The sequence below is a fragment of the Patella vulgata genome, chromosome 7 (assembly GCF_932274485.2).
Source record: "Patella vulgata chromosome 7, xgPatVulg1.2, whole genome shotgun sequence".
Lineage (NCBI taxonomy): Eukaryota > Metazoa > Mollusca > Gastropoda > Patellidae > Patella > Patella vulgata.
The window spans coordinates 32,697,536-32,841,714 of NC_065885.2; the positions used below are offsets into that span (position 1 = coordinate 32,697,536).

The following is a 144,179-nucleotide window of genomic DNA, read 5'->3' on the forward strand; positions in this document are numbered from 1 at the left end:
TGGAAAGGTGAAGTGAAGGTCGATATAGTGTGGGCATCTTAAAACTGATGTGTTGTTATAGAAGGCGAACAGATAGTGAGGATGAAACATGCTCACATTTTTTTTTTGCATTTGAGCGTCTGTATATTTGAAAAAAAAAGATGTGAAAGAGTAAAAGTAAAGAGTAGTTTATAAAATGTAACAAAAGCACTGCAAATGTGAAATGAGGTACATAAGCAGTTAAGTTATTACATAGTCTAAATACTGACCAGTGTATGCGATTTCTATCCACGTTGCAATAATCGTGAACTGCACAACAACTGCAGCTTCACAGAGAACAGATTCCTGAAGGCGACGTCTTCAGCGTCAGCTACACATAATTGATTGCCACATAGTACATCTACAAAGTTAATGTAATGATATCTACAGTTCTCAATTGTTCAGGGCATACTATGTCGAAGATCCATCTGTAGAACAGTATGCAGATGATGAGCTTTCAGGGCGTTTCATAGCTATTTACCTGGATGACCTGGCGCCTGGTACGTTCGGGCATTTTTATGCGCGAACTCTTAGGGTTTTTTTACTGGCATGCGCACAGGTACTATTTCTTTTTCTTTTAACAAGTACCCAAATCGGGGATTTCGTGCGGAGGTAGTTCGGAGGTAAACAGTCTGTGAAGTACAACACTTGCCACTGTACCTGTGTATCGCTAATTATAAACCGAATGTGTGAAGACAGTTCATACATATCACTCAAAAATTTTTCAGTACAAACTCAGTTGATTCACGCTCGATTTGCTACTAAACAAACCCATCGGTTTATTTTCTCAACAGTGTGACCCGAAGTGACCGCGGATTTATTGACCTTGTATGAACTTATCCATAGCTATATCCTTACACCGAGAGAAATTATCTAGTCTCGGTGAAAAGAACCATGGTCATCTGGTAGAAAATTACTTTTGTATTTTTTGGAACGGAAAACAGTGTTTTTAGAAGCAAACTAACCTGCCGCACATGAGGAAGTCATTATACTAATAATAAAAGGCGAGACCTCTTTTTGCGGCGCAGGCTTATCACTGAGTAGTAAACCGTCCACAAACAATAATATAGGAAGCCTTATAGTGACGAGTGTAAAAGTAGGCTATAGACTATAGGTTTGAGTCGAGATTACTCGCTTTCAGTTTACTCTGTTTTTGCGATAACCAATTATGTGAGAAATACCATACTGACATTCGGTTTTTAAAAGTTGTACGCGAACTAAATGCGTTTGTTAGATACTGACAGAGCAGCCCCGAGTCGAACAATCGCCGCCCGAGCTGTCTTCGGCAGCTAGTTTCACAATATCGTGCAATAGGTGTATTAATGTGATTTTTAGGTTTAACCCCGCAAACAATGCCAAAATAGTGTTTTCACTGCTTACAGAAAACTGAAATTTAAAAAAAAAAATTTTTATGAGGGTGACCCTCCCACACACTCCCTATCGAGCTGCCGCTCGGTCTGCGCAGCCTCATGCCTGGCACATACTGTCAACATTGTATATTTTTCCGTTTCCGCCCTTCCCCCCCACAATATATATTTCACGGCTACGTTGCGACGGTACCAGCATACCCAGTTGTTGACACCCATTACATCACTCCTGTCTAACAAATCATAAAGCTGTGGTGTGACGGTGGCGGCATAGTATTTCACCGTAACACCACAGCCACTCTAACCATTCATAATACATCTAACTATAGCTTTACAGCACTTCACTCCCTACACATTTCCCCTCGTCCTACTTTCCCAAACGTCAACAACACATCTCATACATCCAGTTCGCTGATTAACCCTTGTACCACGTCTACTGGATGACCTGGCGCCTGGTACGTTCGGGCATTTTTATGCGCGAACTCTTAGGTTTTTTTTTTACTGGCATGCGCACAGGTACTATTTCTTTTTCTTTTAACAAGTACCCAAATCGGGGATTTCGTGCGGAGGTAGTTCGGAGGTAAACAGTCTGTGAAGTACAACACTTGCCACTGTACCTGTGTATCGCTAATTATAAACCGAATGTGTGAAGACAGTTCATACATATCACTCAAAAATTTTTCAGTACAAACTCAGTTGATTCACGCTCGATTTGCTACTAAACAAACCCATCGGTTTATTTTCTCAACAGTGTGACCCGAAGTGACCGCGGATTTATTGACCTTGTATGAACTTATCCATAGCTATATCCTTACACCGAGAGAAATTATCTAGTCTCGGTGAAAAGAACCATGGTCATCTGGTAGAAAATTACTTTTGTATTTTTTGGAACGGAAAACAGTGTTTTTAGAAGCAAACTAACCTGCCGCACATGAGGAAGTCATTATACTAATAATAAAAGGCGAGACCTCTTTTTGCGGCGCAGGCTTATCACTGAGTAGTAAACCGTCCACAAACAATAATATAGGAAGCCTAGCGACGAGTGTAGTAAGTAGGCTATAGACTATAGGTTTGAGTCGAGATTACTCGCTTTCAGTTTACTCTGTTTTTGCGATAACCAATTATGTGAGAAATACCATACTGACATTCGGTTTTAAAAAGTAGTACGCGAACTAAATGCGTTTGTTAGATACTGACAGAGCAGCCCCGAGTCGAACAATCGCCGCCCGAGCTGTCTTCGTCAGCTAGTTTCACAATATCGTGCAATAGGTGTATTAATGTGATTTTTAGGTTTAACCCCGCAAACAGTGCCAAAATAGTGTTTTCACTGCTTACAGAAAACTGAAATTTAAAAAAAAAAATTTTTTATGAGGGTGACCCTCCCACACACTCCCTATCGAGCTGCCGCTCGGTCTGCGCAGCCTCATGCCTGGCACATACTGTCAACATTGTATATTTTTCCGTTTCCGCCCTTCCCCCCACAATATATATTTCACGGCTACGTTGCGACGGTACCAGCATACCCAGTTGTTGACACCCATTACATCACTCCTGTCTAACAAATCATAAAGCTGTGGTGTTACGGTGGCGGCATAGTATTTCACCGTAACACAACAGCCACTCTAACCATTCATAATACATCTAACTATCCCTTTACAGCACTTCACTCCCTACACATTTCCCTCGTCCTACTTTCCCAAACGTCAACAACACATCTCATACATCCAGTTCGCTGATTAACCCTTGTACCACGTCTACTGGATATTCAAAACCAAGCACAGTTTTCGTGATTGATCTAGAATTTGCCGTATAAAAATTGTTGTCTTTCATCGGTTATTGTTTTTAATAAATATATTAATTAGTTAGAAAAAGCTGATGCCTCCAACCAACAAATAATTTTATTAATATGTTTTATTGTTTTGTGTACCCTGTTCAATTGTCTTTCCGCTTTTACTTTTAATAAGGAAAGATTCTTTCAGGAAATTTATTACTTAACGCACCTGATCTTTGTCCACGAATATAGTCACAGGCATTAATCTGAATTACTGGTAAATTAGTTTTCAGTAATAACATGTAGAGAGACCCATTTGTTATGTTTGATGAATATGTTAGAACTTATTTCTTCCTGTTGACATTTATGAAGTAATAACGTGTATGTATATTAATAGTATAACCGGACCAGTTCAAGCACCGAATAACTTTATTTTACAATTGATGAATGTAAACCCCATGAAATATTCATACAGAAGTTTATTTAAGCATTTCAGTTGGTGCAGGAGAAAATGTATATTTAGTGAGATTACATATTATCACACACTCCAATGAGGTAAAGGAAATATCTCTTAATATTAATGCACCCAACAAGTACGAGCGTACCATGGTTCAGAAACCGAGCATCGTTGTCGTCATCTTGTAATTGTGACATTATCAAAAATCCGTCAATCAATTCGCAATTGTCCAAGGAACATGTCGAATGAGCTTGAGTTGGCGGAGTCTCAGACTGTTTCAAAGAGCGCGACGCCCCCAAGAATAAGACCAACAAGATGGGTAGTACTCATGTTTTTCATAAGAACGGACCGTTTCACTCCATCCTAGGCCTCGAGTGGATTTAAGTTAATACATGATAAATTTATTACAAAGAGACGGTCATCTTCAAGAAATATATTGATGGAAACTTTAATAGGACAACCCACCAAAAGCGGCTTCTTGTCGAATTTCGTCAGAGAAATATACGTAATATTGTTCTTGTCCTGACACGATTTACTTCAACAGAACCGAATTCCACCTTAAAGATGCATTATGTAAGATTTAGATAAAGAGCTGACCGTTCTTGCTATAAAGTTCAGAATAGTAATTCAAATTACTTCATTTTGAAAATTGTATACTTAGTCTTGATTATCCATTGTATCGTTAAGTTTATAAATTTTGTGGCTGTTCTAATTCTAATCCATATAATCACGTCCATCCGATAGTTAGAGAGTTGTTTTATAGGCTTGCCATGTTAATAAATGTTTAAATAATAATCTATATTAGATTTGAAGCCAGAATAGGGCTGTAATAGGCAGATTTAAATAATGCATCTTGAGCGCCTAGAGTGTGTAGCTGCTTGTTTTCGCCGTCTATATATTATAATTAATAACTGTGTTATAATGTATGATCCGCGTTTATAATTCCGCAGGAATGTGTATGAACAACTCAAGACCATTACGGTAACAATGGTTTTTATAAAGATCTTTTTGATTGTCGTCTTTGATGAAAATTGCATTTCAATGTATAAAAATGACAGTGATGGTGACATTTTAATGAATAGCCTAAGAAGGTAAATTCAAGCGAAACGCTTAACTTACACAGGTTATGAGCTGGGTACAATAAGATCTGAACTCAAATCAACCATTTAATCGTTTACATAATTTGGGTTTAAACAGAAGGTACAGGGGAAACGGGGTCAAGACTCAGAGAAACTAAGAACTAAAAAAACAACTATGTGTAGCTTAGATCCAACTCCGTCCATGTTGGCGAAGGAACATTGGGATATCCTCGCTCCTGCCATTCAAAGTGTGATAAATGTTTCATTATCGACCTGTTTATTCCACAATGATTGAAAAAAAAAATATTATAAATTTTGTTGAATAAACAAAATCTTGACCATATAAAAAAGAACTATCGTCCAGTGAGCAACCTGTCATTCTTGTCCTAATTAGTCGAGAAGGCGTCCATGATCAGTTTTACCCAACACATGAATCAGCATCAACTACTCCCGTCTTATCAGAGTGCGTACCGTGTTAATTACAGTACGGAGACTTTGATGTTGAAGATAACATGGAACATCAGCTATTATCTTTTTTCGTTGCGATTGACTTACGTGCAGCTTCTGACATCGTCAATCACCAACTACTTCTTGATGTCCTGGAAAAGTGCTTTGGCAAGCGCGAAATGGCAGCAAAATGGGCACACTCTTATCTGAGTGATCGAAACTTCAAAGTCAAGATTGAGATCCAGTGAATATCAGTTGTTCTGTGCCCCGAGGTAGCATAAATGTCCATATCTTCTTTACATGCTATTCCATCACTTTACAGTATTTTGTGGCTAACAATCTAACTTTGGTTGGTTATGCTGACGATCACAACATCTATGGCTGTTTTAAAGCTGGTGATCATGCATGCGAGGGGCAAACCATTTTAGATTTGTCAGCAACAATGGACGACATAAAGCAGAGGATGCTGATGAATAAGCTCAAGATGAACGATGACAAGTCAGAGTTCATAGTGTTTGACAGGTCAACATCAGTTAAAGTTCTTGGATCAAAATCTAACCCCAAGTCCCATATAGCATCCAAGACACGTGCTGTTTGGGCAGACCGACGTGTTTAAAGCTGGCCAACGCTCTCATATTCCACATCTAGATTACTATAGCGGTCTTTTTATGAAGTTGCCAACTACTACACTCGCCTCTCTTCAGCGAGTGCAAAACCTTACGGCCGAAATGGTTCTTGGACAATTCAAATTCTTCAGTTTATCTGACACCCTACAACAACTCCATTTACTTCCAGTACATGTCCGTGCTGAATATAAAACAAGATTGGTGGTATATAAATGTTTGAATAATAACGCTACAAATTACCTTTGTGATCTTTTAACATACAATCCGAATCGATATTCCACACGATAATCGACCACCCAGGATTTGTATGTTCCAAAAACAAAAAAAAAATAATCGTTTGCTGACAGATCCTTCAGTGTGGCGAAATCTGAAAGAGTGTCCTTGTTTGGAAACTTTTAAGAAGACTTTATAAACGTATCTATTTCAAAGAACATTCTGCAATTAACAACTTGTATTATGTGTTTATTTAGTTGAATTTATGTATGTGTGTGTGTGTCTGTTCATGTAAAGCGCCTTTGAATACATCAAAGATGTAATAATGAGCGCTATATCAAATTCAATAAACATAACATAAACATCTTTAATATTATCATTTGCAAATCTGCAAATGAAATATACTCATTTATGTCATGTTTTATTTTTGGCAATGTGCAAACTGAATTAAACGCCATTACCGGATGATATCAGAACACATTCAGTTCAGTGTCGGATCATGGTGACGTTGTCAGCTTTCCACATTAACATAGAATACCAAAGGAAGTTAAACATACATTATGCAAGGTCTTTTTTTAGGCCTGAAATGATATTAAGCGCACAAAATTATCCGTTTAGCTAACGTTTTATGCGTGTCTCTGCTTTTAGGTTCATAACGTCAACAAATAAAAGAACAAATTAAAAACTAAAGTTTTGTCCACAGTGTTATAGGCGAAACTATCCACAGTTTTCACATTAACATTTAGATCGATCTGGCTGAGACGTAATAGGGAGGGTCTGAGTCTGTTGTCAACATTTGACAAAAACTTCCATTGTCCATGCGTAACCGGGAGTTTGTTTTTTAATGTGGATGATCATCCAGTAAATATCGTCAAGTCAAGTAAGAGTTGCGCCCCTTCCTGAAATAAATCCCATAATTCATGCTTATTATAAACAAACATGAATCGTGACGACGAATTAGGATTAATTAAAAATATATAGATATGGCCCATGAAGAGAGAAATTTTACAATAGAAAAAATTAAGTGCTGAATATCGAACTGTCAATGTAAATGGATTTTCTGAAACGGCAATTCTTAAATTAACTTCATGGGCATCGATATCTAGACACAGCTCACCAATTGTTTCCACGCCGTGAACCACGAAACAAGGGCCAAAGCTATTTTTAGTCTTTCCCCCGCTTTCTCTTTTTCTCCTTTTTGCAAGGCGATCTTTGTTGACTTTTTGGTGTAGTATTGAAGAAAAGGGCTTGAATATACATTTTTTTTTATGATGAACCTCACACGTGCTTTTGGGCAAAAGGTTGCCACATGTTGCTCCATCTATGGTAGAAAGTGTTGTACCCAAGTCAATGGGGAAATCATTGGTGATCTGTGTCCATCTTGTTTGTGCTACGTGCAATTTTCGAAGAGATTACCTTTTATGCGATAGAATTGTGCAGTGGGATTTATTTAAACCTAAGTGACTTCCAATTGTGAATTGAAACAGGTTTGATATGCACGAAATGATCTTCCACGTAATTGTCTTCAATTATAGTATTTCCTGATGACAAAGTTTGTGCTAAGTGCAATTTTCTAACAGATAACCTTTTATGAGATAGAGTTGTGCAGTGGGTTTTATTTAAACCAAGATGATTTCAAAGTGTGAGGTTTTTTTACGGGATGAAAACATTCTGTTTTTTTTATCCATGGCTCAGACACTAGCTAATTTTTGTTGACTGGCTTCTTTGGTACTTCCTGTCTCTCTGATACAGAAATAGGGTGCAGTACCAGGGTAACACTCATCATACCAAACGACGTTCGGGGCATCGGTTGCTTGGTTAGAAAGGCCGGGAATATTCCTCGAAGTTGACGAGCGTGGTTTCCCCTTATCAGTGGTGCAGAATGGATTGGACTTGAAAGAACACTTGTCAGTTGGTAGGCCGTAGCGCCGGTGTCCGGCAAAACTTGCCCTCTTACTATACTACATGGCGTATGTCCGTATTTAATAACCCAAAGTCGGGCCAGAAAAGTAAGACATCAAACTCTATTTCATTTCATTTCAAAACGACGTGACACAGCACATTGATATAAAGTGTTTTAACAGCCTTACCTCCAATAGCACAGTCGGGTTAGAAAAGTAGGATATTAAACCCTATTTCATTTCATTTCCAAACGACGTGACATACACCAATATAAAATGTGTTAATCTTCTTGTCATTCATATGTTGATTATCATCACCTGTTATAAGAAACACGGCTGTATATACCTGACACACAAACACGTGCGCGAGACTCAATCATTCTCGGACGAATTTTGCGTAAATTACCTTCTCTTGTCAAGGGTTAGTTGGAATGTAAATTGTTTTCGGATGCTTGTGACCATATTTAAAATTCTACGCCAATTTCAGTACGATCAACGAATATCAGAATATGTTTTATGGACAAAGAAAAAGTCAAGTATTGGTTTAATATACAATATGTATTGGACAATATAACCATCAATAGAACTGGGTGCAATAATTCGGCCGTGTCTGTTTGACGAGACCACATAATAGAAGAGAGAGAGAGAGAGAGAGGGGGGGGGGGGTAACGTCCACTCGACACAAACTATGTCATTTCGGGACTAACATGGTTCCGTTTTATTTCAATAATTCGCTTGCGCGTAGGGGTCTTTAGCAGTGCGAGGAAACCGGAGGACCCGCAGAAAACCCACAGGTGACCATATTCCTTGTCACGTACATCCGGGGAAACGAAACCACACCCACATAATAGAAAGGGCCTTACCAAATATTATGACATGAGGTATCTGTGACAAATGGTGTTTGATAATTGTACCTTCGGTCGAAACACGTATTGTTTCTGTAAGTGTTTTTATTATTATTTTTTTTTGGGGGGGGGGGGATTTGGTCAGTTTGTGCAGCCAAAACTGTACATGGTGCAAACATTCTGCCAAAGTAGATGTGGTTGGCCTCCGTGGATCTATTTATTACATATAAATTGGGTCATTTTTGACGAACAGGAAGTGTTTTACGCATGAGACAAAAATAATCTCAGATTACCAATATCTCGGTTATTTCTCAACGGATCTTCTTCGGGTTTTCATTTTTGGATTTTTCGACGTTTTTTCGAAATTCGGAAGTTCGCTCGATTAATATTATCATCAATGATTTGCGAAAGTCTTTTTTTTTTTCATCATTTTTTCGACATTCAAGATGACATATCTTCCTCGCTATTTGAGGTATCAATTTGAAACTTGGTAGGAATAAGGAACATATCGATGCCTTCAAAATGCACATATAAAAATGCTTGACAGCTTTCGGAAACTTCCGGAAATTACCAAAACTTTCCGATTTTTCCCGAACATAAATAGTTCTCTCCATTTTAAAAATAGACCAAAAATGACGGTGGTTTTAGCCCCAGATATTATCTTTCATTTTTAAAGACCGTGTTCCATAACATTTTCAACCGCTTGGCCGCCATATTGGATTTTACAAAAAAACATTCAAATCGATTTTCGAAAGCTTTTTTTTTTTTTGAACCTACTCCAATAGCAACAATCCTTAGAGAGCCGATTTTTTAATTTCGATTTTGTTTACTTCCGGTTTCATTTTGATGTTCGACTTTTTACCATCTAGATGGTTACATAACCTTTCCATGGCCCTTGACCTTTGTATGCATGGTGACCCTGAAGTATACTAACAATTAATATAAAAAAGGTCGGTCATGAAGTATAACTTCCGGTTTTGACAGGTTTTTCCACTTTAATAGGGATTAGATGTTACTAAACTCAATGATTCATGCTGTAACTTGAATGTTGACGTGACATAACGAAAAACGTCAGTACTTCTTAGGAGTTCTATTTTTTGTAAGGTATATCCATTATGTAAGGTAGGTAAAAAGTAAATACAATAAAGGTCAATTAAAAAGCGGCATATATCTTTCTTTTACAGGCCTTACTTTTAAATACATGTTTTAAAAGTTTCTGTGCGTATTTGCTGTTGTGGGCTGGAACAGGTGGTGGAGGTGTGAAGCGCTGATCCTCTAAGTTTTTAGTTCAAGAACGCCGAGCCCTAACTTGTCTTTGACCTTAACCGACATTAAAATAAAATGAAAGACCTTGCTTACCTCGCTAGAGTCAGTATGCGCGACACAACATGCTGTTAAAAATACGTCCCCTTCTGCTAAACGGCTAGGCAGAAGCCATTAAAATTGGGTAACGCACCAACTTACGTAACTTGGCCATATAAGACGAAACGAAATTTAAGTAAGCAATGGCTTCCAGAAACTTTCGAAAATTAGCAAGGCCTAATTTTCATCGAACATGAATAGTTTTCTCCATTTTAGAAATAGACCAAAAATGGTAGTGTTAGCCCCAAATATTATCTTTTAATTTCAGAGAACTTGTTCGATAACATTTTCAACCGTTTGGTCTCCATATTGGATTTTACTAAAAACCTATCGATATTCAGCCTCCATTTCGATTCCGATTTTCGAAAACTTTATTTTTATTTTGATCCTACTCCAAATAGCAACAATTTTTATTGAACCAATTTTTGAATTTCGATTTCGTTTACTTCCGGTTTTACTTTTAATTTGGTTCGACTTTTAATGACCCTTAACCTTTGTATATGTGATGCCCTTCGTGTCTACTAACAATTAATATCAAAAAGTTCGGTCTTGAAGTATAACTTCAGGTTTTATTAAGAGTTCAAAATGACAAATCTTTCCACTTTTATAGGTATTGGATCTTACTATGCCCAATAATGCATGGTAAAACTTGATTGTTGACGTGAGTGACAAGCCGTGACCTGACGTACTAAAACATGTCAGCGCACTCTATCGGTGTTCTAGTTTTAATTTAAATCTACAATCCATATAGCTGTTTGTGTGTGTGTTATTACTGGTGGATTAGATATATAACGAATGAATTTATTGATACAGTTTTTTAAAACTTATAACGATAAGACATCTAAGCGCTGTATGAATCACTTGCAAACTACACCGTTGTGAAAGATGAATCTCTAATAGGAATATCAGTTAAAAAATGGTTCAATACCCTTCAGTATTAAAAAAAGATATGCGGAATTGAAATTTCATCGATCTATGTTGCTTCGCTTTACAGTAAGCCCGTCGCCACTTTGTTGTCCGCGAAAATTTATCGGTAGTAGACCTTTTTTATATCCGATTGAAGAATCCAAGTCGGAACATTATCTAGCGTTAGTATTTTGATTTTGTTTTCTTAATTAAATGGTAAGTAAATCAATCCGGAGTACATATTAGCGTGGATTAAGCCACGAGAAATTTGATAATTTAGCGTAAAATGCAAATTTTAATGGCGCATCGTTACTTTAAGTACATGTTAACCTATATACACGGCTTTATCAAGCTTGATTTGCTTCTGAAAATCGATACGAAAACTATAGTAATAATAATGTAGATTATTTGAAAATGGTTGAATGTCTTCTAAATGCGTAAACAATTGGTCCTTCCAGGTTTTTCTTTTTGGTTAGTTTCCAAACAACTAGCTTCTATGTGTCATATACTAGCCCAGCCACCCATAGATCACTGCGCAAAAATTTCCCCCTTAAAACGTCCTGAAATCTTTGCAGTCAGAGTGCCTTGGTTAAGACGTCTATGACATACTAACGCACATATAGACTAATATAATATGTACGAAGATCAACAGTGAGTTTTAAAATTTAAAATTTAATGAAAAATACTCCAGTCTTCGTGGACTGGCTGCCAAAATGTCTTTTAAAATCGATGAATGTTGCCGAGAATGTGCGTGGCACGGCTTTAAGAAGAAATAGAAGTTGATCAATTATTTAGCATTGATGGTTCTGATGGTGAACAAACTTCTTCAACAGGTAGACAATCAATACGGTATTAGATGGAACTAATTAATTACATAACAATACTGATTATCTGGTAATTCCATATCAATTTTATTAAACCTATCCACACAACTCCTAGAAGATCATCAGATGAAAAGACCAAACCGATAAAAGCAACCTAAATCGAGCTGGTGGTTAAGGGCGCGGAAATAACACGATAAAGGTTACCAACGTTTTAACTGAAGAAAGGACGACCATTATAATGTTGCTGTAATATAAAAAGAGAACATCTAGTCTGACATAGATATGTTATAAGATAGTATATATATTGACCATGCTATCTGAAAATGGTTGATGAACTAACATTCTTTGCTGAGATTTTAGATACGAAATAAAACGATCTGTTGGTCCATACGATCTCTACACATGTTATTTATACAGGCTGTCCCATTAATTAATTTACTTCGACTGAGCGGTGGCTCAGTGAGTAATACATTGGTTCGCTCAGCAGGATGTCTCGGCAGAGAAAGTTCCTCGGGAATTTCTGGAGTGGTTTCCACTTGGCATTGGTAAAATTCAATCTCCTGGCGTAGGGGGTTGGGGGGTTGCACATTGACGTGCTTGCAAAAAAAAACCCTTGACAGTTGTAGTTCCAAATAACTAGCAATACGCCGCTGTTCGGGCAAAATTCCTATCATAGCGTACAGCATTGCATGGCTTATGCCCCTCTTCAGTAGTTCAGTTGGTGAAGGAAAGAAGGATATTAATCCCCATTTCACTTCATTTCAGTACTTTCCTTTTTACGTTCGAATTATAGGTTCAGTTAGGGGTTGGTTCACTTGGATGCGATATGGTCACGACTGGTCAATTTCAGGTGACACAATCTAGTCACCCTTTCAGATGCGTTCGGATATGATTGTCCCTATTGAGTCCACGATCTGGGAGGGTACAGATACGTTCGAATACGATCTTCCGGAACCGATGCGCTATTTTGCGTTTAAATACGATTGTGATCGAAGTGTCTATACGTATACAGAGAAAGCAGTCAACTTAACAGACATGGTGCTTGTATTGTCCAAGGCTGATACCTATTATCAAGATTTTGAGGCACGATTCGTCGTGACCGGTCTCGCTTTGTAGCGATCCAATACGATCTAAAGCGATGATCACGATTGACAATTAATCGTGTTGATCGTAGACTATTTTTGAACCGTCCAAAACATTCCTACCACCAACATGACTGACTTTAAGATATGATTAAGACCTGACAGGATTACCACGATTAAAATGACGATTTCAATCGTAGCGCGCATCGTGATAGTAGGAACCTAACATTTAATAAGATACGACACACGACGATTTTCAGTCCGTACAAATTCGAAATTGGTGTCATGCACAAGATATTATGCGCTTAATATTTGCAGAAATCCATTTTCATATTTCCACATGTATTTCCATTTGCATGTACGATGTGATGTTTGGTTCCTAATTGGTTGTTATTTGGGCAAAATGTAGATGGAAGTTTTGCGAGAAATCGTATTATTGGAGACTACGATTACTAGGAATTATAGCTTCAGTTTGATCTGCTATATATGTTAAATTAGTTTACTATAGATAAAAAGACGAGATATGTTCTCAATCTAAACGTGAATTATGTCTCTACTAATTTAATTTCCATTGATCTTAATATTTAGTTAGTTAATTAGGATTCAATGAACATGTAATATCTAGCCAGACATATATACTGCAATCTCTTAACGTCGAGTCCTACGTTATTGATCATAAGCGCCTCGTAGGGTAAGCATCGATATATCATAGAAAAAACCAACCCATGTCTAACTTTGATAACTTGTAACATCTGTTTATATCTCATAATAATATGTCTTAGATTTAAAAGTGTTGTTTTTGAAGCCGTAATTTATCGTCACTCAACTGTCGCGTCACCAGCATCATAGTGATCTATATGCCATTTATTTACGGCATTATTAGCTTAATTCCTTTATAATATTAATTGTGATGTCGCAGTCACTGTCAGTATGTCCTAGCAAGTAATGAATGTGACAATTTAATAATGGAATAATTGACGTGGAAGCAAAGAGATATGAATTTCGGTACGGTTTTCAGTTGTTTGTTAAAGCTGGAAAGCTCTGTAATGAATAAGGAACGTGTTTCGACATGAAATTATAAATAATATGGATCGTATCGATCATTAGAAATCCCGTTAAAAAATTAATAATTTAGCATCAATTAATCTTGCTCGGGTTTTACAGTTTGAGAATCTTACATAGCCTGTATGGATTTTTAACACCCACGTTTTTGTCGAAGTTCATCCATGAGAAGGTTTTAGTTACACTTATAGGTGTAGGGTGTTTTAGCACAAAAAATAATATGGAATTATAATTATGCTATGCGGTTCACCCATAAGTTACACTTATAGGTTTAGGGTGTTTTAGCACAAAATATAATATGGAATTATAATTATGCTATGCAGTTTTCTGAACCCGTAGTAGATATAACGTATTTCTATAAATTCTCTGCTAACTCTATTATGTCCTTCAAAAATAGAGACGTCAGTATTGACATGCTTTCTTTAAGTGTCATCTGAAGGAAGAACTTATTGCTAGATCCAAGTTAGATTTTTACACGCTAGTTTTTTTAAGTGCTGCAAATAATGCTAAAGATGCTTGAACATAAATGGGGAAAAATTGATTAGCTATTCAAGTGTTTGAGTTTCCACATTTTAAAGTTGTGCATTATATGGGTCGCCATGACAGTCGAGCACGAAAATAACCCAAGGCTGCTTTTCCATTAAAAACCATGTAGGATTGGATTGTTGGAATAGAACAGTATATAGAATAGAATAGATTGAAGATTGTATGGTTAAGTAACGACAATTAAGCTCTTAGTTACATAGAATAGTTTAGCGTTCGAACAATTAATGATTTAACCTGCGATTATTAGTGCAAGTACTGCTATGTAAATTCGTATCCCACAATACGCGTGACTATATTTAAAAATAAGAGTTAAATGCCCAGAACAAGCGAGAGAGAGAGAGAGAGAGAGATGGTTTAACGTCCATTCGAAACAAACTTGGTCATTATGGGATTAACATATGGTCCAATTTTATTTCAAACCCACGACGTTGGACAGGCGACCCTACTCCTTATCATATACAACAGGGGAATCGAAACCATGTCGGTTGCCTCATTGACAGACCTTATGATACCGCGAGCACACGCTAACCATTCGGCCATCCGCCTCCCCACCTCCAAGAACAAGCAATATATACATTCCAATTCCATTTAGAACTATATCAGTAAAAATATATATGTTAAATGAAAATTACAACGGCATTCGTTGGCAATTATCATCAATATGAGCGTGTCAAAGCAAGAATATAACAAGTTTGCAAATAAGGGATTGTCTACCGAAATCCGAGGTCAAACTTGGATGCTGGTAGTTGTAATAGTAAGTAAGTGAAGGGGGACAGCACCACACACAAACAAACTAGACAAACCTACGGACAAGACAGAACATACAACAAATGCACATATCAGATCAAGTGAATGGATCCGGGTGCTAGCCGTAAGCGTCAATTGCGCTGTACAGCCACGGGTCTGTAGTGATAAAGACTTCACTGAAGATGAAAAACAAACTAACAATAAGGCAAGCAACTCGTGAAAAAAGAAATAGGTGCATATTTCCCAAAAAGTTGTACTGTGTGAGTAATGCTACATGAAATATAAATGTAGGCACATTGAAGCAAAAAAAACAACAAAAAAACGTCTACATGACGTAACAATTTTCGTTAAATGAAGTAAAAAGGCAAGCAAATTTTTAACCGTTACATTTGTTAACAATCGTAATGACTGAATAGAATACATTCCTGCAAAGTGACGGGCGTTTTACAACTTAAAGCCAAATTTGTCCGTTTTGTCGAAAATACCGACATTGAATTTATTGTTATTTATCTTAACACCCAAGTCAAGAACAGATGTTGACCACTAAAATGTGGATTTAGAATGCCCGGATCAATTCGGAAAGGTCGGAGTGATCCCAGATCAGCAAATTCTCGCTGGATATATAAGACCTAATTGTCATTTCACTGACACGTTTTTAGAAAATATTGATTTGGATGCGATTTGGTTTACATGGGTGAATAAAAACACCCTTGATACCAGTGTTATGTTTGTTTTTTTTTTATCATATCTTGACTAATTTCTTCAATCCGACGTTACTCAATCTGTGACGTCATACATAATTGCCAAATAAAATGTAGGTAAACAAAGCCAGCCAACGAAATATCGCCTACCATGCTTCAGCTAACTTGCTTGCAAAGAAATAAAACAGCAGTGATCGGTGACATGCGATTTCAAACAAAGTGATATGTTGAGTAATTGGGCATCGGAATTGGAAATACCATGAAGATTATAGAACGATGTTTATCCAACGGAAAGTAGAGTGGTTAAAGGATATTATGGAACTATTTACTTTGACTACCCCCCTCTCTTGGTAATAGACCATATTTATTTTCTGAGCTGTAATCATAAGTATGTAATTGTAATATGTGGGTTAGACAGAGCCATGTTTGTTGAACAAAGAATAAGATTATTTACGACGGTTCAATACATGACGTAAACTATGAATGATTCTCTCCAATGTCATTGGCCCAAGACAAACATTACAAAGTCATTTCCGGTAAAGTCGCGCAGTAAATGAAGGCTTCCTTTATTATTTGTTTAGTATGCTTGAGAAGATCTTCGGCAATTAAAGTCGCATTTAATTCAGTGCTGGATGAAAAAACATAAATTGTGGAAAATAAAGATCTAACATCACAGACAGAACCCTAGCACCATATTTGTTTCTTCCCTAGCTCTTATTCTCTCGCTTACTAGTAAGAATGAATAAACATTGACATTCCTATTCGCTCTTCATAAAATCTTCCGGTCGGCAACTTCATACTTCATTTCATCTGTTCACCACAAGGTCTCCCTTTGTTACTCTGCCTTGGAGGTTTACACAAGACAGTCGCGTTTTTAACGAGATCGATGAAGGCACCAAAATCGAACATTGTCTATCTAGCAGTGTTCCGCAACGTGTAATATTCGAAGACCCAGAAGATTGAAACAAAATTGAAAACTTGTTGAAAAATGACATTAAATGAGCAATGTCGTGAAAAATCGATGAAATTCTCCAGAAATGTTAGTCATGTCCAAATAATTGATATTTTCTAACCCTTGAAAATAATTGGCTGCAATTGTTGTTTTTTCATATTTCTGTTATCCTTCCCCAAATACTATCTGAACCATAGCCATTCCATTAAAAAATAGGATCAAGTGCCTAGTACATTGTATTATGTTATTTCAGAATGCCCTGAGAACACCATCGTGAGTTTCCATAACGGTCGCGTGGATTGGCATGTTGGAGAACATTAAATTTTAGATGTTAAATAGGGTTTGTCTATACTTTCTAGAACAAACGATACCACCTTTACAGTTTTTGGAAAGTTCATACAACTAACACGCTGTACTTAGAAAATGAGTATGTCAGTGGAAAATGATCCTTCGGTAACTGAAATCCACGTAAAGTAAATTGCTGTCGCTACAGGTAATTCGCTGGTCTTTCAAAAACAAAAATTATTCGAGCAGTTTCAAATAATAATGTATTTGCTTTGAACATGAAACTAAACGTCGAAATAAAATATAGTCATCTAGGATGGCCAATCAATGTGTAAATACAAAATGTGTTTTCGATCAGACATCGGTCTACGTATAGATTAACAAACTAATCCAGCATTTGCCTTTTAGAAAGTACTTTGAAATCAATGGAGAAATCGATGCCCAACCTATAGCTATCCCACTACTAACAATTAGTCAGGTGTCATGCACGTGGCGAAGTATGTTTCCTATTTTGGACACACTTTAACAATTTTCGTTCAATAATTTATTTAACTTGCGCTTAAAGGAGCTAAATCGCTACTATTTGGGACCTAGAAATTGACACAAATGGGTCGCAACGCATTTAATAATATAATATGAATGACAATGTATATAAACTGATTTACATTCATTCGTTTCTGTTTTTACTGTAATTTCTAATCAGTTATGTTCTGCAAAATACGCCAGACGTCTCAATCTCTGGTGTCTGGCCATTCCAGTCAATACCGATAGTATTAATGCGCATGCTCTCCAGATAAGAATATGTCGTCACCGTTTGACATGACTTGTGGAATATGTCTAGCCTTGTTCTTCAGGTCCCTTGTTACAAATGCCGCTGAAACGCATTATGGTACACGATTCGTGTACCAATGGTAAAAATGTTTATTTTGTCTTAAATATTGAATATCAGAAGTCCATCCTTTCCCGGTAAGATCACAACATCAATGTTGATTTAAATTGACAAATAATTCGTGTTTTCAGTGTCGAAGACTTTGGATGATATTGAGTTAGAGACTTAGCTACTGTAATTGAAAATTTAAGACACAGAACATGCATGTCATTTTCCATTTGTGTGAAAAAAGAACCCTTTCTGGTAAAAGTAATTGTACCTGAAAATCTTAGATCCAGTCCATCATTAGACTCCTTTAAATCCAGATTGAAAACATACTTATTTGAGAAATATTTGCAAGAGTGATTGTCGTTTTTGTATCGCTATGAACACGACTATATTATGTGGATTTAGCGCGATATAAATGGACGTTTTAATACATAATGACGATTTTATGGAATAACGGACTTACATGGTGCACAGTTGATACATTGGAGACTTTCCAATTTTGATACTGTGGCAGATACTGTCTTGAAAATGTATCTCTAAGGCCAAACTGAAGCTACAGAGCGCTGTGGGTTGTAAATTGATATCATTTTCATATTCCCGAGACATGTGATCATTTTCGTACATGTCATGCCATTATTTATACAGTAATTTGGGCCTTCGTTTACTTTCCATAGTATAGTAACTACAGTTTTTACAGTACATTATTACATACTCTTTTGGCCATGAAGATATCTGTGAGCATCTGCCACACTGTAGCTTTGAAATATACTTATCATTCATATAGTAGTAAAGCTGTTATTAAAGGCCCAAATCAATTTTCAAAAAATCACACAAATCAATTTTCAGAAAATCGCCCAATATATAAATTAAATAAAAAAATATTAAAACATGGATGTGTTAAATTTCCCACCTATCAGAAAAACACACATTAATATTAGTTATGATCCGACTTCAACCCCAAATACATGTCTTCATCTACAAAAATCAGCATGATAAATTGTTGGGGGTATTTGGTAATAATGTCTTGATAGGGTCAATTCTATTGGACTCGTAGAACATAATACCCGGTTAGTCGCACCATAAGCAGCCAGAATAACTAGGGGAACTGAATGTTTTGAGATCAATTTTAGATCCAGTTCTGTTGACGCCCTGTATATTCAAAACAGTTACCAGTTGATGCCTGTTTTCGAAAGTTTTAGATATTAAACTAACACGTTTCACACGAATCAAACCGCTTGTTGTTTTAAATCTGCTTTTGATGGCTGCTTTTAAGCGATATATTCTTTGGGGTGATATGTCTCTTTACGTTATCCACTTTCTGACATACATGTCCAGGTGACGTTTGACATTGCACAGATGTATATATACGGGTCTATTAACTAAACACGTTCGGACATTTTTGCTGTATTGGGGATTTTCAAGAACAAAAATATCTTTAACTGCTGCAATGATTGCCATTTTCTGCTCGTATCGAGTTTCACTGTAACAGTTCTTCCTTCAGATCTTAGATTTGATTTGTACCTTGTTGGTTAGCCTATCAATCAAGTCAGAGGACTTGTCTTTTATTCGTAACGTAGCCCAGAAGAAAGCTTACAATTGAATCAACTTGAATGTAGGAAAATAATACTATACAATGTCTGACACAAGCTTTATCTAACGACCAATAGATACTTTCATTTCCGGATATTGAGCGATAAATATGCTCTTTGTTTCTCTTTGCAAACTTTGCCGGAAATTTGCCGAGCGTCATTCCAGCGGTTAATAAGGAATATTTAGAAAGAGATTGAATACTTAGTTTCCTGGCCAACTGTTTCTGTGCCCAACCGCTTCCTCGGATTAATGGGAAAAGTATACCTTTTAATAACCGAACTTTGCTGTAGACTCACGTAAACAGAACAGGGGATGGAGCCAAAATATAACTAATTTGATGCCCCGGTGCTGCAATCCAATTTCACTACATTAACGAATTGCGGGGAACGGTCGGGGTCTGAAGCTTTAGGCGACATTACATTTAGTTGACCAGCACAAACGTAGTAGACAGATAAATTGGTACGGAAACCCTGCGAGAAATATCCAATTCAGAGGGAATTAAGATATATCAAGCTAATTTGATGGAAATTGACGAGATGAATTCACATTCATATCACACCGAATATTTGAAGGCTATCATTTTTATTAATGAATTGTTAGTTAAGAGTGATAGAATGACGACAGAACGTTGATGTTTCTGTACCACAAGACAGTTCTCATCCTGACCTTAGCGTATTGATTGTTGCATACCGTGCTGTATGAACTCAGTTTCCACAAGATCATCTCGTCATGATTTGATTTCATTGTCTGTCATTTTATTTTTAGAAAGCCTCTTATGGAATATGTTTACTTACTAATAATGAAATCGTATCAACTTTCATAGCTACGATCAGAGGATTGCAGCAATGATTCAGGTCAGGGCTATCTGTTCTAATTATTCCGAATGCGATGTTAGGTCCACAACCTGTTCTAACCACCATGGGGTTGTGTTTTACGTTCCTATACGAAGTTATATACACAATTCTTTATGGGAATTGCTCACACATCTGAGAATTAAATACCAATTACCATGCACAATAAAGAAATGTGGTCATTTTTTGTTGATGCTGGGAAGGGTGGAGTGGCGCGGTGAACAATTCACATCTGCAAAAGCTGGTTAATTTGCTTTGACGTCAAGGCGCATTAAGCCAGTGGAACCAGTTCTGGCCCATGACCGGAAGAAAACGAACAGATCAAATTAGCACACAAATGCGAATCATAATTGTTCGAAAACAAATCTTAACATCTAGTAATAACATTTATATTATCCTGCGCCAAATGAATTTAGGGATAGATATTGAAATGGGCCCCGTTTGTCTGTACGTTCCAATTTTGTTTAAGTGACATATCCAATAAACCGTTCAAGATATCGTTCTGAAACTTTATACACAGATTAATCTATTATAGTAGTTGAGAATTTACCAATTACATATTTCTAGGATTTCATGATATTTGTGTTTTCATTGAAACACTTTTGATTTAATCTTTTAGTATACAAACACGCGGGATCACGCGTCTTCATGTTTATATCCACTTCCGATTGCATATCCTGAAATGCATTAAACCTTTTGTTCATGTATTTATAGAAAAGGTTTCATATTGCAATATTTGTCATATAATAGGACCCATAAATTATAAGCACATTCATAAGCAGTAATTTGTCAAGTATTGTTTGAACGAGCTTGACATATTGAAAGAGAATATATATGTGGTATATTTTTTACCGCATTCGTGGACCGATAATGCCATGGTTGTAGCTAAAGTGCATTCTATTTATGTGCGATGACCTTCTGAATAGATTTTTTTTGCAAATGGAAGTGTGGATTTTAACGGAACAAATTGGGGTATATTCGAATAATGCAACAAGGCCGTGAGTAGAGGATAATAAGGGTTAGACATTCAGAGGTCAGGTCAACACATATTTTCTTTTCCCTGTGCAAATGTATACATGCCCATCATTATTTTTCGTTTTGACTGTGGCAATTGTAGAGAACGGCTGCTCAGTGTATAAAACAATTGTCATTATTTCGGTAGTCATTTCAGTTCATTTGACAACTCTAACATCTTTTTTCCTATTATTTCTGTATGTACCATGAAGCGTAAAGACATTATTATAAACTCAAAGTTGTTTCTAACTCGTAATAACCACAGTATTAACCACGGAAATAACCACAACTGTGTCAAAGGTGGTTCTTACAATGACGTGATTTTCTGTAAGAGAAGCTGCCAAGCTCCAGCAGGTGTACTCCGCTAAGCAAACTCCGTTGCATTAAATGCAAGGATCATGGACTATTGGCGTCAGTAATGACTACTATATTTAGATTTTTCTCTATCGTACGCCAATATAGAATACGATTTGTAATATTTTGAAGTGTCATTATTGCGCGATGTCATCTTAACCAAACCAAATCTCTCGAAGGAAAATTGATCTCTTCCCTTGTCTTTCTCTCCCCAGTGCGGTATCAGGTTCAAATTACTTGAACATAAAGAGTTCAATAGTTTAGTGCATTATTTTGTAACGCATATTGGTCTATTATAGCTGAGGCAATTTAAACCCACCATCTTGCTCGTATGTCTTTGATTGTGTCTTTGGCCTGCATGAGAACCATTATCACTGAAAACACTCTTTCTCTAAGGGAAGAATGAAAAGGTCAGGTGATGCTGCAGGGGCATCTGATTAAGTCGATATATGTGGTTAATGAGAGAGGGTTCGAGAAAGAAGAACAAATTGAGAATCATGTGTCTACTGGAGTCATGATCCTGCGCCTTAGGGTATGTTTAGTGATCGCAAGAAAATCTACCATCTCCCAACAATCATCAACTATTGACGTCCTTATTCATGCTTAGCGGAAGTCAACAATGACGTCATAACCGGTAACCTTTTGAACTATATTTTCAACAGAAGGTAATTGCTATGTATGATCTTCAAAATTACTTTTACTTTTTATTCACTCGAAGTTACCAAGCGAGTAATTTGGAATGATAATAATAATATCCCTTGATTTCATCCAATATTTTCTTGAAAATCTTTATAAGTACCATTACTAAATATTGCATGGTTGAATGGGTCTCTTTGAAACTGCCAATTATCAATGATGAAATACTACACTAAATGAAAGATCAGGAAAAAAGATGCCAATATTGATGATTTATTTCGAGAGGTTCGTGACAAAGTTTTTAAAAGAACACATATAATTCATAGCAAGATGACAACTAAAAAAAAAGTGCTTAGTCTTTGAACTATAAAATAAAAGATATTGCTCATATAATTGGGATATTAGAACTGACTAAAAAAGAAGCACTAGAAACACGTACCTCTCGGACTAAGGTGTCCTTTCAAAGTCAAAATTTGGACTGATCGTCTATGAGGGGTATTATATCTAGCTTTTTTCTACTGCATGTATATCAAATATTTAACAAGTATTGCTCAGTGAGAAAGGCACTGACCCACTAACCAGGATATCTGAAGTTCGATCTCGGTGTTGGCCAACCGAGGAAGGTTCCCGGGATTTTCCAGTGTGGTTTCCCATTGGTAGCGGCGCAGGGCGAAGTGTCTGTCTGGATATGGCGTCTAGTCGTTCGGGTGGAACAAAAAGTCGATGTCCCGTGTGTACAGGTTGGTGTGCATATAAAATAACCCATGTCAGCATATTGTATGGTGTATGTCCGCCCTTATTCGCCCGGTTGGTACAAAAAAGAATGACATTAAACCCCATTTCATCCATTGAACAAGTAAATACGTTGAACAAGTAAATACATGTATTTTCGGTAGTTGAAGGGCCTCCCTTTAAATTCTCTCTTAATAAGAGGGATCTCTTTGCAAACTTGGAATTTTGTTGTCACTGTCCAAGTTTAGATTAGGTCACCAGTGAAGAAATTTGATTTGATTACTCCAGTGAGTTACGATCACAGGGCTATGATTACCTTAACGTCTCGTGGGATTTTCTGCCTATCCAAAATCTGGTCGTCTCGCGCTAACATTCCCGCTTACACGCTACGAATCAGCTATGTTTAAACTAAAGAAGTTTATGCTTTGATATGGCTGTCGTTTTCATAAATTACTGTATTCGATCTACCTTTAATGAAAAACATCGCAAGGCTGTGAAATATCGAATTCCGGTGGGATCAACGTCTCACAAACTGGAGCGAGAAGATGGCGGCAAAGTAATGGGATATGCCAACAAATATTAACTGTGGAATAATGAAGAGCAGTTGTACTACGATGGTTGTTTATAAAAAGTATATTAAAGTATAACGGTAATTAAACATTTATATTCAGTATATTTTTATTTTCGGTTAAAAAAGATATATATGTAGACAGTATCGATTATTATTTAAAAATACACTATGTATTTTAATGCTATAATAATTCAAAAATAGTTAATGGAAAATGAATATATTGAAAATTTCAGACAAATTACTTTATTCTTGGCTAAGTAATAACGTAAATATTCTCCATTTTCAAGTACCATTGCTACAATAATAAACAAGATCCGGATTATCCATTTTAGTGTTCAATTATTTACTATCTCGGCCATCCGACTGTCTAGAGAGTTGATAATGAAACTGTCGTGAGAATAAATGTACAGATAATAATTTATATAACATTTGAAGCCATAACACGCTTTTAATGTAAAGATGTTCTTGACAATACTGAGTACCATCGATCTTTCGGAAAGTCAGAATTCATGAGGAGCCGCCGTGGCTCAGTGAGTAAGACGATGGCTTGCTTACCTGGAGGTCCCGTATTCGATCCTGTTGTTGGTCGAAAAGATTACCTTTTTTTTTTCGGCGTGGTTCACGTTGTCAGTGGTGTAGGACGGAGGGTCTGGCAAGGAACAACGTATAGCCCTTCGGATTGTACACAAAATTGAGGTCCCGTGTACAAATTGACAGTTGGAATTCGAAATTTCTCTCATAGCACACGGAGCGGAAAGGAAGGACTTTTTTTTCGGCGTGGTTCCCCGTTGTCAGTGGTGTAGGACGGAGGGTCTGACAAGGAACAACGTATAGCCCTTCGGATTGTACACAAAATTGAGGTCCCGTGTACAAATTGACAGTTGGAATTCGAAATTTCTCTCATAGCACACGGAGCGGAAAGGAAGTACTTTTGGTCGGAAAATTTGCATGGTTTCGGAAAAATTCCGTTGCCCGACATTACGGAAATTATTACAACATACAATCTGTGTCCACCATTCAAAAAAAAGGAATCAACTTATTGACAAACATAAGACGATATGAATGGGGTATGATCAAAACAAGCCAGCGCCACCCATAAGCTCTAAAATCTATATCTAACCTATAATATGTTTTTATTTTGTTTTCCTAATTAAATGTTAAATGATCATTTTGAGTATATTTTAGCATGGAGTATGCTGTGAACAACTAGACATTGACCGAAAATGCATGTGACTATCATTCACTTTAAAGCTATATGTATTTGTTCGTTACTAGTATTTTTCCAGCTGTTAAATGAAATGCACGTTTTACGGGCGGTTCAGCCACGTGCATAAATATCCTTATATATTTTTTCGGCGGTATGCCACATGAAAAACTATTCTCGCGTTTCAGAATTTGTTCGTATGCATAATCATGAACGTAACGTTTGGGTCATATCATGGGATGACAGTGTGTATTAAAGAAACTATACAAGGATGCCGATTGGAAGTACGCTGTGTTGGTTTTTATTGCATCGCTAAGCTATGTACTTTATCGAAAGAATAAGCATTTTAAAATTCAAACCAAGGGCGATCCAGAACACATTTTGGAGTGTTCAATCCAGTGGACGAAATGAAATTTAAGACACATGTACGCTCTGTTGAATGCATTTTCTCAAACAATTTTGTCGGATTAATTATGCGTACAGATTATTTTTTTTTTACGATCTGGATTGCATTAGTTTTGCAGTATGTTTAAAGATTTCTTGGGCAATATGAAATCAAAAAGGGGTTTAATTATAAATATTCTTACGTCATTTTAACCAATTCCTTGTTCAACGACTAATATATATTTGCAGCTATCTTGATAGACGGGACTAATAGACTAGACTAATATAGTCTCTCCAGTGTCTATTTGTTGAAGCGTGTAGCAGGAAACTAAGTGACGGCCAGTTCATTAGATAGGCAAGTAGGATTGACGCTAAGACTTTGTCTGGAACTCATATAGCTGGTTCTTTTGATGTCCACAGATTACTTGACCACTGGTCATATTTAATTATTAAAGATGGCCAAATTGACCAGATCAACATCTCAGGGGATTCGCACGGCGTGAGAAGTAAGAATAACAGGCACTTCCCTGATTCGGAGTGACCTAATAACTGTAATGTACTACAGATATTTGAAGTTTAGAAGAGATCCATAACATAAAGCAACGTTAAATATACCAAATAATGATTAACTCACTCCATCGATGATCTTATTCCGATAATACTGAAATCAGGCGCTGAAAAAAATCAAGAGTGAATGAATTCCGTTAGGACCGTATGACATAGTATGTTTTTGTATTTTTTTTTTACAAAATTAGAATGCATAACTTTGTTCTTTCACGAATATTTCTTTGACGGAAATTTCAATCTGCTTACGTTTTAAAATAAGATTAGTCAACAAAAATACACATCACTCATCCTAGTTTTGATTGGTCAAAAAATATCTAGCTCTACTGTAATAATACTAATTCGAAGCTCTCGTATATCATCTCGAAGTAAACCAACAAAACCGCTTTGTATTCTTATTTTTTATATACTACATGTAAAATAACCCAGCGGCCTTCGATCAAAATATTACATTTTAAAAATGCATTATTTAAGATTTAGACAAAGAACAGGTCGTTTAAATATAGATAATAGTTTAAAAATAGATGGAAGAAAAATTATTTTATTGAAAATCTAGTTAAATTAGTTTATTCTGAGCCAAGTTATGAGTATTTGAAGCTTTGACAATTAGTGTCAAGTATCATTATCTATTTTAACGTTATCTATTCAAAATATAAGTAATCCAATGGTCTAGAGAGTTGAATATGGGCATGCCTTGTGAATAAATGTCTATAAAATAATTCATAACGATATGATATTTGAAGTCAGAAAAAAGACCTGCAATAGTTAGATGATTTAGCCCTTACATAATGCATCTTTAATTTACTATTGTGAGTTAACTAGATGTGGAGCGTCCTTGGGCTGTTAGTTTAATTTGGGCCTGGGAACACTGTAGCTCATTTCTGTACATAATCATATATCCTGTTTCTATTTTGTTTTTACATTTCTGTCATAATACAAAGGGGGAAGGGGGTGTTTAATAAGATCACAATGAATTAAATAAGTTAAATATTACAATGCGCTAGCTATTTATACTTCAGCGCATGTATTATTATTAATGATAATTAATTTATATAGCGCCGACAATTCAACTCAGCGAGCTGCTCTCGGGCGCTTTACATAAGTGCAACTAATATGAAATTACAACAATCACAACACATTAAAGGACAATATTGGTGTCCAGTCATTATCGTGATGAACGCCAAAGGAAAAAACTAGTTATCCCTCTTTATAACTGACCGAAGTGACGAGTGATAATAGATACATGGGCGAATTTCTGCTTACTAATAATTCCTTCGAAGATCAAAAGCTGTTATTTGAGACTGTAAGAGGATATCTGACAATTCAAAAAAGTAACCGAATGTCATAAGGTAAGAGAACACGAGAAAAATAGAAATAGTCCGCACAATCCCTTGTTTTTATTCATTCTATACTTAATAAAACATGGTAATGCACAGACTTTTTTCTTTTTTCCTTTCATGTTCTCTTATCTAGTGACAGTTCTTTTTATCAATTGTCAGATATCCTCTCACAGTCTCGCACAACAACTTTTGGTCTTCGAAGGATTTATTAGTGAGCAGAAATTCGCCCATGTATCTGTTATCACTTGTGACTTCAGTCAGTTATATAGAGGGATAACTCGTGTTTTCGTTTTGCGTTCGTTACTTCCGATTGTTGAAACCTGCATTAGGCATCTATCGTAGCAATGATCTCTGCGTTAAAATTATCACTTGTGACTTCAGTCAGTTATATAGAGGGATAACTCGTGTTTTCGTTTTGCGTTCGTTACTTCCGATTGTTGAAACTTGCATTAGACATCTATCGTAGCAATGATCTCTGCGTTAAAATTATATTTGGAACGTGCTTAACCAGTTCTATCGCATATGTGATAATGACTGACACCAATATTGTCCTTTAATCCATAAAAAAAGACATAAACAAAACAGAGAACGTTATTTAGTACACATGGTAAAAATCTGACACAAATACAACTAGAACCGTATTCAATCAGTAGTATATTTGATTAAAAAGTTCGGTTTTGAGATACTTTTTAAAACCTTTAATAGAATTTGCGCTTTTGGTTTCGTTTGCTATTGACTTCCATAACTTCAGAGCACCGACTGCGAAAGATCTATCACCGGAGTTGGTTTTTGAAAAAGGCTTAATTAAGAGGTTGTCTGATTGTGATCGAAGGGTTCTGCAAGGTTTATTGGTGTTGAGAAGGTCTCTAAGGTATTGTGGTGAAGAATCGTCATTTAGAGCAGAATACGTAATAGATAGTACCTTAAAATTGATACGTTGACAGACTGGACAACAATGGAGATCTTTCACAATTGGTGGCATGTGTTCATTGGTTTAGTCTTGTTTATAATCCGAGCTGCTTTATTTTGAAGTTTCTGAAGTTGTTTAATTCTATTTTCAGGTAGATTGTACAAAAGTGAGTATTGATGTAACCATAGTGTTTACCCTCATTTTAGTCGTGTCACTATCAATGAAAGGTCTAATTTTTCCTATATTATAAATCTGAAAATTAATACTTTTTTAAACATGGTCGAAATTTGTTTATTCATGTCCAGATTCGAGTCAAAATAAACTGAATCGGTTGGTGTAATAGGAATTGTCAATTTGATAGTTTTCTGTTTTAGATTTTAGTATGTGCTCCCTTTTGCAAACTTTCATTATTTCTGTTTTGTCATCGTTGAGTTTTAATAAATTCCAGTCCATCCATGAATATCTGATAAACAGGCTAGAACCATCATTATAGTGTCTAACTTAATAGCGGCGACTTAAGAATAATTATGTAGATTGTGAATCCCTATCCACCATTTTGAAGCATCCTGGATGACACAAGTGTTACCTAATCGCTGGTAGGATTCACGGGGCAGGGGTTCGAATCTCGGTGTCGGCTGACCAGAACATTTTTCAATCCCGGTTCTAGCTCCTCAGTTTCAATGCCTGAAAGGCCGAAAATGAACGGAGATCCTCACTTGTAGGCCTACACATTCACGTTGAACATCGAAAAAATAGTAGGGTTACATCCCACCCCCAGGGTCGAATTCTCCTATTGTATTGTGTTGACGATATGCTTTAAGAATCGAGACCGTAAAAGAGAGTCATGGTGCTTCAATAAGGAAAATGTTGGCTCGATATCCCGGAGGCCCCGTGTGCCATCCTTGTGTTGAACGAGAAAGTTCATCGTGATTTTCCAGCGCGGTTCCCCCGCAGGCCTAGCAATGGATAACGTAATGTGACGTAATAGAACCACTGACAGTTGGAAATCGATATAGGAGATGGTTATAGTGCGACTGTTCGCCTTGCTTATATAGCCTAGTCGGCACAGAGCAGTAGGACGTTAAACCTCATTTTATTTCGCGACTGTAAAAGCAGTTTATCATTAAATTTATCCAGTTATTTCTTATGTGAATTACTTCCCTTTTCCAATTTTTGCTTTGTGAGTTTCTTCGTTTATTTACTTACAAACTGAATTAACTGTTTCTGTAACATATCTTACACGCGCAACCAATCAGGATTTCAAACTAAGATACAGTAATACAATAATTGTATGTTTGGAAATTTCTTCCCTTTTTCATAAGGGTGTGGAGAGCGTCGAGTAGTCTAACGCCTGTGCTTTATATCATAAGGTCTGTCATTGAGTAAACTGACTGCCTTTTTGTCACTTGCAAAATATGCAAAGCCTGTGTCACTGTATAACCCGGCACCCGGATCGATTTGCTTATTTGGTAGGACTGTTTATTAGGTGCAGTGGGTGAGGTCAAAAGCAACATTGAAGTAATTTTTTAGACTTAATGTACCACTGGTGCAACCCATATCTTTACTTTTTACCTCCAATAAAGTGTTCAACAGAAAGGGGTATAACTTCAACATTGCTCTGATTTATCCTGCTTAGATTTCATGTGTTTTACATAAATCTTGTAAGACTTTTAAAGCTGAATAATCATATAAGGCGTAAAAATAGCAGCATTTTGTGCATATTAGGAACACTTACTTACTTTTACTTTGACTTCGATTAAGCGTTAACCCCTTGGGGATAATATCACTGTTCCATTAGGGCCCATGTTAAAACATGGGAAAGCGTCTAAGAATTGAAACCAAGAAAATAATCGTGTGACACTTCATTTGTGTAATTAAAAACCAAGAAAATGTTATAAATGTGTCTGCTAGCTTACGATCAACAATTAAAGTTTAAAAAAAATGTTTTACAAGTGCTAGTCTCCTAAGAATCGTATAATTATCCACTAATAATGCACTTTGTAAAAAGAACAAACTAATTAAAGAAAATTACCACAGATTTCATCTTTAAAATTTGATATATTTTCCCACGTGTAATCTTTTTCGTAACCTGGGCATCGAAAAACGGCACCAGGTTAACTCTATTACTGACACCGAAAAGTACTGACTATTTGTTCTGACCTCATACAATGGCCATATTTTCTGGATGTCTAGTTCTGAAAATGAAATAATGTGGGGTTTAGCGTTCGGCTTTTCTGCATCGACTGGGCTTGTGAAAATAAACATATGTCAGGCGGTGTGCTATGAGGAAATTTTGCATGGACAACGGCCTACTCTTTTTTCAAATTCCAACTATCAAGGGTTAATTTACGTTTACGCCAATGGGTATACGGTATGTCGGTTTTTGTACCATCCGAACGACTAAACGTCCTGTGGATTGTTTTTTCCGCACTTACTACATACATAAATCCAATCACTAACGTTATTCATATGTAAATAAGATAATGACACGTAAACATATTTAAGCAGAATGTAGAAGAATGATTCGCAATATTAATATTAGTTATTAAATTATACAGATCTTCCAGAGACATAAATCAATTAGCGATACATGTAAAGCGGTAGCTGTTAAATAAATAAATTACTTTGTGGTATATCAGGTACCGGTATGTATGGTCCAAAGCAAATCAATAGTGCAAAGCGACACCACAATTTCCACGTTGCCAATAAGCTTACTCTCTCTCACTATACGCACTGGGCTACAGTACTGGAGACTGCTACATACGCTTACACATGTAGTTTACATTGGTTTGTTGTATTAGCAAGATAAAACCTCTGGTACTGTACGATTGGGATTTAGAACTCAGCACTTAAGGCAATGTCGTTCACTAAGTTAAGACCTTTTCATAATTAACAGGGTCTAAGTGTAAACTTCACACACATACACACTGCGACTGGTTTCCATTTGCAAGCGACAGCCATTTACTTATGAGTTTTGAGTTGAGTTATTACTGTGATCCCGGGTTTGTTTGTGTTCATTTCTGGGATTTCTTCCTTAACAACGAATGGAGTTTTCCGTGTGATACATACAGGAATATGAAGGTAAATTATATATTTTTCAATTAATATATGTTCTGTTTACGTGTGTAGATGCAAAACATAAGATTTCAAAACGTTTCACGAAAAGGGCTTCCGTGGGTAGGTCATTTTTACATTATATACAGGGTATGTATGAACAAGCAGAACCAGTGATAATTTTATAAGCATGTTGAATAATATCTACATCGTTTTGAAGGTTAGATTAAGTATCTCTGAAATAGAAAGTGGGAGATTTGTGGACTAATTGTAGGCAATACTTTGGTTATTGGCGCAAATAACTTTAGATAGTAGTGTGAGAAAGCGTTCTTACAATTACTCTTTGTCACATACTGTCATAGCCCAATAGGGGGAGTACGCCGCCACCTCCACCCGCCCACTGACCCTCTCCTGTAACTATTAGATTTTTTAACTAAAAAATAATAATGATGCATTGATATTTACATATACGGAACAGAAACCTCATTAGATTGCGAAGAAAATAATTAAAAACGCTTAATCAGTACTAACAGTACGTATAGGTCATGTCAATCGGATGTTCTGATGCTTGAGATAATGAATTAGAAAAAATATATAAAACTAACCTTTTGCATATTGTGGAAAATTTATTTCAGTATTTTATTTTGAATTTTAAATCTCCAAAGGTTTTCATTTGTAGTTTATTGGGGTTTTTTTTACTGAAAAGAAAAACATTATATTCGTAGAAATTGATAAACGCATCGAATAGGCTTACATACACAAGAGGTTCATTTACTTCTAGAACATTCCGTAACGAATGTATAATATCAATATTAATTTTAACACTGTACATTTTAATATGTGTCACCGATATTAATTACTCATTGCTGATAACGCTAGAGCAATTTTTCGTTGATGAAAGTCGAAGCAATGTAAACTGCTCAAATGACATTTAACGGTAATAATACGGGTAAAACTTACATATAATTTTTATCATAGTAAAGCGTGGAGTTACAAAATCGATACATATATATTTAATGATTAATACGCTTAAAAAAATAGAGGTGATAAAAATAAACTTAGTGCGCAGTTCAATAAATCAGCAGAACACACATGTAAATGATCGTGTGTTTTTTACAGGTGCAAATCGTTGTTAGCATGTTGAGTTTGATCAGAAATATGAACGAGTAATAAGATATTGCAGATATAGAGGAAGTAAAATAAACAGAACATGTAAATATATATATCTTATCATTTCTCTGAACATTGATAAAAAACGCTCTTATCTATAAACATGAAATTTAATGATTTACATGGAATTATTTTATCATGGAAAAAGCTTATTGCACTATATCATGCTGTTTAAAGGCATACACACTTAACAAAGGAAACGGGCGCTTCTCTTAAGTGTGTTGCAACTTGATCCAAAAATTTAAGTAGCCGGTTTTATATATTGCAGACTCCTTACTCATCATATTATAAGCACTTCCTCTAGTGTTACAATTTAAACAGTCTGCATCACTTTCATTTTGAATGAAGATCTTTTAAAATGCTAGTTTGTTGCTTTATGAGGATTTAAAAAAAAACCAATTACAAATGTAATTGGAGGAACGCTTGACTATGGCGAGTTTCTTATTATTTAAAAGTAAAATATTATAATATTATTACTAAAGAGACTCAGTCCTAGACCTAAATACACATATTTTACACACCACAGTAACAGGAAGCTCTATGGTGAGAAAAATATTCAAAGTTGTCTTGAATTACAAATATTATTTGTATAAAAGACCTAGAAATTTGAAGATTGGATTATTGTTGGAATCCTAAGCAGCTGCGTCGTAAAATACATTAAAACTTATTTCCCATGAATTATCAACAAAAAACGCCCACGCCACTGTCGAGATAAATTTTGATATTATTGAAATATTAAGCATTTTGGCATATAGATGTAAACATTATTTTAACCACTGACAAAATTGTAAAGCAAACATTACGTAAGTTTACATATAATAGGTTATTCAAGATAAAAAAGAAATCCCAGGAATATTTGTTTTTTCTTTTTTTTAAAAAAAAAATCCAACCTACTGAAAACTAAACTTACAGAATGAAGTCAGTTCATATCCAAATTTAGTACCAAATAGTACTGAAATAGCCTATTTATGTGATTTTAGTCATTCTGGAATGATCGCGCTGGGTTTAGAACCACGGCCCATTGTTTACGTTTGATGAGTGACCACAACCAAACAAGCCAGTAATATAAACATGATTATCTAGAAACTACTGAAGTTGTCTGTTTAGAAATTAGTGGCGCATAAAAAAAATAATAAAACTGACCCTTTGTATTGCTTTGAAACGTTGTCACAGCTTATCACTGCAGTCTTGAATGATCATTTCACAGCGACCAAACTAGTGTTATTCATTAAAACATATCCGAAAAGGTCCCGTTAGGAATGTGCATGAGATGATACTAATGTGTGTGTGTATATGTGTGTGACCAAAGTGAAGACAGACGTGATTCATCTTTTCTTTTATTTTTTGTGTTTTTGATATGGTAACTGATCGCTTATCCTTATCCCTCGACTTAAAGACATTGCAGGATTGCGCCAATAAAGATGATGTGAACCTTATAAGTGAAAAAATGTTATGGTTTCTCATAACAAATTTGAAATCGTGTCATTACCATGGTACATTTACTTCCTTCTTTAGAAAAACCGAGTAAGGCCAATATTATTGATAACGGGAGATGATATGCCATAATTAACAATTTTGCATATTAATTATTCAAGATCTATAAATACCTGCATCTTTACATCTACATTGCAGTACAGGGAAATAATCAAAACGTATTATACAGGTTAGGAGATATTTGTCGCCACATCTTTCGCATTTGAATATGCCCCCACGATATTTCATCAATCAGTATTATGGTTTAAATGTTAGATTACAACACACTTACTCGTAAAGTAGTTCGATAGGCCTACGGTTTGTCTGTTTTATACACGCTAGTCATTTACTCTTCTCAAATTTAGAAGCCATTCCGACCAATATTCCAATGGGATTTATTCGAATGAGCCAATGTCTGCGCCTATGGTGTGACAATATTTAACATAGTCTTTGATTTCTTATGGATTTTTCTCCGTCGTTCGACTTTATCCATGTGTTCCCCGTACCAAATTCTCATGGAATTAAAGTATTTTCAATCTAGAAATCTGTTTCCCATAACTCTTCGACTTTTTCTAAGCTCCTATAATCCAAGTTTATCCAGACTTAATATAGTTTCCAGCGGGTCAATTAAACGATGAGGGTAGTGGAAGAATTAAGTCAGTTAAATTTAATATATTAATACATGTCTGGCATGTCTTACGCTATATATTCCTTAAGGACGGGCAAGACATTGTATTGTTGAAATTAGTTTATAACTGTACTACTCTATAAATAACAGTTCTATTCATATTCTTTTCGTGTTAAATATTCAATATTGGTATTTCCTCAACCCAAATCGACGCGTGTCCTACAGGAAGCAGAGAATCTAGAGCATTTGGTGTCGCTTCTGAATTTTGGATACTTTTGTACTATTTATATATATCTTCTATGCATATATATTCTCTTATTACAATCCGAAAATGAAGCACCGTTATCATGGCGGAGTTTAAAGCTACGTTTGATTAAAGGAGCTAAGTCGCTAATATTTGGGACCTAGAAATTGACACAAATGAGTCGCAATGCATACACAAATGTAATATGAATGTATATAAATTGATTTACATTCAATCGTTTCTGTTTTTACTGTAATTTCTAATTAGTTAGGTTCGGCGAAATATGCCAGTATTCTCAATCGAATTTCAATCTTTAGCGTCTGGTTTTTCCAGTCTACGCCGATAGTATTTATTGGGCATGCTCTCCAGATAAGAATATAGCGTCACCGTTTGACATGACTTGTGGAATATGCCTAGCCTCGTTTTTCGAGTCCCTTATTACAAATAGCGCTGAAACGCATTATGGTACACGATTCGTGTACCAATTGTAAAATGTTTATTTTGTCTTAAATATTGGATATCAGAAGGTTATCTTTTCCCGGTAAGATCACAACATCAATGTTGATTTATAGCGACAAATAAATCGTGTTTTCAATGTCGAAGATTTTTGATGATATTGAGTTAAAGACTTAGCTACTTTAATGTTCTATACCTGTGACCTGTGACATATCACTCTGCTAAAATGGTTATTATTATTTATCTATCACTAACTGCGGCTGCTGTATAAAACATAACGGATGTTTAGCTTTAGACCAATATCTGTAATGAAATTAAATGCCTTTATCTCAGATGGTAATTAGCAACTCGTGTAGCTTTTTTTATATATAATATCCAGTGCATAATATAATGTTTTCACTTTTGATTTATGATGATATGCTGAGTGAGTGCGCATTGGTACGATGCCCATTTAGTGAAGTATTAATCGCAGGAGACGTCAATCGACTTCTATCTTAAGATGCTGAATAATGTCTTCTGGCACAGCAGCTCATACAGACAACTAATCAACAACTTGATTATAACAAAAATAAACTCAGCTAATTTCTGTTTTGTCCAGTTTTTCTAATTTTCTGAACGATTGAGGTATCGGAGTTGCGCAAATTTCCAGAATCTCGCTGGACCAAATTCTAGGACCAACAGTTACATTTAACTCTGATGAAGTTGTTAATTACGCATAGTGGGATAAAGGATATACATAAGTACTTTCTCACAATAACAATTTGCTTAATATGTATAGAAAGACCGAAAGTCTCAGCAACATATTACTAGATATAAAGTAGATGTTTGTTTATATGTGCAATACAGTTTAACTTTGCCCATTGGCCTACTTGTAAATATTTCAGCAAATATACGAATTTAATGTCTTAAATTGTAATGAATAACAGTTGTTTTGAATTTGTAGTAATAGCTTTAAAATGTGTTTTGGGCAATGTTAAGGGTGTGAATAATGGGACGAATCACAATTTAAATTCAGCTAATATCTAGAATCAAATGTTAACTGATATCTAAAGTAAATATAGTCGATATGTTGGGACGGATAACTCTAATCCGATTTAAGTTGGTACCTTGAATATGATCGGAATTTGATATTGCGAATTGAATATGATCATCTGAATTTATTTCTAGAGCCCGCCTATTCCCGGGCGCGTGTATAGGATACAGGCCTTCTGACATTAGACTAATTCTTATTTCTAAATGTGGTCCTTGCCCCATTAGCTTTGTCAAAGCAGTGTGTGCTTTCTGTTTGCATGAAGACCTGATACTACTTTACCAAATGGGTGTTACTATTCAGATAATTTCCTAGTATTATGCACTTTTTGTTATCAGTATTATTATTATTATTATTAAAACGATATTTATACAGCGCTCATCTTTCACCACGGAGCATTGCTCAGCTGCGCTTTACAAGAATATAAATTGAAACAATATAAGATTTAAATGTACATAAAAGTCTAAATGATAAAATTACATACATATAGAAAATTACATTTTCATATGATAAAAATGCAAGAAATATAAAATCATTTTACTTAAAAGTCTGTGCATAAATATATGTTGTTAGCGAGTTTTAAAATATTGTAAATGTAAAAGGGAGCTTATTCCAGAGTTTTTACGGTGCCTGGAAAGAGAAAGGTCGTTCTCCGAAAGAAGAAAGGTTAAGAGAGGTGTGTTGAAGAAGAGAGGTGTCATTAGATGATTTAAAACATTTGAGTTGCGAATATACAGTGCTTAATGCGGTGCTTAATAAGTAACCAGTGTTAAGACGTCAAAATTGAAGCTATGTGATCATTTTTGTTTTGGAAAGAGTTGTCATCTGGCAGCACAATTTTGAACTTTTTGAAGATCATCAAGGTGCTTTACAGGAATACAAGCTAGAAGAGAATTAAGATTATCAAGCCTGGACTTTGCATCTTGTGAAATGTATTTGCTAAGTTTACTTATTATTGTAAATATGAAAATAGCGCATGTTTTCATCAAAAATAACACAAATATTTCTTGCAGAGATAACGGGTAAAATAGACTGGGCAATAGATGAAAAATCTACAATTAGATATTTTGTTAAAATGTTTTGAAAACATTTAGCAGACATCCATTTTTTTCTGTCAATTATACAAGTTTCAGTTTGGGTTTTTTATTTGTATTCAATCATTTGTTATAAATGGTTTAAAAGCAAAATAAATTTGTGTATAATCTGCATACAGATGAGTTTCTAAGCCATGGCCCCGAACTAATTTACCGAGTGGAGAAGTGTATAATGTAAATAGAATGAGTCCAAGAACGGAACCCTAAGGTACTCCGTATAAAATGAAACAGTTATTAGAAAGTGTATCATTAATTAAATAACTCGTTATAAGTTTTAATGCTAAACAATATATAGCAAAATCTACATTTAAACGACTAATAAGAATTGGGTGGTCAACGGTATCAAATGCAGATGATAAGTCTAACAAAATGAGAAATACACAGTGTTGATTGCCCAAAAATAACAATATATCATTATGAACCTTAGTAAATGCTATTCCTACACTATGAAATCTCTTATAAGCACCATGGTTCATGTAAGTTATGATCATCTACATATTCTATGAGTTGATTGGCGATACATTTTTCTACAATATTAGCTATAACATTTAAATTTGACACAGGCCGATACTGCGAATGTTAAACGTATTATTAAAAACTAAGACTTGGATATCAATTTTATATAAAATAGGGAAATGCCTTGTTTGTAACAATATCTGTTATATATTTTGATAAAAAGTCACAGCAGAGTGTGAGGAACTATAAGTTATTAGTGACTTAGCTACACTTTATAAATTTTTGAGATTTTTACCACTATTAGTAATCTTATCTGAATAAAATTTACGTTTAGCACAGTCAATCATGGCATTTACGCCGTTTTTAGTTTAGCTATGAAAAATGTGTACGCGGTTGTGTATGCTAATTTCATGTATTTTATGATCACAAAATATATTCAGTTTATTATTTTAATACAGATCAAAGCTTGTCGTTCAATGTCAACCTACTTACATCAAAACACGGAACATCATTAATTTTGCGATGAGCGTACTAGTGCTTAATCATCAGGATATGTATGATTCGTTTAAAAAAAGGAATAAAAAACTTTTGAATTGAGGATATTTCTTACTGTGAAAATCCTTTTCATTTGACACTTTTCAATCCTACAGTACTATAAACAGGATGTACGGCTAGGACGTGACTATAAATTCTGAAATGGTTTAACATATTGGATTTAGCCCGCGTGCATTGTTATATTCCGGCTATATTCAGGATTAAGAAGCATATAATATATGCACACTGATGTACGGTATATTTTGCTTAATAGTCGGATTAATCTTTTCATCGACTGACTATTGATTTCTTTATTGTTGTTTCATTTAAATAGACTCTTTGCAACTATCGGCACTAGTGAAGATTAAAGCGACCGTCTTCTCGGATGGCTAATAATAACTTTTATATTTCAATATCTTTCAAAAGTAATGTCAGATAAGCTTATATTGGTATTGGGTGCTTGTCAACCACGCCAGTGTCTACTTTTTGTCTAAGCGTATTGTCTCATCGGTTTCGTGGTTTTGCTTTTAATACTGGGTGGTCGTGCTTTCCTTCTTGATATTACTGACTTTAAATGCTTAAAAACACTGTCAAATAAAAGTGTTTTATACAAACGGTACCATTTGTTAATGACCAGATTACCCTAATACCCCATTATATTTAAATCAGGGTGAGGGTGGGTGGGGGTGCGCGTGGGTGGCGGAATGGTTAGCACGTGCGCGCTGTATCATAAGGTCTGTCATTGAGTCAACTGGCGTGGTTTCGATTCCCCGGTTGTACGTGACAAGGATTGGGTTAACTGTCTAACCTCGTGGATTTTCTCCGGGTTCTCCACCCTCCCCCACTGCTAAAGACCCCTAAGCGCAAGCGAATTATTGAAATAAAATTGAACCTTAGGTTGTTCCCGAAATGCTCTCTCTCTATCTCTCTCTTTCTCTTTAAATCAGATTAATATATATAACAATGATGCTCGGCATGATAAACGTTCGTCCCTGTCTGGGTAATATTAAGAGTATTGCATTATTACTACCTCCAAACCCTACCCCAAAAGGGTTATTGGTAATATTGTCTTTACCAGCGGTCCTTATAATCCTTCCTTACAACCAAATAAGTTGCTAAAATGTCTGCAACTCTATTATGATTCTGCAGATACACGTATGTCTCAAATTCTGCATACAATCTAATCTGATCATTGCCAGTGTTCACGTCAAATCAAAAATTATTTCCTTACCAAGATCCCATGTCTCTACGGACGATCCGCTCTCGTTTAAATAAATTTTTATTGATAATAACCGTTCTACTTATTATCAGCCCATTTTTTTATTTGTTAAGAAATCGACTTCTAAGGTAGTCTGTTGTTGTTTTCAACGAAGAACAAAAGGTACGGCGTCTGTCTTGAGAACAATACTTGTATGTAGAAATGAATCGGGAACACTACTCTAATCCGTCAATAGCTCATAATTAACTAGACTCCTTTGATGTCCATCTGCTCTCACAATTTACTAGATTTTGGTTTAGCGGCATGACTCAACAAATAAATTGGTTATACATTGACAATGTTTTCCCCTCTCCAACACGTAACCAACAGTTATTCTTGTTTGAGGAGCAAGGGGGTAAGGGGTTTGATGTCGGTGTTGGCCGGGAAAGTACCTCGAGCGTGGTTAGCAGACGGGTGGGTGGGAGCAGAATATAATCGTAGGTCGTAGCGCCATTGTCCGAATAAAATTACCCACGTAGCACATTGCATGGCCCCTATCTCGGTTGATGCAGAACAGTAGGACGTTAAACCCCATTTTAATTTATTTATATTCTTTTGAGGTAATTTTAAAAGTACAGTAGAGATTGTTTAAGTAGCTATGTGAGCCCTTCCTATCGTGTTCTACAAGTATGCAATATTACTTATTGTGGACGCAGACGTTGATATCCAACCCGCATTTTTATGCGCCCACATTTTTATGTGGACGTGTATTGTCGCCGCCCCTGCCCGTTCGGACGTCTGTCCGTCCACGATTTGTTTGTGGACACTCTACAGTTCACAATTTGTATCCGATTTTGACGAAACTTGAAATATAGGTCTATCTCCCAAGGGTCTCGGTTTGTTTCGATATTCGCATGTATCGGACCATAACTTCATGGATTATGGCCCCTGCTTGTACGAAAAATCAAGTTTTTAGCTTGTGGACACTCTGGAGGTCACAATTTTGACCCGACGTTGATGAAACTTGATATGCATGTTTATAAGCCAAATATCTTGTTTCCTTTCGGTATTCGCGCATATCGGATCGTAACTTCCTGACTTATGGCCCCTGGTTGTACGAAAAATCGCGTTATACACTAATGGTGGTCGAGTTCGAATTTCGTGAAAATCGGACAAAAAATGTACATAAATAGTGTAAAAAATATGGTATATCAAGGTTGTGGACCCTCTAGAGGCCACAGTTTTATCCGATTTTGATGAAACTTTAAATATATCTTTTTATCATAAAGATCTTGGTTCCTGTTGATAATCATATATATTCGAACGTAACTTCCTGGAGTATGGCCATTGATTGGTCGAAAAATCGCATTTTTAGCTTGTGGATTCTCTAGAGGTCACAATTTTTTCCGATTTTAAAAACCCTTTAGATATATCACCATTCCACCATAATGAAGCTTGAATTGGAATTTCGAGAAAATCAAAATGAAACTGCCCGCCGAAATGGCCGCTCTTTGTGTGCAAATTGTGTATAAGTATGTAATACAAATTTTATGTACCCTCTAGAGGTCACAATGTTTTTATCCAATTTTGATGATACTTAAACCATATCTTTATATTCCGAAAATCTCAGTCCTTTTTGATATTTGCGCATTTAAGACCATAACTTTGTGGATTATGGCCCCTGATTGTACAAAACATGCTTTTTGTTTTTAGCTTGTTATCTATCCATCTCTTGCAAAATGTTGGCGTATCCTGCCTGGCAGCGGCTGGTTTAAGAAAGAAAACAGCTATTTCGATAAATCTTCATTTTGTCTGTCGAATCCAGATCTCTGTATTGAGTTAGGCCAACATTGGATGGAATGGATCACTATTATTTGTATTAAACGTTAATTCAGGAGATATACCCACGTTGGGATCCTTTCTTTACGCGGATTTATACTTTTATAATTAGTAATCACTTCGTCATAAAATTTAACCCTATTTCTCACGATAAGCCGTCCAACTTCTATAGTTAAGAGACGTCATCATGACAGATTAATCGAACAATTTTAGTTATTTTTGTATAGTTGAAGAAATGCTACTATGATTTGTCTAGACGAACAGCATACGAAGAAAAAAGTCATTATAAAGCTAGCATTGGATAATTTGCTATACATGTTCGTGTTATAGTTGTAGTTAAATCGTTGACGTCTATACCCTGACAGTCCATGTCATAAAATTTGGTGACCACACGAAAAGGTTAACTGACACCTTCCTTTACTTGAAAAGGTTTGATAGGATCATCCTATACACGAATCTCTACTAAATGAGAACCTTCTCTACGAAAGGGCTAAATATTAACTGAACTGAAACGCACAACTAGGCAGATCTTTCATATATATCTCAACACGAAACCAAACGTATTCAATGAAAAGTCTGTTATTATACAATTAAGCACATCCAAGTATGAAAGAAAACCATCGTGACGAATAGACTGGCTTTTGTACAAAAAGGATAATAGAATTATTATTACTAAAGATGACATGCGAAACTTTACGTTGTCTGTCAGCAACTAGACACGAAGTTAGTCGATCGACATTTTAGTTCCCACATTGACGTTTTTTAGTCAAAAACACTAAGTATTACTACGAGCATTTTGAGAAACATTTATTCCGCCATCATTTTTGTATTAAATGGAATTAAAAATGTTTTATTATGAAAAAATGAAACGAAATGGGGTTTAACGTCCCACTGTTCTGCTCCGACTGGGCTAATGAAGACGGGCATACGCCATACAGTGTGCTATGAGGGGAATTTTGCCCGTGCGGCGGCACTATGGCCTACTGTAATATCGAATTCAAACTGCCATGGGATGTTTTACGTGAATGCCAATGCATCCGAACGACTAGACAGCTGTCCCGCCCCACTGACAAGGGGAAACCACGTCGGAAAATCCCGAGAGCCAGCGTCTTACCCACTTAGCCACCCCGTTGCGTATATGAAGTTGTTAAACTGACAAGTACCAAATAGTACACTAATTATTCAATATGGCGGCCATTCAGGGCAAAGATCTATTCTCAAAGCAGAATGTAAAAATGGCTGCGTGAAATCAATAAAAACCCAGATACATGGCCATAATTTAAAATATAATTGGTTGGTTTGAATAATCTTTGGAACAAAATGTTTTGTACTAAAGTGTTTTTTGATTGTGTATGGTCTGAAACTCTATAATAACCTTTAAAGAGGCAACATGCTATGGTGCGAGTGAAAAGTTTTATTATTTAAATTATAGATGAATATGAAATTAAAAGTGTTATTTAGATAGTGACTTAGGGGATTAAACGAAAAATAAGAGGAATATTAGATAATCTCTCGACGCGGATACAAATTTAATATATTTGAAACCATTACAGATGTCTAAAGATTCCGGCGTGAAATCGATAGAAACTAATTTAAACTTCAAATTGCTATAACTTAAGTTAGGGTTGATCGATTTGGATATCTTTTAGACCAAGATGTTTTTAGGAAAAGTGATTTTGATTGTGTATAGTTCTAAACTCTATATTTAACTTGTATTATGTTGTAGTTTTAAAGAGGATTGATGATAGAGTGCCAGTCAAATGCCTACACCGAAATTCTAAGCTATTTTGTCATCTACTAAATTTAGGATATGGTAATGTTGTCATTACCGCATTAATTTCGATAATTGTAGAAATAATTCCATTCCATGGCTTTGACAAGTGACGGATCCCTCAATGCAAATTTCATATATGGAAAAACTTAAAATTGCTTGTGAAGACTTAGACCTTTAACATCGACCTTCAATTTCAGAACTTTAAAAAGGGTTACACAAATGCCACAACGACAATTGTTTAAATCAAAACTACAACCAAGTTATTTTACAGTTATAGCGTGACCTTTATATGTACCTTATTTAGAAATCGGTGAAATTGCATCTGATTTTAAAATAGTATACGGAAAAATATCTGAAAGATAATTTCCGTAAATCGGACTTATCCGGAAATCATTCGGTAATATAGCTTTTTCGTTTCATTAGAAAATAGCGACATTTATGTCATTTGTGTTTTTATTACCATTTTGAAAGCAACTATTATGTTAGGGGTCCATCATATACCTTCTTTAAACCCACAATATAGATTAAATATAGAATTGATTGTATCGCCTTCCTCATACAAGAACAGGGGTCTCAGCGACCTTGACGTAAATTGAGTTGGCACAAATAGATCTAGCCCAAGAACAGGCGGCATAATGATTCGATGACGCGAGACGTAAAATGACGTAGTTACATAAATGACGCCATCGTAAAGCGCTGCCTTTATACAAATTCATTTAATTAAAACTAATGATTTTTTCTCTTTAAAAAAATAATTATATATGCTTTATATGATATTAAACTTCCGTAATAAATATAATTCTGAACTTTTTTTTGACCTTTTAACGAATCGGGTTTATAATATCGCGATTGATAAAGGGGAAATAATTCCGGAGCAAAAATTCAGCAACCGATACATATTTTCGTTTTAAATTAACGTATCATCAACAAGAACTTATAACATAACATAGGAATGCTTTCAAACATAACAAGGTTAACATCATATTAGTTTAAAACCAAAATTAACATTTGAATTGTCGTTTTACTAAATATGATTGCTGCTTTAATCTCTGTACGGGATGTTCCCCAGTTCCGCAGTGAATAGCCACCAAAGCCTAACACAACGGTAGTAGAGAGAGTATTAATTAATCACAACTGACCAATCAGAAATAAGAGACATCGTGCATATATTTATAGAGACAGTCAATATGTATATTTACATTATAGTATAATAGCAAATTTGTTTTCCTATAAATCGTTAATTAGTAATTTATTATATTATTCACCGACATTTCCTTCTGAGATGGTGGATGATATTACAAGCACAGAGAAGTCTATTATCACTAACGATCTATTGTTAATATGCAATGCAAATTTCATGTCTGAAGTTAGGGAAAGAAAAGTTTGATTAATTGATTGGAAAAGTAATCTATGTGATAATTAGTGAGCAAATTGGAAACATGCCGTGAACAAGGCATGCTACTCCCCTCTTCAAATAAATCATCTATCGATCTAGTCTTCTTTAATCAAATTATTAACTGCAAGATAACGTTCATTGCAATTTAAGAGAACTATTTTTAACGATTCTTCTTTCAATGGCTGTCGGCACTTAATCTACAATTAAGGTGTACAAGTATAGTAGCTTTTGCTTTAGTTTGCAGACAAAACCAGCATTATTTCACCATCTTTGATGGATTGTTTGAAAACTTCGTGGTGATTTGATAGAGTTGACTTTTGTATTAGATGTCTAACGATTGACATCACATTCATATTTTAAGTGAGTTTCGTGTTGACATTAATTTATACCGATTTATTGAAAATAATATGTCTCTACGGTTATTTAATAATTTAGAAAAGGACAATTTTACTGTCATTTTTCTTAAGACATGAAAATTGGTACAACTAACTGGGTCGTCTAATTCTTATCTACATTTTTAGATACCACAGATTGGTTTTAGTGGTATATAGAATATACTGAAGCCCCGACTTAAGACTTTAATTATCCCAAATATGATCAAAAGAACAGAAAATAGACTGCAAATGTGAAATTCCATAAGACACACTGCATATTTCATAAAATAACTTTATTAAGATCTCAGGAAGATTTTTTGTATTATTTAGTAGTGAAGTTGTTGCCTTTTTTTGAGCAAGAAAAATTGATCTATTGTTTGATCTTTGTATTCATGTTTGTTTGGTCCACTCTAGGTTTCATCTGTGTCTGGCATTATTGTCTATTCATTGGGGATATTAATGAGATTTTCTTTTCTTAAGACGAAATAAGATAATCTTATAACAAAAATGTCTAGAGTAACGTAAACAGTATAAAAAAAATCTGGCAAATGTTGTATTTAAGAGACTAGTTTTTAGATCTACGGCGTGAGGGTCCCAGAAATCCAGATCACTGCAATATAACATTGCACGATGTATTGTAATCAGACAGCAATGATTGCTCCTAACATTTTTTATGACGCAAAATGGAGTCTTTATGGCAGACAGACATACACTCTCTCCTTTACTTTATGGCAATCTTATTTTTATGTTGAAGCCATACAAAATATTTTAGCAGATTTTCATGCGGATAAACACGTTATGGCCATCTTGGAATAATATCCGTGATCAGCTAAGTGTATTGATGTATGATTATTCATTTGTGTATCGACGGGGTGGTTAAGATGTCTTTGCTCATATTATCTGAAAGTTCGTCACTCCATTAAGACACTTGTGAAGTCGGAGAAAATAAAAGCAGCACATCGTATAGTCTCTTTTATCGGATCCAGGAAGTGAAGTTGGCTGAAAGGAAATTCTTCGTTCTTTCTGATCATTCAATACATACATTTTTTTTAAATCCCAATCATGTACATCATATCTCGAAACTAGAGTTTGGTTTCTGTTTTGTAAAAATACATTTCTTTGCTGCCTTTCAAATGTATGCGTTTATACTTTCCGGAGACAAAAAATGTCTTAAGTAATCACCGACATTAACTTATATCAAAAATGCAGTTCACTTAAAGAAGATATACATGTTGTTAGAGTTCATGCTATGCATGCTTGAACAAGCCATCCCTTTTCACCAATGAGCATGATACAATCCGAATCAAGAACCGTCTTCATTATCCCGGTCAGGACGTTAAACCCCATGTCATTTCCCAATCAATATCAGTACAAGATAGAACTATAACTATGCTACGTATCATGGCCCAAATGTTGTTATGCCCGGATAAGTAATATCTGGATTGAGTGTCGTGCATCGATTTTTTATATGGCGTCACAATTCTAAGATGGCAGCGATGACGTCATGTTCGGTTCTTGTTTCCTATAGTACTATCGTGACACTGTTAACATTCTGAACTACAACCGCATATTTATCTTAATTTATGAAATCATTTGTATGAAATAATTAGAGAAGACAATAATCCGGGTTTATTTTTTTACGATACAAGTTTACGTCCCTAAAAGTAGGCAATGACAGTGTATAATCAATTTTGATTCCCGCTTCGTATCTCAAATCGAAATCCAGATCGCCACTTTATTTTGACCTAAATTAAGAAGGCTTCTGTTCGTTTAAGGAAGTTAAAAGAGATTGTATTTAGGATTTAACAAAGCTTTCCACCATTGTTTTATCTCCTTGATCGTCTTATGTTTTGAACATTAAATTTCAATCTCCGCAGCGAAGACTTTCATTTCCGTCATCTTTGATGTGCAAAGAGCTTTGATGACGTAAGTGATTGATCTGCAGCAAGCCATTTCTTTTTTAATGCGGATTTGCGTGTTCGAAGACATTTTGGGTATTTAATTTTTATTGATTGGTTATGAACATCTAATAAATAATTTTCACTAATAAAAATTTTAAAGATCGATAATGGAATGAGAGGCGATTTTTCGTTATTGTAAAAGATATTTGACTGATATACATTATGTCAAGTTTTTTATTCCCCTCCAAACTGTAAAAATTGTTGCCATTATTAAACCGTTAAACATACTTCTTAAATATATAGGCGTAACTATGTTTAAAGTCCCGGGATACCCGAATAAAAGTTAAAGTAATGAACTCTCTAACTCAATAATATCCATAATCTCCGACATTAAAAACACGAATTAGAATTTAATATTGGCATATTTCAAACATTAAGGGTATTGCTACAATGAACCATTTAAAAACAGTCAACGTCGTTATTTTCTCACACTCTCTAGCGCCATTTGTAATGATGCGCTTTGATGAACGAGACAAAACGTCAATGTGAAAGTGACACCGCCACCCATTATAGGCTGCACTAACCAGGTGCAATCTACGACCATTCAATTATACCTGCTCACTTAAATCACCAAACATACATGATTAGAGGGGCTTAATGTCGCCCTCATTATTAACTAGGTCTCACATGGTATATTATTTATTTCTGGGAGAACGGAACACGTTGCCTTTCAAACTTAAAAGTGCAAAAACAGTGAACGTTCATTTGTGGTTTGGAATAGGCACAATATAATACACAATACTATTAGTATCATCATACATTGTTTCGATGACATTGGCAATACTAAAACAAAATAAAAATGAAATGCCATTTGACCGAGTAAAGCAGAGTACACGCCGTAGCCATTCATGAAATCATTAAGGGGGTCAGAAACGATCATAAAGAACAGTTTCTATAGGGAGTGAAATATTTTATATGTATTACAATAACAGGGCTATGAATTATTAACATTTACTGCCTAAAGGTGTATCCGAGTACTAGATCTAGATCACATTACAAGCAAAGCAATCAGGTCTTCACAGCTTCTTACAAAGACGAGCACTACTATCATACAATATATGATATCAATTTGAATAATTGTACGTCTTTTTCAAGTGAGTAATATCGTTGGGGTTATACATTAGTTTGCGGTTCCAGAAGCCATCCATAAATCAAATTGCGAGAGTAATAAATCAGAATGATTTTATCGTGACAAGGAAAGGCTTCAATGAAATAAAGATATACCAAAATTCATTTCAGGGCGCCAAACAAGCGTTTGTTTGATGCCATACGAGCGGTTACATATGTTAGATCTAATTAAGCCTGCACCACTCTGTGTTAACACAAAACCCCTTATAACCTTCATAGATGATCACTGGCAGAATTTAATAAGTGACCGAACGGAAGAATTCCTGCTCGCTGGTCGGTTGCCTCCAGACTTTCATCCCTATTTCATCTATTTTATATTAATCGATGGTCACTGACCATGTAGTAGTATTAACTGTAGTAATATTTAACAATCTACTATGTCTCTTCTAGCTAGTTCTTCTCTCTCTTGTTTCAGAATTGATCGCAGAATGCTGCAGAAGAATATCGGCAAATTAGTACTCGGTTCCATTGAGCCACGCAAATCAGTGATTATAGCAGCAATGGTTTGAAACATGTCAGGGCTTTCCGTGGGGTAAATCTGAAATGATGTGTATTGGGAGAATGGGAGTACCACAGTTAGACATGGTAAACGGCAGCTTTGGTGGAGTTATCAACAATCTTTATAAAGTTATCTTGGTGTTGTTAACCATCATGTTTCAGAGCACCAGTTCCTTTAACAACCGAAGCGCAAAACCCATCGCCTCCGCCTTCCTTGCCGGGGATATCATTCTTGGAGGTTTGTTTCCCGTTCATCACAAAGGTATTGGCGAACAACCATGTGGAGAAATAAATACTGACCGTGGGATCGAACGCCTTGAAGCTATGCTTTTTACAATTGATGAAATCAACCGAGATCCCAGTATATTACCGGGGATACATCTCGGCGCATCTCTTTACGACACGTGTGCTAGAGGAACGTATGCGTTAGAACAATCTCTTGAGTTCATCAGAGCCTCATTTTACTCTCTCGATACTTCAGAATTTGTGTGTTCGGACGGATCACAAGCTACAGCCAAGTTATCTCCAACTAAAGTGACCGGAGTCGTCGGAGGATCATACAGTACGGTTTCTATGCAGGTGGCTAATTTATTAAGGTTATTTAAACTTCCACAAGTGAGTTATGCATCTACCAGTGCTTCGCTTAGTGATAAGACGCGTTACGACTATTTCTTGCGTACAGTGCCTCCGGATACATTACAAGCTAAAGCTTTGGTTGATATCGTTCAAGAATTTAATTGGACTTACGTGTCGACAGTCTCGTCTGAGGGCGAGTATGGGTCATCCGGTATAGATTACTTCCAGCAAGAAGCCCGAGCTAAAAATATCTGCATAGCTGCAAATGTTAAAATTCCAGCCAAATCAACTAATGCTACTTTTGATAGAACTATACGCGATTTATTAGAAAAGCCAGAGGCGAAAGTTGTGATTGTGTTCGTTAGAATTGAGGATGCGAAAGGTCTACTTGATGCCGCAACACGGTTCAATCTTACAGGTCAACATGTGTGGGTCGCCAGTGACGCATGGGGTCGACAAGATGCTCCTGTGAAAGACAATCAACTGGCAGCACAAGGCGCAATAACTTTAGAACTACAATCAACGCCAATCAAAACATTCGAAAGTTATTTTCAGAACTTAAACCCTCGAGGGAATAAACGTAACCCGTGGTTTCGCGAATATTGGGAGGCCATTAATAAATGTAGTTGGAAAGAGAACAAGTACACTTCAACATCCAGAAATATTCGATATTGCACGGGGGCTGAAAAACTTACTAGAAAAATCACCCAACAGGAAGGCAAAGTGCAATTTATTTATGACGCGGTATATGCGTTAGCTATAGCCTTGGATACAATGCAGAAAACTTTATGCCCGAACACGACCCGACTGTGTCGCGCCATGGAACGAATTGATGGAGAACGACTCCTGAAGGACTTTCTGTTGAATGTATCTTTTGATGGTAAGTGCCTGATTGAATTGTGCCAGTTAGTACCCATGCGCAATGACTTTATATAGCTTTCCTGTACATATCAATTAATGGTAATGAAGTCAATCTGATTAAAATGGATAATAGGCTTTAAACAAATACGTTAGATAGATGTCACAATACATTAGACAAGTAACCACACAATACCATCGTTTGTTAGAATTTTAGTACATTAATCAGAATATTCCCCAACATGATAATATGCTATCACAAATTAACTTCAAAGTGAACATCGCGTTAATAATTTAGAAAAAAATATATTAATGGCAAAGCTGTAATAGACAGGATCGTTTTACTTTCTATTAAATAATGTGTCGGTTTAGAAGCGACTAGAAGCTTACTTTCCTTGCCAGGCCCTCCGCCCTGCATCACTAACAAGGAAAAATACACTGGGAAATACCGAGGAACCTTTTCACCGGGAACCCGGTACCACCTTACTCACTGAATCACCGTGGCTCCCGTATCCTGTAAGACAGAATAACTCCCCCATTAAATTTGTATTAGCCGCAGCGATGACCTCGTTGTGGGCGGTCATGTTTTGCTTTTAAATCTATAATAATCTACCCCGATTGATTGTCATACATTCTCTAAAAGTAGCACATAGTAACAGTTTCTGGTTACGGTAATATCTGGTTTCATTATTAATTAATATTGATAGTATATTACGAGGAATCTGATACACACCATTCGTCATATGATACTAAAAATGAAATTTAATACTTATGGGGGATTTATGACGAAACGTTATTGTAAGTATCGATTTTTAATTGACTTGAAAAAAAATGTGATTATGAAGGGCTGGCGTGCATACAAGCCATGATACCGATAACATAAATGAAAACACTTGAAATCCACATTTTTACACATCTAGCGTTCTATGTTCTATACACTGTGGGAACTGTCGACCGTAAAAATGATTGGATCTCAGGATCTCGATGCGTCCGATCTGAAAAAGTTTCCAGGTATCATAACCGTTTCCTTTCCGTTAACAAGAACGATGGATTTTAATGCTTCTTTTATTTAGTTGTGTTAGTATTTTTAATTCTTAACAAGATTTAAATTTTAAGAAAAAAACAAATCGGTAATCGACATTGGGATCTCCCCAAACAAAATAAACCAAACCGAAATTTCGTTTAACATATTGTATTACATGTAATTTTCGTTTGACATATTGTAGTACTTTGCCCGAGTTCACACGATAAGAAAGTACCTTGAGGTCAGTGAAACACATGGAAACATTGGGGCAGGACTTCCATAACAAAATGACTTGAACACGAATACGGAATTGGTCTGACAGACTATTTTTTATGATCTGTGAATACTGAATTCTCTATAAGAAAATGCATGCCCGTCTTAATTATAAACATTGATTTTTTTTCAATTCGGTTTAAACTTGGTGGCATAAACTTACATGAAAATCTAGGTACATATACTGTTTAATCAATTTTTTTTTTCTTTAAAGTCTAATTTTAGCCCCCTGTAATTAGTTAAAAACAATGCTGCCCCTGCAATACAAAGCTTTGGTTAATTGACTACATGAAAGGTTGGTTTAGGTCAACTGAACACAAACGTCTAAAAGATTTTGTTAAATGTAAATGTAAACAAGACAAAACAGAAACCAAAGAATGGTCTAATTTTAATCGAACCAAAACTATGCAATACCTTTACTGGCCTTAGACTGCAGGGTAATAAATGAAATCTCCCCTTGAACTTGTCTGAGTGAAAGTGACAGGGAAGTCATTTACCATTAAATATACGAGGAAGCGTATTCTCATAAACCCAAATCCGTATCTCAAAGTTCTTATCGGTATAGCGATTTGTTACCACTCGCCACGCAAATATACTATCATTTATTGAATAGGTAATCTGCTTCTGTTCAAATATTCATCAACTATGTAATGACGTCACTCTTACAGAGAAAGCATGCCATGTGATTCAAATATCTTTGATCTTGTGTTATGCTGCCTCGGAATAATGTCGTATTTACAGAAATAACGAGTTTTTGACTTAAAGGGCCAATCCCGATAATATTTTGAAGAATTAAATTGCTTAATTTTGTGTTAAAATACCCTAAAATTCTCTACCTTAGGGCCGAGCAACTAACTCGACATATATGATACGTTCTCAAACAACTTAAACCCGCCAGTCTTTATCAGGAAATGGAGACTGGTGTCCCAAGCTGTATTATGCGGTGTTTTATTTTATAAAAATAATATGTAGGTGAAATTTACCTTTCGTTATCAAGTACAGCACATGGGTCATTCATTGTAGAGAACTGTGAAGGAACGGGGGTCACCCAACGAAAAAAATTGACCCAAATTCTTAAAAGGGTTACATGTCCGGATAAGGAATTTTGACGTTCACGTCCAAACAACTCATTATTTTGAGCTGAAATTTTGAGACAAGGTAAATACACCATTCCTCTATATTTTGGTGCTTAAATTTCATACGTACTCAGACTTTTATTTTTGAGACTCTGTTCAAATCGGGATAGTCCCTTTAAAATTGCGCTTTAATCACGTTACAATATCATTCTGCTTACAAACTCTAAAGTTAGTTTGACACTTAACTAAGTAATATGCGTCAAACACTATTTTCAGATCGAATGTTTCGAACGAACGCATTGTAATATACGAATGTCACCGGGGAAAATATAGATGTATTCAGAAAGCTTTCACGACTAAATTAAAGTTTTGTTCCGTTAATTCAGCAGATCGACGGATGTTAGCATTAACTATGATTAAAATTCACTTCAGAACAGACGGATCAAGAATTTTTCACCTGACATTCAAAGAAACGAAAGAACAAGATTTAATAATTGAAGATATTAAATGTCAATGTTTGGCCTTTCCACAAGACCAAGAACAATATTGCTACTAGAGGTTCCTATACTTAATAATGATGGTCGCTATATAGATGCCAATGCACAATTGTTTATTTTATTCATGGAGCAAGGCGGTATTTGCCGACAAAATGGTCCCAAATATAATGCGTTCAAACTCTTTAACTTCCGATAAAAGTACATACGCATGCGTGCCATATAATCCCCAGACGTACCATGACTTGTGTCAAACACAGGTATAAACAAAAATCACTCAAATAATTATTGTTTATAATTAAAGCTATAAGCAGAAGTACCACCTGAGGTTTAAGTAGTGATTAAGCTTTGATAAATGGCCTGCCACTTTTCGGTTTATTTTTGTTTTCTTGAACGAATACAAATCTCATCACTTAGGTATTAGTTTATTAAGTATACTGATCACTCGTTCCCTACTTTCTTGAACGAATACAAATCTCATCACTTAGGTATTACTTGATTAATAAAAATGATGAGTATAAAAATATTATTAAGTATACTGATCACTCGTTCCCTATACTTTCAATTAACCCATTAATGTCCGAATTAGAACATAATATTCAAATCCGGTGTCAACTTTGACAAAATGAACAAATATTATAGATTTAAAATGTTTAAAAAATGTTAATGCAACCAATTGACTGGATTAAGAACTGGGCATGACCTCATCACCTCCATCTCGGAATTGGGACATATAAGTCCGATGGGTCAAAACCTTAGGCTTTTTTCGAAGAGCGTCACTCACAAGAACAACAAAAAAAGATGAGTAGCGTCTGGGGGGGGGGGGTAGCTCCTGGTCTATACGTTTGTACATGAAATTTGGCTTTCATATGCACTTACACCCCTCACAACCGTTCGTTGAAAGAATAGTCAGATTTTAGGAATTCAGTTTCAAGTAAATCAAGTTGGCACAAAGATGGACCTTTTAAAAAGAACTAGGCACACCCAAAACATAACGAAATTTGTGGAAGAGCAGTCGATCACGATACCATAGTCCTTCACGAATTGGTATAATTAATTTATGGTCGGAGTTTGGAAATCTCCGCACCCCACAAAATCGCCCCTTGAAACTTTTATATAAAATATATTTTAAACTCTGTTAATTATACATTTGCTATCAGCATTGCATATTTTAAAATGCAGTTGGATAATAAATATCAGCCCCAGTAACATAATAATAATCAAACATTAAAGGAGCTAAACCCGTAACTCAATTTTTTCTATAAAACTGAAAATTAAAAACACGAATTAAAATTTAATATTGGTTCATATCAATCAATATTGTTGTTGTTATCTTGTCGGGAAAATGTGAGATCCTTATATCCAATATTTAAGATGTAATGAACATGTTAAAATTAGTACACGAGTCGTGTATTCTATGGTTTCAGGTACCATTTGTAGTTAACAAAGAAAAGCATATCCCATAAGACAATGTAGAAGTACATGTAATTAGTAATAGCTGATTTACAAACGATAAAATCAAAATAAAAATTTAAAAAAAACCACGCAGAACGAACTAATCAGGCATAAACGACTGATGTTTAATTTGGACTTTTTACATTTAAAAATTCAAAAATTGAATATAAATCACTCTATATATACATTAATATTACATTAATATGTGCTTTTAGGTTCCCAAAAATAGAAAAAAATAAAGCCATTCGCCCTTTAATTAAACCCTTTGGCGAATATTAATCTTCTGCGTTTAGATTTTAAACTCTGATGATTATTCACCAAGTGTTTTACATTTATTAAAGGAAAGGCATCACATAAACCATTTCGAAATCTACTTGACACTTCTAGTAACATCATAATTATCAAACATTAATTAAACTCTTTAGCGAATATTAATCATCTTTTGCTTTTAATAAACCGCTATTAAAACATCTGTGTTTAAAAACGTCGAGCAACTAACATGCATTATCCATTATATAATGATTTCAATGATACAACTAATTGATTCGCTTCTGATCAATTAGCTACTATTTGATCAGTGAGCATTGATAATGTATTCCTTTTACTATCGCATGTAACACAATTTATATTTTTCTGCCTAATTTCGACTCCCACCTAGTTATTTTATTTTTGTGATTTCAAAGAAAGGATTAGTGTGTTTTTGCTATCATTTTCTGGCATCATGTTTTTAAGGAATTTCCAGACCATTCCTTTCAATAATGTCTCTTGGCCGAGATCTATTTTTTAATCAATTCATTTTGTTAAAAATGGAATCCATGTCCGCTTTGTCTTGTTCTTAATATTTCAATAAATGGAATGCTTTTAGGAAATTGGATTAGCAGGAACTATCTTTAACAGTCTTAGCCTTGAACCTGTCCGCATTTTAACACAGTAACACTTATAGTAGACGGGATATACTGGCAATATGGTCAGTCCTGAGACATTATTATAGGCTGGAACAGATATTAAAGAATGCATAGGCCCACTGTGACCAAAACTCACTGATATCCATAATTTGCAAAGCCATATTTCAGCGTGGCATGCCGATTAATAGCAATAATAACAATAATTGATGTGTGAACATTATTGGTTTTAACTTTTTAACCCAGATATACGCTTCAACGATTGGCGCCATACATGCCTTTACATCCGCCAGTATTAACCCCCTAGAGAATGCCAAACCATTGTTCGTTTATATCGCGGTCAATAACACTTTAAACATTTCAATTGTTACAGAGTTATAATGTAATGTATTTACACTAGAGAGGTAACATGGTTTACTGCTAGCAAGCCTAGGTTTTCCACTGCACCAAACTAAACAAGATTCCTTCTGACAATCAATAGCCTTTCATTACATTTAACTCACAAAAAAGGTTTTCCTTGTTTTTCTAGTTCGGCTATAATGACATGAAAAATAGTATTGGTTACTCTGCACTTATTGTTTTTTTCCCTTTCACTAGGTCGCCTCAGAGATTGAAGTGTTCCCCGCTTTGTTTATGTTGGAGCGGATTATTAATAGCATCTATATATATCCCATGAAACCCGTTTGATCCATAAGTTGAATACCAATTTAATTCCACACTATTCAAAGGAAAGTTTGTTTCAATATCATTCCCCGATTGAATGTAGTAACGCCACCGACGGTTTATTTTTCCACACAGTGATACTTTTATTAGATCTGTTTGTCCTATTTCTTCGTATTGTATGGTTTCATTGGTGCTTCCTACTACTCATCCGAGTTCAGTTATGCTTCCTACTCATGATCTGAATTATGTTATTCTTCCTACTCATGATCTTAGTTTAGTTATGTTTCCTACTCGTGATCTGAGTTCAGTTATGTTTCTACTCATGATCTGAATTCAGTTTAAATTATGCTTCCTACTCAATGATCTGAGTTCATTTATGCTTCCTACTCATGATCTGAATTCAGTTATGCCTCCTACTGATGATCGAGTTAAGTCATGCTCCCTACTCATGCTCTGAGTACAGTTGTGCATCCTACCCATGATTTAAGTTCTTTTATGCATCTTGCACATGATCTGAGTACAGTTATGCACCCTATGCATGATATAGTTCAATTATGCATTCTCCTTAGGAATTGAGCTCAGTTCGGGTTTAATTATGCATCCTACTTAGAGTTGAGCTCATGCTCAGTTAAGCAATGGATTCTACTAATGATCCGAGTTTAGTTATACATTCTGTTCATGATCTGACTTCAATTATGCCCCTACTCATGATTTGGGCCCATTAATCCTTCCTACTCATGATCTGAGTTCCATTATGCTTCCTACCTATGATCCGAGTTCAATTATGCACCCTACTCATGATCTGAATTCGATTATGCCTCCTACTCATAACCTGGGTTCAATCTGATACAGTTATGCTTCTTACTCATGATCTGAGTTCATTTACGAATCCCACTCATGGTCTTGCCAAAAAAGGTATCATTTTGATTTTGATAATGCTGTATAATTAATTTTAGATAGAAAAAACTTAAAATGAGCCAGAAAGATTTTAGTCAGATGTTTTTTCCTGATAAATCAATTTGCACAAATATATGTTCAGGCGAGTTCATCTGATACTCTGGTAAATTATTAATATTTCTTTTTTTATACGCCCACATGGAAATGTGGTCGTATATTGCCGTCGCCCACGCCCGTCCGTCGTCCACAATTTCTTGTGAACACCCTACAGACTACATTTATCATCTGATTGTTTTGAAATTGATATATGCTGTTGACATTAGTGAGATAAAGAAGTCTATTTAATTTTTAAAAATTCCATTAATTTCTTCTGGAGTTATGGTCTTGTTTCACTTTGGTGCTCCTTGTGAATGCTCTAACGACAAAAGTTATCATCCGATCTGTATGAAATCTTTATGCATCATTTAAATTAGTGAAATGAAGAATCTTATTGAATTTCAGCATTTTCCTTTAATTATGTCTAGAGTTATGACCATTGTTTCACTTTGTTGAACTTTGTGAACGTCCTAACGACATAAGTTATCATTCGATCTGTATGAAATTTAGATTAGTGAAACAAAGAAGCCTATTGCATTTAATCAACTTCCGTTAATTACTTCTAAAGTTATGGTCCTGGTTTTACTTTGTTGAACTTCAGCAATTTCTGTTAATTACTTCAAAAGTTGTGACCCTTGCTTCAGTTTGTAATTGAACTTTGTAAACGCTTGAACGACTAAAGTTATTATCCGATCTGTATGAAATTTATATGCATGATTTAAATTAGTGAAACGAAGATTCCTATTGAATTTCAGCAATTTCTATCAATTACTTCGAGAGTTATGGTACTTGTTTTACTTTGTTGAACCTTGTAAACACTTGAATGGCAAATGTTATCATCCGATCTGTATGAAATTTATATGCATTATTTAAATTAGTAAACCGAAAAAGTCTGTCGGTTTTCAACAATTTTTGTAAATTACTTCCAGAGTTAAAGCCCTCGTTTCAGTTTGTAGAACCTGTTTAACCCTTAAACGACGAAAATTACAAATTGATCTGTTTGAAATTGTCTTGTAAATGTCCCCCATTACCTGCAAAGAAGAAATATGCGACAGTTGTATTCTTTGGTATAAAATTAAATAAAATATTAAACACCTCATACCACTTGTCATTTGAGGAGTTCACATTGCTAATAATTTGAGTTGTATGGAAACTTGGTGCAGAAAAGCCTGCAAACAGCTTAACTATTTCTAAAATATTACGAATGAGTATATAATTTATGAATTATTTCGACAAATTATAATGTTAACTGGTCACTAATAATGGAGAAGTTATAATCCTCAATATCACGAATACAAATAATCTGTTGAAGTTGCCGTTGTTCATATTTAATGTATATTATATAGTATATTTCAGACAACCAATATAACTCACATGTACACTGTTAAAAAATGGTCGCTAAAAAATATAGGCTGTGTAAAATATATGCCACAGGTTGCGATTTTACTCTCGATTTTGATAATGTGCATAAATGAAGAAACCACCTTATAGAACTAAGTTATATGTATTGTGTGCATTTCTAGATTTCGAGTAGATTTGCACGTTAGTTAAATTTCATCAACCTGATAAAGTGTTTAATTTAAAACCTGGCAGACATTACTAAGTTAAGGTTGTAGAATCAGGTCATGATTGGTCAACGTTATGTATGTCATCTGTTTCGGGTCAAAATGTCATCGCGTATTTCCATATATACCTGTATTTGATTTCAGGTCGTTTAGTTTGCAGCTGTGCGTCGATCACGAGTGCAATAATTATTAATAACATAATCCTACTTATAGTGTAAAGGTTACACTCCTCCTCTGACATTTATACTCGGGATATGTCATAAAAACCGTATGTTAGTGCATACGTAATTTAAACTTACTGTGGTTAGGTGCAGTGTTACACGATGTTTTGAATGTTAGAAGTAAAGCCACATCCAGCCGATCATATATTTCTTTAAAACATGATCATTGATCCACAAAACGTTCAAACAAATCATTCAAAATGCATCATCATGTTTTGGACAAAATGAGCAATCATCTGGATGGAACTTTACACTACTAAAAGTCACAACTCATTTGACACCCGAGCGAGTTTAAATTGGGTTATCATTTGTAAATGTTTACGAGCTAAATTTAACTGTGTATGAGTTAAATTTATCCGTGTAAGAGTTAAATATTCCACCTGAGCGAGTGTAAACTAATTTATCATTGATTACTGTGCATCGTTTGAATTTAACTTACATTTAATATTGTTTAGAGGTCGTATTATTGATTAGCTTCTAACGTATTGTGGGATTTATTGGTATCTACAATATACAAACATAGTTCTGTGCCATTTGATTTGTTTGATGCGATCTCGACGGATATGAGAGAAAAAAATGTAGTTTAACGTCCTATCGACACTCGTAACTAACATCAGGATGGAATTTTATTTCAATAATTCTCTTTAAGCGCAGGGGTCTTTAGCCGTTGGAAGGAAACCTGAGGACCTGGAGAAAACCTTTGTCGCGTACAAACTTGGAATCGAAACCACGCCACGTGACTTAATGCCAGACTTAATGATCTAAAGCACGCGCGTAAGGTCACTTGATCACCACCCTCGGCAGATATGACATATAGCTTATTTTAAAACAAACACAGTATTTAAGATCAATATCAACATCATCATCGTCATCATCGTCTCCATCATCCCCATTATATAGATAACTTCTTTATAATAAACGGTTAGTGTTATTCCAAAATGACATTGTCGAATTACAGATAAATAATTTTCAAGTAACTGGTGTGAATCGAGACATCTAATGATTATGTGGATTAAAGTACCATATGGCGTCCGTTGGGATAGAGATATCTACGGAACCTTTACAGATATTATTTAGTATAGTTCATAATGTTATAAAGATACAATCAGTCACATACCCAGCAAATCAATTGATGTATATTGATAGGTAAACATGATATATTATTACTGGAGGCAGACACTGTTCGTGATAAGAAAATCAAGCTACATGTATTAGTAGAGAGAGCGATACCATCTTCCACTAGGAGATTAATATATAGAGCTATAACAAACCTATAATTCTATAACAACCAACTCCTCTTTTGCTGTACTTTACTAGATTCTGCGTTATAATGCCCTGGAAAAATGCTGATTTCACTGGATTTATGCAAACAGTGTACGAATCAAAACATGTACTTTATAAACATAAGAGTGTCAAAATACATGTATAATTAGTTTAGATTGTCATGTGATCTGACACATTATTGTGAATATATAAGAGAAGAGAACCAGTGGACCGTTTGAGAAAACCTTAAGTCAAAAACATGTGATAATAGAGCAGTAACAGACATATAATTCTGTTACAACCAATTCCTCTTTTGCTACATTTTCGACTACTGGACTCTACAACATAATGCTATGGAAAACTGGGGATTTCAATGGATTTATACAAACAATGTACGAGTTAAAATGTGCTGGTAAATTAATTAAGAGTGCCAAAATACATATATAATTATTTTAGATCGTCATGTGATCTGACATTTTAGTCATCATTGTAATGATGAAAAAAGTCAGTTATGTGGGCAGGTTAATCGCTTGATTGTTTCTAAATTAGAACATTATTGTCTGTAGAACGTACTTTTGTCCAGGGCTATTGACGAAACACAGCGCCAAAGATGATTACTTTCAAAATCGATTGATTGAATCGTCTAGAAGATTCTGTTGTATTTTACTTTTTGTTTGGGTTGCTGCGATTCTTTATCGGGTGCGTACCTAGTTACCTTGTCGTCTTCCAATTAAGCCATTACTATTCACATTAACTTCCCTAATGGGTTGTTTTCGCTTAATTACACAACAGTGATCAGTTGATCAATTAGTGGCCAAACAACACAACTAAACGACTGAGATTGGTATTAACTTACAAATGCGACCTCCACATTGTAAGGTTTTTACCTATAACCGCATTTCACAGTAATCTGTGTTTGGAACATGTAAATTCAACGATTATATTGTTCTAAAAGTTAACAGCTAATATACATGTATGTCAATATAATATATATGTTTTCTTTCATGCAGCCATGGCGACGACTTTCTTTTACGCGGAAACATCTTCATTTTACTCATATTTCTTTGTCGTTAGAGAGTGAATTGACACAAAGACATTTACACAAGTCTAATGGTTTTTATTTTACATTGATAAATGGATTTTATCCATGGTCCTTGAAGAAAGAACATGTATGGAATATGCTTTAGATATCATTTTAGAGATAATAATTTGTCATTTTGGATGCCCTCAAAATCCTTGTTACATAAGTTTGTCTGGCCTTGATCTACCAAAGAAATACCAACGTATGATCGCCAATACCGTTCAGTTGTTTTACAAAGATATGATGAATTGAAAATTTGTGAACACTGGAGACGATATATTATATTTCGCTGAAATCGTTTGATGGGCCTATTTTTTAATCCAACTGAATCAAAGCCGGGAGGTTATGTACAATCTTTGTTTTCTGTGTTACATTTTAAATAAATCATTTGGGTACATTTTAGCGTCTTTAAGATAATAATAATTTATTCATTTATAAGGCACCCAAAATCCAGCTAGAAGATGCTCGATAACGCGATAGATACAGAAATTGTTCGTTTCGTGACTAAAACAATGTCCTAAGACGTAAATTGGACATGTATTATGGTTAATTTCTGGGATTTTCTGAAATCAGTTCATTAAATCAGAAGATGTGTTCGTAATATCGGCCATTAAACGTCTGCAATGTGTTAAATAAAATCCAGTATGAATATGGTGTTAATTGAGCGCGGACAAGCATTGGTAATCACCCCCATTACATCACATCTGACACAGATGTTACCAATACAATATGGCAGTTTCATACAGATGTATCATCATCGTGAGTAAAAGTCTGCAAGTATAGTAAAAAATCGAACGTCAAACATCAAAAGTAGACAGTAGAAACTAGGTAAATGAAAATATAATTTTGATGATTTGAAGTTAAAAAGTTAAATGCAGAAAGTTATTGGTTTCCTCCAGGAAAATAACCGTTTTATGTAAGAACTTTTACTTTTGCTCTTCTACTTTCTACTCTAGCCGGATACCCCTCCATATTCGGTAAAGCAACAAAAGCTCTGATAGGTATTTACGATATACGATAAAATGTTTGATTTTGTCACATATAAATTGATAGTATCTGTATTTGAAGCAGATTGTTAGTAGAAAACGAGAGGTTTCAAATTTTTGCATGGGAAATCCGTGTTGAATTAATATAAAACCGCATACGTTCGAAATTTAGCATCCACTAATTTATTTCCAAATATGTGTCGTATAGAATCTGAATAAAAAGCAAATAAAATTCCTTGTCAAAATACAAGGAGGAATTCTGTTAAATCGAGCAACAACCATTAGGTTTGGCTAAACACTTCCAATCAGTATCCAAGCCCGTTACTCATTACAGGTACCATACTACACCCAATCCACTTACAAGAACTAGTTTTAATTGGACACATTAAATTAAATTTTTAAGTACGAAGTATTTGGAGCTAAGCATGGCTTTAAATCTTTACTGTTGATGCCGCTTTTAAGACATTTCAAGTTGGAGATAATCGGTTAAGTTTAAGAGCGGGTGATTATTATACACTTGACTTCCAAACAGTTGTAATTCTTCTCTTACACTGACATAGTGTCGCCTTTATGTATGCAAGCCACGTCCGTTTCCTGCTTTTTCTAATATTACGACATGCTATCACCTTTCTTTTATGGTCCACTCTGTATACAATTTTATTGTTAACTTTTATTGAGGTTGCCAGGGATAACTGATGGTGATTTTCTTTAGACAATCAGTCCGTTGCCGCATTCATTAGAAAACATTAATACGACGAACGGGGAAAAATTGTTAATGGTGTGTCAACCACTGCGGCGCAAATCTTGGTAAACTAGAATTCAATACGCCCCAGGAGAAATCATTGTGAACAATGATTAAATGTGAAATAGTCTAGAGAGAGAAGCTAGATCATTGGACAAAATAACAAATCTCGGTAATTATCGTAAATTTCCGGCCTTTCTCGTAAATATGGAAATTTTAGATTTTCTAATAAGACACAAAACTATCGCGATAAGTACTTCTAAGACATCCCTTTGCAACAGTTTCCTTACGCGCGGAAAGTGTAAAAATCCTTTTGATTGTACATTCTTCAGTGATTCTAAATTTAGTTCGGTCATCTCTTCGGGATCAATATCCTATCGATCAAGATTAAAAAGAAATTGGTGGGTCTCTGGAAGAAGATGATCTTACGGGCAGTGAACGGTGATAGTGCTTAAAGTCTTCCTCTTAAGCCTCTTTCATGAATATTGACTCACGTGTGAAAATTGAGCGTGAAATCTTCTAGAAATTTTAAGCATGGAAGTGGAATAATACATGCATGACCCACAACCCAACGCAGATGGATTTACAAACTAGAGAAGTGGCAACTTGGTTTTTGTAACAATTTGTAACATTAAGCAAGTTGCAATTTAAACGTTTAAAATGGCTGAATAACCGATTGAAAATTTTTAGGTTTTTTTTTTTGAAGATCCCATAAAGTCACCCAGATCGTATTATAGCCCTTTATAATGTATTATATCAATTTAATATAATGTATTACAGCCCTTCATAATATATTATAGCCCTTTCTAATGTATTATATCCCTTATAATGTAATATAGTCCTTCATAATATATTATAGCCCTTTCTAATGTATTATATCCCTTATTATATTAATATGTTTTATAGTCCTCTATAATATACATGTTTGATATAATGTATTATAATAGTTTATAATATATTATAGTCCTCTATAATGTATATTTAGCCCTTTATAATATACCACAGCCCTTTTTAATCGATAATTCAATCGAACATTGAACTATTTTAGCACTGATTCATTTTCTAAAAACAAACAAACTACAATTCAGACTATATTAACTACGTTGTAATCCAGTTTCATTGCAAATCATTCTAGTTTGCTCAGAGTGGATAGTAATCCATCATATACTACACTGCCCTACATATTTCAGTTAATAATTTGGAATTGGATGATAACTAACCCGACTTGACAAAGCCTTGTCCACATTTATCAGGAGCAATAGTAACATTAGAATTAGTACCTTATATGTCGATAATTATTCATCGTGTCGAGTTTCTTGTAACAAATGTTGTTCCAATTTTACAACATGGGTTCAGTCATTTACATGTTTTGCTGGAATACTTTGAGATGGTTCTGATAACCAAATCTTTGTTAAATGTCCAAGCATTCGATGATTATTTATCTGGTGTAATTTCCTGATACTAAATGTTTCAACCTGAGTTAAACTATTTAGATGGTTTATGGAATGATTTTTATATTGACCTCGGGACAAATGTCCAATATTTGAAGGTTTTATTTTTTAAGTCCTTTCTTGATGAGCATAATTTCATAGCTAACGTATTTTAAAATTTGGACAATTCTGAAAACCGGTACAAATCTTGACAATGGATTGTCCAATATACAGGCGTCACTTTGTTGTCAGATTATTCGATGATTATTCCCCTTATGGATGTGTTACGGCTAAAGGAAAAGAAACAAAGCATTTGTGACATATTATCACATTGAACCAACATTACAATACAATTATTTTGCGCCCACAAACCCACTGGATACTATACATCTAACACCGGTATAATTATCACAACGTATAATTAAGTTCCCTACAAATTACCATTATTTAGAGTGTCCTTTTCTCTTGAGAGCGAGAGATATCCCAGCATTCACATTCCAGTTATCTTGTACTGAATCATTAAATCTGTACACTGTTTCACTTAATAAAGCTATGGACACGTCTTATTGAGGTATAAAAGACACGTTTAACAACCAATTTTTATTTGACGGCCATATCGCTTCGGCGGAAGCGAACGTTAAATAAAGCTATTTCACACCCACCCACACGCCCATAGATATGCATTTTGGAAACGTCGGTCAGTAATAAAAAAATAATTGTATTCCATAGAAGTGTGTTCTGTGTATGTACATATTATTATTTTGGATTTTAAAGTAATATGACTAAACAAACGTTGACAACGCAGTTTTAGTAAAATGAAATAGAAGCTGAACATCTCGGTCATACATAATCATTGAAGAGCAAATATGGATGAGATCTAATGCAAGTAGATTAGCCGTTGCTTGCAGTGTGCTTTCACATGAAATATACCCCGTTTATAGCAAATTATGGTTCCGTAAACCAATTTATCGCCTGATGTAGCATTTTATATTGGAAGCCCCCTGGGGTGAATGTATTTGAGAGATAGTGGAAGCAGTAGGTCGAATACATGCTATTTTGTGGGAATTCGATTATATTGACGTGTAAATAGAAACGGAATCGCTTATTGCAACTTCAGTCATTGTTGGAGTAAGTTCAAATAGAATATAGGATGTATCTAAGGGAAACATGGTGACCATATTAATACTGTTTATAGTCTATAGTATTACGTATTTCTACAATTATATTTTTTCAACTGCTGCAACTAAGAATTCATTTTATAGTATTTCAATATTTCTACAGATATAAAAATGGCTGAACCGAACCTAATTTCTCAGCAGTGTTAAAATACAATATATTTTGTTATGTTTTCATAGTGACCCCGATGTTAATTTATCACAAGTACATATATTTGTTATTTCAACCATGGGATACGCATTATGAATACTCCAATTTCTGACAATAACTATTTGCTTTATAAAAAAAAATGTACCCAATGAATTAAAATGCTGCCTCTGTGGACTTGTCTGGCGACTTAGCTGCTCGGGGCGTATGTTTAGTAGCCAGCAGTTCCATTTTATATTACATCTACCCTCACTGATATGTCATATGATACAATAACCCACTATATTATTTGTTGCGCCAAGCAATTTATCTATTATATTTTATTTCATTCACAAGTCATTAAATATCACCTAAGAATATCGTCTGCCCTGCTTTTAATTTTGATTGGGATGTTTGATTATTTATTGGTCTCGAATCACCTTATCAGTACGTTATTCGTAATTTATCAACACCTAATAAGTGTGATATCTGTGTATTTTTTAGCCAAATTTCTTTGGATTAACGCGATATTTTATTTATGTCACTCCAGTGTATTGCTTCTCCAAGTTTATCGCAACTTTCTTTTTTGTCATTGCCACGTTTGTGTTGCTGTACATCTCTGTGGGGTTGGGTGTTAAAAGCTTAGAAGTATGATACTGTGTGAATGAGTATGGTGCGACGTCGAGAAAGTAAATCTGATAAGCAGTATACAATCACACTTCATACCCTCTCAGACTCCATAAGTACGGTTTAGACAATTCCAAGCGTAAAATCGATGGGACCACTGAAAGGAATTGTAACAGCTTCTTATGTAAAAATAAAAATAGTAAGGGTTTTAGAAGTGACAGTTACATTGCAAACAGTATGTCGCTATCGATTATTTTTAGTGTGTTCCTGTAAAAAGCTTAAAGTGAATGGGGTTTTTTTCTTTGTATTAAACAAAATCAGGGTATAAATAAGTCTATTGGGTCTATTCCAAGTACGAAAAATAAATATGTCGAGGAGACATTTCCATGGCAGAAAGAGTGACAGTCCTAAAGTGGGTTTCCATTTAGAGCAACAAAATATCAACGTAACTCCAGTATCACCATAAAGCAAATTTTGCTTCCATGTATAAATGAAATGACATGAACGTAAGGGAAAAATGTTAAAATTCAATTAGAATTCCAAGTAGTGCATAGCACACATTACTATACGAAAATATTATCATATGACTGTCTCAATATGAACGGCGTTTCCTTTGAGTATACGTCGGTTACTTTTGATTTTCTTGTGGCCGTTTCCTTAATCAAAAACGGCGATTATACATTAAGTAGTATTTATCTTCCAGCGAATAGTATTGATGCTATACTTTATCATCCTAGTCGTTATCGACTCACCCATTGACATTATCAATTATCATATAATCCTCTCGGATTATCTTAGCCGTTACAGTAGATTACGGTATTTATCACTTCTATGATTTATCATGATCGACTTAGTAAATCATGCAAATCATTCAATATTATACATTATTAGTCTGCACAATATTGTAAACTGGTCCGCCTAGGCCTGGTCACAACGCATCTTTAACACAGAGAGCCAGTGCGGTTCGGCCATTTATACCACTGAGAAATTGTAAGTACGCACCGTCTGCACTCATTAATGGCATATCTGTGTAGCTTTAAATGGAGACAAGATTATAATGTAACGCCGATCTTGCTCAACAAAATGAATTATAAAATGGAGGTACTTTAAAATTTTGTTAAAATGTCCCTATGTCTTATGAAGGCAATATTTTATGTAGAACGCTTCAAACAGCGGTATACCACTTTAACCTACCATGGCTTCATGTCGTATGATGGTATAGCTATATCTGCAGCAGCTCACGGCTGATAATAAACCAAGAAACTCGTGTGATGAAATAAGAAAAATGACTGGAGGCAAGTCATCTATATATATACACACAATAGTGGTAATAATATCCCTAAACTAGAACCAATACGATATTGACTTAATCAACGTCACTATGACACATTCACAAAAACTTCCCTAAGGTCAATAAGCAGTTAATCTCCTTCTATGGTCTTTCTGGACGCATCCACTCAGTTTAAACATTTCTCCGTCAGCGTCGTTTAAATGTTCAAGGGTGCAGACGCCATGATATAAAATGATGTATTAAAGTGATCTTATCTTCGTTATCATGACAGTTTGGACAAAAGCTCTTGTCACGCAGTAAAATTAACTTTCCTAAATCGGAGTTGAATGTTATCAGTGACCATACTTTTTTTCCATGATCGATAGGAACTTTTTTCTTATCCAATTCGTTTTTATCATCGCCGATTCAAGAATCGATTCATTTGAGATCAGCTCAAATCAGACTGAATGAAATATTCGTGCGGATACTTATTTATGAAGCTTTCAGATTTCTTTGTTTCGGATTTAATGTAACGTGGAAAGATCTCGTTCTTCTAGATAAAAAAGAGAAGCCCATTTTAAAAACGCGTGCTCTGTGTATGTGTATAGGATATAACTACGGGAGGGGGCGGTTACATACCATGCATACACAAATTGAGATCGGGACCGCATATAACTAAAAAAACAAACCCAAAAACCATTGGCAACAGTGCAAAGGGTCGTATCTCGTAATGGTAATAGATGGTAATTGATGCATATAATACTAGTCTTGGTCACCCAAACCCTCCGTACGTTGTCAACATTTGGCATGGGCTATGGAGCTTTATAAACAAACATGAATCCTGCCGACGAATTAGGATTAATAAAACTAGATTTTTCTGAAATGGCAATTCTTAAATTAATTCCATGGGCGTCGACATCTTGTTTTAGGGCTAGTTAACTCCCTTAGATTTTGTTCACGATAATGTAAAAGACCGGATAATCTAGCCAATGACCTAGTTAATCTCAAATGTTGGCAAACCATCCGGACTAATATCCATAGAATATCTGAGTTGTAGAGACTACTATAATAATTGATATCAAATCCTGGGAAATAGACTATTTCAGTTTTGACCCAGGTCAAAACACTTATACATTTCACAACTAAATTCAGTTGTTAACAATATGCCATGTTTTCTTTGTGACAAATTTGTCATTAACCCCGTTTACGTATTTTGGATTGTGTATCTTGAAATATATATGTATGACAATGATTCCTTTTCTGGAAATGTAGTCGGTGGGTGTTATTTCTTTAGAAAGACATTAGGTAATTGCAAATAAACTATTTATATTTCAATTCACTTCAAAAGCTCTTCCAGGTAAAAGAAAAGTGTTTATTGGTTTTTATAAAAAAAAAAATGCGTGACATGATTAAAAGACTTATATCCTCTAAAACTTGACATTTAGGATTAGACAGTACATTGGAAGGTGAATGAGCACTTGACTGAAGTAATAACGCATTTAATATCTGCAACACTTTTCCGCGTTTGAATAACGTAAGCCATTAAAATGCCAGACACTGAATTATGTTTTGTTCACGTTTTGTTATTTCACATATTGGTTTGAAGTCTACAGTGTCATTTCAATACCGGCCATTAAGGAACAAATGCCCTTTATTACAATTGCGATATTTGCTACTATTCAAAACTTAAAAGTACTATTTACTATCTACAAAAATGAGCTACTCGTATAAATATCACTATTTAAGACCATGCATCACTGCTAATTTTGTTTGCAAATTTAGTAGGGATTAATGCCGATATTTTTTATGTGTACACACTAATATTGACAGCTTGTTCAATGTTCAACATATAGATAACATTATATGACTACATTATATAGAAACTGGCGCAATGATTTGGCAGCGATATCATCCTATTTAAGGAGTATATTGTCCTTTACTTATTCTCTGGTGAGTTTTAACTATTGGGCACAAGTTCAAAGAAGACATATTTCAATGTGAATTCATATTGTATTACTACACTTTTTATGTTTTCCGCTAAATCTCTAACACAATATCATCCAAAGTCAATTTAAATCAACACTGATGTTGTGAACTTACCGGGATACGATGGGCTTATGATATCCAATATTCTAGACAAAATAAACGTTTTACAATTGGTACACGAATCGTGTACCATAATGCGTTTCAGCGCCATTTGTAAGAAGAGGCTAGACTAGATCGAGGGTAGACATATTGCACAAGTCATGTCAAACGCTGAAGCCATATTCTTATCTGGAGGGCATAAGCAATACATACTATCGATGTAGACTGGAATAACCAGACGCTAGAGATTGCCATTCGATTGAGACTTTTGGCGTATTTGAAATTAGAGTAAAAACGGAAACGATTGAATGTAAATCAGTTTATATACTTTATACATTTGTGTCAATTTCTAGGTCCCAAACATTAGCGATTTAGTTCCTTTAAGTTGGTAGTGTTTGTAACTTTGCATATTTCACTATCTTTTGTTCATATACACTCAAGCTTTTAACATTCATGTAGTAACAATTACTGACTTAATATGGACATCGAACTGAGTATAAAGTCATCTTAGCCATCTTGGAACTCAAACTCCTTCAATCGATGTACAATGTCATATGAACAAGCATTCCTCGTACAAAAGTAAGAGCACAGACGCAGACAATCACAAAACCAAACGACCACTAAATAAAGATAAACAACCGATGAATATATTCAACATACAAATGACAAGTTGAGTAAAGCGAAACAGTTGACGAACACATTAATAACCGCAGAAAGTAAGTGTCTAGTAATATCAGGGAAAAAAAACCGAGTAGAACACCAAGTAGTATTGATGTTTAAGAACATTGAATTATTTATTCCGTATGATTACTGTCAACTTATCAAGTCAAGTCAATTCTTCTTATATTGAATTACAGCAAGAAGATACATTTCAGACACTTGACAAGAATGAGAATGACATGCAAAAACAAATACAAAGCGAGCTATAAAGCTTGACAACCAACCAACGTAATGCCTCTGAGTGATTCGAACAATTGCATACGTAAATAAAACTGGTCTCATTTGCTGAAACTTTACGGCGTTTGTTTACTGATATCCGTTACGTCTGTAGATTGGATTATGTCTCTTGTCGCCCATCTTGAATATGGTTTTGGGAAGAATTGGCTTAATGTTTAAAATTGTATTGGGTCTGTGGAGTAAATTCGGCTTATGTCACGTGTCGGTCATCTCGAATATGGTTACATATTTTATACATTGATATGTGGTCGTATATTGTCGTCGCCCACGTGGACGCTCTTGAGGCTAAGATTAATATCGGATTGATTTTAAATTTATACACAGTATTTAAGGTCATGAGACGAAGAAGCCTGTTGATTTTCACCGTTTCCGGTAATTACTGCCAGAGTTATGGCCCTTGACCACTTTATAAAATCTTGTGGACGCTCTAAAGTTAATATCCGATTGACTTTAAATTTATACACAGAGTTTAAGGTCATGAGACGAAGAATCCTATTTCCGATAGTTACTGCCAGAGTTATGGCCTTTGATCACTTTGAAAAATATTGTGGGCGCTCTAGAGGCTAACGTCAATATCCGATTGACTTTAAATTTATAAACTATGTTTAAGGTCATGAGATGAAGGAGCCTATTGATTTGCAACAATTTCCGATAGTTACTGCCAGAGTTATGGCCTTTGATCACTTTGAAAATGCTTTAAAGACCATAATTATCATCTGATTGATTTTATATTCATACACCGTGTTTACGCCTATATATAATCGTTTCGATTGACTTTAGATTGATAGAGTTTAAGGTCTTGAGACGAACATCTATATTGATTTTCAATGATTTTTGATAACTTAAACAGCTAAATCCATGATATTCTAATGATTTTCTGATAATTACCTAATGAGTTGTTACTCTTAATCAGATTTTAGTGTATTATAAATGTTTCTTAACCGACAAAAGTAAAAATATGCGACAACTCTTGTTGACTGCCTGGACGACTGGGCGTATGTTTAATTACATGGCAGCCTATCTTTTAAAATCTCTGAGGGAGCCGCGGTAACTCAATGAGTAAGACACTGGCTTGCTAACGAGAAAGTCTCCTGTTCGATCCCGGCGTTGGCCGAGGAAATTCTTCGGGATTTTCCAGCGTTGTTTCCCCTTTTCTAGGTACAGGAATCAAAGAATCTAAAGAAATGGGTCATTTTTCAAAGTTGCTCACCATGTAAAGTAAATGCCGTTATCTTACTATTATATCATTGTTCTTTTAATTTCAGACGGCTATGGTGCTCACGTGCAGTTTGATAAACATGGTGATGCTCTTGGTAGATACACAATCATGAACTACCAACGAAACAGAACGAGTCGTCGTTACGAATATCAAGAGATAGGAAGATGGTCAAAGAATTTGGATTTGGATTTGGATAAAATCATTTGGGCTGGTGGTACGGACAAGATTCCCAATTCCCGTTGTAGTGAACCATGCAAAGAGGGAGAGATTAAAAATATGCGTCAAGGAGATCCATGTTGCTGGATCTGTACGAAATGTCAGCCTTGGGAATATGTCAAAGATGAGAAAACTTGCGAGTCGTGCGGTATGGGCGGTTGGCCGTACACAAATAAATCAGGTTGCTATAGGCTTGTGATAGAACATATGACCTGGACGAGCATCTACGCTATTGTCCCAATGTGCTTAGCCGCCGTAGGAATCATGTGTACAAATTTTGTTATATTATTGTTTATTATGTATAATAATACCCCGGTTGTGATGGCCTCAGGCCGAGAACTTAGTTACATGTTGTTGTGTGGATGCCTCATTTGCTACCTTATGACTTTTGTGCTGTTAGCCATGCCATCTATCATTATATGTGCTTTACAACGATTCGGTGTGGGATTCGGATTTTCCATTATCTATTCGGCACTTTTAACTAAAACGAATCGAATATCTCGGATTTTTGAAAGTGCTAGACGGTCTGCAAAACGCCCGCCGTTTATAAGCCCAAAGTCACAGATTCTGTTAGCGCTCATTCTTATATCCATTCAAATTCTGTTTACAGCCGTTTGGTTGTTAATTGAAACACCGGGAACAAGACACCACATCCCAGATGAAAGAAAACCACTTATCATTTTAAAATGCAAAAGCGATGATATCTCATTTTTAGTTTCTTTAGTGTATAATATGTTACTCATAATAATATGTACTGTTTATGCTGTGAAGACGAGGAAAATTCCAGAGAACTTTAATGAATCTAAATTCATAGGCTTTGCTATGTATACAACGTGCATAATATGGTTAGCGTTCGTGCCAATCTATTTTGGAACGTTGAATTCTTTTAAGGTGGGTACTTTCAATTCCATTCTAGTTAAAAAAAAAAATTTATTGCAATATTGTTTGGATTAATCCCCAGGTTGAAGGAAGATCCAACATCTCCGATGAAGGATTTCGAGTAAAATCGGCGATGTCATGCAGTGGCATTGGCAATTTTGAAATTTTTATCGCATGTACAATTTGAGACAAATCTGCGGAAATACTATTATACACTTAATTTTGAAATTTTTGTGATTCTAGGATTTTCTGAATATGATATAGTTAAAAGTTATCTATATTTATCCCTATTAGGTTTCCTTGGATAATTTACTCGTTACATTAGTTCTAAAAATGGAGTTCATCTGCTTAGGTACACAAAACGAAAACAATATAATGTACACAGTTTAGTCAAATGACGGGACTTATTCAAGAAAATTAAAAATATTTGAAGAATGTGCTTTTGTATTTGCTGGGAGCTTAAATTTTAGAGCTCGACCAAAGAAAAACCATGCCCCAGGTTTTTAAAAAGTCAGTTAAAGTGATTAGTTGTATTTGTACAAAGATTTAGATGTATCCGAATGGTTAGCTTAATAATGAAGGACGCTATACCCGAATTCTTTTCACATAAATTACGTATATTACCGGCTCCCATCAACACTGGCTTGATTAAATGAAGCAATCATGGATATAAAGTAACAACCTATTACTATTCCACAGACAGCATTATTTGTTTTATAGTGTTACAAAGCATGCAGAAAATACATTTCGATGTCTAGATAGGTTTTATCTCCCCTCATGCTGAAACTCAGAATATGGACATTTCCAACAGATCTTCTCATTGTGTGAGCTATTAATAAGAGCAAATGACGTTCAAACAAAATGGCACATTGTTTTAGCGTCAATTCTTCTACTTAAATAAGTATATTCTGATAAAACTCTTATCTGTCGTATAAAAATCGATTCATTACGTCAAAACAAATCCACGAGCTATTAGAATTTCTTGACGCAAATAAATATCCTTTTTTTCGAAAATAATAAGTAAAAATGAATGTTTGTAATTTTGTGATTACGTAGAACCATTACCAGCGTTATATCCCGAGTTATTTAACATGTTTACATATCAGAGTTATGTAATATGTTTACATATTAGATTAAATTCTGTCGAATAATTCAAAATTAAATCATCCACATTGAAAGATAATGATTAATAACCATTATGAAATTCACTTTCTTACTGCAAAGCGTTTGTAAAAGAAAGTACTACAAAAGTTTGTCAATTAACTCCTCAAATTATGTGCAAACATATAGCCAGGGAGTGACGTTTTACCCAAAACAAATTGCAAAAGAAACCAATGCCGTTTGATTCAATGATACATATGTCAGGCAACATCATACTCAAATTCGTCGAATTCGGGCAAGGCGAAATAACGTAATTAACATAACTCAATATGGCGGTCTTCAGGAAGTTTCGGAGAGCGATATCTCGTAACCTTAGCAATTCATGATTCCGTCAGAACATTAACTAGTTAAGGACCCCTCAAAGAACCATATTCCTTTTCAGTCCATCCCTCAAAAGGGAGGGGAAAGATAGGATGTTAAAACGTGTTTCAAATTCCCGCATTACTTGATTACTTTAATTGTCAGTAAAAATTCGCGTAGAAAGATATGGTGTTAAATGTGTTACAAATTAACAATTGATATATCAGTCGACAATTTTACAGCTACAAGAAAGTTTACGTTTAATCGAAAATTCCAATAAATAATTTATTTTTAGGTTGAAGAGAAAATGCTACAGGTGGTAGATCATATTTAAATGTTGTTTAAATCTGTGATTTCATAAATTTTGTTTGCAGATAGATTAATATATGGAAGGTCCGCGCGGATAGAAAATACGATTTTGTGTGATACAGGTGTCCTGGAAACAAATGGGTTCACTTACATCAAACATCTGGTTCTACAAATTGTATTTTTCTCTTCTCAGCTAAAAGTAAAGAATTTACTTTTAGTTCGAGGGGAAAGTGCTACAGGTGGTAGACCATCTTTAAATGTTATTTAAATATGTACTTACTTAAATGAACCCGTGATTATATAAGATACCAGTCGTAGACTTGGTGTCCTTATCCTTGCTCCGTTAGGGTTCCCACACTATGGTCTATCCATCCGGGCGCAAAATGTTTTTGAAAAACTACATGTATATGTAAATTGTACTTTTTATGGTATATCATTGTGTTTCTAGCTTATGCACATATTTAACGCGTGGCATGCTTAACAATTCATCAAAACAGCGTAAATTATTCACGAGTAACAGGGGGCCGTAAACTACGCAAGAACATTAACTAGTTTAGACACCCTTGATACCACAAGGGCTGTAAACATGGATCCATAACCATTTCTGACCTATTATTAGGGCGCAGATTCTTAACCAGATATATCGAAACACTTTTAACCCCAGTGAAGATGGTGCAAAGGCAAAGGCAAATGAAAAAAAATGCGCTTAAAAAGGAAATGCTAGACAGTTGTTTGGAATTCTTAAAATTTAATTTTGAACCCAAACTAGAATCCAGTAACCCTGAAAACCTTATTAGATATATTTCAAAAGCAATATCCACATGGAAAAAATCGCCATTATGGATTGTATTTTATTGCCGTTTTAAATTTATACCATATGGATAATTCAAAGTTAGGAGTCAGAATTGAACCTCAATAACCCCAAAAACATTATATAGGACATATTACAAGCCATATCCAACGGAAGAAAATGACGATTAATTAAAAATCCGTCATTATGGAATTCATTTTAGGGCATACAAAAGATATAGTAAAAGCCATATCTTACGAGATAGTGACTTGTTATATACGGGGACAATGCCGGTACCATTTTGGAAAATATTTTTTTTTAAATTGGTTTCGTCAAATTTGTTATTTTCGGAACATTTTGCCTCTATTACCACTTTGTATTGTAAGATTTTAATAAAAATATGTTGTTCCGTCACTGAAACGCACTGGTTACGAGATATCAGTCTCAGAAACTACCTGAATTATGTTAATTAAGTCACTTCGGCCGAATATGAGTATGATGTTGCCTAATGTAAGTATGCTTGAATGAACCAAACTGGATTGGTTTCTTTTGCAATTTGTTTGGGATCAGTCCACTTTTGAGGTTGAGGTTAACTTATCCCGCCTAATAGTAAACATAGGCATATACTGCTTCGTACATCGATTGTATTTATTGCTAGTAAATAACCATTAATTACATTACATTACATTAATTTAACACTACGCGCATGCCTTGCTTTATTATCCAACGGGGGTTAGCGTGAGAAACGTCCCCTCGTCAAAAAGTTATGCCAATTCACGACTAAGATATGGTTTAATTTTTGTCAATAGTTTTCAATATCTATCGTAATCAGTATAATATACCGAATTTAAATACTGAATTATGCGCATGAATACCATTAAGGTAAAACAAAAATTAGTTCGGTCACGCTGTCCCATTTCAAAAGATTGATCACATGTAGGGTCAAACTTAAACTATTCGTTTAGTTTGGTTTCGTAAAGTATATTTGCAACAACAACCATACTCGTGTTACTCGCATTCGTCAAAATGGAAAATACGAGGATTAGGTTAGAATTTGACAAAATTATCACCCACTGGGTCAATCAATCTAGATAATTCAGAATCCGAAATTTACTATCTACCTAGAAGCAATGGGTAGCTAAGGGACCATCCACAAATCACGCAGTGTTGTAGAAGAGAAGACCCGATTAAAAAGTATAATTATAAAGCAGTAATGTTTTTAAGGCATGATTATACAAGACTAAGCCTAAACTCATTCGTCTTCTCTGTCTCTGGGCTCATCCTTTTTCCTCTCTCTTCGCGCATATCGATTCTGGTGTTTCCAAATTCCACAAACAATTTTCAACTTGACTGTTCCAATCGATAAAGAAAGCTGAAAGGTGTGCAAATAAAGAAATATAAAAAATGGGTTGGCTGGCACTGGAGGCTTCACTTCCTTCCATAACAACAACTGCGAGTCTTGTGAAGACTAAAAACGTGGCATAAACCTATAGAAGCGTTTGAACGAGAGTAATAATACTGTCTGTTAACAATCAAGATGACCGAATTTCGTATAAATAAATATTTTTATTAACATGATACTTTACATGTATAGGCTTAACTTGACATGGCTGCTTTCTATAGCCGTGAAAGTCCCAGAGGCTCGGTGGTTAAAGTGCTGGTTTACTAACCTGGGGTCCTGTGTTAGAACCGGTTTTTGCCGGGAAAGTTCATCGAATATTCTGGCGTGGTTCTCCCTTGTTAGTCAAGCATAACAGATTAATCGTTTGGGTTGGACGAAAATCCGAGGTCACGTGTGCACATTGGCGTACACGTAAAATAGCCCTTGACAGTTGAAATTCAAATGCTGTCCGTGCAAAAATATCCTCAAAGCACAATGAATGGTTTCATTATCCCCGTTGTTCCAGAAAAGTAAGAAGTTAACCCCATTTCATTCATTTCAACGGTTAATGTCCACTTCACTAATTACTAATATGTAATTAACAAGATCGCAAACTGTATTAAATGACGTAGCTCGAGGTTGTGAAGCCTAGTTTATCCTTGAGCCGACTCAGACTGTCTCCCACCCCCACCCCCTTCCTCCCCGTTCCTCCCCTGATTTGCTAACACACACACACACACCACTTTTTTAACAATGCACAATGAGATAGGCCATAAATGCCCCCCCCCCCCAAGCCCAATGGCAAGATACTTTGCTGATGGAAAATACGCCCCTTTTTCAATAGGCTGTATGGAGTACGAAACCATGGAACTGTAAGAGTATTTTTTTTATTAAATTCTGATAGATCGTGACGTATATCGACAACATATGAGTTTTGTCGACAACGTATCGACTGTTAAATCTGAAGAGTTTTGTGACAAGCTGCAATAATGTGTACATGATGTGAAAAAAAATACTCCCATTGAAAATAGTGCAATATAATTTATGAAGCTCAAGAAAATAATCTCGATATTGACAAGGAAATTGTGCAACCCGTGGATGCCATTTTATTTTTTTTAAATCTTTACAAAAGTCTGAGATAAGCTCTAAAGTCTTCAATCAATAAAACTCATTATCAACAACTGAGTGTAAAGCATGTGGAAGTTTTCGTCTTAAAATTTAAACAGATTGGATTATTTATTTTAAGTACAATTGCTTGAGAAGGTCACTGAAACTAAAATAAAATCGTTATGAATTGTTCTTTAATACGTCTGGGAATAGAACAAGCAGACGTTTCATTAATATTGAATTACGTACAGAGCCTACCTGCTACACTGTTAGACCAAGTTTTCCAATAATTTGATCAGTAGCAAACGCTTACTCTTTCTGCCCCCCCCCCCCCAAGAAAACATTTTTTCTCACGATTAAATAATGAAAAAAGATTAATGTTTATACACAAATATTTCTGGACAGTTTGTCACCGCCCTGAACTGTCCGTCGGTCACAATTTTCTTGCCAACACTCCAGGGTTCGTGGTTATCTTCCTATTCCTTCAAATTAATATGCAATGTTTACAGAAGTGATGGAAATACGCCGATTGATATTCAATTAGGTCTGCCCTGTTTCACTATATAGCTTACCATCCAAGTGTTATTTGGGACTTTCAGAGATATGGACCTCGATATGGAAGTTGAGCAAACATGTCGATAGTCAACACTTTCGCGAGACAGTATAATTTTTGATTACGACGTAGACTAGGACGTCAAGGCTGCTGCATTTGATGTATGTTTTTTTGCCTTCCAACCTGTGTCTCAATGTATTTATTGTTTTTGTTTTTCATTTCAGATTCAAATCACTACACTGTGCGTCTCCATATCATTGAGTGCGTCTGTTGCCTTGCTTTGTCTTTTTTTCCCCAAAGTGTACGTCATTGTCTTCCAGCCGCAGAAAAATGTGAGAAAGCTAACCATGAATTCGGCGAGTTATAAACTGGCACAGACAGGTTCAACTGGAACATCTAATAATTATGGTAAACATATTTTAATTCATTATTCCATCATTCTCTGTAACGTGTTTGTAATTATGGGTTCACATTTATTCTGGATTTCAATGACGCTCAAACCTAAAGAAAGGTGCTAGTGTTTATGCTTTAGTTATGTAAGGCCGACATTTGATAAGTCACATTCGAGAAATCGCAAGCTGTATATCACTATTAAATCTATACTGTAAACTAAATATGACGAGTATAAATCATTGAAATGTCTAAGCAATTAAACAGATAAGGGTATATTTTTGGTGAAGGTGTTGATGATTACATTATCTCATTGACCATGTCTCAGTGGTATACACTGGTGCATGATTTAAAGACTCTAAATTGCCCTCTTAATATAAACTGTCATTGACAAAACAAAAATAAGATTTAAAACAAAAACCACACAAAATGAAAATATTGTCGTGCCATGAGTTTCCCAAATAGTATCCTTAATACGTTGAACGAAATGGAAAGGCATAAATACAAAAATATTAATAGCCGGGTGTTACGAGTTCAATTAATATACAAATAGGATGAAAGAAATGAAAAAAGTATATACGTTGTGATGCTTCACGGTGTTTTAGTTTAATAAGTTCGTCATGCATTGCCTTACTCTTGCATCTGTGTTGGTGAGTCTGCTATGCGTCGTGGTATTACCCTTGGAATTGATTTCTTACTCGACAGCTACTTGCCATTTGTATTAAACAGTTCCTACAGCTGGTGTGATTTGAAATCCTTATCGATATATAAGCATCGACTCGTTTGAACCCGTTTGGCGAAGATTATTGGTGTCTTTCAAGATTATAAAATAGTGCGTCATGTTGCATTTTAGACACCCTCTAAATTCTACCCCACAGTATAATGTGTTCAGCTTTCTTTGCATTGGAGTTATTTTGAGGTACACCAAGAAAAAATGCACACACTATATATGTGGGTTATCCTTAAAGAATCGACCCATCGTTATTCCTTTGGAAATGAAATGAAATGGGGTTTAACGTCCTACTGTTCTGCTCATGTTCCAAACTGGGCTAATGAAGACGGACAACGGCATACAGTGTGATATAAGGGAAATTTTTCCCGGTTAGCTGCACTACGGCCTACTCTTATATCGAATTCCAACTGTCAGGGGATCTTTTACGTGCACCCCAATGTGTCCTGCATCACTGACAAGGGGGAACCATGCCGGAAAATCTGGATGAACTTTTTCGGCCAATGCAGGGATCCAACACCCGACCTCCAGGCTAGCGAGCTAGCGTCTTACCCCCTATTCCTTTGGGGTCCTTTTACCTATGCTTATGTACTGCATTCAATCACAGAAAAATAAATTACAAACCAATGCTTTTATGGTCGTTTGCATTTTATGACATATTTATATTTGATGAATATGAATTCAAAGCGTGGTCAATAGGACGCGGATCGGAGATTGAAGCGCTGAACGGTAATTGGGTTGATTCTTTTTCGTCCTTCTCTGATTAAAAGTTTCGTATCAGTAAGAGGATGCCGAAGGCTAGGAAAACATAAAAGTTCTTAATCGGTGATTTGTTAGGATATTGTTGGCCTATATAATGTAGTACTCGGATGTGTATCGCATATTTAAGGAAATTTGGTTAGAGAAATCGGACATTAGAAACGAAAATAAACACATTTCGATGGACTGCCCACATAAATAAAATTTTAAAATTTTCTTGAAAATATATTTCTGACGAGGGATTTTATTTTCCTGAGCTTGAGGACTGGGACTTGTTTGTACTGAAGAGATACTTCTTCAAACGGGGTTTGTGGCGTAAAGACTAATGAAGTATTTACCCGAGGATGAGGGACTTTCATGGCATGATTTGGTGCCCCCGTCCCCATTTGAAACTCGTACCAGTTATTTTGTAAAGGACAAGTATACACTACCATACCCCGTTTGAATTTGTGTTAGGAAAAGAAAATGTGATTAAAATGTAGCTGTGTTTTTTTTTATCTATTTTCAGCAAAGATTTTATATGTAAACAAAACCGGAAAAGGGTTTTTATAAGTTTGGGATGTCAATTCGGAAAGTATTACTGATAAATTTATGTTATACATTTTTTAAAATTTGGATTAAATTAGATACCTAAACTATTAACTATTGGCATGCAGACGCCTGTGTATGCTCAAACCCATAGACTAAATGTAATTTTACGAGAATTCTTTCTATTTTTGACAACCGACAATGGCGCCTAATTTAGACCAGTAAGTAACGAAACATAAACGTCTTCTTAAAAAATGGGTTGACATGGGTCTAGTATCATCAACGTTTCTTTTTATGGGAGATATATGACGGCTATCAGTTGAAAAATGTAAAATGATCACATACATATCAATCAAAAATGAAACTATTCTGACATCGATCATTACTAGAGACAGCATATAAATTTTATACGTTTTAGCAAGTCTATTATATCACAAAAAGTAGTAATATTGTTGATTTACATTATTGTGTTCCCCGAAGGGTATATAAAACATAATTGTTATTGGTTGTTATATATTTTATTGTATGACAGACATGAGAAAGCTATTTTAGTATTGTTTATTGTCTGGTGAATACTGGTTATTTACGGAAAATACAAATTGTACACCATATTGTAACTTTGATTTTAGACATTTATTACAAATCAAAGTCGTGATTCTGAACACGGGATCGATATGAAATTTATTTTAGACTTTATTGCAAATGTCAAAACCGGGCATTCGTTAATGATATGCTCATATATATTATAGGTTGGCGTTCTTGGTGCTATATAAATCTATGTGTTATTATGGTTGATGTCGTACACGAGTTATGGTATGCGTTACCTACCATTTGAAGTTTCATCGATATGAAATTTATCTTAATTTCTGGCATAGTACACTATATGGCGTATGTACGTCTTCATTAGCCCAGTCGTTGCAGAAAATTAGGACATTAAGCCCTTCTAATTTCTATTTGTTCTAATCCAAAAATAGAAATCAAGAAAAATAAACGAACTAAAATCGCAATCAAATATCAGTTAAATTATTTTCAAATAAACAGCCAAGAGAAAACAAAAATATTTATTGCTAGTTATACCCAGTATATCCTTTAACATAAAAAAACCACACCCAGTCATAGCAATGAAATGAAATGAAATGAAGTGGGGTTTAACGTCCTACTGTTCTGCTCCGACTAGACTAATGAAGGCAGGCCCCGACATTGCAAAACAATATTGACAACGAACCACTGTCGAACAATGTCTAAGTTCTTACAGTTTATGTGTCTAATAAAACCATCCGGACATGTTGCATAGAATAAAAGTTAAACCATTGTCGGGTCTGGCTTTAATCGATATGACCTTGCGGAGGGGCAGTTGGTTTCCGCCTAGATAGTCATAACGTCTAATGATGACCAGACATTGTGATCTGTCTGTCATTTCTGCTCATAGACTCCTTGACAGACAGACATGAATAATTAAGGGTTACTATTAATGTGGACAGCATGTCCAATATCAATACAACCTAAATATTGAATATGTCCACCTATAATCAATACTGTTAAAATACTCCGTACATCTTGGAATAAACATTAGAAAGGTTGTCCATAATAACATAGTTTTATTTATGTCCGTACATACATAGGTATCCGATTATTTTTCTTCACAGTTCCATTTGTATGGGTATGTGCCGATTTACATACAGATCCAAAGCATTTCTCCTGTTAGATATGCTTGTATTATTTAGCTTATTATCTCTTCATATTTGCAAAGATTAAATGTCTTTGTTGCACTGCCATAAAGGTACTTGGAATAATCCTGCATATTTAATGACCTCGTGTCCAATAACCTTAGTCATGCTACTACAAACAAAGATGTAACAGATGAATTAAGAGATTTGACCAGTAGTGTATTGTCTTTCTAAACATACTATCCCAACATTGAATTTCTGGCTACGTGACTGGTTCATTTTGCATAGAATCATCCTTGACATTTTTCCTATCGCAAAAAAAATCAATCTTCCTGGGAGTCTCTTTTTTCTAGAAAAAAAATGCCACACGGAAGTAATCGATTTATTTTTAAGAATAGAGGAGAAAGCAGTATAAAGGGAAATTTAATTCATTGACTTTAATTTGAGGATCAGGATGTTTTTATTCTGAATCTAAAATGGAGAATAAACCAACAGAGTAGAGTCTATTTGGTCTTAATCGTTTTGCTAGTTGCATTAAGTAATCAATTGTTCAAGATGACAGGCAACTATTCAGAGCTGTTTCCTGTTAGCCATCGATCCGTATTCTTCATCACGAATATTAAAAGTTTAACCCTGGTCGTAAAGCAAGCCATGAAACGTTCTCTTTATGGCGTTACAAATTTCCAAGTAATAAAACTTTTCACATTAGTGATGACTCTCTAAATACATTTGAATAACAGATCTGTGCTCACAAAAGACCAATAAAGAGAGAAGCAAAGCCGTAGTCATGTACACTAAAATCAAAAATCTGATTGGTTTATTATCCGCTTGTCAAATGTCAAGAGAGAATTAAAAGACGACATGGTTAAGACACGACTTTATTAACCCACAAACAATTTGAGTTGTGGGCTATGGGAAACTAACATGGACCGGCTATTAGCGTTTATGCATGATTGCGCGCGCCTTTCAAGATATCAGTATAAGATATTAATTAAGTGAACTCATTGAGGTTTTTTTTCATAACATGAAAATCAATGAAACAGTCGTATGTGGTGGCTACGAATGTAATTTTGGAAAAGATGTACGAATGTAATTGACTACAGTGATGAAAAAGTCATTCAGAATTTCAAGATAATTAAAAAAATCAGATATAATCGCATTTCGGTTTTTTTTATGTCTGACTACAATAACCATCAGACACATTTTCTTTCAGGCCACTCGAATTTAGTCGCCAATGGAACAGCCTATTGGTATACAGGGCTGCGTTTTGTGATGCACTACAGGAATTTTAAAACTCCAGTGTTTACGAGTGATTCAAATACAACTGATTCAAATAATATAACTTAGAAAGTAGCGTTGATTACAATATTGCGTAATGTCAGAACAAATATGAAACCAACTGCAATTGTAATCTAATTTTAATTAGATTGGCTTTGAGAAATGTTATCAAAATAATTCCACCGCGTTGTTCGATTTACGATTGATCGAATTGTTAGATGTAAACATCATATATGTTTCATTTCCCATCCATGTTTATTTTTATACTGTTAATGTGTCGCTTCACAACACAATTGAATGGTAAAATAACACATAATTTCAACACCTATATTTTACATTGTTGACACAGTCTTAATCGAAGAACAATTATTTCCCTTCGTTAAGAAATGTTTAATTCGTTTATCCCTTATCTCGTTTCAGCACCGTCATCGGAACACATTAGGTTAAATGTTCAGCAACGATTTGGCGCCGGAACGACTACAGAAACGGAGACAGACCGGGATAGTCTGGCATCATTATAAGTAGGACAGACAGATAGTGTTTAAATAAGCTCCTATTTAAGAAGATAGATAACTTAGTGATGTGATTCCTGTAGGGACCAAGGGACGTTGCATTAAGAGGAATACTAACTATATCATGTGGGCTTGTGCTGGAGAAACAAGACACAAGTCTTTGCTAAGGTTGAGGTTAAACTTTATTTACCACCGATTGGTTGCTAGTGGTTTGAAAGAGGCAGTTGATATGCTAGTAGAATTAAGTTAGCTTCATTAGGAATAATCGTCACTGTGTTAATTAGTGCTGAGATTTAATCAAATAATGCGCCAAATGGCAGCAGTTATCAGATAGAGACAGATGAACCACCAATAGCAACATATATTAAAGGGAATTGATGTAGAGTGTTCTGTGGACGAACACGTTACTTTACAGATTACAAATAACTATAACAAGGAGAATTAACATTTTGTGTTTTAACCGTGGTTAAATGGTAAAATTGGCTTGCTTACAATCATTGGATAACACCTTAAGACACTTAAAGTAAACAGTGGATGCCGTTTACATTATTTCAAAGAATCACATACTTGCACCCCCCTAAAAGAGACTTCATCTACAATGTTAAATTATATTAACACTGATTAACATATCGGTTAACGAATTTAATTCCATTTTTCGATTAATCAAAATATATAAATCATCGAAATTAATCATTTTTCAGACAATTATTTAACAAAAGAAATCACTTAACATATTACAGATTGCGGTTTACTTATGTAATGAAAATAATATTATGGTAGATGTAGAATTGAAATGCTGTATTTTTTATACCTATTTTGAAATTGTATGAGACAGATGACCTAATGTTTCAACTTAATTGTTGTAATCGATCTTACAATAATTGAAATCTATGTTAGTTTAATTTGATCGTAAGCTAGCTTAGCCGCAGATGTCGATTAGGAGCGAATAAGTGTCTTCAAATAATTATTGATTGGCTAAAAAGAGTGGTCTCCATATTTGTTTTAATCTTCTTTGAAAAATCTTACTGACAATAATGCTTTACTCATTCCAATTAACACTAACAAAGTGACATCACATATTCAATAAAGAAGCTAGAATACAAAACTTGCTATTTCAAGAACCTAAACAAAGATTGATATACACTTCAATTGGTTTTAAAACAATTTTGGTTCTGGTCAGAAAACTCAAAATAAAACATAACACCGGAAACTGATAGTAAATGGTGGCTATAAAAGTGCTATAGTAAATTAGTATGTATAAGAACAAGCCAAATTATTTAAAAACAACTCGATAAAAATGAGCAGTTTCAATATATAAAGCTATAAATGTGTACAAATCGAAAGAAAGTCGTCGTTCACTAAAGGAATGAATGGCTGGAATAAGGTTTAAAGGAGCTAAATCGTTATTCTTCGGCACCTAGAAATGGACACACATGGGCCGCAACGCATATAATAATGTAATATGAATGTATATAAACTGATTTTCATTCATTCGTTTCTGTTTGTACTGTAATTTCTAATCAGTTAATCAGAAGCCCATCTTTTCAAGATAATATAACAACACTAATATTGATTTAAATTGACCAATAAGGCGTGTTTGCAATTATAAACACTGGATGATATTGAGTTGGCGACTTGGCTCTTTTAACAACCTACTTTCCTGCACCAACTTGGATAACGAGGATGGTCATCTAATCAGTTGATTGTTACCAAGAACACATTGAATATTTGGAGCGACTTATCATTCGTCAATGAAAAAATAAACGTACTCATTTACAATCTACAACTAGAATGACATTGACTTAACCATGGAAAATACATGGTTTATTCATATCACATATCTTGTAAGGCTTGTGTCGATATTTGACGATATCGCATGATGTTTTGCAACTAAGAAACTATATGAGATAAAGGATGAATTTTAATATTCATTACTTTAATTGTGTATGGAACAATCACAAATTTTGTGGTGGTCGCAATATAATCTGTGAAGTGTATTTTACCAAACTCAGTAAGTACCAGAAAGACCATTTTATATTCCTTATGCCAATATCAAATAAGTGGGATAATATAAATCGAAAATAAACACCAAAGGAATATTGGATTGTATATAATGTATAGTGTTTACGAAAGAGATTTTCACGTGAAATTATTTCTGGTGACCCTTCTGTTCATCATGAAATGACCCCAACGAGGGATTTTAACGAGTTACAAAACTCCTTAAAGATATTTATAATTATGCGATATCCATATTATACACTATCCCTGTATTGTCATTGCGAGATAAATGTACATTCTATAAATACACGCGATTGTCAAATGTTCTACGTCATAACAATGTGTGCATTATGGTGCTACGTGGTTCGATTAAATCGATTTGCTCTGTAAATGCTATATCATGTATAATTCTTGTAATTGTAAATAAAGGTATTCCCCACTGTTTTGTGAAATTCCATATTACTTCCTTTTAAGCACGCTTAATGAGGCATCCTGTAGATTTATAGAATGAATGCATGCGATGTCATTTTCTGGCCCATAACTGGAAACGGGTTTTGTTGTCTCATGTACAGTAATTATGTACATGCATTCTGTGGTAATATGGCTGATGCATTGTTCCTACGCATAACCCAGCAGTGGAGTTTGAACATACCGTGCGTGTACGAGTCGGAATATGTTTTTTAAAGTACATTGAACCAATTATTATTTAAGTGGGTCTTTTCCATAGATAAATCACTACTTCGCCAAGCATGACGTTGCGTGCATGCATTTGATGATTCGGGTTGAGAAAGAAAAAATTTCTAATCTGTTGTGTTTCATGAAAATAGAAAACATGCTTTAGCGGAATATGCTTTCTAAAGTACATGGAATCATATATTATTTAATTGGGTCTTTAACATAGCTAAAACACTGCTTCGTCAAGCATGACATTACATACATGGATCTGACAATCCATCTTGAGAAAGTATCATTTTGTCATCTGGTGTGTTCCATTTAAAAACCTATACTGTAGCAGAGCATGCTTTCTAAAGTACATGGAACCAATTTTATTTAATTAGGCCTTTCACATAGCTAAAACACTATTTCGTCAAGCATGATGTTGCATTCATTAATCTGATAATCCATCTTGATAAACAATCATTTTGTAAACTGGCCTGTTCCATTTTAAAAAGCCATACTGTAGCGGAATATGCTTTCTAAAGTACACGGAACCAGTTGTTACACTACTTCGTCAAGTAATGCTGCATGAATGAATCTGACAATTTGAGAAAAAGTCTGATGTGTTCTATTTAAAAAAAAATCCTATGTCTAACAATTATGTCACAAGAATTTATTTAAAATATATAACCCAAATATTGGACTGGATTATTCAAATATTACAAAAATATTAAATACAATACTGAACAAAATACCTTTTTTCGTGATTGAAGCTGATAAAATACATAAAAAACAATAGATAGTATGTTCCTGTACGAAACATGATACAAGACCACCGCCGAGGCCTAAATGTGCTCAGAAGCATGAAATTGACCAAACTGAAAACGATGGGTTCTTTCATTGTCAAATACTATTTTGCGTAAAAAAATTTGCATAAAATAATTCGTATCGTGTTTATAGACACTATAGAACATGTTCTTACATAATGATGTGATGGTAGCAGAAGCTGTTTAAAATGGTCCAGTATCTTTCGATGATAAACATTTCTTTAATCAGTATAGCAGATTAACAGTGGTGGTGAAAAGACCTTCTATGGAGGACGAGGCATTCAAATCATAAAAAAAGATCTCCTGGTTTCATAATTTATAATCTCTATAATACATTCTTGAGCGGTAAACACACAAGTCGAATCAATCGCCACCGAAATTCGCTTAGTGCGTCCAGTGTCATTCAACCGAATTTCTATTCGTCCGGCTGATTCGCCCAAATCAAACATGTATGATATGTTCTGCCGAATATATTCGCCTAGTGTGTCCGGAAATGAAATGAAATGGGGTTTAACGTCCTACTGTTCTGCTCCTATACAGGGCTAAGGGCTAATGAAGACGGGCATACCCCATACAGTGTGCTATGAGGGAACTTTTGCCCGGGCAGCGGCACTATCGCCTACTCTTATATCGAATTCCAACTGCCAAGGGATCTTTTACGTGGATTCCAATGTATACACGGGACCTCGGTCTTCCGTCTCATCCGAAGGACTAGACAGCTGTCCTTGTCAGGCCCTCCGTTCTGCACTACTGACAAGGGGAACCACGTTTCTAATATAACACATTCGCTAGACGTCCTATACAGATAGTGTGCGTAGAGGACAGATTCTGGTATAAGCACAACTTTGTGCTGCTAATCCACATTTGAAGATGGTTGTTAAAATTAAGGGCGTAATCTACTGGTGAATCGGGTGGAGAATACGCATAGTGTGTTAACTCATTCGGCTGCATGATTCGGCTAATTATGTCCACCGCTTAAGAATGTATTATAGAGATTTCAGAATCTATCCACCTCTTCGTTTCTAATATAACACATTCGCTAGACGTCCTATACAGATAGTGTGCGTAGAGGACAGATTCTGGTATAAGCACAACTTTGTGCTGCTAATCCACATTTGAAGATGGTTGTTAAAATTAAGGGCGTAATCTCAATTTTGGTCGAGTAATCGGTTGGGGATCTGGTCACCTGGGAGTATTTATGTTACAACCCGTATCGGTACGACCATATTTTAAAGATAGTTCGGTATAATTATGTAACTTGGATATTTGCTTCTCTGCTCTGGTGTAAACTAATTAATGGGTTTAAAGGGGTTCCAATCTTATTGTATATTGTCAGACGTTCAATTGACTTTCTGACTCAACTTTCAAACGCCTTGATTAATCTGTGACCCAGCAACCAGACGATATCTCAAATCACCAGAAACTCGCTAGCGGATGTATACGGTGTCCAAATATTGATTCACATATAAAGATTTTGTAACAATGTACGATACAAGAAAAAAAAAAATCAAAGTCGTATCTAAATATAGATCTTTTTTTTTCTAATATTATATTTTCTAGACCAGAAAGTAATTAAAAAGGAGAAAATATTGGATCACTCAGAGACGGTTATTGTCCAGCCTATATGTCGTATAAATCATTTCTAGCATAATATGTATAATTTTCATGGATGACATATGCATATAACACTGTGCAACAAAGACGGACATTACCGTTAATTACAGTTTACACGCATATCAAATAAGTAAATTTATAGTCCTTGCTCTTACGTTTAAAACAGTAAAATAATTCTTAGACTAGCCTTACATTAGTAAAATAGTCTCTAACACTTACATGTATTCCTTGCACTCTCCTTACATAATTAGTCCTTATTCAATTAAAATAGTTTATACAGCACTTACACTTATCTTACACAATTAAAATAATTCCTATACACTATCTTCCACAACTGAAATAACCATTGCACTTATTTTACACAATTAAAATAGTCCCTATTTACTTATCTTACACAGTTAAAATAGCCTCTACACTTATCTTACACAGTTAAAATAGCCCTTACCCTTATCTTACACAATTAAAATAGTCCTTACATTTACTTTACTTAATTACAATAGCCCTTACACTTATATTACACTAATCAAAATAATCCCTATTCACTTGCTGTGCATCCGTGAAATATAATTCATTGGAAATTAAATGAAATGGGGTTTAACGCGGTGTGCTGGGAGAGAAATTTTGGCCGGACAACGGTGCCCCAGTTTACTCTTTTCTAACTGTCAAGGTTTATTTTACGTGTACGCGAACATGTACACATGGCCTTGATGTTCCATATCACCAGAACGACTAAACGGTCTTCTTTGGTACACCCTCTGCCATGCACTACCGACAAGGGGAAACCATATTAGTAAATAAAGAACAGTTTCTTGACAGTTTACATATTTCTCAACCGAAAGTAGCATAGTAACAATTCTATGTTCTCAATCGTGTATTTTGTACACGGTGAACAGTCTATATGCTGATTACACTATTTTGCCTGATTACACTATTTTGCCTGATTACACTATTTTGCCTATACCGTTTTTGTCTAATGGTTTGGATTGTTCGTATTTGGTTTTATTTTATTTTTATAGTAACAATTCTATGTTCTCAATCGAATATATATTTAATAATATGTCATCGATTTTAATCAATGACGTTAGAATATTGTTGGTTTCTTTAGATTGATTTCAAGCTAGTATATTAAATAATAATACTAATATTCTGAAAACTTCTTCCACGTAAACCAGGTTATCATTGACATGAGCTTTTTTGTGTTCGGATTTCTTTAATTATATTTAACAGCAGCTTTTATAGTAAAATAGTACATATTTATAACTACTCAGATACATATGAACCATTTGGGATGTTCGCGATCTATAATATTGGTTATATTTTCTGGCATTTGCTCTTTGATCTGCTTTAAGCACCATCATGAAAGAAACTAGATGTAAAAATTTCGGTAGTATTCCAGTGGGCAATTCTTGTTTGTTGGTTTCGCCTCATTACACCATCTTTTGAAGTCGTGCTATGAGAATATTTCGTAATACCGGACCTCCAAATTTCGAAAAGAAGACCACTAAAAAGCGTTTTTAGTTTTACGACAACAGGTTTCTCACATTTGTCAAATCACGTTATTGCCAATAATCCACTGTCGTTCATTTTTTCCAAGCAATAGTTTTGTAACCCTTCAAACTGTGGGATTAGGGAAAATAAGTTAATTGTTCAGAAGGATTGTGCAACTGCATGTGTTTAAATTTTTTGTTGCTAACACAAAGGATAAATCTATTGAATAATACGATAAAGTAGTTTAACCCTTGTTCTTCTTGACATCATAAACTATGATCAAACAAATATGTTCATGCCTGTGTGTTGGAAAGGTTTTTGTTTCTAAGCTTACTGAACGGATTGGCTTAAAATTGTTGGCTTAAGATAACGTATTACTGTTTGTGGAAATTTACGTTTTTAAGTAGAATATAAATGTGTTTATCAGAACAGTTAAGCTGGTTTCGCTTACACACACTCTCGTGGCATAAAAACGCCGGCGTTTTAAAGCTACATGTATATAGCTTATTTCAATCCCACGAAAGTTTCGCGACTCTTCAAAAACAGTAGGGAATATTCAGAAAAAATACAAAACTGCGGAAATGCACTGTATTAGAGGTAACCAGTGTATGTTAATAACAGGCCAATTGTCTACACATGAACATAAACAGTTCATATGGGCGGCTTATCTGACGGCCCCATTTCACTCGCAAAGAGATACACTGTCAAAAGTGAAAATGGACGTTTTTGATTTTTGTCTTAATAATGAGTAATTGCTCCACCAATTCTCAGACATTCAGCAATTCGTCGTGGCATGCTCCCAATCAACTGTCCAATCACGATTTGGGGCAATCTGACCCACTCCTGACCCAATTCTTGCAGTGTTGTCGGTTGACGTTGACGTCCACGAACACGTCTCCCGATCATGTCCCAGACAAGCTCTATAGGGGAAAGGTCAGGACTCATGGCTGGCTAAGGCATATGGACAATATGGTGACGCTGGGGGTAGTCATTCACGACACGAACGCGGTGGCCACGGGCATTATCATCTTGAAAGATGAAACGTTGACCTGCATGTTGAGCAAAGGGCAGAACTATCGGTGCCAGGACGTGGTCAGGGTAGTACATACCAGTGACCCTTCCTTCAGCCAATGTCCGTTCAGCCAATCACGGTGATTCCTACCCACACCATAGCAGACCCACGCCCGAATCTGTCATGCTGTCTGACGTTATAGTTAGCATGACGCTCATTTATACGCCTCTAAACGCTAGCACGCCTATCGGTGAAATCCAGAGTAAATCTGGACTCATCTGAGAACATTACACGCGTCCATCGACGACTACCCCAATTTCTACGCTGCCTACACCATTGACGCCTGTTTGCCATGTGCTAGCGAGTTAATGGAGGCACAACACGCGGTCGTCGCGCATGCAAATGGGCTGCATGTAGCCGATTTCTAATCGTTTTGGGTGTAACTCGAATTCCTGTAACTTGGTACAAATTTACAGAAAGCTGATTGGCCGTTTGTCCTCGATTTCGCAGGACCTGTGTACGAATGTATCTATCCTGGGCTTGTGTAGTGGCTCTAGGACGACCTGGACGAGGTCTATCATCAACATTGTGTGTTTGTTAGTACCAGTTCCAGTGCGACACATTAATCATGTTGGCTACTGATCGCCGTGTAGTACCCATTTGAAGCATGCCAAAAATCAGCACGCGGCAGTTTTCATCAACCCTTTCTTGAAATGTCAAATTTGACAATGAACCCCTTCCACGTGTATGGCGCTATTGCAGCAGCACGTGCAGCCCAGTGGTTCTGTTGGGGCGATATGTTCTTCACCTGTGAACATACTCTCTAAGCATGTCAAGTATCGATGACTATTTATCACATCACAACCTGGATAGGTATTTGCATTTCAATATCCTTTACTTTTTTTTAGGAGTATATAAAAGCTCACCAGTACTTATTTCTCAGTAAATTTTACGGACACAGCTCTAAAAGCAAGAATAAACATGGTAACAAATGTATTTGCTAAATGTTGGTCCTTTCGCGTACGTATATTTATCTTTATCGTTGCGCCTGAGTTTGGCTCAGGGACAAGTAATTCCTATCACACAAAGTTTGCTGGTGGTTGATTATCCTCTGCTAGCTGTTTTAGCTCTTAACCCCACCCAAGTCTTTACGAACGGTGGCGCTTTGGTTTATGGAACAATCAAAAAGTATACAATATTGTTTAAAATATATATATCTAAAACAAACGTAGGCACTGACTGTGGAACAGTTCTGAATGTGTTTCTCACTTCAAATATCCAATTTATCGCTTGTCAGATAGCAGTTTAGGATTTAAAATGTTTTGGACAGAAACGTGGTTTGAAGAAGAAAATTCATTATTTTAAAAACAATGAGATTGCGAAACCAATAAGTTCACATTGAAAGGAATATACGTTTAAAAAGTCAGTTGTTCACGGAAATGATTTAATAAGCGATTGAAATGGATTGAAATTTCCACTTCAATTCATTCTTTCACCAAAAATCAAATTGGATATAAAATGTAGGACACAATATGAATAATTCAACACGTTTTCTTTCCTGGTTAACATTCATTCAAACGGAGACGTTCATTGGATTGCAGAACAAGAGATAGTTATAATAAACTTTAATAATTAAACAGTGTTGTGTTAATATAGTTAATGCATTACTACACGTATACTGCTCCACCGACAGTACAGGCAACACCGTATAAAAATTACTAACAGTTTACAAATTATCAACAGGAAGAAGGTGTTGCCATTTCAGACTCTAAGAAATCAAGGTAGTACCAGAGAATTATAAAATTTGATTGTGGTCAATTTTGCCGATTAAAAATTTAGACCTTTTCAAATTCTGGATACCGAAATACATACTGACCTTTCAGTTGACCTACTACCTTACCCGTCTTAGCAATCTATATAGTCCAGCCATCATTATCGCATTGGTGTCGTAATGAATGAATGAAATTAGGTTTAACATCCTACACCAACATTGCTAATGAAGACACACATACGCCATACAGTGTGCTATGAGGAAAATTTGGCCTGGACAGCAATTGCATTCCAGCTGTCAATGGTTCTTTTACGTGCACGCCAACATTTTCTGGATTAAGAATAAAACTGATATGGATATACTACATACTCCAGAATTTGAGTTTCAGACAAGTTCTTGATGGTTAGATGAAGAAGCTAAGTAACATGGGCCTGGCAAAGTTCGTCGTCCGAATCGTTTGACAACAATGTACAAAAAAGTGAATAAAATGTTAAAAGAAAGAATTTGTGTCCTTTTTCATTACAGAGTGATGTAAACCTGTTGTGATGTCATCAGAGGGTGATGATATCGTCCCTAGGGCCGATATCGCCCTCTGATGACCTCACAACAGGTTGATACGTTTTATAACATGCATGGTAGATCAAAGGAAATAACATCCCAAGGTGTATAAAACCTAAATAACGTATGATATCAGTTTTTACTTGTGAATCACAGTTTTAAAAGAAACCAAGTAAATTGTTATCGATTCTCTTAAATTGATTATAATACACTAACGTGACAGCTTACAATGTATACTATGGTGATATTGCTAATTTTCATGTTATTTAATTAGCGTATGATAGCTGCTTTTCATTATAAATCACAAAACGTTGACGAATTTTCTTAAATTCATAATTACAATTTAACATACATTTTTTTCTCTTTACTGATTTAGGTCACAATTTATTTCTCTATTTTCAATCAAGTTCATTGTTCTTGAATAACAAAAGGTTTTAGAAATTTGTCTGGGAACATGTTAGAAAGTTGTAAGATTTAAATGAAAGGAAATGTCTGGAAATGTGAGGAGTAGTAAAACTCTCACTGAGACAAAAGCACTGAAGACCCACGTTATATGAATCTCATTAGCCTATGTTGTCTCTTGATTGATTTTTTACAGCTAGATATAGAAGGAAAAAAATCTCCTTTTTTATTTTTCTAAAAATAGAATTATCCGGACACTTTTTTCAGGGTTAGAAATTGATGTCAATTTATTACGTAGTCCGTAATTGGAAAGGAGTGGAATGCGCTTCAAAGTCTTACTAACACCATATTTTTGATCGTTTTGAGTGGGAGCCGCGGTGACTGTGAGTAAGACCCGATGTAGGTGATAGATTATACTTGCCTGTATAAATGAGGGGGGGGGGGGTCGGATGCTCTAATGCGCACGCTTTTGATTAGAAGTTCTGTCATTTGGTTCTAGTGGCACCCCTTCCTGACAAAGTGCAGGATTTGAGTTTTCACTGGGGCATCGGGTTTTTTCCCCCGTTGCTTAAAGACGGCTTCACTCAAGCGAATTAGTGAAATAATATTATACCACATAATAGTTCCGAAATTACTTAGTGGACATTACCCCCGACTCTCTCTCTCTCTCTCTCTCTCTCTCTCTGTGTATCGTTGGAACTTAGTAGGGACGGATCCAGGGTTTCCCCGGTACCTGAGACAATGTATCTTTGGGGAGGGGTGTCTCAGACAGAAACCCATCACCCTGTTTGACGTCAATTTTTATTATGAATTAATAATAATACGATGACATTGTAATTCAATTTCATTGATGCAAAGCGTTAATTGTGATATCACATATGCCTATATCATTTTCCCGCTCCTTGAATGCCCATTTCATCCCACCATCTAGCGATAAAGGATAAAGGACACGACCGTGACACTTTTCTCATGGAAAGTGTTGTTTTACTTTTTTATGTAAATGAGCAGGAGGAGGTTTGGACCCCCCTCCCCCGGATCAGCCCCGGTTTAGACATAACCCAGAATAAAAACTAAAGCGAACTTTGATATTCCATTAGAAAGAAGATTTTAATCAACTTTACAACAAGCTCATTTTTGATTTTGAAAATGTTCCAGAAAATAACATTTTATGTTCTAGGTTTCACAGTGATAGCAACTGGACAAGTACAAGATGAAGCGAGTGACAAGCAAATGCAATAACTTGCAAGTTATTCACAACTGAAATAATTCCTGGTTATTGCTTACTATTGATATCAGGCGTCAATCCGTTAATGACCAAGATCGGTGACAACGTTTTTAATTTCGTTCTGGTACACCTCGAAATGACCTTTTAGTACAACTAGCAGCATCTGGCGTTCAATATCCAAATAAAACTAAAAGATGTTAGCCGATAAATATCCACTTCAGGGCAGATGAAGAACATAATATATAAACCCCTACTGTGACAACAAACACCAAGAAAGAAAATATAGCCAATATCGATAGCATATTAAAAGGAACCTTGAGATATATAACCCAGAACAATTAGAACGAGGGGATAAAGATGTATGTTGCTCGTGATAAAATAATACCTTAATATAAACAGTTCGATAAAATAAACACACAATGTTTTTAGAAATAATATCAAAATATGTCAATATTTAGCTGTACGTATAAAAGATTTGGTAGTGGTTCCTAATAAACAAACTATGTTGATTATATTAATTATGTTAAAGCATGTTCACCCCCACCTCCTCCCCACGTGGTAAAGGTACGGTGATTTGAAAACATTTTCGTTTATAAGACAAGATCTGTTGCGTTTGCGCCCATTAAATTAGTCTACTTAGATTTGTGGACCCCGAATCACTAAAACTTTTTTTAAAATAATATTTAGTGCTGAATTAAACACCGGAAGGGAAGACTATTAACCATTTTTAATTCTTTTTATATTATTCAAGTACCCTTATCTACTTTATTAGCTCTACACTTTGATGATTTTATGAAGTATGTCATTAATACTTTACTTAATATATTGGTCCGAAGCAAAAATTCATCAAAACAAACGGAGAACTGCTGCAAACGAGAAAGGCTGGCATAAACAAGATTTGTTATTGACATGTACATGTTGGGTATAAAGGTTACTTTGTGTGATTGCTGGTTGCCTATAAATCGACAATGGAATCATATTAAAGGTTTACGTGATTCCAGCGACCTATTCATATTAATTAAAGCCAGCTAAATCAACGGGGCAACTCATCTCAACCCATTTTACAACATGAATCAGTTAGTGGTCAGCCAACATTCTTATTTACGACAAGTTGATAACATTATTTATAGCATATTATCGATATGGCGCTTTGACCATGATCCGATCGAGAAATTGAACATAAGCGCAGGGAATGGCAGAATGAAGACAGACAGTCTCGTGAAATGGTTTGCTACACTCATTGGACTTTTATTATTGGCCCCAATGAGTATTCCATTCTCCTTCAACCTTATCTTATTTACGGGATGATTGCTCCCAGTGTTTGGTGTCCAATTTGGCCAGCTCTTTTGCTCACTGGTCTGTGTATATTGGCGAAAATTCTATTTCAGCTTGCTATTACGTTCTCAGTAGTGATAGAAAGCAGATTTATAAACATACTTCTCCTTATTTTTAAAACTGGCATGTTTCTAGAAGCCAATCGGATTTCCGATCCCAAAAGATCATTTTCTACCAAAGTAGGCCAGCATTGTATAATCAAGGCATATAGCTTTCTGTTACAAAGTAAATGATTATATATTGACCTAGAATGTTTATAAGCTTATGTTTATTTCCGCCTTCCAAGCAGAAAAATGGTCATCTGAATAAAGCGACGAAATCCGAGACAGCATTTGAATAATGCAGCGAGATCCGAAATAGCACGTGGCCAAATATGGCGGAATAAACACAGCACGATGCCATTAGTTTCAGTCAAACTACTTTAATATGAGCGAAGGTATGAGTGTTTGAAGTTTTGACAAAGCAGTGCCATTTGTCAAATACCGTTGTAACGATAATAATTATACGAAGTCTCGATTATTCATTTTAACTACTAAATTACGCCGGTATTCCGATCCATTCAATATTATACGGCCATACAGTTGTCTAGCTAGTTTATAATGGATTGGCATGTGAGTAAGTGCCTATCATTTCAAGCCAAAAGAGACTTGCAAATAGACAGATTTAGCTCTTGAATATGCATCTTTAAATAGTAAAAGTTGAAATGGAACTCATTGAGGGGAGGTTGGTGAAATGACAGACGATAAACAAAACAAATTGTTAATCAAGTTAAGTAAAGAAGAAGAACTTTATTCGGAGATTTATGCTAGCGCATCGTCTGATATTGTAGTCTATATTTTCAGACATGCACTATACCAAAGAATAATCTTTTATACGAATTTACACACTGTCTGAAGAGGCCAGGGCAGTAAAGGTTTCTTTAGCCTCATTATAGTCATTGTGATGAATTGAGGCTATGTTTGGCAGGAATTATATCATAAACGAGGCGTGTTCACCCTTATGACAGTGGTTTTATCTGTCAAAAATTGAAGAATGCGAAGAACCCAAACGCACACAAAACAATAGTGTCTACTAACGCCTCGATTGGACCACACATCAAACGAAATTCCATTCAAGGGTATTATTTTACAATTCAGCGTCGTGATAGCAATAACGTCTCTTCAAAAGGTCACTGCTATGTCTATAAAGTCTGGGAAAATCAGTCGGGCGCATTATACAGTCAAATTATCCCTTCTTCAAGTATATAGATCGCCGATAATGAACACTTTCTGATCTTAGTTCATTATCGAACTGTGAGAGACGATTAACGGTTAAAGGCAACAGTGAAGCTCACGAATCCGATTTCTGCCCATCGATTAGAAACAGTAAACGCCGAATTTCGACAATGTTGTCGAAAAGTCTCCGATTCCCAAGACCCAAACAAACACACTGTACTATACGGCGATCGATCAGACCATTGTCCACATTCGAGGCGATCGGTTTCCCCTACGATAACAAGGAGTTTTTCAAATCCTGATTACCGTTCTTTATAAAGGTCAAGCCAGCCGCTCAGCCTCCAACAGATATGTCCCGATCGATGCTGCCCCCCATTATTAGGTGTCAAATTAGACACGGAATGGGCGAGAATTCGTGTAGACACAACACGTGGCATTGCCTAACATAATATTTAAAATGTACACTAGTAGAAAACATGAACTAAATTCATCATTTGGATTTCATTAAAACGATTTGATCAACAAACTTGGTTACATCCTGATTTGCCTGCCTTCAATCTATATTTGTGTTGGTATCCCTTTTAACAAAACAAATTGCCTTTGGTAAAGAGAAAACATTGAATTTCCGATATATCAAAACCAGGTTTCATCTAATGATATCACAAGTTCTGGCTATTTTCGTTTTTACTTGTCTGTGTATGAAGTAACAAATTATGTCTGTGATTAATGGGCCGGAATTTACTTGCTTTTTTTTAAATGAACGTGTTCCGTCGGCCTGACTGTTTTGATTGGGAAAATCGCTTTCTTACCCGAAGCTTCCCTTTGAAACACTTCACGTCTCGTACCTTCTATTAAACACACCATAAGACACCATTTAGATCTCATTTATTTCCCCCTGTTTAAGAACACGATTTATCGATATTCGCTTTCTTCACATTTCGTGCAATATAAGCTATTTATTTATAATTTACCTATATATAATAATTCCGTACCAGAAAACGCGAATAAACAATTTAAAGTGGAATAATTCAAAACTATTATACCCATATCATTAACATTTCAAATGAAGTACCATGGATTTCACTCCAAATTTCAGGTCAGCCGCTCAAATAGTGCTAACACAGTTTTAAAGGACAATATTGGTGTCAGTCATTATAAAATATGTGATAGAGCTCGTTAAATACATCCCAAATATAATTTTAACACAGAGATTATTGCTACGGGGGATGTGTAACAAGCACGTGAAGAAACGGGAAGTGACGTCAAACATGACAAACACGAGTTGTCATTCTATATAACTGACTGAAGTAACGAGCGGTAACAGACAAACGATTGAATTTCATTTCACTGATAATTCAGTTGAAGATGAAAAGTTGTTATATGAGACGATGAGAGGATATCTCACAATTCAAAAAAAGAATTGGCTGTCAGTAGATAAAAGATAACGAACAAATTAGAAAAAGTCCGTGCATTACCATGTTTTTATAAAGAACAGAATGAATAAAAACGGGGGAATGCACGGGATTTTTCTATTTTTCTCGTCTCCCTTATCTAGTGACAGCCAATTCTATTTTTGAATTGTGAGATACCCTCTCACTGTCCCATATAATAACTTTACAACTTCAACAGAATTATCAGTGAAATGAAATTCGATCGTTTGTCTGTTACCGCTCGTTACTTCAGTCTGTTATATAGAAGGACAACTCGTGTTTGTCATGTTTGGCGTCACTTCCCGTTTCTTCGCGTGCTTGTTACACATCTCCCGTAGCAATGATCTCTGTGTTAAAATTATATTTGGAATGTATTTAACCAGTTCTATCACATATGTAATAATGACTGACACCAATATTGTCCTTTAAAACAAGGTATGTCAAAGTTATGCCGGAGTGAGAAGCAACATAATACTCAACTCAGTTTACATAAACAAAAGGTCAATAGCGGTTGAACTGATATTTGGAGTAAAGTTGTCAAACATCCTTATGGTTTAATATGTGAAATATTAATGATATAGCCTATAGGTATCATACTATTTAATTATTCCACTTTACATTGTGTACTCGTTTTTCTAGATCACCCGATATAGGAATACACAATAGAGACTTTTGGCAAGTGTAAATTCCTGGCCCGTATCACGTATCCGTATGGATTTTGTTCGTGACGTCATTAATGTGTGTGTATTTCGCATACGTGATACGGCACACGGATACGGCAGCACGTATCGAACAGCTCTCATACGGAAAAGGTCCGTATAACATTGCTGTCTTTTGCCCTCTTCTTTTGCAACTTTTAGACGCTGAAATGTTGTATCATTGCGTTTTTTTATGAAATTATGTGTATCCTAGAACACGAAGGTGTATATTTGATGTGAATTTAACCATGATAAAGCTGTAATGCAATTATTATTTTTGATGGGTTTTGCTCGCAATTTTCACACTTTTCTGTGTGCTAAATTTAGGGAGGTGGGACCTTGCAAATCTGTAAATGATTATAGTCTATGGTAAAGGGATCTAAACTTTCTCAAATGTACATTAGTAAAACCAAAAAATTTTAATAATTAAGATTCGACATTAAATATTTTTTAAATAGCTCAGCGACTCCGGGGAAATTGTAGGCTAGGCACTTGACTAGTACTGATGATGATCTCGGTAGATATCTACCATCATGCTGTAATAGAACTAACCTCAGCTCAGCGATGCATACGTACGCGACGCGAAAATCTGCCAAAACTCTAAAACTACGTTGACACATCGTATCACGTATACGATACGGATACGTGATACGGATGGGGAAAATCCGGCTTGCCAAAAGTCTCTATTGACTGTCGGCATAATTCTTATCAAGCTTTCAATACTTGAAAGTTGTCAATACATCATAAAATAAAATAAACTGTTTTAGACATAACATACTCTGTATGAAGTATGAATATGTATTATTGACGAGACCGGCATCTTTACATATAACCTTACCTGTAGAGAACTATTAAATCCAATGAAAGACGTCAGAATTTACGTATGTTAGAGAAAATGGCTTTATTAAAAAGCAAAACCATTAGGTTATTTATGGACGAGGGACTGGTCGAAAGCGCTACACTATCTTATTGTTGCTGTTCTTGGGGTCGATGCTATTCGCAAAAAAGCTTAGGGTTCGGCCAATTCAAGTATAAACATCGACATGCAATTTGGCATGTTTTTGTTCTTTTTTGATATCACAATTCTACGATGGCTGCGACGACGCCTTACTCGGTCCCTGGTCCAATGTTCGTACTTGTTGCATCAACAAATGAAAAATATTAAGGTAGATGTGCTTGTTTGTTAAAATAATCAACGAATCATTCTATAATTACTACAAATATCTATCCCGTCAAAATTATTAGATAATAATATAAGATTTCTTGTATTAATCACAGGTCATAACAGGGGCATGTTCCTAAAGCAACGACTGCGAGTTTTACAACATCTTGACCTTGCTAGATTACTTTACAATTTCCGAACTTAATAGCTACGTTATCTACAGACACGTGAACAGTAGCATCCAATCAGGGGTCGTGATATCTCAACCTCCACGGAAACCTTGACATTGAATGAACCTTGAACTTTGCAACTCGATTATCACAGGTAGACATTTTAGCTTGAAAGCGCGAGACTCGGTATTCGCGATGACCGTGGAATCTTATATATTTTTATTTATGTTATTTATTTTTATTTATTTATTTATAGGCTCACAAGCTGGGCTTGTACTCAATCGAAATTAGTGCCGAAATATGCATGGTATTACGTGAAGGCCTTGATAAGATGTACGTAGTTAAAGCGAGATCAAGCCTTCTATTGCAGATGTAACAGGGGGTGGTGTTAGCTCCTCTACTTCGAAATCATGGGAAGTTTGGTGGTCGGTAACAACGAAGTCAACTCTTATAAACAGACTTCTGACTGGTGTTCCACTAGCTGCTTCTAGAACAGTTAGTATAGCATGTTTGAAGTCCGCTAAATTCTCACCAGATTCTGAAACAATGGTCATAGTGGGTAGGGTCCGGATATCGACCTTTGAAACTAATACCCTACACTGAAAATAATTCTGTACCCTACCCACTATGACTATTCCTCTCATCTCGTTGATTTTCCAAGAAATCAAATTGGACAGAGGCCATTTTCAAATCATGAAAACTTTCTAGGCGGTTTCTAACCTCCGTATCTTTACAATAGATATCAAACAACTCGGAAGATTCGTTGTTAAATGGTTTAACGTTCTCTTTATATTTTTCATTTTTCCTTGCCTGGCGTGTTTGGATGAGATTTTGGAATCTTGTGTAGAGAGTTGGTATATTCCTTTTGATATGTTTGGTAGTTTTATACGTTACAAAATATCCAGTGAACAGCAAGCATATATGCCAAAATTAGAGCTGGGTCATTTTTAGAACACCCACTTTGACTAGCCCTAGTTAGTCTCAGCAGAAACATTATATACTATTCCAAAAAAGTAGGGGATATTTGATTTTTAAGTGTTATTAAAGTCACCTAATGAAACTGACGAAGAAACAAATGACAAAATGAAATGAAGTTCACATTCATCGATTTATTCCAAATGATCGTTAGACTAAGTAAGGCACAGACTGACCATTATAAGGGTAAAATGATACCCGGGGTCAAACAGCAAAGTTACAACCAAGTCAGTAACGGGTAAATCCTCCTCTGTTTGCCAAACAAGCATTGATCCGACGTGACATACTCCTAATGAGACGTCTAAGGTCATTTTGGTCCAGATTGTCCCATTCCTGTTGCAACGCAACAGCAAGTTCTTGGACATTGGCAGGACGTTGTTGACGTTGACGTAACCTCTGTCCAAGCATGTCCCAGACATGCTCGATGGGGGAGAGGTCGGGACTCAGTGCTGGCCAAGGTAATGTGGTGATGTTCTGTTGTTGGAGGTAACCTGTAACGATCCTGGCCCTGTGACATCTTGCGTTGTCATCCTGGAAGATGAAACGGCGGCCATGACGTCGTGCGAACGGCACAACATGGACTGCCAAGATGTTGTCCCGGTAGTACTGGCCTGTAACACGCCCTGCAACAACATGTAAAGCCGTTCTTCCAGCAACAGTGATGCCTCCCCACACCATAACAGAACCACCCCCAAATCGATCATGTCTGATGACGTTAACGTCTTGGAAGCGCTCGTTTCGACGACGCCACACTCTCCTACGTCTGTCCAAAAAATCAACAGTGAACCTTGACTCATCTGAAAACATCACATTGCTCCAGCGTCGATTATCCCAGTGTTGACGATCCCTACACCAACGACGTCTTGCCTGAATGTGATGATCTCTCAAACAAGGGATCACGCGAGGACGTCGGGCGCGAAGGTGACCCCTATGCAGTCGATTCCGAATCGTCTGGCCACTCACTCTCACACCAGTGTCTGTTTGAAGACGAGCGCTGATCTGATTTGCTGTGATGACACGATTTCTCAAGGCCAAGGTACGGATAAATCGATCCTGGGCTTGAGTTGTCGCCCTTGGTCGACCTGAGCGTGGTCTGTCCTGTACAGATTGTGTATCACGGTATCTGGACCCAAGCCTGCTTATGACAGACTGAGAAACATTCATCGTCCGCGCCACAACCGCCTGTGTTGTGCCGATCTGTAGCATGCCAAGGGCACGTAACCTTTCATTTTGGGTAAGCCGACGCATATCAAAATTTGTTTTCTGGTCACTAAAACAATTAAACTGATGTTTCCACCCTGGAATTCAATGCCACAATGACTGTAACATTCAAAGTCAGAGTCGTGCAAATCTTGGGTTCGACCCCCATGATGATCCCAAGCATCACCTGCATTCCATGCGGTAGCTATTGGTGCGTTTGGGCGTCACATGTAACTGGAAATGTTTCTTCTGTTAGGTTCTATAGTGACTTTTTTCGTAGTCATTTGCATATTTTAGTATTATGCCCCCAAAATCAAATATCCCCTACTTTTTATGAATAGTATATTATTAGTTAAGATGAAATTTACACAGGGAACTATAATGAAGATTTTTAATGAAATCTTAATTATCACCCCCAACCCCACCCCACCTATGTTCAGGAGGTGTGTACAGGGGGGTTTGGGGGGGGGGGGGGTCAGAAAAAAAATATATTTATTCATACATTGGGAGGGTGTCTACACTACACCTTTTGGAGGAGGCCCCGAAAGCATTGATATTTAACACCACCCTCTAGTAATAATATACATTTTTTTCCAGATTATATCTAGGGCCGCCAATTACTGTTAACACCGCCCTTGTCACTATATATATTTATTCCTTCTTATATGACTACCAATACTATAATAACAATGATGATAAACTTTCTGTAGACAAGTCATGTTTTGGAAGGTGGTGATGGTCTTACCTACGTAATGTACTATCACCAGCTCTAGACCTGTAGAAAAGTAGAACGTTAATCCTCATTTCAATCACTGGATTAGAAAAGAAGTGAAATCTACATTTAGTATTATTCTTAAATGTTTGTAGAGATTAGCTCTTTATATAATATTGGTGCTATTTAAACAATCAGGATATATCCAGAGATTAGGGAGGCGTTAAGAGAGATGAAAATCTTCATTGACAATGGAGAATAGTTAACAAGCTACTCATATGAAAGACATTAATTTGTGTAAGTTGGAGATATTTCCTAAATGTCAAACAAATTCTAACAGCATGAAATAAGTCTAGACCAGAGTTTTGTTTTATTTGAGATGTCGAAATTGAACGTCGATTATTATAAGCATTAGCATTTAGCATTAAAATCCTCTCACAGTCATTTGATAGTATAAGACCCATACTATTTTTGTCAATCCAAGCAATAACATTAATTGCTATCAACAATATTAAGGAAAATACACTTTTTTACACTTGGATTTGGAGGGGGCGCGTATTTTAGACCAGGAATAGATTAATAGGTTATTTTAGACCAGGAATAGGTTATCGAAATTGAACATCGATTATTACAGCAAATTTTGTTTTAGTTTTTATCTATGTGAGAAACAATATTAAAGAAAATACCACCCTTTTTATCACTTAGATTTTGGGGGGTGGGCGGCGTATTTTACACAAGGACCAGGTTAATTGGTTATTTTACACCGGGAATAAGTGGGTAAGACCGTATGACGCTGGCTCGCTAGCCTGGAGGTCGGGTGTTCGATCCCTGCATTGGCCGAGAAAGTTCATCCAGATTTTCCGGCGTGGTTCCCTCTTGTCAGTGATGCAGGAAAAAGGGCCTGACAAGGACAGCTGTCTAGATCTTCGGATGAGACGAAAAACCGAGGTCCCGTGTATACATTGGAATGCACGTAAAAGATCCATTGGCAGTTGGAATTCTATATAAGAGTAGGTGATAGTGCCGCTGCCCGGGCAAAATTTCCCTTATAGCACACTGTATGGAGTATGCCTGTCTTCATTAGCCCTGTATAGGAGCAGAACAGTAGGACGTTAAGCCCATTTAATTTCATTTCCGGGAATAGGTTTATGGGTTATTTTACACCGGGAATAGTATAAAAGGTTATTTTACACCAGGATAGGCTAATTTTAAACCAGGATAGGCGAATTTAGTATTGTATAATGGATTTGCTCGGAATTGGTTGACGTATTCCACTGTCATGTGTGCAGTTTCCGGGCAAACGAGTTCCAAGAACTTAGAACCAAACCCAACTACATTCCTACCTGGGGCTACAGGGCTGTCATTTGACATTTTGGACTGCCAAAACTGGAGAAAATGAGAATCCCGGGGGAAAAAACTCTAAGTTGTGATGACTTGTCTTTAAGCTGCCCATCTGGTGTAAAACAGCATTTTTATGCAATTAGATGGTTGTCACCCCTGTACCTTGTCATCCACGATTCTTCAAAACGATTTACTTATTTGGGTTTTTTTTTAATTTTCGCTGCAAAACTGAGAATTGCGCGACATTTTTTTTTCAGAATTACTTTACTTGTCACACAAACCTTGTAAGGGCATTAAGGGCAGACAGCCAGCTTATAATTTGATAAATATCAGAATAATAAATGAGCGTAATTTTATTTCTGTATTTATTTACCATAAATTTGTTTGTACTTTATTTATCTACCTATATATAAATTGAAAAGGGGAATCAAAATAATTCTATATTAATATTCAAATATACTCATTATTATATAGATATTATTAGATGATCTAAGTCTGGGTATTTTTATCGATATTATATCTTACATCTTACATCTTAATTAATTTTTTGATTATTCTCTTTTTCTAAAGGTTATTTTTTATTGGGTTGGTTATCAAATGATATTAGATTTATGTCATAATGTATTTCAATATAATTTTTTTATATTATTCGGTACATTTATTTTAATGATAATGCCGCAAACCAGGGTGTGTTAACGGATAGTATGTGGAATTGTTAGCTCACTTTGTATTATGTTATTGTATACCTAAATACTGGAACCAATAGTCCTGATATATAAAGGGAGACAATTACCAAGATACCCTGTTACTCAATTCCATTTACTACTATACTAAATCATGCCATTCAATTCCTGTCATCTGGACAAAGAAATTTATATAACCGGCAAAGGAGAAGTATTTCCCCAACTAGATTGTGATATTCTGTTTTATTTAGGGCAATCTCAAAAGGTATGGGTCTCGAAATTAATTGGGGGCTGGTGGCGTCGCTGGAAGGACATTGCACCCACCCCACCCCACTAATTTTTATAACCTTGCTTTATTTCCTGCATTTTCAAAAGTTGGGATAACCACTGAGCGTTGCGTTTTTATCCTTTTTCAAAATTAAGGTCTCACACTATCACTGCAGCAAAAATCACCGGTCTACCGGTGATACCAATAGTGATGCAGCCATTTTGTCATATTTTGAATCCCCATTTGTTGCACACCACTCCCGTCTGTACACATGACTTCTACCCCTCACTTGTTGATTACTCGCGTGTCTTTGCTTTTTCCATGATAAAATTAAAACCCATAGAGATATTTAATATAGAGGTATTTTATGAGTGGCCTGATCTATAAAGTACAAAAGACAGTTATCTCCCTTTATTGGATTTTACAATGACTTGGCGTGACCCTGAGTATCATAATTTCATTATTCTAGACCTTATGAATTCCATCAATTTGGAAAAACATAAAGCAATACGGAACTAAATGTGTTATTCAGTGAATTTTGACCTGCAAAAAAAACTGCAGTAATAAGTAAAGATTTATAGAAATCAACGTCACCGAGAAAACCTGAAATCTGGAACAATGGACGAGGTAACACATTTTAACCAGAGGTTGACAGAAACAACGAATATTTCCTGTTTCGTAACTCGACAGACGCGGAGAGGTCTTAATATTTTGTTTATTTTCAGTGTGCTTTCTTGTTTTCATTTGTTTAAAATCTATACCACAATACATCAAAACAAGATCTTTAAAATGTTTTTATTCAATTCAAGTGAACCGAGTTTGTGTTGAGAGAATGGATATTACCCCCCCCCCCCCTCTCTCTCTCTTTCTCTCTCTCTCTCTCTCATGGGGGGAGGTGGATGGTCGAATGGTTAGCGCATGCGCGCTCTGTGCAACTTCGTGGGGGTTTTCCGGGTCCTCCGGTTTACTACCACAGCTAAAGATTCCTACGCGTAAGCGAATTATTGAAAAAAAATTGAACCATATGTTAGTCCCGAAATGACTTAGTTTGTGTTGAATGGACGTTAAGCCCTATCTCTCCCCATCCCTCTCCCTCTCTCTCTCTCTCTCTCTCTTTCATGGCATTCGTTTGATATTTGCAAGTGCAATACTAGTTCAACCCTGAACCTTCCGTGTAGCTATATTCAACACTGGATATTTAAGCGAGGCTCCCACCAGACCGCTAATGTACTTTAGATCAATCAGGGCGTCGTTAACAACCTGCTATCACGAGAAAATACTGGAGACACCAATTAGATAGATCTATTTCAATTAAAGAAGCCCAGTGGAAGTCTAACCGATACATCAGTGGTTACTGAATAAATATGCGTGTGGACGGTGTGTGTGGGGATATTCGACCAAAGCAATGAAATGAAATAAAATGGGGTTTAACCGTTCTTCACCAACAGGGCTAATGAAGACGGACATACGCCTACTCTTACTTCGAATTCCAAAGGACATTTTAGGTGCACGCCAGTGTGTACATGAGACATCGGTTTACGTTCCATTCGAACGACTATACGTTGCCCCTTGCCAGACACTGGACCACTGACAAGAGGGAACCACGCAAGAAAATAAATTTGAAGTTTCTCGGCCTACACCGGGATCGAACACGGGCAACCATGCTAGTGAGATAGTGTCCTACCCACTGTGCCACCGTGGCTCCAGATTCGACCAAATGTTTAAGTATAATATATTTAATGCAATTTGACTCCATGATGTAAAATAAATATTACTTTTAACAAGAAAATAAATTGAATTTAAAAGCACAAGACGGCATAAATGTTATACTTTTAAAATATAAAAAGACGCTATTCTTTTGTTTAAAATTCCATTGTTTTAAACCAACTACTCCACTCCATTCGAACCTGAAATACCGTCATCTTGTTTATACTTTTTGGTAGATCATTCTGACGTGTATGAATTATTGTGCGAGGTATTGCTTTAGTTTCATTTTCAATCCGCGTTAGACCATCCTAGCTACATCCTTTAACCAAAATGCTGTAATTTTATCTCACTTGTCTATTATTCAAATTAATCAATTTCATTTTGGGGCCTTTCATTTCTTAACATGTAATCTTAAAATTGCCTAATCATCACAAATTACGACGTACTTAAAGCCTACGCATACTAAAATATTTTTTTATTATTGGCGATTTCGCTTCACATGCGAATACAATATTTTTGTAGCATGGAAGTGGGTATTATGTCATCGCAACCATCGTGGAATTGAGATCTCATAACAAAAAGTCCACCAATCGACAGACAGGAAATTGTCCGAGGAACAAAAATGCCAAGCAAGATTCATGCCTTTTTGCGAAGAAAGTCGCCCCCGCCCCACCCCGCGAACAAGATAATTAGCGGTCGTGGAAGATGTACTGGTCTGGTCCAAAACGTTGTTTTGTTTAGTTACTGGCTAGAGTTTCTAGGGTGGAATTACTATCTCGAAATTTTTAGCTTTTAACTCGACTCGCCTTATTTCCAGATATATTTCAAATGACGATATCTAGACAATTAGTAACAGCTAAGACTTTCACAATTTGTCAACTAAATGATAAGTATTGAAATGAATACAAAAAATAAAAGCCAACTAAAATCGAACTATTTCTTCGACTCCACTATATCAGTACATTGTAAGTGGAACGCATATATCTAAGCATGGATTGACAGGTTTGTCTCAAATATTCCATACGATCTAATTTGAACATTCCCTCTCGCAATTAAAATATATAATGTCTCTCTGGCATTCTCTGTAGACCCCAGTTTCAAGAGTACCTTCATGTGGGTAATAATGATTTTATACATTATACAGACGCCATCGATCATTTTATATATTCGAGTTTAAATGAATTATTTGTTACAGGGACAACAGAATGATAACATCTTAAAACCTATTAGTTTACAGACAGTTGAGATCGTATCTTATTCTCAGTCATCCATCAAATTTCAATTATTATTACATAGATATTCAGTAACGACTGGTAGTATACAAGTTTATATTTCAATAATTGGAGATTCGAATTAGAATCATATTCAAAAGGTTGTATTCAACAAATCACGTTAGTTGTAACATTCCTGTAAAACAAATACTAAGTTAAGTAACAACACATCCACACCTTCAAAGGCTGAAAGAATTTTAAGTTACACGGGAATATGTTTTATTGTACAAGCATAATATACATATATGTCTATTTGCGATTTAAAAATACATGATACATATGGCATCCTGTGTTATTTCTATGGAATGTCGATACCACACTTTATTCAAGTAAGACCAAAAGTAGTAAATTAAGAAAGCGACATTTTATCGAAATATTCATCTCTTTATTCAAGCAAGACCAAAAGTGGTAAATTAAAAAAAACGACATTCCATCGAAATATTCTTCTCTAGGATTAGCCAATCTCAATTCTTATATTTACAGACTAGCGGCTTGTCCGCAGTCTTTTCATTTTTAAAATAATATCGTGTTTTTTTTTCAATTACGTCTTATTTAAGAGGGGGTCTCGTGGATCCCATGGGTAATGCGCTTCATTTCTAATCTAATCGTGGTCTTGACATCCCCCCAAAAAATTACCTGCCTGCTTTGGCATTGCCAGTGGTGCAAGGCGAAGGACCCGACACTGAGATGTGTCTAGTCGGGTGGGACAAATGATATAACATTGGCTGTACGTTCAAGATCCCCCTAAAGTTGAAAATTGAAATAGTGTATACTCGCCTTCATTACCCAGAATGGTACAGAAAAGTAAGATGTTAAATCCGATTTCATATCTTCTATTAGCAGAGAAAAGGGGTAGGTCGGTCATTGACCTCATCTGGTTTTCAAAATTGGAGAGCAATATTGATAAAATACGTCAGCTCATTGACGCTTAAAGATAATTGAACACTTCATTAATCACTTTTAAGGAATTTTAACTATATCTTTATCAGACATTCCAAAATAAATTCTTAAAATGACGTCAAACAGCTTGGGTCGGGAGTGAGAACAGTGAACGACGGAAAATGTAAATAAAGGGGGTACCTCGTATCACGGAAGCCTTTATTCTTGTGTTATCTTATTTTAAATCGTAGTAGCTTTGCTATTAACTGCGTACGGGTAAGAGAAAATAAACTGACAGTTTTTGAACGCCATCAACAGAAGTGGAGGATATTTTTGGTGAGGCGCGCGATAACACGATAGTGAAAGAGGAGAGTAAGAATATAAAGGGGGGTCAATTAATGGCCTTATTGATCTTTCTCGTCTGGTCAGTTTGGATCAATCGTTTCTTTTATTCGTCGGGCCCAGGTTAATTTGGGTCTCTGATATTCATTCTAGATTATTTTGTAAATAACCTTTCGCTTAATATCTCCTTGATCTTACCCGTGTCAAGTCAGCGACAAATCAGAGTAATTCATTTTAGACTTGATGCGAAGGTAAAGAACCCTTAATTATAGAAGGTTTTGTTTCATTTTCCTATATTATTAAAAGCCGGTATCTTCTTTTCTCTCGTTATATCGATCATTTTTACACTTGAAGGAACCCGTGTCGTGACCTATGGGAAGGAAAGGCGATACTTCATGTTATTACAGATCAGCCCTGACGCCACACTTATCTAAACCAAAACAATTTCAGGACCTGTGATGACTGAAATAAGGAATACCCTGAATAATCAAATTGGGCATAACACTCTGTTATAGTTGTAAATTGTTTGACAGACTGCTTTCTGAATCAATCTTAATCTTAAAAAATAAACAATTTCAGAGCCTGGGTTAAAAAAACCAAAACAATTTCAGAGCCTGAGATAAAAGAAAAGCGGCCAACATCGCATAATCAATAATCAAAAGGGGGTAACTCTTCTTACAAACTGTTTTTTTTTTTTAAATTACGAATTAAGTTTAGAATCCAGTATTAACCATGGACATTGAAGTGTCACTTTAAGAGTTACTTTGGATATAATTCTATATATTTTGGACAACTGACAACATATTAAAATTTGGTATCACCCAATAACACATTCCCCAGTAGAAATCGCTTGTGTGATAACTTTCATATTATGTTGAACGATATCTCCTTACAAGAAAAATAAAATCTATACCACAGAATTATATTTATTTATTTGCGCGCGTAAGAAAGGGTTGTGATAAATAGAATCTTCTACTCGTCTTTTTGATAACAAAATAATTGTGGGGCAACCAAGGGTTCCATCCGACGGCTTAATGTGCATTTAAATACAAAATACGTTATCTGCCACAATTACGACTTTCTATAATTCCAGAAAAATAATATGGGATTCTTTATCTAATTAGAAGTCACACAGATTTGTAGCTGCTTGTGTGATTGTCTTTTATAGCACGGGACAATTTTATGATTCTCTTTGAGGTGGTTAACGCTATTAATACAAAGCAAATCGCGCAAAGAATTCCAAGGTAATTACTATAATAAACTTTAATTAGAAGTTAAGTGTATTTTCCTCCGGAAGTGGCACATATAAAACACGAGATTCAGTAACAATAGGCACTTATTTTATACCATAATTGAATTAAACTTCTTCCGTCCAATTTTAGCCAGAAGCTGAAACAAAAACCTAAGCAGTTCTCAACTTTGTGTCTCAATACATGTAAAAACTTATCGGAATTTGTAGCTCTTTGCTATTTCAAAGACTCATACAAAGTGTATCGCAATCCCATGAGATTGCCGTGGACCAGATAATCGTGACTAAAAGATACGATATTTAAATTTATATTTATTTATTACGTGGGAGCCACGTTAGGTGGACGTTGGCTCGTTAAGCTGGAGGTCCCCTGTTCGAGCCTGCGTTGGCCGAGAAAGTTAGGATTTTCCGGTGTGATCCTCCCTTGTCACTGATGTAGGACAGAGGGTCTGGCATGGGACAGTGTATAATCGTTCGAAAAACCGAGGCCCTGTGTACACATTGGCGTGCACGTAAATAACCCTTGGTAGTTGAAATTCGATATAAGAGCAGGCCATAGCGCCGTTGTACGTGGGAAATTTTTCCAATAGCACACTGTGTCCGTCTTCATTAGCCCAGCGGGAGCAGAAATGTAAGTAGAATGGAAAGTGAGGAAATACACACATTTTAGCTATGAAATTAACGATAATAAAGATCAATTCTGATTCATAGTGACAACCAGCGATCACGCCAACAGTTCCCGGGACTTTGAGCAAATCATCAGTTCTTTAAAATATAGTCTAGAGGGCAACTGTCGTTACATGACGGATGGACACACTCGAGTCAGTATTGTTACTAGAAAACTAATCCGAAAATAGATCAATCTCAGTGTTGAATTAGTTCAACTTGTATATTCCTCGCATCGAGATAATTAGACATAAAAAGAGTATGAGGTATATCAGAGGCTACTCAAACTATATATTAATAGAGTTTCTTTTAATGTGTGTGAACGTTAAAGTATTCGTCCATCAAAAAAGATTTATTTCAAAAGGGATTTGACAACAAAAAAAATATTTGAATATACAAATATATCATTTGTTTAAATGAATTCTCCCTATCAAACATTTGGCGTGGAATAACAAGAAAGCAAGTTCCACATGTAGTGAAAGATTATGGACACTTTTGTTTTAAGCAGAATTTGCAAACAGACCTTTATTTCAGAAGAAATGAATTATAGTTAACATGCAAAGTCTTTTCCTTATCTACATTTTGGGAAAATAATGCCTAAAAGCTGTTCTTGAGACGATGATTAAAACGACAAGATATATTATTCTGGCGTCGATGTTCGTGGACAGGAACGAGTTTCGTTCAAACGACGATTACAAGTTTTTAAAGATGGCGACACGAAAGTTAATGTCAACTTTAATTGGTCATAAGTTTCGTTAGGGTTGACCGGATTTAATCATTTCTTGCCGATATATATAATATGTTCTTAGATGAGACTACATTTCAAAGTCAGTATCTATAGTTTATTCTCAAGTGACTCTCCCTTTATTAATATACCCAGTTTTATAATCTTCAGTAGTCATTCTGTGGAATCAAAGATCTATTGAATATAGAATGACGAGTGTCTACTTCTTGGATATACAAATATACATAAACTGAGTAACCCAAATTGATTTATATACCCTGACCAGTAGACCATCTAATAACCTGTTAACCCTTTTCTTTGTAAACGATCTAAATATAAGTCAAAGTGGGTATTGTTTGGCTACTAAATAAAATGGCGATCAATGGTTAGAGGGTTGAGCATGTCAGATGTAAGAAGGTTTCCTGATTGATATTAAACACTGGGGACCGACATAGGCTGCCATCTACAAGTAATTCTCCAGTCACCATTGAACCGAAAATGCCAAACCACACGATAAATTAGATTTACCGGACGTAAATCGCTGGCCTGGAAAAAAAGGATATATCAGCAGGGTGTTATTGTCTATTGTATACGGAATGACTTATGGGAAGACGTTACTATGAATGTTTCTGTTCTGAGATTTACTTCAAACGAACGACGGGCTCTGGACAGTCATTTATACTGATATCGATTGCGGTGTTTTTAAGAGACTCAATTTATATATTGAATTAAATATTTACCATCAATTCAAAAAATACATTCCAAAACGAATCCCCAATCCACAGTAATGGGTTGAGTCATATTATGAATCGTAGTATTTTGGCAATCGGGTTATTTTCATTATTGGTAATGTAAATATATTGTGGTCAATATTAATTGCGCCCTTAAAAAATACATGGTGTTGGTGATTTTAAGACGCCCCCTTTGGTCCGAGTTAAGGTGAATAGATACTTATCTGTCCATCGAATATCTTGCTTAAATTGGTCCCAGCATTTGGCCAGAATACAAAAATAATCTAGACTTTATTTTTAAAGTAGTTTTTTCCGTATTTTAAGGTTAATTTCCGGCCTTAATTTTTCAAATTGAATACTATTTAAAGACATTTCCCAAAATGCCCCTTTTACTTAAGTTATAAATTTAATACCCTTTTAGTTATGATTCCCTATTATAGAGTCAGTCCCTCATTGCACAGGGATACACATTGATAAAAGTTGGTCGAAGTGTCAAAGTGTGAAAATAGGCAACATAGCTTGTCTTTTTGAAGTATTTGTTATATTTGTTTAACGTGGTTACGTAACTCATTTAAAGAATTTCATTGCTCACTTACTACCATAAGTTACGCAAATGTGTTTGAGACATTGGTGGATAGCGTGAATGTTGAGGACATAATGACGACTGAAAGTTTGTATTTCTGTCAAAAAGTATACTACAGAGCTTCAGACGACGGTACAAGACTACAGGTCAGCCAATCTAACTCTGTTAAGGCTTTAAACCCCCCACACCACAAATTGCAAAAGAAAAGATTCCAACCTTCTTCATTTAGGAATGACCCCTTCAACACCAAATTTTCCATGAATCCCATGAGGGGAAGGGGGTAAAATATGCTAATTTATGTTAAATAGTCGCCAAATAAGGAGAACAGTGAGTTTTCTCACGCCATCGCCCAAATAAGATGTCTAATCATATGTTTTCAGTATCCAGGAAATCAACGAAGCTATTATTAACAAGATAAAATACGTAGCATCATGGTTTATATTTACATTCAGTCGGAGGGAGGAGGGCTTCTGTGTTTTAAGGAATCTCATTAAAGGTTTTCATAAAAGTTTGTTTTGTTCTACGAAAACAAAAAAGAGATACACCATTATTTAATTATCCACATCACAATTATAACCCTGGATTGTCTCTGCGAAAAAGGCACAACTTCAAACATTTCAACGAGGTAGTAAATCGAATATTTTGGATATGTATTGGAAATGTAATGAGTAATTTTCAATTTTAATCGCTGAAGAAACTCTTTAATCTGACTTCAAGAATAAACTTTGGAACTCCAAGATATAATTATAGAGTTCACTTTATAATGTTCAAGGAACTCTTAATGGGAGTATTGCTTGTAACTTTGGTTGAGCGCAGTTATATCAATATTGTGGTAGTCTTTCTATCCCTATCTTTGCTCAATACAGTATTAGACAATTTGTATTGTTATTATTATGTTTATTGTATGTCAAATTTCATTGCAATCATAATTATATAATTTTGCACATTGTCATTTATTAATAAGATATCTTAATAAATGGACATTTTCAGTTCATTCACTGTGCTGGCATACTGTGTAGGTATAAAAAGATTTAACTACTCTGAAAATACAACCCTTTGTTATGCGCACGCTTTTTTGCATTTAAATGGTTTACTATTGATGAATGACCCACATACTACGACTACATCGGGCCTTGGTGTGCATTGAATAAACCACATAAAATATGTGAGCTGAAATATTTTAATTTATACTGTACAGATAGTTACCGTATTAAAGATTTTAAGTTATTTTTATGTTGGTTGTTTTCCAGAAATTAATATTCCAATTAAAAGAGTATTGTAGGAAAAAATGATTATTGAGAGTAAATGGGAGCAAACAGGAATTAGTAGCTTGTGGTTTTGATGGATTGGAGTCTGATTTACCAGACAAAACAACGCAAGATGAAGAACTTCACCCCAAAGCCTTAGCCACCGACGATTTACTGTGATATATGTGAGTATTTCCATCACCTAAGCGGATATAATAATAAGTCAAAAACTAAAAAGGCACTCAGGGACTATAAAGAAGACAAGGTCTACAGTTACTTTGACTCTCAATTGCTCAAGGAAGTTGTTTATCACCCATTATCCGATGATTCAAAGTATTGTTTTTAAAAGCTATGTGCAGTCCAAGTCAGAGAGTCAACACACACCTCATAATGTATGGGTGACTTTAGTAAAGAAAACTGGAGAAATTGTGTCTACATAATGTACCTGTTTTGCTGGGTTAGCAAAAAATCTAACTGACTTGTACAAATTATGATTTTTAAGGTTGATTTATGTCCCTTTTTACTAATTATGATTTTATTTTTTTTATTTTTTTACACGAAGTATCGAAAAATCATGATTTATTCTGAGTATTCATATGCATCATCATAATAATATTATTCATTTCTGTTTATTATTTATTTATTATTAAAGAAAAAATCATTATGTAAGATTTTGATAAAGAGCTGGCCGTTCTTGCTATAATAGTTCAAAAATAGATAATGCAAAATGAATATGTTGTAAATTTCATTCAAAAAACTTTATTCTGAGCCAAGTAATCGCTGTAGTTTTGACAAGATGTGTATTTATAATGATTGTGTGTTATCGTAACCATGGTTTTGGTACTGGTATATTCAAGGTTTAGCCTCGCTTCTCCATTTTTAAATTAAATCATTAAATCTAGTTAAAATATGGGGTATCCAATGATATCGAGAGCTGATTATGGTCTTGCCATGTCAATAAATGTCTAATTATTAATTTATATAACATTTAAAAGGCCTAAAGAAAGACCAGCAACAGGCAAATTTAGCTCTTGAATAATGTCTCTCTTTTTGAAGACAACCCTCACAGCTACAGTCTAGAGTACAAGTACATTTATTTCTAAATTTATAAAGGTGATCATGATCAATATCCTCCAGCTGCTGTTTACTGGTCTTTGGCTTTGATTTTACCCGTGTCTTTATCACTGTAAATCGCTGCATTGGTGACTTTCTGGAGTTAGTTGTTATATCCCATGCGAACAGTAGGATACCAATATTTTCCTTTAATGTTGGTGTTCCGTTCATATTCTACTGTAAGTTGTGGGCAATCTGATTAAAATACAGATCTATATTTCGTTTCGTTTTTTATACTTTCGATGGCATACACTACACGAAGATCTAACAAGTTGTACTCGAAGGTCGGGTCAGGGATCGTACGAGCGGCTTTTGACCCTATCGCGTCAGACATTGATTAATCAATAAGCGTTGACGTTTCCAGTGGTTTACCCACCCCAGTTCCGTGCATGGCACGCCAATAAGTCGCCCTAACAGACCGTTTCATTGGCTTATCCCTCACTTCAACCAAAACGCCGGTAATATAACAATTCTTCCAGATCCTAGTGTAGTAAAGACAAGTAAAACTAAATTTTGAACAATAAAACCCAAACCAATTAGGATCTGTGTTTTAATCAGATTGAAGTTGAGAGATGGGGGCTGCCAGTTAGCATTACCAGCTTTTCTGTTTACATTTTTTATTCATTTCAGTCTTAAATCAGGAACGAGAAAAATTGAAAAGGCTCTCTGCAAACGCATTCGTCCTGCCTGTTGTTGTGAACAGGGCATGTTGACTTCGTCAATCTCTGCAGTTTGTAGTAAGAATTTGAACAACCTACCACAGCACAATTTGCCATAGCCACGAGCCCACGACGTCTGCCGTGTTTGTTTACAACAAAAAAAACCCGGAAGTGACGTCACGCATGGGTATTAATAACTGCGAATGGGTTATTCAAGCGGTCAATTAGGAGATAAACACTTCATATTTGACCAAGCTTGAATCATTAGAACACGAGTTGCTCTAATGGATAATTCAAGCATGGTTAAATGGATAATAAACCCCCCGATAACCACGAAACAGGGGCTTGTTTATCGATATTGTAGCTCAAATATATAGGGATTTTCTCCGGAACTATTTAGGAAACATTTTTACACTCATTTTAAAAAGTCGTTATTTGGCCACGTGCTTGCGTTCATTTTTCAAAATATTCTCAATATATTTAGGCCGTCCTCGCCTTCCTGCAAATTTAAAATGCTTGATTCTCGATCGTCGCTGGTAATTGAATTATTAAAGAAAATGTTATTCGAATATCGCCAAAATTTTTTGAAAGTTTGGAGTTTTAAAAAAAACCCACATGAAATTAGTCTTATTACGGTGTTTTGAGCTTAGAGTGTCAGCCTTGATTGAAATAGTTCCGACCTGTTAACCGAGACTAAAGAGGAGTAACTCTTGGCAACAAAGATGGAATCAGGCTAGCAATTATTTGACAATGCCTTCAATTTTAAATGGCTGTAACACCACAGACTGTAACTTTTTGCTCAACATTCCGTTGCTTCCAATCTTATAGGCACAATGGGGACCACATTTGGCAATCTCCTCATCCTAATTTTGTAAGGCGTTGACCGTTTAGATTTTTTGCTACGGGGATTTTTACGTTCTTATTACGTTGTTTTGATCTGACAGTGTCAGCCTTGATTGAAATATGTCCGACCTGTTAACGGAGACAAAAGAGGAGTAACTCTTGGCAACAAAGGTGACTTCGCTTCGGTAGTGTCATAATAACATTAGTAAGTTTTCACATTGTATTATTTTATTTGCATATTGTAGCTAGTTCTTGTTCAGACAACTGCCCTTCATGCTTACATCCCCCATAAAACTGTGTGGTGTCTAGGATTCTAGCGGTTGCTATATATACTGTCAATTTTGGCATAGAATTCCTGTTTATTATGCCTATTTTAGCTACTATTTTCGACTCCCTCATTATATTTTCGAGAGATTTCTTGAATGACTTATTATTATGCAGATCATGCTTGTCAGAATTTGATCAAAGTGTGATTTCAAAATTCCACCTGATTATGTCCTAAACGTTTGTGAGTGAAGAAAACAAAATTGTCCATACTGTCACTGCATAGTTACGAATAATTTAGGATACCTGAAAACTGTTTTAATTAATCTATGACTGATTCTCTACTGTTTTATGTATTTCATCATTCTAGTGATGGCGAACGTCATATTTGAATCCCGAATAACAAGTTAAATAATGATCAGTTTTCTATTGCTAGGGGATACTTTGCAATCCATTATTTTATTGTTGTCAAGCAATCGTTTTAAATTAAATCCTGAAATATCCTCATTAAAGATACCTGAACAGCTTCATATATATGTCATATTGTCAATCCCGAATAACGAACAGCTCGTTATTCGCTGCTTGAATAACAACGCGAACTGTTTTTCGCCTGGAAGTCGTTTTGGTGTGTTTTATGCTACTGGGGGATACTTGGCATCCATCATTCTAGCGATGGTTAGCTGCATATTTGAATCCCGAATAACAAGTTTAATAACAAATAACAAGGCAGTGTGTCCCTTGTTATTCGCAAATTACAAGAGAGGCTAGATCGTTATTCGATATTCACCGCTTCAATAACAATCTGGACTATAGGTTTTATACTGCAATCCATTATTCTGTTGTTGTCAAGTTATCGCTTTTAATTAAATACTGAAATATCCTCATTAAAGATACCTGAACGCCTTCGTATGTGAATCCTGAATAACGAGGCAGCATATCCCTCGATATTCGCCTATAAAGAGGCAGGTCACTTCCTTATTCGTTATTCACAGCTTGAATAAAATCTGGTTTATTGACTGATATACGTCATTTTATACTGCTAGGGGATACTTTCCAATCAATTATTCTTTTGTTGTCTATTGATCGTTTTAAATTAAATCCTGAAATATCCTCATTAAAGATACCTGAACTCCTTCATATGCGAATCGCGAATAACGAGGTGAAAAACGAATAACAAACAGCTCGTTATTCGCTGCTTGAATATCAATGTGGACTTTTTTTTCGTCTAGAAGTCTTTTTGTCGTATTTATGCTACTGGGTAATACTTGGCATCCATCATTCTAGTGATGGCTAGCTGCAGATTTGAATCCCGAATAACAAGTTGATTAACGAAAAACGAATAACGAGGTAGCGTATCCCTCGTTATTCGCGACCACCTCTTTATTCGTTATTTCGTGAATAACGAATAACGAAAAACTATTCAACTTTGGCTATAGCGTAAGAAACACCAACGCTTGAATATAGCTTAAGAAACAACTCCCACGTAAACGACAATTCCAAGGATATATTATTTACTTCAACCGTTACACATTTAATTCATAATGACTTTTATGAAATTCAGAAGAAGAAAAATAATATGTTTTTGTTTAGTTTTTGTTTGGTTTTTTCTTTTTTTTTTGGGGGGGGGGGGGGGTCATCCGAACATTACTTTATCGATGTTCACCTTAGTGTCATTATGACTAAAACTAAAATAAGACAAATCTTATCGTATTTGCATCTTTCTGATGTTCCGTGATACTTTTGGAAAAAATATAAACTTCCAGTTCCCATTATTACGATGTTGGCCATAAGTCTCCAAATTCCATAATGTACAAGTGCTTGGATAGCCATGTCTATCTGAAACTGAAATTATATCATGTTAAATTTGGGATAACTCCATTAAAATTTAGTTGTCGAATGTCGATTCTTTTAAAATACACGTGAGATACTAATAAATTTTCTCTTATAATCGATTAGACTTCATATAACCCGTCTTTGAACGAACTTTCTGTATAATCTATACAGCACGCTGCTGTATAGTCACATATTATGTAACATTTAACTTTGACATTCAGCTTAACTGACACGCTTGAATCAAAGTTTTATGAGAAATATGAACGGATTTCCTGACAAGAACAGTATTGTGCTATTACGGGTTACTATTATATAGAAATTGTTTAGCATAATACAATACAAGGCTAGAGATTAATAAACGATAACCTATATATGCGACGTTTATGGATTGAATAGATCGTTTACGTCTGTTACAGGTGTATTGTGAATAGACATAACGAGTTATAAACGTGCCTGTTGTCAGAAACAAGCTGTAGCATAATGTTTAACAATGCATTTATATATAACATACCATAAATGCAATAAGCGTTCTCGTGTAAAGACGTATACTCCGGGTTGTTTGTTACGCACTAATGTAACCGATTACACTTTTATCATAAGACGTCATTCCATTAATATACACACTTGTAATGGCTCAAAAAAGGTTTGTTATTTGTTAATTTTATATTTTATATCTTAATAGTTCCTGTCATAACGTATAATTCGGGTTGTTGTTTTTTTACACACTAATGTAACCGAATTATTCCATTAATATGCACACTTGTGATGGCTCAAAAAAGGTGTGTTATTTGTTAATTTTATATTTTATATGTGGTGGTTTTGTATTATTTAGTCGTAATAGTTCCTGTCAGTCATTTTGCTAAATGTATAACTATGGAAATGGAATAATGTTTAACGTCATCTGAATACTTGGATGAGTGGTTTTGAGATTAACTTTATTAGATTCTGAAAGGGAACATATTGGATTCAGAACTGAATATGTCAGTATGTCACAGTTTCGCGCCCAGTACTAAGTACATTGCAAACATATTAATGTAAGGTCATTGTTCTAGTGACATGCTTGAAAGTGACATTTTGATTACGGGATTTTTTTTATTAGTTTGGTTCAACGGAAGTAGTCGGTACGATCCGTGTTTGTGAAAAAGAGTAGGTAGTTCTCCGTGTTTCCCTCCTAACACACGGCATGGTCTCTAATAAATAACTGGGCGCTTATTGGAACGAAATTGACCCCACCCTACTTGTCAGTCGACCATGTAGGCATACACCACTTTGAAATACGATACCCCCCCCCCACTCCCTTAGAATTTAGGGATTTCCGAATAACATTTTAATCCACATTTAAACACAATTATACCAATTGGAAATAGATGTTAGGCTTAAAATCACACTTTCTAATTGTTTTTCACATCATGAATATAACAACTTTTAAACATTAATGCTATAAATAAATCGTCAAGTGTAAAGAAATCCATTATAGAAAAGCTTCTGTTATTGTTACTTGCCCAACCTGTTAGCTATTCAATACAACCTAGAACAGCGGCGGGGGTCATTGCTTGGGTCACGTGACAAAATGGCGCCCCTCTATTTTTGTATACTGGTGTGTAACAGCTTACAGCATGGTGTAAGTAGTATGGGTGATGTCACACCTGGATATGGTATAGGTGCCGAAACGGTTAATGACAGCGACGAGGTCAAGTTTAATTTGACCTAACTCACGGTTTGTATATAAACTGATTTTAAAAACATTGTAGATATATGGACGCTTTGAATATTATTGTCTTGTTCTAGTATGCAGCGATGTTTTTTGGGTTTTTTTTAAAATTTGTTGATATGAAATAAGTCGCCCAACCTGCCTGTAAGATTGATTAGCAAGAATATAATTACCGTTACGTAAACAATTCATAAGTGTTTGTTCATTACTGAGCTTGCATTAGGATATACGTGCACAAAGTACTTGTATATATCTAATGAATAACGATTTAACGAGTGTATATACAATTTAGATATACGGTGTAAGACACGTGCATACCATAGTACATATTGTATACCTAAGTATCATTACAGGTAAGTAAAATGCACCAGATTACTTATATAATGTTTTTAATGGGCGTAGATTTATATGCCTATTATTTTTAAAAAAATAGATTTCATATGATAATAACAAGTACATTTAGGGTATACATATTGCTATAGCTAATAACACTGTTTCCTGAGTCATATTATAAGGTTACTACTTTGCATTATAATAAAAGTCATATGCATATAACTGAAACTGAGAGAGAGAGAGGGGGGGGGGTAGGCCGAAGGGACTGACGTATAATAATTAATCTTTATTCCATAATTTGCATGTGCGTCGGGGTCTTTAAATGCAGAAGAAAACCCATAGGGTTAAGCATGTTAATCTACTCCTTGTCACATACAAACCTGTGTTGGAAACCACAACAATGAACCCAGTGACATACCTCATGATCTAAAGCCCACCACTAGGTAATAATCAATATATATAACACTATATTATTTGATATCTATATATTAGAAAGAAAATACTGCGGTATATATTTAAATCACTATACGCCTACTACAAACTGTTCAAACTATAATATATTCAAGGTTTGCGATACAGGTAGTTTATGTTTCATGCTCTAGTTGTCATGGTATAAGTATTAACAACAAAATTATATTGAGTTTATGAATAGCTTCATATCTGTTAATATGGTACATGTCATCGTTGTTAAGGAAACAATGTAAGCATTGGTGCGGATAATGTTTAATAAAATATTAAAGCTACAGAATAATATTGGCTATGTTAATGTCAGACTAAGTATAATATCTAACAAAATGGGTAAAAAGACACCGTTCGCCCTCTCTGTATACTTGATAACATAATTTGACACACACAAACATCTTTAACCTCCCTCTCTTTATCAGTTTACCGTCCGCTAGACACAAACTAGGTCATTTCGGGACTAAAAAGTAGTTCAATATACGGTATAATTTGTAAGTAAATAATTCGCTGGCTCAAAGGGGCCTTTAGCAGTGGAGAAAACTGCTGGAATCGGTCAGATGACCTTGCTCCTTCAAGCGTACAACCTTATGATCTAAACGCTCACGCGTTAGACCACTCGACCCGCTTCCCAGTCATCCTTTCAATTAAATTTAATACTATTTCCGTAATTAATTAGTAATGACAGGATGGTTCAATGCGATTGGCGTATGATTTTAAATTAGATAGTACATCTCCAACACAACACTACAACAATTTCATACAATATAGGTGACCTGCATGTCAAATTAGGGTCAACCCCAGGAATTGTCTTATGCACTGTCTTTTTCAAATTTCATCATTTGTGAGGAATTACCTTGGACATTTTGGTGGTGGGACAAGTGGTCTAACTTAAGGAAGGGCCGTAGACCATAGGCCTGTTATGTACAAAGTTATGTGGGGGGTTGGGGTCGCCTAGTGGTCTAGAGCGTCACTCTTCGAAATCTAGCTGGTCTGGTTTCAATCCTAGGTGTAAACCTATGTGGCTTGGAGATAGAGGCACATTCTTTACCCCGGTTTCCTCCCACAAGAAAGACCCTTGCGTTAAACACTAATAGCATGAACAAAGTTATTTATCGGTTATGTTTATAGAACGTAAGTAATGATATTTAGCACGAATCCTTCACATTATTCAACGACTATATTTTCATGACATTTCTACACATAATAAGGAGATTTTCCTTATGATTTCTCTAAAAAATATTGACGGTCATACGTTTGTATGTTATAAAAGATAAATTACCACAGCTATTAAAAAAACAATGACATACACCTTCAGGTATGAGTCATATCCGCGTGTTAATAACTAGATCAAATTTAAAAGAAAAAGTATTATATTAATACAGCTGATATAGGATACATTAATGTAACAGCAGGATTATTTTTACATCGTTAGTAGTAAAAGATTAATTCAAGATGTATAGAGAATAACCGATTCATAACTATTACTAAAATATGAATTCAGATTTAATGAAATCGGGTTCAACGTCCTACATTTTGGCATGGACAGGGCTGATGAAGTCAAGGAGAACCCTAACTGTCACTGGTTCGTTTTCATACACGCCAACAACAAAGGGGATCCACGAAAATCCTAAGCAACTTTCTCTTCCAGCGGCGGGATCGAACCCGAAAGCTCTCGATTAGTGAGCTAGCGACATACTCGCATATTCACTTAAACGTGTTAATCATATTTAGTGGTAGTTAAAGATATCTTCCCATGTACAAACTGGGTGGTTTGATGATATATTTGGACTAAAACATGAATTATCAAACATTTGCTTCACATTCCTTTCAAAACACTGAATGCGTTAGGAAATACCCCAAACTGTTTAAATTTTATTAAAAGAAGTCATGTTTGTGTCACGTAGCAACTAGCAACGCTGTCAAACCGGAGGCGAATTCAATGCATATAAAAGACGATTTTTACCATAAATATCCAAGCCTAAGCAAATTCTCAGATTATCCCCTGCCCACGTATTTTCTGCGGGTTTTATCTCAGTAACTGTTGTACTTTTTTAAGTCTCTCACTTTTCCACGCCCATTCACCATCAGGTTTATAAACATATGGATTTATTGGCTAATTCTGCGTACATTTTATAAAACGTGTCTAATGCTCACGTGGAAATCTGTTTAACGTTTCCATTGGTACAGGAAGTGACGTCAGTTCAAGGATAAAGAGGCACCAGTGAAACCTGTCATTACTGCATCGCAGTACTAGTTTACCTTCATTTTTAGATTTAAATGTCGAAACTTAAGTCAATTTCTATGCTGTTGTCAGGTTTATGATAAAATTACACTTTGACACGTTGGATTCGTTGTGGTACCTTATTGTGGCAGACCGATCAGTAATAACGTTAGTTTGTATGACCCCAAGTTTGTACCGGTTTTCTATTTTCAAAAGCCAATTATGTAACTTTAAATTAAAGGAAAAATATTACGCATACCTGTGCGGGCTTGAATGCTTCGCTTCACTGTTATCAATCTTGGATACGGTTTATTCTTTCACGTGAAGTATTGTTCGAATATTCATTTACATTTATACCCGAAGCATTGGCTGCGATATAATTCAGCGTTTCCAATTATATCGTTGTTAGAAGGTATTAAGATAATATGATGATCCTGGGGGGGGGGGGACCTATTTATAGATTTTGACCGCATGCATTACATCATTATGTGATACTGGCATGGTTTAGATTAAATCCATGGTGTGTGTATATTTTCTTTGTGGTTATGTGGTTATGTTTTATGTAAACACATAAAAAAAAGATAGAACAATTTGAAAAGGAAATAAGTATCGAGCGCTGTCAATTAACATGAATTTCCATTCTTATGTTGCAATCTGTAAAGTTGGTGCAACCTATGTTTGGACGTATGGAAAATGTTATTCAATTTGCCGTGCTGGTTTATGCCTCGCGAGGGAAAAATAGAATGATTTGAATTCTATTGTGTTTTATTGTGAGAGTTGGTAAGCCAGATGTATAAAATGGAGGAGATATTATACTTCATTTCCGTGTAAGTTGTTCTTATCATCCATAGCCCATAGTAATATAATTACAGGGTACAGTGTTTTAATTTTCCTCCTTGAATCTTTTATTCGAGGTACATGTATTTATTTCATAAAATTGCTACTCACAACAATGACAATATCTGACCTATTACGACACCTATTTCATTTTTATTTTTCAAATAATAAGATTATAGTTTACAATGTGTGGGTCTTTAAAATGATATTGTATTTTACAAAGTGTAGATCTTAAAGATGTATTATGTAAGATAGGTCTTTAAATAATATTGTATTTTACAAATTGTGGGTATTAAAATAATATCATGTTACAAAGTTGTGTATTTCTTAAAATGTATATTTCACAAAGTTGTTCAGTTTCTAATATAATATCGTATATGTTAAAAAGTGGTATCATATGTTACCAACTTGTGCAGTCTTAAACATAGTTTTATGAGACTTTGCCTGTTGCCCTTAACTGATCCCAAATTAAGATTAGTGTATACTATTTATAAACAGTTGTTCATGTTGTAATTCAAATAATCAATGCAACAACAAAGTGCTAGCTATACAAACTGTCCAAAGTGTCTTCGCATATTTCTTAAGTCTTTTCTGGATATCAAGTGTCAACGCGAGAAAATAAAAGGAATTGAAAAAAGATTGTATATACAGTACCATTGTATATACTGGAAAATTACATTTAATACCAGTACATATACCTTCTCAGTGTCAAGAAAAATGGGGTTACTGATTTAGAAATAGATTGGTAATATGTCGAAATTGCTCTGTGCCACATTGTTATATGGTATATCTCTGTGTAACACAAACAATAAGATTAGATTTATATAAATAATAGCACAGGTAAGTTGATATATTATGGTTTACCGTAAACAAGGTCAGCAGTCTATTTAACATATGTTTTTTAATGAATGACAGGTTTTTAGAAAGCCGGATTATATGTATATGTGCAACAGATTAATTAATAATCGTTAATTAATTCGAAATTTTCGTGTTTTTCTCTAGTATTATATTAATTACACTTTTATTAATTTTATGTTTTATTTTATAGAATGTTTGATGTAACTACCGATCAAAACGTTCAGGTTTAATAGCCATGTGTAATAAAACGAAGATTAATAGACTTTGTGTGTGGCAATTATTATATTACATAAATGAAATTACATTTATTCAGTGCGGGATTTACCTAATCGGCTTTATAGACCCCAAGGTCGGAGAGGAGTGTTCAAGTCTATAATATTTTTCACGCTGTATAAGCTTTAATCTTAAACATCCGTTATCATTCTTAGCTTTGCTCAAAATTGTGTTTAAAACACACCTTCATCTTTCTCTAGTCGTGAGGATTTCGGATTGGGAGCGACCTCATGTGGCTGAAATAGGCCTGGGCCTCTTCTCATCTAAATACGGCACTGCATAATTTATAAAATGTTTAAGAGAATATTTTGAGCTAGAGCTTTTGTATTTAAATCACGGTACTGTTGGCTATTGGTCACTAGGTTATCATCCGCACACCAGTTGCAGCATCTGAAATCCTCATTTATCAGCGGGTATCGTGCACGGAGTAAGGTATGCAACGCTCTGTAGAACACTGTTTAATTAAGTTATGTCTTGTATTTTTCTTTGTTATTATTTATTATTAAAGCATTAGGTACATTAATTACGAGTTTTATAACTTGTAACTCGTATTTATGTAAGCACAACATGAATCGAATGCGGCATTAGTGTCAGATTATGTAATTGAGCAGACCTTTTGGGCAGCCGTAAAACACCCCCTCTTTTAAAATAGTTTGTTTAGATGTATCTATTTCTTACTACTTACCATTTAGTTTCATTAGATCTAGTTAATTAAGTTAAAGTCAAGCATGACGTCAGTTATTTATTTGAAACTTTTCTAATTAAAATGTCTAATCTAATTACCGAAAGGAGAACTCTTAAACCAGGCATTAATTATATTCTTTGGTTTGTGTGCACCTTTACACATTCTTTTTGTGGGTTTTTTTCAAGAACTATCTCCTACAGTGATTTATATCACAGAATAATGCTGTTTGCCAATTGTATTGTGGCTTTGGATTTCACATGAATGAATAATATACAATTTTGTTTCGATTTTATTATATTTCCGATGGTCTCCACTACATGAAGATTTGACGGGCTGTAGTGGGGTCAAATCAGGGGCCATTTGAACTATATAAAATGTAAAGAAATAGGATAAGATTGAAACACATGTTGCATTTTGTAGCAATTGGCCTAATTAGCTGATTTTCATATATTCTACAAAGAAATAATGATACTAATTTTTATACGCCCACATTTTCATGTGGACGTATATTGTCGTCGCCCCTGTACAGTTCACAATTTTTATTCGATTTTGACGAAACTTAAAATATAGGTCTGTTTCCTAAAGATCTCGGTTCCTTTCGATATTGACATATATCCGACCATAACTTAATGGATTATGGCTCATGGTTGTACGAAAATCACGTTTTTAGCTTGTGGAAATTCTAGAGGTCACAATTTTCATCTGATTTTGTTGAAACTTGAAATGCATTTTTATAACTCAAAGATCTTGGTTCCTGTCGATATTTGCGCATATCGGATCGTAACTTCCTGTCCCCTGATTGTACGAAAAATCGCGTTTTCAGCTTGTGGTCACTCTAGGAGTCACAATTATTGTCCGATTTAAAATAAAACATTCGAATATATCACCGGTACATGGTAATGATGCTTGAGTTCGAATTTCTTGAAAAACGGACCAAAAATGCCGGACAATATGGTCGCCCCTCATACGCAAATAGTGTAAATATATGGTATTTCAAGGTTGTAGACCCTCTAGAGAACACAACTTTTATCTGAATTTGATGAAACTTGAAATATATCTTTATAACCAAAAGATCTTGGTTCCTGATGATATTCGCGCTTATCAGATTGTAACGTCCTGAATTATGGCCCGTGATTGTACGAAAAATCGCTTTTGGTTTAGCTTGTTCTTTATCCATCTCTTTCAAAATGTGGGCGTATATACCTGACAGCCGTTGGTAAATCAACCCAACTGGATGAATTTCATTTTTTGTCATTTCAGAAGTAAGATGGTGATTCGGATGGTGCTTATCGGAGAGTCCGGTACCGGAAAGAGTTACACGGCTAATTCCATATTGGGGAAGAGTTTGCTTCGAGTGAGTAGTAAAGGCGTACCCACGACCAAATCATGTACAGTGGGAGAAACCGACCGATTTGGAACTAAATTCAAAATTGTCGATACGCCGGGCTTTCTCGGTGGGGATTTGGAAACTAATAATCATATGAAAAAGATAGTTGAGTTAACTCATCCGGGACCCCAGGTATTTCTGTTTACGTTTAACTGTGGCTCGCTGTTCTGTGAAAATGACTTGGGTGTGATAAATTTGTATAAAGAATATTTTGGTGATGATATCTATAACCATGGGGTAGTTTTATTCACACAGAAAAATTCAAAGTTTTGTAAAGGAACGCCTTCTTCTTACATACGATCCTCTCCAAAAGCATTACGGGAACTTGTGGAGTCGTGTGGAAATCGCGTAGCACAGATCGACAATGCTTATCCTGCTGATATTGACGTCGATGTTAGAAATCTCATCAGTATTGTGGTGGATTTGGTTAACGAAAGAGATCTACGTTATTTGACTTTAGATTCGGTCAATAATAATCACAGTGACGGAGTTAACTCCTTAAATGTAAACGTTGGGGTATCCCAAACAAGACATTCTGGTTCTGTTACATCCAAAAATAGTGATTCCAATAAAGACATTTCCACTCCACATGTTAAGGGAGCAAATAGTTCTCCAAAAAAGCCTTGCCTAATGTACAACTGTTCGGACGAACTTGTAAAGCAACAAATGAAGTTGCTCGGAGATGAAATGTCAAAAATGTCCTCGCTGGAGAAAAGACTGAAAGAAAAGCAAGATCTCCAGAAGTTATCGTCCAGCAAAAGCAGTGATGTAGTGTGGTATAAAATGGTGGATGATGGCATATCACTGATTACACAATTTAATCAGTGTATTAAAGATATATTTGAAGATGATGCAGCTGGCCTTCTACCAAATGAAAATGTTCGCTGATCGAAGCATTGACATAAAATCCAAAACTTTGTCGATGTTAACGTGCCAATTAATCTGTGTTTCGTTCGTCTGCGTCATTAATCTTTGTTATTGACTGACGTAGTAGTACACAAGTAGTTATTGTTTGTAATGTTCATGCTTAGTGAAGTTATTGTTAAATTGTGAGATTTTAATTCAAAATACGTCTGAAGAAAACCAGTATGTATTGTTAACTTGGCCCAAAGTAGTCATTAAGTGCAATGGCCGTGAATTTTATAACCGTATATACAAGTATTGCTTTACACAATCCTGTCTTGAAATGTTATTTTTGGAACGGTATTGTTTTACTACCAGTATTCATAAAGTGTATTTTTCAACCATTAAACTTATTGAAACTGAAGACTGGGATTTATTTGTTATCTTGGTATTAAGGCAAATTGTTAATCTACCATGTAAAGTTGGACAAAAAAAATTACACTGGGACATGTTAAAATTATTTTTAGATATTTGAAATTTTGCTATACGTTATATGTAAAAACGAATAAAATTCTAAATATATTCATATGGTAATTTTGTCTTACCTGTACATGAATAGTTATCTCCCCTTTCACCTCACAAATATCAATTTTGTCTCTGTTGAGCCCAAGTTTTAATTACCCTTTTCTATCTATCTACATGCAAATACATAAAGATGTTTTACACGTATATTCATGCCGTGTCCAATTGAAATAATAAAACATGTTAGATATGCAATGGGGCTTTACGTCTGTTGGAATACGGTAATATTATGCTAGCTCTCTCTGTACGTTGATGTTTTAAATTTAAACTGCCCATATATAAATAACAAACAAATACTTGTATAAGTACTGCTATGTGAATATATATTTGGTAGTCTATGAAACAAAAAATTCAAAGATAGCCCCATAATTACAGACAACACAACAACAACAATTGTCGATAAGTGAACTTTCCGGGCAAATAAGAAGTAATACCTGATAACCACAAAAAACGTGGACCCAATAAGAGACAAATTGCACTATAAAGACACAGACAGATAAACACTAATTACTAATGTAGATAGTGGATTTAAAGCGTTACATGAATTGTATTTTACATTACAGGTAAAACCACCTATTAATAAAAAGTAATTAAATCTGTAAGTGTCTTAACAAATAAAGTAAAAATATGTTCTTCATCACACAAGCCAGTTCATTCTTCAGGGTAGATTGTGGTTCTATCATCAGATGTGTTTAAGTCCACAGTAACAACTGCTCTTGCATTAAAATAGGACATATTTCAGATATATATGAAAAGTCCGCCCCCAATTAATGGACATGTACTCTTTACAAGCAGTAACCAAATCGAACTATATAACTTGACGCACAATTAATTTTTTTATCTGATGGTAAGTGATGTATTACATTAAAAACATGGTGTTTACTTAGTTAAACAGAGACGATGAATATAACAAGCGAGTTCGCGTGTAGCGTATTTTTAACCTTTTAATATTATTGTTGTGGGGTTATTTGTAATCAACAATGTCAGACCACTTAGTTTTTTTAGATCCTGATAAACACCTTTTTTAGATCCTGGTAAATGTTTTCATCTCTGATGGATTTTTCCGTAATGTCTAGCTATTAGAGTATTAATAGTTCCATTATAGAATTAAAAATATATTACCTCGAGGTTAGTAAGGTCATACATTCGTCTTATTTTTTTATCTGCAAATACGCTTCCAATGAACAGAAAAAGTAGTTGTTTCATCGCATGCAATCATCCTGAAAAAAATACCACCATCACCAGTCTCATTTTATTGAAAAAAAAAGAAGAAAACAGATTGCCATAAAACCATAATCTGTTGCCTGGGGTAGACGGACGTTTCGGCCAGTAAAAATTTCACCTAAGACGTTTCGACTAGTGGACATTTCGGTCTAGTACGTTTCGGCCAAAGGATGTTTCGGCCAATGTCACAAAAAATGTTTTTTAAAGAATTTAAAGGGAACACCACGTCCAGAAACTTGCAGATTCCTATGTTTGGTGCGTGGACGATAACTACGCAATGGCACCCAGTATTCTTATGCAGTTTTATGTCATCCAGGGTCGTATATCAGGAGTTTTTGTTCCATTTGTGTACGTACTTTTATAAAGAAAGTCTCAGACAACTTATAAATTAATGTTTCAACTGTTATAATAAACTTTGAACGCTCTGTAGGTCTTGCTCTCCATGCAGTGTATGGACCACAAGTGCAGATTCAGGAGACGGTTTTATCACCATACTCAATCAACTTGGAGACACATCCAGTCACTAGGACTTGCAAACATGTACAAAAAAGTAAACGAGTTCAGACTTATTTCAAAACAATATATTTGTCGCAGTAAAATCAAACAAAAAAACCCCAAAATACACAGCAAAGAAAAGAGTTGTAGGAGAAAACAAACAAATAAATCTGGCCGAAACATCCTCTTTCTAAAAAAAAAAATGTCCAAAAAGTCCCAGGACGAAATGTCTTAATCCAAAACGTCCTACATTCGTTGACTGGAGAATCAATAAAAGAATCGTCTAAAAATATCTTTAAAACCGAGTGCATTCTTTCGATATTTACCTGCAGATTGTTACCGTCATGCTATTAAAAATCGAATAACTGAAGACTAATAGAATTCTTCCTCTCGACATAAGCTGTAATGCATTATTATATCTTGTTATGATATCTAATTGCCGTAGCCTTATTCTAAGTACTAGATGTGTTAGTGTCCTACCTGTTGTGTACATTATCCATTAAATCCTATTTAACTTGTCCAGAGGGTTCAAAAATATTTTTAAATCCAAGTAACATTTGAAAAACTTTACGTCAGGCTTTTCAAATCATTTAGTTGAATTTTCCAATTTTTTAAATTAGGTGTGTTAAGATGAAATTTGTATCATCAATTAATTGGAATATTGTAAAATAGTACAATTTGTTGACCAGAATAAAGTTTGGGACATATTATTCGGTTACAATAGTGGTATTGAGCCTTTAACCAGTGATTTCTGAATTATTAGCAAATCTTAAACCTTGCCGATTAGTTTGCCCATCTTAACCCAGATCTCCACATTAACTATGGGAATCGACAAATTAGGACAATTCTCTAATTTTTATCTACAAACTGTCATCAGTCATTCTTTCGACAAAACTACTGTTTACCGATGAGCCTAATTTAGATGACAGTTTCAGAACCAAGAAATTATTTATCAGTTTGATCTAAAAAGAAAAATATGTATGTGCCTCATTGTCCGATACATGTACGTAACAAACTTGAGCTTGTTTGTTTCTATGAAACTCATCAGAATCAGAATCGATAATAGAACTACCGATATCTGAACTTGAACAGGTGTGGTGAAGGGCCTTTCTTCCCTTTGGAGAAGAGGGGCTATGGGCAGACTCTAGGAATCATTTTAACATTATATCTGAACTTTTTCTCATTCTTCTAGATGATCTTGAATCCGTATCTAATATTTCAGAATGGTTGCTAATTTGGAAATAGGCTGCCCCGTACTCCCAAGCTGCGATACATAATATTCATGGTATCTTGAACTGATAATAACACACCAGGTTGCTTAGCCTGTTTTTAAAGTGTGTCACAGGGAATAGGGGTACCCTCACTAGGTATTTCATCTTCTGAAACAGCTCGTTCTTCATTGGTGACAGTATTCGACGCCATATTGGCGAAACAGGCTAACGCGTTCTCTCAGGTCGGGTCGACAAAAGCGTAGCAAACAACGAAGAATAGAAGTTGTGTCAACTACAGAAAAGATAGAACGAAATAATAGAACTTAAACATCTTGACCGAATGTGCCTTATCTAGGAAGAAGCAATTCTACCAAGAAAAGGGCCATGGGTAAAAAACACATATCACGTGACCAAGAAGTTCACATGGTTTTGGAGTGACGTAACTATGATGATGTAGAATTGTATTTTGCCTGGGTTGTCTACTTATACGAAATCAATAATATGATCCAATCCGACTACAACCCCCCCCCCCTCCCTGCAGATTTTCAACAACGGATCATATCTTGAACCTTGATCGATAATCGACCACCAAAACAAAACAGCTGGCTCGCCAGCCAGAAGATCCGGGGTTCGGTCCAGATTTCCCAGCGTGGTTTCACCTATTAAGTGGCGCAGGACGGATAGCCTGGCAAGGAACAGTGCCTGATAGCTCAGATGGGACGAAAAGACGAGATACCGTTAAGACGTTGGCGTGTTCGTAAAAAAAACCCCCAAACTTTCATTCATAACACATACATATTTTCTAAAATAGTGAATATATATTGTAAGTCATACAAATATCGGCGATTTTGAAAGAGAATTGAATTCTATATGGCCTTATCTGATATCATAATGTAATAAATACTATAGTAACCCACTTGTTGACTTTAGAATAAACATTCTCCATAGCTACATGAGGAATATTGATTTGAAACAAGAAACGTAGAATTTTACGATGTAACTTGTTGTATGCATCAACTACACATTGATCGTAGAACAGATTTATTAGTATTCGACATTTGTTTTTCATATAATCAACTTCCAACATGACAGAATGAAGATGCTAATGATTGTTTACAACACAAGAAAGCAGGTTGTTGGCAAAAAGACATTCATTTTAAATTCTTTTATAGAGCTTGGTTTGCGTGTTCAAGTCTCGCAAAATTTTAATTTATAGCGCATATTAAACACCCATCTAATTTAATAACGATTATCAAACTTCCACAAATATCCACAAATGAAGATAAGATCAATAGGTTTAACATAAGTATGAGACTATACAAATGTACATGTTAAACAAAAATCACGTCGATCGAACCTGTCTTAAGTTCAACTGTACTCCCACTTCTTGTTGTTTTTTTTGTTAGCAATAGAAGCTACTGTTTTTCAATTGTTCTGATTTGGGGTCTCTGGGGTTTAACGAGCTCTCGACCTTTAACCCACACCTTAAGCCTTAATATGAATACGCTAGATGGTCCATAAATATATTTATAGTAAACTATATACCGACCACTCTTGGTCGTTTGAGGTTTACATAAAATGTTACTGGTTTTAATGACGCATTGTTATGTCTCTAAATGCAATTATATGGTATCTGATTTGCATCCGTTTACACCGAGTTCATGACTAAACTAACCTATAACTTTTCTTTTTGTCGTCTTAATTTTCATTTTTAACGGTCTGTTTGCGAGTGAAACTAATAGTTTTGCGTGGGTTTTCGCTACGTTTGGTTTAAACGAGATGAGTACTTTCAACTGTCACTGTTACTCCTTTAACAGCATATCTCGTTCTGATTAATTACGAGGTAATTGACTAGCTGTTAAAATTCGCAATTTGAGACAACAATTCTCGTTCAAACCAGTAAGGCTTTTACTGGCGTTCCATAGAAACACAAGTTTACCAGACAACAAGGTATTGGGAACATGGACAAAAGCGTTTCTTCACAAAGAAATAATAAGCCTCCCTATTTTTGATATTGTTCTTCCGGATTAGCCGAATATCAAATCAACTCTAACCTGTAGAGCGTTTAAAAGTTTTCGGTAGCTGGGCCAGTAATTCCGCGAAAGATCGCTGTTCGACTTAATGCTGGCCCTCCTAGGGACATTTACCAGCTCTCGGTGCCATTGGAAACACATCTCCAGCCGTATTAAATACACCATTTTAAACATTGAACTGAGGAACATTTACAAAGTGAAAGGGACACTATCTCTGAAAAACATCGTTGTGTGGTATTTTGATAGAACCCCCGCCCCTCCCTCCTCTGAACTGTAGAGTGTTTAAGAGAATTGTGGACCAGCAGGGCTGACGACAACATACCTCTAAATTTAATGTGGGCGTATTAAAAGGAATCTTGCGTAAGGAGGCCGCTTGTCTACGATATCACCTTAGGTGGAAGTGGACGTAAAACTCTAGAAACGAACGAACGAAAAAAAAGGAGGCCACTCCTCATTTGACACTTATTTTTGAATATAAGGGATACAAAAAATAGAAAAATCGACACCTAAAATACCACTTGGGCATTTAACCATGCATAACAAACAGAGCACAGAAAGTTATTTCACAGGGAGCCAAATCAACAGCATGTCAACAAAATTTTAGATTAGATGGAAAAATCCATAAATCTTAACTTTTTTGTATAGAGAATGGTTCTTGCTGTTTCTTATCAATGATGCTCTAGTCTATTGCAAGGAGTATAGTCCCTTTCATCAAACATGGTGATGACGATGTCTCATCTAGACCAAATAATAGCTCGCCTATAGATTAACTAGTTTAGGCAGTAATAAGAGAGTGGCTAGTCGATTGAAATTGCCTGTTTGTTCGCTTTACCTTCATTTGATAGCATGTCAAAATGTTGCCCGAAAACGCCAGAGAAAATTGATGAATTGAAATGAACAAAAGTCCAGAAAAGTCGAAGTTTCTGGGGCAGCCTATGATTATTTTCGTCATAGAAGGGTGTCTGATTCTAGTTGATAAGCTTGTTTTAGTTGACAATATCATTCCATCGTAATTTGAGACACGTCAGATTGGTTTCAAAACATCAAATTATGTGCATGATGTATTATGATATAACATCACCTTCATCTAAGTGTGAGCAGCACGATTATGGGTCAGACTTGGTGTCACCAATTGAATACCATGCGAGAAATGCAAGGTGAATCTCCAGGGATTAAACCACCAACAGATAAAACGACAATTAAAAAATCACTTTTTGATTTACGGATAGATAAGAGCAACGGGCTATTATACATAGAAACCTAGTAATGGTAATGACTATAGGTTAAATAGTCTTATGAAATCAATTCGGATACAAAATCAAATTAAAACACCGACTTGGGCTATAACTCATACACGTATACATAACGGAAACAATCTGAACAACACCGTAAACTACGTGGAGGAGCATAAAAAGGAGAATTCATAAGTTGTTTTCATGAAACGGTACGACACATGCAAGAAATATAGCAGAAATATTTTGCATAAATTAGCAAAGGACTGCCTAAAACGCCTACCAGTATCAAACAGGCAAAGTGACACCTGTGAATCTCTCTGGACACGTTATTCTTCATGCACAGTGAACAATCCCTTCATTTGATTTATAAAAATGTCTCATTTTAATTTCTTTCATTAACAGAATTTATTACTATGAACAAAACAAAAATAAATACATTGTCTAGCGCATCTCGGAATTTAAAATCGATATAGTCTCATTTTTAACCTTTGGGGTGTATTTGTCCGCGTATTTAGGCCCCAGCCATTTAATATAAAAAAATCACCTCGCCTATAACATTTTGTCTGCTTCCAACAAATGGTTTAGGGCAGAAAAACTAAAATATCCACATCTGACCGCTTCAAGTGAATTCCAATATGGGAAAAAGCAACGTTATTCGAACACATCACTACCCCATCAACCTGAAGATTACTAAGAAGTCTAAATGCAAATAGCTACAGAGAAGACACGTACAAATTCTATTAGCTCCTTATTAACTTTTATCTTACAGGCCTTATAAATTTAAAAGGAACATAAAGTATTAAGAGAATTAAAATATATGGAAAAATAGGCACGAACAATCACCAAAAGAGTTTTCGTTTTTGAACAAAAAACTGTTTGTTTTGACCTGATATTAGTTAATATCATTCCAAATCCGTCTTGAAAATCACATCTACACTTGACATAATGTAAATAAATGTTTTTGGGTTGTCTTTTTTTTTACAAAAAGGGACAATACACGAAAAATAACGTATTTCTACAGACACAGTGAAAGTATAATTTCTTAAGTCTGAAACTAGCCTGAATAATTTACACTGATAAAGGAAGATTCAGTAATAATCCGTTATTTGACATCACTCTGGTGATAATATTGAGTTGTCAAGATTATAACACCACCATATCCTGCTTTATCATTGGAATCAATAAAAGTTACTACACAGGCATATGCCACAGGCAGGTTTCCAATACCAAATATCATATCGTATTTTCCATTAGAAACCGAATCATGCTGAACTGAAATTGTGCATCATCTCGTTATTCGTTTTTTGGGATTTTTTTTTTTTTTTTTTTGATATAAAGTGTTACTTTGCTGTAGATGTGCGGTAGTTTTTGAGACCTCTTTATCACCACAATTGGCTTTTGCTTACATTTACATAACATTATATTCTTCAATATAGATTCGTTTCTAATCGCTAAATGATATTGTTCTATTTATAACAATAGAAACCTGGAGAAAGGGGATTGGTACAATGTCCAATGTTATTGTCTTTCAGCCTTTCATCAGTGTAAATTAGTCAACCTTATTTACAAGTCCATATAATCGGCTTAGTTTCCCTTCATCGCGGTTCGAAGACATGGGAAGAACAAGCAAATTAACAGTAGAACTGAACTGAATCTAAAATCCATGTATATGTCCGCATAATATTGTCTCAAATCGCGGAGTCTTAAATTTATTTCTTGATTTTATAGCAAGCCTTTAACGTGTCGCGGGAACGATGTGACTGAGCAAATGGAAAATGCTGATTGCGGTAACACATGAATACTTTCAGTCTGAAAGGATTGCTGATTTAACGATGGAACTATTTCTAGAAAACTAGGAAACAAGATACCAAATGGAGTTTGAAAACTTAATCCATTAATGTGATGCTATGTTGTTAACTCCGGATTTTATCGCATTAATACCTGCTTGGGTGATTTTAAGTTAATCCCATTGCATGAATTGTAATAATAACGCTCTCTCTCTCTCTCTCTCTCTCTCTCTCTCTGTAAAACTACATTTTTATGCTAACGTTTTCGCCGCGATAGCGGCTCTTCAGGCATTCATTAAACAATATACACTCGGTGTTAAGGCTTTGTCGAAGAGCACAGAAGTATATCCTCTAGGACTTCTATGCACCATGGGGAAATCCTGATTTAACCATATCGCACGTAATCCCTAGTAACACGGGGGGGGGGGGGGGGTGAGGTCTAACAATAATCGTCGCACTTGCTTAATTTTATTAGCAACCACCACGACTAGGAGGTGATAATTCAATATAAATAAGTATGGATCTCAAGTGAAATGTTGGTTTGTATGATCAGAGGTATAGTTTATCTGTTTGCCGTGTTCAGACAAAGTTTGGTCAATTAAGGACAACAATGCAATTCAGACGTATTCCTTATGCACATAGTCGTATTGTGTATACTGACGTGTAACTTTGGTTAAAGGCACGTCTATGCTTATTAAGTCGAGATCCCAATTTTTACAGAGCCTTGTCACCGATAATCCGTTATGAGCACACTATGCCGATTTGTTTTTTGCCGGAGTTAAATCATACATATTTAACGGATAACAACCCTCGTGTGGAATGAAACGCTAGTATTAATTAATATATCTAATGTTTGATACATCAAACTTTTGTCACCTACGATTTGTCAGCTCAATTGCCACACACTTAACATTTTATTCCTAAGGTATACAAGCCAACTTTAACGGACAATTATTATTGTCACGGGCATATTTATCGAGAAAAAGCTGCTGGTCAAATGGGTATTGTACCACTTTGAAGAAACATTTATATTTGTTGGTGGCGATTCGCGTTTCGCATGAAAGTATATTGCATGGCCGATGATTAAAATAAAATGGGGTTTAACGTCCTACTTTTCAACACTAACTGGACTAATGCAGATTGTCTGGCGTTTTCAAATCAAGATGTTTTTTTTTTTTCTCTCTTTCCAAAACATCTTATACCATTATCAGCGACTGTGAAACTACACTCTTCAAAAAACATAGGGTATATTCAGAAACAATACAAAACTGCGGAAATGCACTGCTGTTTTTATTAGAGGTAACCAGTGTATGTTAATAACAGGCCAAATGCCTACACATGAACATAAACAATTCATATGGGCGGCTTATCTGACGGCCCCATTTTACTCGCAAAGAGATACACCGTCAAAAGTGAAAATGAACGTTTTTGATTTTTGTCTTAATAATGAGTAATTGCTCCACCAATCCTCAGACATTCAGTCATTCGTCGTGCCATGCTCCTAATCAACCGTCCAATCACGATTTTGGGCAATCTGACCCACTCCTCTTGCAGTGCCACGGCCAATTCTTGCAGTGTTGTCGGTTGACGTCGACGTCGACGAACACGTCTCCTGATCAAATTAAACGTAACACACTAAAGCAAAGATACGGTAAACAGTAAATCTTATGCAAGAACCTATGGAAAGCAAACATGGATAGATAAATCTTCCTTGACAATGAACCCCTCCTACGTGTATGGCACTATTGCGTGTCACATGTGCAGCTCAGTGGTTCTGTTGGGGCGTTAAGTTCTTCATCTGTGAACATATACTCTCAAAGCATGTCAAATGTCCATGACTATTTATCATATCGCAACCTGCATAGGTATTTGCATTTCAATATCCCCTACTTTTTTTGAAGAGTATATATATAGCGTTGCCTATGGTTGTTTGACTGAAAACCGAGTCATATTGGCATACATATAAAAGAGTCCAAGACATCTCGAATTCGATGGAGAGAAGGTAGAATTGCTGCTGTTCGGACCCAATTCTTCCGGTAGAGTGGCATAGAAGATCACAGAAAACAAATGGAATTTTAGCATCAAAATGAAATACATTCCAATCCTTGCGTTTCCTAAATATATCTTACGTAACAAATCTACTACACATTATGTTTGAAAAGATTTATTTTAATTTAAAATTTAATAGTGTACATAAATTATATTATGACTGGGATCCTGCAATGTAAGATAACGCATACCCTTCCAAGATGTATTATATAATGTACATTACACAAATATCACAAAAAGAATTACCGATGGAAATTGGTCACAATCGTATAGACTACTTCCTCATTTGCGTAAATACTGCAAATCGGATCATCAACATATGAAATTTACTAAGCTGAGATAATGAAAACATACGGAGGCCTATAACCACCATTCGTAATTTCTACTTTTCGCCCCTTTAGAACGCCAAAGTCGACAGCAAGCCAAAATGATAGGTCGCTAATATCGCGGTGTGTTCATTTCCTAATTTCTACTTTTCGAGTTGCCTTTTGGCTTGGTATGCGTGTTGGTGCCTTTGGCTTGGTATGCGTGTTGGTGCCTTCTTACTGACATGAATAAATACAGAAATATGAATAAGTTGAAAGTCAACATCACGCTACACAAGTCAAAATGCAAGTTGAAAAGTAATATCGCGGTGTGTTTACTTCTTAATTTCCCTACTTTTGAATCGATTTTGGCTTATGTAGCGAAAAGTAGAAATTACGAATGGTAGATAGAGGCTTCCATTGAAACACGTAATATTAAGACGCTCAAATGAAATTCTTAGTGGTTTTAATGAGTTTGTGTCAAGATTTGAACGTTTATTTGCATGATTCCATAGTCTTCTGGAGATATAAATACCTGTTGTGAGTATATAAAACAAATATCAAGATATTAACCATTAACCTGCTGAATTGTTGACGTTATATGACGTCGTCAACTGAATTGTTTTGGGAATACATACATGACGTTGCGTGCCTCTACTAAAACTGATATAGCTGCCAGAATCTGCAAATCAGATTTTTAGCATTGACACTGTAAACAACTGTGATCAATTTTTCACAGAGTTCACTATCTTCATCGTTAAATAATACGTCCAACACTTCCTAGTAAGTTAGTCGTCACATAACGTCAGAAAATTATCAAAACAAATGTAAACAAAGCAACAAGAATGACAGCAGACAGCGCTTCTTTCGTTTTAGTGAAACGCCACCTATCGAACATGGGAGTTAACTCTATTACAACGCCCGGAAATAAATATGATCGGTAATCCCGGAATATTCCGGGTGCCGTATATGGAGGGCTCGTGCCGATCCCGGAATAATCCGGGTACGGCAGGACAAGGGTTAAGCTCCCCCATGATATTTATTCATTTCTATTTCATATTATACGACTTAACCAGCGGCTACCAGGCAGGATACGCCCACATTTTGCAAGAGATGGATAGAGAACAAGCTAAACAAAAAGCGATTTTTCGTACAATCTGGGCCATAATTCAGGAAATATCGAAAGGGACCAAGATCTTTGGGGTATAAACTTACATTTCAAGTTTCGTCAAAATCAGAAGAAAATTGTCACCTCTAGCGGGTCCACAACCTTGATATACGACATTCGAACCCAACCATCCTTAGGATGTAAAGGTGATATATTCAAACGTTTTTTTTTTAAATCAGATAATAATTGTGACCTCTAGGGGACCTCAAGCTAAAAACGCGATTTTTCGTACAATCCGGGACCATAATTCAGGATGTTATAATCCGATATGCGCGAATATCGAAAGGAACTAAGATCTTTGGGTTATAAACCTATATTTCCAGTTTCATCAAAATTAGAAGAAAATTGTGACCTCTAGAGGGTCCACAACATTCATATACCTTATTTTTACGCTACTTGAGTACGAGGGACGGCCATATTGTCTGTCAGTTTTGGTCCGATTTTTACGAAATTCGAATTCAACCATCCTTGGGGTGTAACGGTGATATATTCAAAAGGTTTTTGAAATCGAATAACAATTATAACCTCTATTGGGTCGACAAGCTAAAAACGCGATTTTCCGTACAATCAGGGGTCATAATTCAGGAAGTTACGGTCCGATATGTGCGAATATCGACAGAAACCAAGATCTTTGAGTTATAAACTTACATTTCAAGTTTCATCAAAATCAGAAGAAAATTGTGACCTCTAGAGAGTCCACAACCTTGATATAAATTGTGTGTGAAGTTTTATTATAGTAAGTAGTAGCCTAAAAAAGCAATCAAGTGGTACATCAGTACTCGTAAACGGACTGTCACCACGCCCCTGGAAATGACAAACAGTTGCCAAGCATTTATTTGCATGCATGATTACTCGTCAAAGCGACATACTTGTAGCAAATACCATGAATATACATAGCAGATTTCAACGTTGACATTATTTTGACTTCAAAGTATCTTTTATGACCAACGTAAAAAAAGGTCCCAGCGAGTTTGACATGCAAGAAGGATTAAACCACTATGTAAAGCAAAAATAATCTCATTTTTTAGTTGCCCACTGTGAAGTAATCTAAATTATTTACACCCACTGTCTTATTAAATGAAATAATAGACACCGGTGTGAAGTATTGTACATGACGCAGTATAATCTCTTGACAGTGATCTATAGTTTTAGTTTTTGCCTTTTAAATCATTTCCAAGAAGATCCAGAAGTAATAAAGTAGTTGTCTATGTAAGTGAATGATTGTTTCTTAGCTCCTAAAATGTTATGTGATCTTTATTCCAATTTTGTATTTGGACACAAATTATGTAGAAATGATAAATCGCGGTTCTTGTAAGAACTATTATTGCAGATCAGGAAAAGGGCCACCATATTGTCTTTTTAACTGGACAAATTAATGGCGAACAATAGTTTGATTTATTCATACTGCCTTGGTTCTTAAAACGTATGGAAGTTATGAATATTTGAGGGTTAGACAGTATGATTTTCTGAAAATATTTGCTA

General features: G+C 35.4%; 2 protein-coding genes across 6 annotated transcripts; both read left to right on the forward strand.

The window, feature by feature from the left end:
* The first annotated feature begins 31,035 nt into the window (after nt 1–31,035).
* On the forward strand, nt 31,036–86,579 carry LOC126827038 (metabotropic glutamate receptor 3). 2 transcript variants are annotated; one of them, XM_050556196.2, is made up of 5 exons: nt 31,036–31,299; nt 48,443–49,981; nt 71,634–72,694; nt 78,508–78,691; nt 84,056–86,579. In XM_050556196.2, exons 2-5 carry the CDS (start codon nt 48,571–48,573, stop codon nt 84,154–84,156), a joined length of 2,757 nt encoding a protein of 918 aa, XP_050412153.1. In that variant the 5' UTR covers nt 31,036–31,299; nt 48,443–48,570; the 3' UTR covers nt 84,157–86,579. The 2 variants fall into 2 exon arrangements, with proteins under 2 accessions (XP_050412153.1, XP_050412154.1); XM_050556197.2 differs by lacking the exons at nt 71,634–72,694; nt 78,508–78,691; nt 84,056–86,579 and having other exon boundaries at nt 48,443–50,131.
* Nucleotides 86,580–116,320: 29,741 nt separating this feature from the next.
* LOC126827050 (GTPase IMAP family member 1) lies at nt 116,321–131,194 on the forward strand. Of its 4 annotated transcripts, none has more exons than XM_050556227.2 (2): nt 116,321–116,471; nt 129,639–131,194. In XM_050556227.2, the coding sequence occupies exon 2, from the start codon at nt 129,646–129,648 to the stop codon at nt 130,651–130,653; it is 1,008 nt and encodes a 335-aa protein (XP_050412184.1). In that variant the 5' UTR covers nt 116,321–116,471; nt 129,639–129,645; the 3' UTR covers nt 130,654–131,194. The 4 variants fall into 4 exon arrangements, with proteins under 4 accessions (XP_050412184.1, XP_050412180.2, XP_050412182.1 ...); XM_050556223.2 differs by lacking the exon at nt 116,321–116,471 and adding an exon at nt 121,485–121,641; XM_050556225.2 differs by lacking the exon at nt 116,321–116,471 and adding an exon at nt 121,757–121,777.
* Nucleotides 131,195–144,179: the final 12,985 nt, after the last annotated feature.

What these genes read in the sequence shown, in the direction of transcription:
- LOC126827038 (XM_050556196.2), top strand. Translation starts at nt 48,571, where the DNA reads ATGATGTGTATTGGGAGAATGGGAGTACCACAGTTAGACATGGTAAAC. An exon ending in GAACGTTGAATTCTTTTAAG is followed by an intron (nt 72,695 to 78,507) that starts GTGGGTACTTTC and finishes TTTTCATTTCAG; the next exon opens with ATTCAAATCACTACACTGTG. An exon ending in TGGAACATCTAATAATTATG is followed by an intron (nt 78,692 to 84,055) that starts GTAAACATATTT and finishes ATCTCGTTTCAG; the next exon opens with CACCGTCATCGGAACACATT.